Raw genomic sequence first — 144179 nt, 5'->3', positions numbered from 1 at the left:
TTGTTCGCACTGACGGCACTTTGAACAGTGGACGTTACATTTCACATGTGTTATGACCCGTGGCTCTACCCTTCATTCGATCCCTGCGAAACCCTACATATCAGCAGGATAATGCACGACCGCATGTTGCAGGTCCTGTACGGGCCTTTCTGCATACACAAAATGTTCGACTGCTGCCCTGGCCAGCACATTCTCCAGATCTCTCACCAACTGAAAACGTCTGGTCAATGGTGGCCGACCAACTGGCTCGTCACAGTACGCCAGTCACTACTCTTGATGAACTGTGGTATCGTGTTGAAGCTGCATGGGCAGCTGTACCTGTACAGGCCATCCAAGCTCTGTTTGGGTCAATGCCAGGCGTATCAAGATCGTTATTACGGCCAGAGGTGGTTGTTCTGGGTACCGATTTCTCAGGATCTATGCACCCAAATTGCGTGAAAATGTAATCACATGTCAGTTCTAGTATAATATATTTGTCCAATGAATACCCTTTTATCATTTGCGTTTCTTCTTGGTGTAGCAATTTTAATGGCCAGTAGTGTAGTTCGATTCCCAGGCCATACATTGGTCGGCACTGCGAAATTGGGTATTTTGAACGTTTCTAGGGATGTGATTCTCTCGGTAAAGTTGTGGTGGGGAAAACAGAGGCGAAGTGCGATCTTGCTCGACTCTCTGTCGAGGTCTTTCGTCTTGTGCTTTCGTTCTGAGGGGACGTGAGCCGTGTCAGCTCTTTGCTGATGGGAAGATTATCACAGTTTGAGAAGTTTACGGACAGCAGTCTGTTGTCCAAGTATTGTGGGAGTGTAATTTCCGAGGTGCCGCACCCGGACTCCACGGCCGCGCCGTCGCCCGCCCGAGACCGCAGCCACAGCAGCAGCAGTACGGCTAAGACCGCTCCCGCTTCGGCCTGCGTTAGGAGTAGCGTTAAATAGCTGTATCACGTGCAATTACTGTTTCCACTGAGGTTTCACGATACTTTGGGGTGTAGTGATTCTTCTTATTTTTCGTTTTGTGTCGATGTCAGTCAGTCAGCCAATTTATAAGAGATCGCGTTTTGTACCGATTTTGAAACAGTTCACTGCCAATCCCAGCTAGGAGGGTAATTTGTAAATGGTTTATCTGTGTTGTTATTCAGCATTGGTGTGAAGTTGATAATAAATTTATTGATTCAGTAGAGCTTTTACTTTCAGTAATTTGACCCTGTATACACCCTTTGCTTTATTTTATTTCTGTGTAATTGTCTGATATCATTGAACCCCCTAAGTGTTCGTTATAATTCATGTTTGGAATTAAAAATAGGTGTCATTTATCGTCAACACTACCACTGCAGATTAATTAGGGGTGACAGGGCGACATTTAAATCTAGCGCTATCCATTCTTGCGTAAATTTCAACTCCCAATTTCTCTGTAAGTTGTTTGACGGGAGCGAATACAAGTAAAATCCAGACAAGCAACAGGTGGGGTGTTACAACATATAAAACAAATTATAATATTACGTCATATTAATTAAATGCCAAAATAAAAGCATAAAATTAAATAAACCCTGGAGTTGTACAGTGCCCGCATGCCCTTTCTATTGAGCGAAATTTAGAAGTTCGACTTTCGTTTAATACGTTTTAATGTTGTACTGTACTTTGATATTAATGATGCTATTATCGAACAACAATTACATTCCACTCAACTGCAAAAAGACGCAGCAAGCACATCAGATAAAAATAAATACTTTAATAAATAATGTGGACAAGAGCGCCTGGTATACTCCACAGATACCAGTATGTAGTAGAACAATTTGTACTTTCTGATATGGAGTTAAGTAAGGATTCTTTACCTGTCGTTTCTCGTTATCCTTTTTTGTTAGAATCGAGCATTCAGAATTCTTTACGCTTAATAAAACTCATTGGAATTGTCACTAGAGAATTAAACGTATCCTTGGTACACAAATGGTTTTAAATTCACAAAAATGACATCTATCCGACGAATAATTTCATTATGAATTTATAAATACTGTAGATGAACTGTTGGGTACTAAAACTAGTCATAACCGAGATCTATAACTATCGGTATCTGTTAAAAACTCCAGAAACTACCAAAGTAATAAAGACACATTAATTTTGTCAAAATACAGTTCATGTAACTGATAAAAGAAACATGCTACTAAACGAAAGAGTCAAAACTATCATACAAAAAAGTAAACTAGAAATACACTTACTGGCTCAGCTACTTTTCCAAAGTCTGCTACTGTTGATAATGGCACCCATGATTCTCGGAAATAATAATTGCTTCCCGAATAACCGTACCTGATATCATACTCGGAAACATCAAAATATGTCTAATAAATAATTCATCGTAAATCGAATCATATTCGCAACTAAGCCAGACAAGTATCACAATGAACAAACTGTTTTTGTTTATTTTTCATTACTTAAACAAACAAAACAAGAAAAAAAGACCATAAAAATGAAATAAATTCTCTAAAAACACACCTGAAAATAGACGATGACGAAAATACCGAGAGAACCGTTAACTCAACATCTCATTTTTCCTTTTTTTTTTTTTTTTTTTTTTGTAAAGTTTACCAAGAGTGAGGTAACGAGAATAAAACATTCGAACAGAAAAGGGATTCTACATGTCATCCAACAATGGTGCAAATGGCTCTGAGCACCATGGGACTTAACATCTATGGTCATCAGTCCCCTAGAACTTAGAACTACTTAAACCTAACTAAGCTAAGGATATTACACAACACCCAGCCATCACGAGGCAGAGAAAATCCCTGACCCCGCCGGGAATCGTACCCGGGAACCCGGGCGTGGGAAGCGAGAACGCTACCGCACGACCACGAGATGCGGGCGTCATCCAACACCTTGACGGTTAAGTGCCAGATACTGCATATTCCCAAAAAGCTCACGATAACGTGATATCCTTTGTCACGTTCATTGGGCAGTAACCATATATTGTATTGCTAAAAGGCACAAGGCTCCGGGTCATAACCGCACCCCACCACGTAATGTCGAACAAGCCACGTAACCGTATTGCTCGTCGTTCTTGGAAAGAAGGTTGAATCTGGACGCAGGAGAATCTCAGTGGAGATTGCCGATTCCGTCGTACTGGCAAGGTAGGCCAATTGTTGGCGGAGCCAACTCCAATGTCTGTGTCCGCAGGCGACCGACCGATGATACACCGTATCCATTTCACGGTAACGACTGCATCGGTCTGTCTCACTGAGGCCAATGCAAAAAAAGTCGAACGTTGGTGGCGAGAAGCTTAGGAACGACTTGGTACCAGGAGGACGCCACTTCCATCGGAGAAATAGGTAGGCTGACACTGGACCAAACAACTTTCCACTCCGTCTCTGGCGAAAGGACGTCTACAGAAGAAGAGCAATTTGGAAACGTCCAACGACATAAAAGCATTTTTACAGAGAGATGCGACTTGGAAAGAATACCAACCGCAAAATAACTGGCATAAAAAAATCACAAATGTATCTTAATTTATTATTTATTCAGCCAACATCTATTGGAGGGGTTGTAAGGCGGCAGAATGAATGAGGGTCAATTTGGCACCTTACATCAGAGTTCATACATCTAAAGGGAAGGTGAACATGACACCTAACTTACTTCAGCATTAATGAGCAGGTTTGGGGATGACACTCAATCAACGGTATTAACACGCCACACCTATATAATACATGCCAATGAGCAGAAGGTGAAACAAGCAGCGAGAGGAAACTTTCTGTGTGGAAGCCAGTGTGGGCAGACGCAGAGGCTGCACCCCGGGAGGCACTACAGAAAGCTCTTAAGGGGGCGCGTCCCGCGGCGGGTCAGCGACCGGACAGGTGACGCATACTGCAGCTAAGGTAAATATCACATGCATAGGCATGAACTTGTTGGTTCAAATGGCTCTAAGCACTATGGAACTTAACATCTGAGGTCATCAGTCCCCTAGACTTAGAACTACTTAAACCTAACTAACTTAAGGACATCACACACATCCAAGCCCGAGGCAGGTTTCGAACCTGAGACTGTAGCAGTGGTCTGGTTCTGGACTGAAGCGACCTTAGGTAATCTTTCGCTCGACTTGTCACAAAACTAACCATCCTCCGTAGACTTGATTGTCATCCTAAAAAAGAAATCGTACTAAACTTTGAAGCAAATCGGATGATTTATCGTAGTACTGGCCAACATCATAAAGTAATCATAAGAATAAGTTTGTAAAGAAACTTCTAGTTAAAATTTAATATTGTTGTGTTTAGGCTTATTTAACTTGCTGAGAGTTACAATTTAATCCTGTTGTGTTTAGGATTAGTTCACTTTCAGAGCTCGAGATACGTCATTTTGACAACTGTCGTAACATTGTCACGTTGTAAACTGAGTAAAAGCGTGTATTTCCGTGACAAAATTGCAATATTATAAACAATGTCACTACAGCTTAACAGTTGTGTTCAGTCATAGAATAAGAAACCACCTAACCATAACCTTACAGGGTTAAGCTCGCAGGTCGGACACTGGCAAAAATGGCAATCTGTATGTGATTAGGGGAACGCAGAGACAGTGCGTCCAAGAAATAAAGCAGAAGCTCTGGCCCGAACGTCATGGACGCCCAAACCTCCCATCAGCCGGGGTCTCGCCATAAGCTCATAGCGCACCCGAAAAACACGGTTTCGCCAGATAAATTTACCCGATGGTCGTTGTAGCTTTCGAGACATCATCGCATGAAGGAGGAAAACTTGGGCAACAAAATAGGCTTTGCTCAACACATAAGTTTCCAAGGCCCGAACCTCATGAAGTAAGGAGAGGGAGCAACGCTCGAGTTCAAAGATCTTTCTTCGAACCCTGTCAGCGACAGACTTCCAGTTTAACTTAAGTCATCTTCATCGGACAATGATCAATTATAAGCCACAACGATAGATGGCGGGCGACCGCCACAGCCCGTGGAATCTCAACCGTGTTAAATACCGGAAAACTGAGTAACCGACACTTCCGGTCGTTAATCTCTGCTCCCGTAAGACTACAAAAGACATCTAAAGCGCCTTTCAGTACCAGTATGTCGTCATCAGTACGAAGAAGTACCACAACGTCATCGACATATGCGCGAACGATGAACGTTTCTCCCAATAACGACTAGCCAACCAATCGAGCAGCTCTGGATGACAGTAAGGGTTCCAAAAATAGCGCTAATAACCACATAGAAAGGGGGCTCCCCTGCAGGACACCTTGATACACTTCTATGGTGAATTAAAATGACCATTCATGTCAGCATGCCCCTGAATACCAGTAAGTAGAGTGGTGAATATCCATCGTGCGGCATCTTTAAAACCAAAATCCGTCAACACTCGCTACAGAAAATCACGACTAACTCGGTAAAACGCATAATTAAACTCAACAAAAAGTAAAGCTCCCGACTCAGGAACAGTGTAAGCAATCGAGATAAAGTCACAACATTTAGCAGCGGTATTCAGGAGAGTACGACCCGGGGACAACTTTGATAACGCGTGACAATGTCAGCAAGCGAAACCGGCAAGCGGCTATTTATCCTCTGCGCTTCGATTTTACACCGAAGCACCAAACTGGTATAGGCATGCGTATTCAAACAGAAAGATACGTAAAAGAGGCAGAATACGGCGCTGCAATCGGCAACACCTATATAAGACAAGTGTCTGGCAAAGTTGTTAGATCGGTTACTGCTGCTACAATGGCAGGTTATCAAGACTTAAATGAATTTGAGCGTTGTATTACAGTCGGCGCACGAGCGATGGGACACAAAATCTCCGAGATAGCGATGAAGCGGGGATTTTCCCTTAAGACCATTTCACGAGTGTACCGTGAATATCAGGAATCCAGAAAAACATCAAATCCCCGACATCGCTGCGGCCGGTAAAAGATCCTGCAAGAACGGGACCAACGAAGACTGAAGAGAATCGTTCAACGTGACAGAAGTGCAACCCTGTTGCAACTTGCTGCAGATTTCATTGCTGGACCATCAACAAGTGTCAGCGTACGAACAATACAACGAAACATCATCGATGTGGGCTTTCGGTGCCGAAGACCCATTCGTGTACCCTTGATGACTGCACGACACAAGCTTTACGCCTCGCCTGGGTCCGTCAACATCGACACTGGACTATTGATGACTGGAAACATGTTGCCTGGTCGGACGAGTCTCGTTTCAAATTGTATCGAGCGGATGGACGTGTACGGATATGGAGACAACCTCATGAATTCATGGAACCTGCATGTCAGCAGGGGACTGTTAAAGCTGGTGGAGGCTCTGCAATGAGGGAGGGCGTGTGCAGTTGGAGTGATACGGGACCTTTGATACGTCTAGATACGACTCTGACAGGTGACACGTACGTAAGTTTTCTGTCTGATCAACTCCATCCATTCATGTACATTGTGCACTCCAACGGAATTGGGCAACTCCAGCAGGACAATGCTACACCCCACAGGCCCAGAATTGCTACAGAATGGCTCCAGGAACACTCTTCCGAGTTTAAACACGTCCGCTCGCCGCCAGACTCCCCAGACATGAGCATTATTGAGCAGATCTCGGATGCCTTGCAAGATACTATTCAGAAGAGATCTCAATCCCCTCGTTTTCTTACGGATTCGTGGACAGCCCTGCAGCATTTATGGTGTCAGTTGCCTCCAGCACTACTTCAGACATTAATCGAGTCCATGCCACGTCATGTTGCGGCACTTCTAAGTGCTCGAGGGGGGAGGGGGGTGCTGCACGATATGTGGCGCAGGTTCGAATCCTGCCTCGGGCATGGGTGTGTGTGATGTCCTTAGGTTAGTTAGGTTTAAGTAGTTCTAAGTTCTAGGGGACTTATGACCGAAGATGTTGAGTCCCATAGTGCTCAGAGCCATTTTTTGATATGTGGCACAACATTAGAAACATCCAATGTCTCCCCAACGTCCTCTAATTCAGCTAATATCAACGGATGACGTTTTCCATAGGACGACTTCAACACCGAAACACGACGCGGATAGTTGGATCTGAGATGGTTACTTTCGTTACAAAAGAAGCGGGTTCCCTCTTGCCCTGTATACATACCGTGAATCCGGTAACCACAAACATTTAGGCGTGAAGGAATATTATTTTGAACACACATTTCTACGGTTCGGATACCACTCTAATACTGCAAGCGGTGTTAAGCAGACCAGAGTTCCCGCCAGATGTGCCGAACAACTCTATAAGGAAGCAATGGCGCCTTAAGAAATGAATCGTCCAATTCGGATGGAAGATTGTAAGCTCCAGCCGGAATATATTAGACCGTTGTATTTGCAAGAAGGTCTGGACTAACGCAACCGTCACGATGTGTAAACATCACCTGAGAACCAACCCGAGAGAGGAGCCGGTTTACTTGCAAGGGATCCTGTAACACCGAAAATAAAGTAATTCCTTTTCATCAGTTTTAGCTTGTGTACACAACTATATGGAAGTTTTCAGAAAAGCAACTGAGTTAATACTGACCTGTCCAAAATTCGAAAAATAGTACTGGTATCAACAGCTACTGCTGAGGAAAAGTAATGCTACAGTATGATGATAGTTATTTTTATGATGTGCTTCACAAGTTGACCTCTTGCTATGATGTGGAACCAGCCAGTTCAGTAACTTATGCTAGATTATGTTCTCTCTCTCTCTCTCTCTCTCACTCACTCACTCACACACGCACACACACACACACACACACACACACACACACACACACACACACAAACAAACACACGCCCAAATACAGGGTGTTCATTTTAACTGAAGACGTTAAATATCTCGAAAACTACACATCGGGTCAAAAAAAGTTATAATTTCAGTTTGTTTGTCTCGAAGGAGAACATCCAATGATACAACACTCATCCCCCTCCGGGGGCAATTTAGAAATCTTCAATGGCAATCCCGTTTCCTATTTTTTTGTTGCAGATTTCGATTCTATGGCAAAATCTACATACGTTTTATCTGAAGCTTTTTCTTCCTTTAGCCCCAGATGGCGCTGTAATCGGAGGAATAGAAAGGGTACACAATCATAATTTACGACATGCTACTCAATGGCCTTAGAATATCCAATGGCACGTCGGCTCCCACCTCCAGTCTGCGGGGGTAGGAGAGGCCAGTATTTCATAACTTCTAATTGGAAACCCCATTCGCAACGTTGTATTCCTCGGACATATCGAACAGGGAATTACTCGACGCGGTCACTGTGGCCGTGGCTTGAGGTGAATGTGACTCTGCTTTGCCAATTAGAGCAGGTGTTCAAACGTAGTACCGGCAACTTCAGTCCTGAATGAGATTTTCACTCTGTAGTGAAGTGTGCGCTGATATGAAACTTCCTGGCAGATTAAAACTGTGTGCCGGACCGAGACTCGAACTCGGGACCTTTGCCTTTCGCGGGCAAGCGCTCTACCATCTGAGCTACCCAAGCACGACTCACGCCCCGTCCTCACAGCTTTACTTCTGCCAGTACCTCGTCTCCTACCTTCCAAACATTACGGAAGCTCTACTGCGAACCTTGCAGATCTAGCACTCCTGAAAGAAAGGATATTGCGGAGACATGGCTTAGCCACAGTCTGGGGATGTTTTCAGAATGAAATTTTCACTCTGCAGCGGAATGTGCGCTGACATGAAACTTGGGTAGCTCAGATGGTAGAGCGCTTGCCCGCGAAAGGCAGAGCTCCTGAGTTCGAGTCTCGGTCCAACACACAGTTTCAGCCTGCCAGGAAGTTTAACTTCAGTCCACCTAGTGATCCGCTTTTCAAATGACTGCACATAGGACAGAAGCGTACCTGCGGGAATGTCAGCACCGGCGTCTCTGATGCGATCGACCATGTATTCATGGCCTGTTGGCACTTGCTGGCACACTTTATCTTTTAAATATCCCCACATACAGAAATCCGGCGACCCAGTAGGCCAATTTATAGGGCCACCTCTGCCGATCCACCAATGTAAACACGGTCTAATACCTACGGTGCTTCAATTGCGTAATGCGCTGAGCGACAGTCACGCTGAAACTACCTACGTTGCCGAACATCCAGAACGACATCCTGCAGTAGTACCGGTAGTTCCCGTTCCAATAACGTTCGATATTTGGGCCCATTCAACGTGCCGTCGATAAAACACGGACCAGTGAGTTTCTATCTCATGATGCCACACCGTACATTAACCGACCAAGGACGTTGATGGTCAATTTGACGTAAACAGTGGAGATTGTTTACACTCCTGTAATGTATGTCTTGCCGGTAAACGCTACCATGGTTTGTGAATATAGAGTCACCGGAAAATAGTACCTCGACGAAGAACGTGCCGATAGTTTGCATTTGTTGACGTGCCCAATTACTTAACACTACCTAGTTATGGAAATCGGCGCCATGAAGTCCTTGATGCAGTGACACGTGGAATGGATCATACTTATGACGATGCAGTATTGTAACAGTACGACCTATGGACACGCTGGAATCATATTGTAATTGCTGGGCGCTTATCAATGGGTTTGTTAGTACAGCTATTTCATTACCTTCTCCTGTAGCAAGTTTGCTCCGTTTCCTTTTGCTGGTCTAACGCTGGCCTCAGATATAAGGGCGTTCACAAACTTGTAAAAGAACGAACTAGAGCGAGCGTTCTCTGGAAAACACTTGGCATACAAGGCAACTGCAGCCTCAACATTTCTCTTACATTCCTCGTAAATCAGGACCATTTCAGTTTTTTCTTCCGTGGTTGCAAAATTCATCGTTCAGTTACACGTCTGTTCTCCAAATGATAGGAGGTCAGGCAATAAACACTGCGCAAGTATTTTAATGCTTACGGCCGCTATCTATTCTATGTCCACACGATAAGTGAGCTCCAGTCGCAGTGTACTGTGTACTACCTGTTAGGATACTTCGTAGTTCGCTACACGACCACGACGGCGTTTCGAGTAGTCCACTGTTCAATATGTAGGAGGAATACAACGTTCCGAATGAGGTTTCCAATTAGAAGTTATGAAATTCTGGCCTGTCATAGCATCGCAGCATGGAGGCGGCATCTCACTTGTCGTCGGATATGTGAGGGCCATTAACTAACATGTAAATTACGATTGTGTACCCATTTCTATTCCTCCGATTACAGCGTCATCTGTAGAGAAAAGAAGAAAATGCTTCAGACAAAACATATGTAGATTTTACCGTAGAATCGTAATCTGCAAAAAAAGAAACTGGAGTTTCCATTAAAGATTTCAAAGTTTCCCCCCGCCACGCACGCATGGGGTGGGGTAACGGGTCGAGTGTGACTCTAAATGTGAAAATAAACCAAAAAAGTCCTATGAACATGTGTCCGATTTTCGATCGTTACGGAACAGGAGTGAAATTAAATCTACACCCATTCACCCATTCATGAATGGATTCGAAGACTAATGTCAATATTACTTACCGTAATTCCGTGGTCAACAGAATAATGGTGGGAAAGATGACAGATTCATCCTAAAAGAGGTGTGTGGGCTCTCCAACAGATAACAGCACTCTAACGCTGCACTAAGACAACAACTGCAAACGTATCCTGTGTGTAATCGTGGGTTGGATCAGTGAACAGTCGTGAAGCTGTGTGTGTGTCGTGCTTGAGTGTTGTTTAATTGAGAAAGTCTGCTGAATCCGTGATTACCAACATGCCACATACGTTCATCCATGCAGAATATACAGACATATTGTTTGTGTGTGCGTGCTGTAATAGCAGTGTCTGTGGGCTGTGACAGAATACCAGAGACGTTTCCCCGATCGGCGAAAACCCTATGCCAGGGTATTTCTCACGGTTTTTCAAACGTTATGTGAGTTGGAAACACTACCCAATGTACATGTAAAAACAGAACGTGAGGAGAGGGACGATATTATTGAAATGGTGCAACGGAGTCCCACCACTGGAAGATGGCGCATTAGCCATCAGCTCGATATTCCAAAAACGAGAGAGGGCATACGTTAAATTCCGAGGACTTGTACCCATTTTATGTGCAGCCTGTGCAGCATCTGCAGGTGACTCAGTAAGCATACAACAATTTTATGAGTGGTTGGCCGTGCACAGAGCCATCATGCAATACACTTTATTTACAGGTGAGGCTACGTCTACACAGTGGTATTATGAACACCTGCAATTCTCATGCATGGGCGATGGAAAATCCATAAGACACTAGGGAAACAAGATTCCAAGTTAGGTTCTCAGTGAACGTCTGATGTGGTATGATTGAGATGACCTAGTGATAGGGCTTGTGTTCCCAGAAAATCCCGTGACAGCTGCTGCGTACACACGTTTCCTGATAGAAGACTTACCTGCACTTTAGTAAGACATGACATTAGAGCAATGATGGCAGATGTATCTGCAACATGATGGGGTCACCAGTTCACTGAACTAGACAAGTATCCCAGTATCTGAAAAACATATTTCCTCAAAAGTGGATTGGGGAAGGTGGTTCCATTAACTAGCCTTCCATATCACCCAACCCAACACCATTCGACTTCTGTTTGTGGGGCTGATTAAAGGGGGATGTGTTTGCTAGGAAGGTGCATGTGAAGAACTTGTTGATGCATCACTGATGGCACTGCCCACATTAAAGCCAGCCGAGATGATGTTCGCTGTGCAACTCAACACAGCCTCCAACATGTCGACAAGTGCACTGAGCTGTTTCTCCCTTGGTGCCAGCGACGGCTGTGCGTTGTTTAGGAGGCCAGTTGAGGACCTGTAACCAATCTGTCTGCATGCTAGACACACTGGATCTACATCTGGAGTTATGGTGTGGGGTGTGATTTTGGATGACAGCAGGAGCACTCTCATGATTATCCCACGCACCCTGACTGCAAAATTGTACGTCAATCTGGTGATTCGACCTGGTGAGATGCCATTCATGAACAGCATTCCAAGGGGGTTATTCCAACAGGATAACGTCAGACCACATACTGCTGTTGTAATCCAATATGCTCTTCAGACTGTCGACATATCGCTTTGGCGCGCTCGATCATCATACCTGTCTCCAATAGAGCACATACGGCACATCATCAGATGACAACCGAGCGTCATCCACAAACAACATTTACCTTCCCTGTACTGACTGATCAAGTGCAACAACCATGCAATTCGATCCCACAAACTAACACCAGCACCTGTACAACACAATACATGCAGGTTTGCATGCTTTCATTCAACATTCTGGCGGTTACAACAGTTATTAATGTATCAGCATTTGGCATTTGCAATGGCTTATCTTCCGTGTATATTAATCTGTGCTCCTGCAATGTTAATCATTTAAATATGTCACCTAGACAAAAGTATTCCCAAAATTTCATTATTCTACATTAATAATTTTTTGGTGTTGGGATTTTTTTTCCGTCGGTGTAAATTCCTAGATTCATTCTTAAAATTGAAACTTTCAAACAATAAGTAGGTTTTCGCCAGATGATTTGCATGTATATTCAAGCGTTTGCCAGTTTAGTTCCTCATGACACTCTCCCACAGGTCGAACAAACCTGTGACAATTTATTTTGTGCTGCCCTTCTTTGTCCTTTTTGGTACATGTCCCACACACTAGAGCAATATTCTAGAATGCGTCACATGAGTGATCTATATGCAGTCTCCTTTGTAGACGAAATCATTTTCCTAGTATTCTACCAGTAAACTGCAGTCTGCCATCAGCTTTGTCTATAACTGAAGCTACGTGATCATTCCATTCCATTGTATTGTATTGTATGGAACTGGGGACCTATAAACGACAGAGAGGCTCCGTCCCTGCTGTAGCCCGCATTGGTACACAACCTCACAACAGGCTACAGCAGTCCATTCAACCCACCGCCGCCCCACACCGAACCCAGGGTTGTTGTGCGCTTCGGCCCCCAGTGGACCCACCGGGAACGTCTCTCACCAGACGAGTATAACCCCAATGTTTGCGTGGTAGAGTAATTTGGTGTACACGTACGTGGAGAATGAGTTTGTGCAGCAATAGCCGACATAGCGTAACTGTGGCAGAATAAGGGGAACCAGCCCGCATTCGCCAAGGCAGATGGAAACCGCCTTAAAAACCATCCACAGACTGGCCAGTACACCGGACCCCGACACTAATCCGCCGGGCGGATTCGTGCCAGGGACCGGCACGCCTTCCCACCCGGAAAGTAGTGCGTTAGACCGCACGGCTAACCGGGCGGGCTTCGTGCAGCCAGTAGTTGTACCGTCGTAAGTAGGGTAGCAGTGATTTCGTTCTGCAACTGAAAAGCTTGTGTTAGATCCAAAACATTGGCCGTCTGCGGCTGAGCCGCGGGGGCAGGGTTGGAGGGGGCGGGGAACTCATGTTTTACACAACTACTTATATCAAAAGGCAAGCAAAGACTCTGAAAAGATAAATTTGATTAGTTCTGCGACTTCCCTCCTGGAATACATGCAAGAACACAACAACAAATCAGCATACAGAAACACTTGAACTTGATAACCCCTGCAAGCTAAAACACAAGAGAAGCTAGCTAAATCTTCGGCCAAATTATCTTCGATCGACATGAATCTCAGAGATGCTGCACATCGAACATACAAGATACACCCTACACCTGAAAATCACGCTGTATACAAGCAGAAACGAAACAAAGTCAGTCAAGCGGTGAGAAACGCTAAGCTCAGACATGCCCGTACATTAGCTGACAATAGATGTAGACCAGCTATCCTGTGGAAAAATCTCCGTAGTCTCGGTTTAGGCAAAATAAAAGTTGCAGAAAATCCCATGGTCCCAGCTGAAGAACTAAACCGATTCTTCACATTACCTGCAACCAAAATTGATCCGCAAAAAAAACAGAGAATCATTGATTACTTCATTGGGATGAACGACTGTAGCAAAGAAAAATTCTATCTACAGCACGTCACTTGCAGTACTGTCAAGAAAGCCATAATGCGGATTAGATCAGCATCTACTGGACATGATGGTATCACTATCCAGATGGTAAAACTTATTATTGACCAACTACTGCCCTCTATAACAGACATTTTCAACGATTCATTAATCACAAGTGTTTTCCCTGAGGCCTGGAAACTGGGACAAATTAAGCCACTGCCTAAAAAGGACATCGCCACAGCAGCCTCTGACTACCGCCCCATCTGCCTTCTTCCTGCACTATCAAAGGCCTTAGAATATATAGTTCATGACCAACTCACCAACTACCTAACTACTAACAACCTACTAGACGAATACCAATCAGGTTTCCGTAAACATCGAAGCACAACATCCGCTCTGATAAAGGTGACAGATGACCTGAAACTTGCCATGGACAGACAAGAAGCGACTATTATTTGCTTCTTAGATTTCAGCAAAGCATTTGATACTGTCGACTTCGACATCTTACTAGCCAAACTTAGCGGTCTAAATTTCTCACAAAGCGCAATGCAATGGTTTCGCTCATACATGATGTCTCGTCAGCAACGCGTCCTGTCTGGGGATATAAAATCACAATGGCGGCAGGTAGTGTCAGGCGTTCCCCAAGGCTCAGTATTAGGTCCTATACTCTTCTCTCTTTATGTCAATGATGTGTCATCGGTCCTGACCTATTGCAAATACCATATGTATGCTGATGACCTTCAGTTGTATCTAAGTGCGAAACCAAGCAATCTCAAGAAAGCTATTGAAAATTTCAATACTGACCTCGATGCGCTGTCAAACTGGGCACAGGACATAGGTCTAAAACTAAACCCATCTAAAACCCAAGCGGTACTTGTTGGTCACTCTAAGCTCATTAGCCCAAAACATCGGGAATCCGTACCACCTCTTATCCTAAATGGAACAAATATTAACTTCTCGCCATCAGCAAAGAGTTTGGGAGTAATAATTGATGAAAATCTAAATTGGACAGAGCACGTAACTGCAGTGTGCAAAAAAGCATCAGCATCCCTTCATGTCCTACAAAAATATAAAAAACTCTTCCCTTTCGATCTGAAAAAGAAATTAGTACAAACGCTTATACTCCCAATCATTGACTACAGCGATATTATCCTACAAGGCCTCTCTCAGGAAAATTCCCGACGTCTGGAACTGGTCACGAATGCCTGCGTCCGATATATCTGTGACGTTCGACTTTTTGATCACATTTCACCAGCATATGCAAAATTGTCCTGGCTGCGTGCAGACAAACGCAGAGATTTCCATACACTCTGTCTCATCTACTGCCTTATAAATGTACACTGTCCCTCATATCTCTCCTCTTCCCTAACACTCTTGTCGGAACAACATGACAGAAACACACGTTCCCATCATAATAAAATCCTCTCCGTTCCACTGCATCGCTCAGTCACCTTCTCCAAGTCCTTTACAGTAGCGGGAACCCGACTCTGGAATAACCTCCCTCGTTATGTTAGAGAACTTAAAAACGTGACCGGCTTCAAATAACAGTTAATGACGTATCTACTTAAGCAACAGTAATGCCTTCCTCTGTACATGAGTGCACTTCACCTCATTACTTCCCTCTCTCCCCCTCCTTAAACCTCCCTTACCCAAAACTCGCTATACTAGTAAACATCTACTTTACACACCAATATATTAATGTACATCTGCACAAACCTTCATTATTATTGCCACTCTTTCTCATGTTTGTCATTATTATTTGATTTTTTTTACTGTTATTATTATTGCTTTCACCATAATCTGTATGTATAGCACCTGATGTAAAAATACTGCCAGCATTTACTTTATTAGGTCTTAGTCATATTCATCATTATTATTTGATTTTTTGTTTTACTGTTATTATTATTGCTTTTATCATAATCTGTATGTATAGCAACTGTTGTAAAAATACTTCCGCATTTACTTTTTAGGTCTTAGTCACTACTCTTTATTCATATTGTCACTAGAGTAAGCTAATTTTCTCATTTAAACTATGTTCATGATGTAACTCTGATGTGTGAAATGCTGCATGTGTGAAACACTGGTCCGATGTAAGAGAGGGCCTGATGGCCCTAATCTGATCAGGTTAAATAAATAAATAAATAAATAAATAAATAAAAAATATAATTATCTTCGTTCACCACTGTTGAGTCGTGTACTGCAAGGAAGCAAGGAAGAGAATGTTGTTATGGGTGGCCAGTATCCTCTTTCTACAACGCAAATGCGCATCTGGATTTGTACAGTTCTTTATTTACATGAACTGGAACATTTACTTAACTTTAGTGGAGTCCATGTTTGTGGTACAAGCTCTTCAGTAATAGTCCCACTATATTCACTAATCTGGTGGCTATGTACGGTTGTCGCCTGTGATGAACTAAGCCCTCTCTTCAAGTAAACTGACAGACGCCAAAGTGAATGAGTGAATGAGGTAAGTGAGGCCCTCCGGTCAGCGGTGGCGGCCTAAATACTTGATGTCGAAAGGGCGTTGGCGGCATGTTGCTTGTAGATGTGTCTCTGGCCTCTCTCAAGATAGGAGCACTTTATCCAGTGCCTACTAATCGATCTCCGCACTTCGTCTTTGTCGACCGGTGTGGTGGCGACAGCTTACGCCAGCAAACAGACAAATGTGGTCCCAGAGTCAACCCGAAAACAGCAGATATTTTCATCATAAATGCAGAGTGTGAGAAACAACTTCTGCATGAAATGGTCATCCAGTGCAACTACGGACTGCAGGGCATGTACAGTGTCCTCATGTTCTCGGGGGGTGTTGGAGTGGGGGGTTCAGAAGTGGTTCATACATTTGTGATACACCAATTGAAGATGCCCTTCTCCGTCACAAAATGTGCTGCCCTCCCCATAATCTGGACCATCTTCTTTGGAGTGAGTGGAGAAGTACTTTGGGCACAAAGGCAGCAGTCCTCGTGATCTGCAACCAGTTGTGACTGGAGGCTCAGATGCCATAGAGACATCAGACAATGACGAATCACTGCAGTGCTGCTTGGGAGATGTCCTGCAACTGTGGCGCGAGAGTAGAGCGCGAGGTGGTTCATGAACTGCCACGACTTTTGACCTCGCCATTAGGCGTCCATTAGCCGCCTGTGCGATTTCGAACGAGTGTGTGATGCGCAAAATGTCCTCCAACGAGGGGTTATCTACATAGTTTCAGCGCCACGGTGCGGACCTACAGATCTGGTGAAAGCTGGACCATCACATTAAGAATCAAGGAGTCATCGTACGAAGTCTTGCAGCCTTGACTGGCGCAAGTGAAATCGCATTTTCGGCTGAGACCTTGCAAGTCAGTGACCCAAGAGCAGTATGACTGTCCCGGCTGTTTATAGCAGTGATGGAACTCGAGCCTGGAGGCAGCCACACAGTATCGCTGGGAACAGTAATTCATCGACAGAACGCAAATCTCCTGAAACGAGAACGTGGCAAGGTATAACAGAGGGACCAACTTCCGGAGCAGAAAGAGCTTTTCTGTTGAAGCCCAAGATAAAAACAACGATCGCTGCAGTGAATCATCCATGACTTGAAAGTCCGAGAAATGCTTGGGTTGGGTTGTTTTGGGGAAGGAGACCAGACAGCGGGGTCATCGGTCTCATCGGAATAGGGAAGGATGGGGAAGGAAGACGGCCATGCCCTTTCAGAGGAACCATCCCGGCATTTGCCTGGAGTGATTTAGGGAAATCACCCGAGAAATGCCGTTTTACACGATGCGAGTATCTGTTTCAGTGCTCCTTAGCGTCACTGAAAGGTGAGAATGACTAAGGATGTATGGAGGCGTCAGTAGCAGGAGGCACTGAGGGCTGGTGCAACTGGGCCTCATGTACTCTGAGTTTGTCCATCTGAATCTGAAGCGATTTTTATAACAAGAATTTAACTGGAGCTGCTGATGGTGCATTAATTGCTGCTGTTGTTCCAGCAAGCGAGCCAATTGAGCGTCCATGCCAATTAACAACTTCCTTTTCTCTCATCACCACTTCTACATGCATGGTAGCCAGATATCGATGCGCTCGTTGGTGAATGCAGAAACAGAAGGAGCCCGCCAGGCGGGAGAGTCATCTGCGAAAGAGTAACCCAGCTGAGCGGTATGGAGAACGAAACGCGACAGACAGTGTATGGACAAGACAACAGACCAGGACAATGACAAACAATCTTTGACATGAGGCGCTACGCAAAGCAGTCGCCACAATGATGACAATATCAAGAGCAGTGGGAAGACAAATCCGAGACAAGCAGGGAGAATAACCACGTGGCACACAAGGTAGATATCCAACAGCTCTAGCACAGTGAATGTCGACCCTCAGGTATCAAGCACGAGTTCTGAACTGCCTGGCTGTGAACCGCGCAGCCGTGTGGAACGGTATTGGCTGGTGTACTCACCTGGCCAGACGGTGGTACGCTCAGCGTTCAAGCGCAACGCGGCGGCGGTGCCCTCTATTGGCTATCGAGGTCCATGTCCTCCAGTGGACATTCAACCTCTGCGGCGCCCTATCCCAGACAAAGCACACTAAACGTTTCTGGATAAGTTAGTTTCCTGTTATCGTTTGTAAGGTAAAAACGACGAGAGAGTTTTTACAATTCGTAGGCTGTGTGAAGGAAGGAATTATTCTGGCTAAGTGGGCGTCCTCTGACCGTGTATTGCAGTCTTGTGCTAATGTGGTACTTGCCAACTTCAGACACTGTTCCAGTGAATGATATACAGTTCATAACTAGAAAAAAGTAGACAGCCCTTAATCAGAGACTGAGCAAAACGTTTTGCCCAACTACGTAACCTGTCAACTAGGCAACGTTCCGGAAATGTATCGGACCCTTTTTAGCCACATGCACCACTATCCACAGCATTCTGTACCCCATGAACAAGCAGAGAAAGCCAAGTCTCACGCGATAGGTGCTTGCAAAATACGCGTTGGTATCTGAAGGGGAGCTGTTCACTTTCCAAAAGAGTCACCACATACTAGCACAAAGTTTGTAACCTCATTCTTCAACAATTGACATCAGTAGAATAGCTCTATAGACCTGTGAATCTTCCCTACGACTCTTTTATGGAATCGAAGGTCTGCGACTTTTCCAGTCATGAGTGACACTCCACTGTTCCTAGAGGTGAGTGCACACATATTTACTTATCTGAAATTGCATTCGAGAATTGGTCTTGAGACGGAAACGCATATTTCTATATGAAGATGGTATCTGTCCTCGTTGATATTTATCAACGCCTGTAAGCAGCCAATGTTCTGGATTTCATTGTAATTTCACGCATATTTCTTTTCTTCAGTTAAAACTGAAATATAATTCTTTTCAAATGCTACTTTTCGTCAACAATTAAGCTGAGTGGCCAAATGTCATAAGAAAGGTTTTCACATTTGAAGACGTGCCGTGATGACATGTGCGTGTTGCAGCTAGATGCAGTGTATGGTGAGTGTGTAAGCGTTATCTCAGCAGTGTGTTGCTGGCAGCTGTCTAGTGAACTTCACAGTAAGCTGTGAGCTAACCAACTTAGAACTGAACGTGAGACTATAATCGGTGGGAGACGTGTGAGTCATACTGTATCAGAGATTACACAAGAATTCAAGTTCCAACAGTGTCTTGATTGGTTCTTAAGTATCCAAGAGATAGTGTTCCACACAGGACGATCATGTGTGTTTGACGTATGAACTTTCATTTTACGTCACCTCTACAGGACCATACAAAGCGACCGACGATCTACTGCCTATCAGATTGCTGTCAATTTGAGTGCGGGGAGTCAGGAACCCATTTCTACCAGAACTGCATGTGGAGACAAATGTGTCGCTTAGGCTTCGACAGCGGAGGAAAGACTCACTATGAACATCACATCCACTGACTTCCACGATTTTCGGTCACTCAGTGTATAATATTTATGTAAAGTAACAGCTACCTTCAGATTCTTTGACAGCACGGAATCTTACCTGCTCTACATCGAATTTTTGATCAAGTTTTGATGAGACAATTTAGCCTGACTTCCTACTTTACACTGATATGGAGACTGAGACTTAGGAAAGCTGGTACGTGTAGAGTAATGGTTTGCCACCTAGTCATTGAAGCCATTCTACTGACGCATATGCTAACAGCTGCTCTGTGGTGTGTAATGAGTTGCATACCCTCAAGGATATAGAGGCTTCGCACGGTATTCCGGTATGGCTCAAGCTTGAGTGTTTCAATAGCCATCTTACACTAGAATCCTCTTTACCGTTTTTCTGAATACCATCAGAAGGATATTAGGAAACCTGCGTTTGCTATTGGCCCCCTGTTCTCCTTTTCTGTGCGTTACTTAGGCTTTTTTCCCCCTTTTTCTTAATATATAACGGATACACATGCTATTTTTGCAAGCAAAGGCTATTTTCTTTTTTTCATTCATTCATTTGCAGTAATAGATCACCCAAACCATGAAAATTTAGTAAATAATTTTATTTGTTTTCACAAAATGTTACTGCAGTACCAGTCTGAAAACCTGATCACCACTCATTGTTTTAACACTTAAATAAAATGGGTACTCATTGAAGTTTGATTCAAGTTTGCACAAGGAAGTAATAATACTTTATTTGGCAAACATATTACTATCGTCTATTTGGAAAGAACTTGGTCTGGTTCTTTTTAAAGCAAATCAAACAATGCTAAGAATTTGTACCTCAGTTGATTTTAGATAGCATTCAACAAATGCTACACTCATCACACACAAAAGCTGTCCGCAGCTCGTGGTCGTGCGGTAGCGATCTCGCTTCCCACGCCCGGGTTCCCGGGTTCGATTCCCGGCGGGGTCAGGGATTTTCTCTGCCTCGTGATGACTGGGTGTTGTGTGATGTCCTTAGGTTAGTTAGGTTTAAGTAGTTCTAAGTTCTAGGGGACTGATGACCATAGATGTTAAGTCCCATAGTGCTCAGAGCCATTTGAACCATTTGAACACAAAAGCTAGCTCCTAAGACATTCGTGTAGCAGGAATTGGTAACCTGTTCTTGGTGCCAGCTATTTCATATGATTTTCTTCGACGATGTTTTTATCTGTGGTTGAAATTTTGGGATGTCATTCACATCAGTCATCTTCGCGAGATGTTGGCCATGCCTGAATTCAGTCGCCCTTTTTTTAATTGTTGGAAATGAAGGAGCATACTCGTTCATACCTCCACCAGCTTTCTATTCGGACTCTAATAGTAGATTCCCTAATTCTTGCTTATTGAGTCCAGTTTCTTCTTCTATCAAATCGCCAGCCAAGTCATCCCCCTCTTAGAGGCCTTCAATGTGCTCTTTCCGTCTCTTTCTTCTGTGTTTAGTTGTGGAAGTCTTATTGCAGTATTAATGTTACCACCCTTGCTTTTAATTTCATGGAAAGCCGTTTTTCCTTTGGATAAAGTGAGTCTGTCCTTCCGACGGACATTTTTCGATTTTTTTTTATTTATTTATATTTTTCCTCCAGCTATTTCATCATGGCTACTCTGCACTTCCCATTTATTTCGTTTCCAAGTGATTTATATTGCAGTTTTCCTGTCTGCCCCTGAACATTTTTGTACTTTCTTCCTTCGTCGATCAGTCAAAGTATTCCTTCTGTTACCCAAGGTTTCTTTTGCGTTACCTTCTTTGTACCTGTCTGTCCAACATCTGTGACTGCCCTTTTTAGAAATGTCCACTCCTCTTCAACTGAACTATCTATTGTGATATTCCATATCGTAGTATCCACATCCTAAACAAATTTCAAATGCATCTCATCGTTCCTCAGTACTTTTAGAATTGCACTTCCTTTCACACTGATTCTTTCTGTCTCTTTAACTTCAGTTAATTCTTCGTCATTACTAAATTATCATCTGAATCTATATCTGCTCCTGGGTAAGCCTTAGAATCCAATATCAGATTTTGAAATCTCTGTCTGACCATGGTGTAATCCAGCTGGAATCTTCCTGTGTCTCCAGTTCTTCTCCAAGTATATCTCCTTCTCTTGTGATTCTTGAGCAGAGTATTCGCTATTACCATCTGATATTTACTGCAGAATTCTTGTATCTTTGTCAGTAGTAAAATTTTGTTGACTGCTCATCAATTCCACAGTAATGGTGATTTATAAAGTAGAGGAGTACCTTCACATTATAAAATTTATAACGCAGATATGCAGCAAGTTGAAGTTTATAATAATAATTACTTGCCAAATACTTAGTAAAAATTGTATGAAAACCTAATCAAAATAACTTAAACACCCCCCCCCCCAATCCCCCAAGTGCCTATTGCCCACAATTAAAGCTGTAATGGCCACTGAGTATATTGACTACCACCAGCATACATCATACTCTCCATAGCACTTTCTTCTATTCCTCACCCTACAATTGTGTTTCAATCCACTATAATTATTAGATTTTCGTCTCCACCTGCATACTGGAACACCCACTCAATATCCTCACATACAATCTCTATCTCTTCATCATCTGCTTGCAATATTGGCATGTATACCTGAGCTATTGTTGTCAGCACTGGTTTGCTGTCGGATCAAATAGAACAACCCTATGACTGAATTGTTCACAGCAGTTCAGTCTTTGCCTTTCTTTCCTATTCATAACAAATTCCACTACCTTTCCACATTTTTCTGCTGCTGTTGATATTAAGCTAACTTTGTCTGACCAGAAATCAATATTTTCTTTCTGTTTCACTTCAGTGACATCCACTGTATATAGACTGAGTCTTTTCATTTTGCTTTTCATATTGATAGCTTTCCTACTAAGTTCAAAACTTCCAACTTTGCACGCTCTTACTTGTAGACTGTTATCCCTTCGTTGGTTAGTCTATCTTTTGCTCATGGTCATCTCCAAATTGACAGCCCCTTCCCAGAGATTGGAATGGGAGTCATCCAAAATCTTTTGCCAGTGGAGAGATCATCATGACACTTTTTCAGTTACAGGCCACATGTCCTGTGGACACCCACTCATTGTCTTTAACGTAGTGGTTTCCACTGCCTTCTGCATACTCATGCCATAGATCACTGCTGACTTTTTCTTCCTTTTTGGGGCAGTTTTCTGTCCTAAGAGCAAGAGAGTCTCCTGAACCCACCCTGTCCACAAGGGTGACTTCTTATGCCAATAGTCTTCAGCCACCACTGCTGATGATTGTTATTCAAAATTTAAACATGTCTGGATTTGAACCTGGGACTCGTGACACTTTCTTTACTATTCAAAGACACTACTCATAGACTATAAGTTATCATCTTAAAAAACTGAACTTTCGCTGCAGCCTGCCACTTTGACAGATTCTTGTATGTCAGTTCAGCAAAAGTTTGAGAAAAGACAGAACATGTAATCAATACTGACTTGTTTTGAGTACAACTAGAGCCATTTTTCATGAAATATTGGAACTATTTGTCTGTTTGCCTCAATTTTCCTAGCAACTGAAATTCTCAGATGGAGCTTGCTTCAAAAATCTTCCAATAGCTTAGCAACTAAAATTCACAATGGTTTTTGCTTGTGTTACTTTCATGTATCTGAACTCTGCCTTCCTGGCAACAACATGTTGTTGTTGTGGTCTTCAGTCCTGAGACTGGATTGATGCAGCTCTCCATGCTACTCTATCCTGTTCAAGCTTCTTCATCTCCCAGTATCTACTGCAACCTACATCCTTCTGAATCTGCTTAGTGTATTCATCTCTTGGTCTCCTTTACGATTTTTACCCTCCACACTGCCCTCCAATGCTAAATTTGTGATCCCTTGATGCCTCAAAACATGTCCTAGCAACCGATCCCTTCTTCTAGTCAAGTTGTGCCACAAACTTCTCTTCTCCCCAATCCTATTCAATACCTCCTCATTAGTTACGTGATCTACCCACCTTATCTTCAGCATTCTTCTGTAGCACCACATTTCGAAAGCTTCTATTCTCTTCTTGTCTAAACTAGTTATCGTCCATGTTTCACTTCCATACATGGCTACACTCCATACAAATACTTTCAGAAACGACTTCCTGACACTTAAATCTATACTCGATGTTAACAAATTCCTCTTCTTGAGAAACACTTTCCTTGCCATTGCCAGTCTACATTTTATATCCTCTCTACTTCGACCATCATCGGTTATTTTACTCCCTAAATAGCAAAACTCCTTTACTACTTTAAGTGTCTCATTTCCTAATCTAATTACCTCAGCATCACCCGACTTAATTCAACTACATTCCATTATCCTCGTTTTGCTTTTGTTGATGTTCATCTTATACCCTCCTTTCAAGACACTGTCCATTCCGTTCAACTGCTCTTCCAAGTCCTTTGCTGTCTCTGACAGAATTACAATGTCATCGGCGAACCTCAAAGTTTTTACTTCTTCTCCTTGAATTTTAATACCTACTCCGAATTTTTCTTTTGTTTCCTTTACTGCTTGCTCAGTATATAGATTGAATAACATCGGGGAGAGGCTACAACCCAGTCTTACTCCTTTCCCAATCACTGCTTCCCTTTCATGCCCCTCGACTCTTATAACTGCCATCTGGTTTCTGTACAAATTGTAAATAGCCTTTCGCTCCCTGTATTTTACCCCTGCCACCTTCAGAATTTGAAAGAGAGTATTCCAGTCCACATTGTCAAAAGCTTTCTCTAAGTCTACAAATGCTAGAAACGTAGGTTTCCCTTTTCTTAATCTTTCTTCTAAGATAAGTCGTAAGGTCAGTATTGCCTCACGTGTTCCAACATTTCTACGGAATCCAAACTGATCTTCCCCGAGGTCGGCTTCTACCAGTTTTTCCATTCGTCTGTAAAGAATTCGCGTTAGTATTTTGCAGCTGTGACTTATTAAACTGATAGTTTGGTAATTTTCCCATCTGTCAACACCTGCTTTCTTTGGGATTGGAATTATTATATTCTTCTTTAAGTCTGAGGGTATTTCGCCTGTCTCATACATCGTGCTCACCAGATGGTAGAGTTTTGTCATGACTGGCTCTCCCGAGGCCATCAGTAGTTCAAATGGAATGTTGTCTACTCCTGGGGCCTTGTTTCGACTCAGGTCTTTCAGTGCTCTGTCAAACTCTTCACGCAGTATCTTATCTCCCATTTCGTCTTCATCTACATTCTCTTCCATTTCCATAATATTGTCCTCAAGTACATCGCCCTTGTATAAACCCTCTACATACTCCTTCCACCTTTCTGCCTTCCCTTCTTTGCTTAGAACTGGGTTGCCATCTGAGCTCTTGATATTCATACAAGTGGTTCTCTTCTCTCCAAAGGTCTCTTTAATTTTCCTGTAGGCAGTATCTATCTTACCCCTGGTGAGACAAGCCTCTACATCCTTACATTTGTCCTCTAGCCATCCCTGCTTAGCCATTTTGCACTTCCTGTCGATCTCATTTTTGAGACGTTTGTATTCCTTTTTGCCTGCTTCATTTACCGCATTTTTATATTTTCTCCTTTCATCAATTAAATTCAATATTTCTTCTGTTACCCAAGGATTTCTATTAGCCCTCGTCTTTTTATCTACTTGATCCTCTGCTGCCTTCACTACTTCATCCCTCAGAGCTACCCATTCTTCTTCTACTGTATTTCTTTCCCCCATTCCTGTCAATTGTTTCCTTATGCTCTCCCTGAAACTCTCTACAACCTCTGGTTCTTTCAGTTTATCCAGGTCCCATCTCCTTAAATTCCCACCTTTTTGCAGTTTCTTCAGTTTCAATCTGCAGTTCATAACCAATAGATTGTGGTCAGAATCCACACCTGCCCCAGGAAATGTCTTACAATTTAAAACCTGGTTCCTAAATCTCTGTCTTACCATTATATAATCTATCTGATACCTTTTAGTATCTCCAGGATTCTTCCAGGTATACAACCTTCTTTTATGATTCTTGAACCAAGTGTTGGCTATGATTAAGTTATGCTCTGTGCAAAATTCTACAAGGCGGCTTCCTCTTTCATTCCTTCCCCCCCAATCCATATTCACCTACTATGTTTCCTTCTCTCCCTTTTCCTACTGACGAATTCCAGTCACCCATGACTATTAAATTTTCGTCTCCCTTCACCACCTGAATAATTTCTTTTATCTCGTCATACATTTCATCTATTTCTTCATCATCTGCAGAGGTAGTTGGCATATAAACTTGTACTACTGTAGTAGGCATGGGCTTTGTGTCTATCTTGGCCACAATAATGCGTTCACTATGCTGTTTGTAGTAGCTAACCCGCACTCCTATTTTTTTATTCATTATTAAACCTACTCCTGCATTACCCCTATTTGATTTTGTATTTATAACCCTGTAATCAGCTGACCAAAAGTCTTGTTCCTCCTGCCACCGAACTTCACTAATTCCCACTATATCTAACTTTAACCTATCCATTTCCCTTTTTAAATTTTCTAACGTACCTGCCGATTAAGGGATCTGGCATTCCACGCTCCGATCCGTAGAACGCAAGTTTTCTTTCTCCTGATAACGACGTCCTCCTGAGTAGTCCCCGCCCGGAGATCCGAATGGGAGACTGTTTTACCTCCGGAATATTTTACCCAAGAGGACGCCATCATCATTTAATCATACAGTAGAGCTGCATGTCCTCGGGAAAAATTACGGCTGTAGTTTCCCCTTGCTTTCAGCCGTTCGCAGTACCAGCACAGCAAGGTCGTTTTGGTTAATGTTACAAGGCCAGATCAGTCAATCATCCAGACTGTTGCCCCTGCAACTACTGAAAAGGCTGCTGCCCCTCTTCAGGAACCACATGTTTGTCTGGCTTCTCAACAGATACCCCTCCGTTGTGGTTGCACCTACGGTACGGCCATCTGTATCGCTGAGGCACGCAAGCCTCCCCACCAACGGCAAGGGCAACAACATAATAAACACAAATCTCATATAAACTACGTACATTCAGGTAAGCAGTAGCAGAGTTGGGCGAAATGTTTCTGAGTGATGAATAGAGTACAAGTAAAAATTATTATTTGCTACTTGTGAATAAAACGGGTTACAAAAAATAAGTAAATCTGAAATACAAAGAAATTTGTAGCCCTAATTTTTTGTCATTTATTAAACAGTTGTATTCTTCACAGCTTTTAAATTAGTTTTCACAACCATGCTTTTTCAAAAATCTTGTCAGGAAGTTTACTTGATTTTCAAACAATTGCCATTGTGCACTACAGAAAGGTACATTCTACACATGCCAAGGAGTTAGTCTTTATTTCGGGATTAAGAGGGAAAACTTCTAAAGTTACCATCTGCTTAGGTAAAAATTCAAGAAATATTCAATTTCACTCTAGTTTTTGGCAAATAACTACAAAGAAGTATATCAATTAAAAAACTATGGCATCTTGTAACACAAAACTTATTCAGAGTTAGTCCTAAAACATTTTCCATTATTTCAGATGACTTTGGATGTCCAGCATGCATGACTTTTTGTGTAGTTTTCTGATGCTCTTTGGCTAATGTTGTCTTAGGATACTTTAAAGTCCGTTGATATTAGTCACTACCAACCACTGAATCTTTACTTTGTGTCACAAGTTTTGTATCATTAGAAACACAAGAGAATTGCATGTGATGCCCACATTCGATAGTGTTAGCAATCATTAGCAATCGTGGAATGATTGAGGAAGGTATTGCAGATTGGCTCCTTGGGTGGTTGCATTCTCATCTCTTCCTAGTTAGATGGACGGGGTGGAGGGTGGGGGGGGGGGGGGGGGGGAGGACATGCTGTCAGCATGTGGAGAGTCAGTTATATTGGATCACATGGGTAGTGCAATTTGTTAAGGCCATTCACCTGCGAAGAAATTTTATGTTACATTTGTGACACTGTAAGGCTGTGCTCAGCCTTTAGGTTGCTTGGAACACTGGACTGCTTTACTTGGAATTGTTCTATTGGAGTGACGCCACTTGCTTTCCTCTGACCTTGTAACAGACTCATCCACCCCATCACAGGGCTGCCACCTGAATTGGTATTTTCCTCACTGTTAGATCGGAGAGAAGTGATAAGTGACACAAAATTCTAGAACAATGGAGGATCGTGCCGCACTGCTTTGCAGTTGGGAACTTACCCACTAAACAGCCAACGCAGATTGCTTTACAAAGCATTAATAAAATATTTATCAAACGAACTACACTGAGGTATAGGAACGATCACTTGTATATAAGCAGTATTATTTGTATTCAGAGAGAGGAATAATCGTTTTATCTATGAATAATTTGAGTCATTTATTTAAATAATACCCTTCTCTGAGTAGTAGGTATATATTATAAAGTAATAGAATTATGTTTTGAGTTCCAGTTGGTACGAATTTTGGCTGTTTTTTTACGTCTCCACTTTCCACATAACTAATATTAGTTGCTCCAACATAGCTCACATCCTAGGTACACTCTTGCCCATGATATTCTGACTGTTTAGTTACAGTTAACCTTCCACGAACAGCACTGGTTATATTCATACAAAGAAGCACAGCATTCCAGTGCCCCATATTCAGTGTAGTGGCTTTGTGGCAATATAATATACCTTATGTGCTAGTCTGCTCAGAAACACAATTTGAACAAGACTGAATATTTATGAGGTGCTTTGGGATACCCTCATGCCACATTATTTCTGCCTCCTGTCTCCTCCGTCTGTAGAATTCTGACAGTCTCTCTTTCAGTACAATGAGATTGGTCAATTTTCATGAAAATGTCCAACTCCATGCATGAAACTCCTCTTTTCTTCCATGCAAATTTCCATGTTTGCTTTAGACTGGGATAACTTTGCAATGCCTGTTACTTCCTAAACAAAACAGTGTCACAAATGCTACCATTCTTTGCTAATGTATGGGACAAACTGCTTCACATTGCAAGCAGTTTCTTTCATCCCCTCTGCACCATTTTTTACCTTTTTCTTACTTTAGATACAGAAAGCAAAATCACTACTGACACTATCTGAAATAAAACGTGAATATCTACTTACCAATATAATGGTAAGTGCCTGCATCTGTTATGACTCAAGGTGAGCAATCATATCTTCATATTTTGAATAAATATAAAATTTATCAAAATTAAATTCTTGAGAGAGAGAGAGAGAGAGAGGAAAAATCAGTTGGAATTACTAAACAATGTGCCTATGGATTTATTTCATGTAATTAATACAAAAAAGTTCTTTGTGACAGGGTAATTATACTGACAAATGAAGACAAATCATTACATTACAAAGGCCTACAAACATTTTAGAATGAGAGGTGTCACTTTTGCTTATGCCCATTTTAATAATTGCTTACACACCTAATGCTGCCAAGAGTCTCTATTCTCTTAACACATTCCACAACCAATAAGCACCATGAGATGGGAGACATAAATGTAACTTGAAGTTATGTAGTAAAATTTCTCCCTAAAGGTAGCAGGAAATTAGCAGTTTGATGAAAAGTCACTTGTCAGAATCACTCTGCCGTAATCCATGTTTCAAAGAATTTCAGACATGTAGCTGTAGTCTACAAAATTTTGAAATATTTCAACAGGATGACTACTCAAACTTGAAAACAAAAGCACCCTGAGAATTAACGGTTTTTACAGGTGAATATATTAATTTTATTCCCAATCATTCTAACTAGTGATCTGAAAATGTAGCATCTATTTTTGGCAAAATTCGTAAAATTCTTTTTTTGTGTGTGTGACTAGATGTACAAATAAAGAGACTGTCATGCAACATATCTGAAGACAGCCTTAGATCCTTGAAAGGGGATGAACTCAAAGCAGCATTCAAGACATGATTTTGCCAAACTAGTGTTTGACACAATCAAACCACGTCAAGACACACAATGGTGAGTGTCATTGGACAGGTTTCATGGGTGACCTGTTATTAAGTTTGATGACAAATGTCTGAAGACCACTCCTAAATTCTTGTCAAAATTTAAGAATATTGATAGTTTTTACATCTGAACAGGTTTTACTTAATTCTTTATAGATATTAAAATCCAGAATTGTGCTTTTGCAAACAGCAGTTTCGTTTTTCTTACCTGGCATCTGCTAACTTCATCAATGTAATTTTCCCTATTAATCTACAGCTGCATAAAATGTCCTAGTACTATCTTTGCTGTACATACTATAGCTGTGTGGAAAACTATAATTAACAGAGCATCTGTATGGTACTCCGTTCAGAATGGTTCAATTTCGTACACTAACGACTTGAAAAAAGCAACTCTGAGACACAGCAATGGATCAATAAATAAATTTACTCATGAACTTTCACTCTTCAGTTCATCCTTATCCTTCTGCACACCCTCGATGAATTTTTTCATGTTTGATTTTACATCAGTTGCTCTTTGAGCAACTGGGAAATTCTCCAGCCATCTGTTATATAACAAATTTTTTTTGGGAACTTGGTGGAGCCTGAATATTGAGTATATTATGCTCTCCTGTCTGAGAAATTCTCGAACAAATTTCACAAGGCTCTCAAAAATAATGCAATGTCTCAATGTGTTGTTCTGATTGCATCTTTGAAAGCATTAAGCATGTGAAGAAGCCCACATCCACAAACGTAAAGTGGTTTCAACTCTGCTGAATGTGCTTTATATTTCAGAAACAGCAAATTCAAATTTGGTAAATTCATTGAAATCTGTAGACTCTTACCCCTTTGGTATGTCTTTTGACACATCAATAAATGCAGATAAAAGATTGGTAGCTCTGGAGTAGCCAAGTATGGTGTTTTGTCGTTATCTCTTTTTCATTCTAAAATCTTGTATTTACATCCTTTTGTGTGCTTCCCACAAGTTTAGGCAATGATTCATCACAATCAAGAACAATATAACTGGATTTCTTCAGCAAACCCAGCAAATGTTGGTGAAAATAAGGTACAATTCTGAACATAAGAACATATCCTATCTTATCCCACTGATGTTGCAACTTGTTAGCTACAGCACACCACATCACCATAATGGCTTTTCTTTCCTTACGACGGGGACGTACTAGATATCGATAACTCATACTGAATAATATTCTTTAACCGACACACTTTGAAAAACCGTACTTACTCAAGTATAAGACAACACTGAACATATGATGACACGACCCTCCCCCGCCCCCTTTCTTTAAGATGCTCCTTGAGAAAAATATACTTTTCCAACATATTCTGAACAATCACAATTACAGACTTTTATTGACCTATTTTATCTTCACTGCCTTTTTTTGTTTATTTAGACTGTCGTCTGTGATATCACTATTTTAAATGATCGTCGTCGTGATTCTAACACAACAGCTGTAAATATTATACCTTCGTTATCACAAATATTTGGCAGTTTCTTCCGAATATATTGTGATTTCTTAGGTTATGGTTATAGTGGGACCTCAGAACGCAGATGTTTTTCTTTTTTTCTGAATAAATAGTGGATTTTACTTCTATACTGATGTGAGAATGTTACAATGTGTCTTGCCTCCAGACATGTTGCTCCCCACCACTCTCTCACTGGTTGTGTAGAACCAGCAGCTGACACACTCCCCATCATTACGGTCATACCTCATGATGAGCGGCAACAGCATTGCTGTACAAAACACTAAGTACTTCACTAGCTCCAATCTAGACTTTCACCATCTCCTGCAGAAATGTATGCTACTGTTGAGCTTTTGTCCAATTTTAAAGTCACTTCGATTCAGAGTACAAATGGATTCAGGCAAACTGCAGTTTAAACATGGTAAATGTTCATAAAATGCCGAAGTACACATTGTACATTCCCGTGGTTGTCAGCACGGCAAAATCTGCTGCCTACACAACACCCTCCTCCCTCCCTATACTCCTCATAATTCTCATTTCTTGGCCAAGCTGGTGTCATTGTTCCCCCTCCAACCATCCCATAGTGGTGTGCTTCTTGAACAACAGTGAAACACAGATGACAGTATCTTCTAGGGTGCAGATCATGTATAACAGCAGCAACATGTATGTAAAAAGAAGATCACAATCACGATTCAATCCAATTCTTGAACTTTTGCTCATCCCACAATCTAGTGATATCTATTGGTACTATCTACACAATGGGCTTTTCCACTGTAATTTATTCGTGTGATAACAACTGCTTTCAGTTTAATGCGATTTTTATTTGTTACACTTTTCATCGTGAAATAATTTTCTTTCTCGTTTCATCCAAATGTCACCATCTAGTTCTAAAGCTGGGAATGTTATTCCCCAGTATTCCAAGACGTGAACAGCAATTTCTCATTTGCAACCCACCTGGTAAATCATTAGTTCTCCATAACCAAATAAAATATTGACTTGGGTTCAGAATCAAGTAATGGATTTCGGGACACAACATTTTTGCCTTGGAATGTTAGCCTTACTTAAAAAGTAACATGACTGTTTGTATATGGTATCTATAGATCCTCGAGAACTGGTCTGAATACAACACAAGTTTGTAAGCTGATAGAATTTAATGCTATTTCCTCCTGTGTTTCACAAAATTGTCTATTTTTAACCAGAGCAATAGACTGTTGTTGTGGATAATTCATACCTCCTCAACAATCCTTTGCAGCAGTGCGGTGAGTCAAATGTCAAGCGATTGTTCAAGCAAGATTGACACTGTACTGAGTGCTTTGGTGTATCAGGAATCTCAAGCGTATTCAAACAAAAGTATTGTTTGCTACGCCCTATCCTTCGGAATTCTTCAAAATAACTTCTACAAAACCTCAATGGCCAAGTGTTCATCTGAAAATGTAAGATGACCCCTATAATCACCATTAAACAAAGTAAAAACATTGACCTCAGCAGCAAAAGTTAAATCTGCGAATATAAGTCGACCCCTGTCTTTTGGATGATGATTTGGGAAAGATCCTTGTCTTATAATCAGGTAAATATAGTATTAAGTGTTTCAACAATTGTGATTTATAAAGCTAAATAAAACGCTAGATTAAAAAACACAAAATCCCCCGAGATTTTATAAAACCTGCTGAGATTTCCCCAATTTTTCCATGTAAAATGTAATACTTAGAGAATTCCTTATTTTCCAAAAAAATTGCCTTCCTTGTTGAAGCACCTGTCTTTGGCACAGTACCAAATTTTGCAACATTATAGAAACTAGAGCACTGTGCAGCTTACAAGATGGTTGTTGGGGATATGAAATGAATTATGCAACAACTAATGATGCTCACTCAGTTTATTGCAAGTGCTTCAGATGTATGGTAAACATTGAATATTGATTTTTGTGTTGGTGTACATTGTAACTGTATTCAATCTTTAGTATGGATTGTAGTTGTATTCAATCTTTAGCAGGGACACCATTACACAAACACAGTGAATATTACACAATCGAGAGAGAGAGAGAGAGAGAGAGAGAGAGAGAGAGAGAGTGGGGAGATGGTGGACGTGGGGGCCCCTATGTCAAACCACAATATGTGCTCAGAGTTGTCACTTGGCAGTAGGGGGCACATGTGGAGCATGTAGACACAGGCTGAGAAGAAACTGATGACACCACACGCACAAAATACATTCCTCATCATTCCTATTACTAGCTCACGAGCTCATACCTCTGACAGAACAGCACCACATTTGTTTGTCTCCGATGACTCAAAAAATTCTAGTCTCCTGTCTTTGCTTCTAACAGTTGTTTGCATTCTACACACATGAAATAAATTACCTTCATGCATTTCTGATTATAATATCCCACTTTTTCCATGTTAGTTAGCATATTAATATTACCAAATGGCATACAATCTTATTCACAACTGCCTACAATGTCAATTGACTCAGCAATGGGAATTTTCTCAACTGTTCAAGTTTAACAAACAACGAAGATGTTAAGGAACCCTATGACTACTGGGAAATCCCTTATCAGCCATACATTATGATTATGGCTGCCGAAAAGAAACCATATATTTCTAGCCAACCTATTCCTGCTTGTATGCCACAGAATATCTTAACTTCATCTTAAAATAGTACAAATAAATACAAAATAACAGTTTGCAACACACATATATGTATATATATTCATCTTTTGTTTACAAAACAGTGAGTAAAACTGACAGGTTCATCTCACTAGATCTGCAGAATATAAAACTGCTGCACCACAGTGAAAAAAATTGTGTACATTTTCTATACAGAAACAATGTTCCTGAACAACAATTAAAAAATAATACAAAGCACCTGTACATGATGCACATTAACAAGACAAATAAATTCACAACTTCACAAGAATAACTATTTTGTCAGAGTGTGTGTGTGTGTGTGTGTGTGTGTGTGTGTGTGTGTGTGTGTGTGTTTGAGTGGGGTGGGGATGGGGCATAGTAAGAGAGGAAGGAAATAGTAGAAGGAGGAGAATATTGATACTGCTGAGAGATGTGGTGGAAGCATTGTGAAGCAGAGATCAACAGATCTCTCAAATGGAATGTCTTTCAAACTTAACACGCAAATAAACACACTGAAGACACTTGTGAATCAATTAGCATTACCAGATAATCAGACTGAGTTTTACATTTATGAGACATTTTTTAAAGAAATCATCTTCATAAAACATTATAACAGGTAACCCACAATAATACAAATTCTTGTTTCTTTTTTTTTTTTTGTATAATCAGTCCCCACAATGAATATATTAATGGAATGGATTAAAACATGATTCTGATGTTCATTTCTCATTGCTATTAGTATTTCTCATGACGGTAATAGTTGAATCAATTAGAACTGCGGCACACTTCTTCAGTAACACAGTATGAAAGATCTGGCCTTATGGAATGACGTATCAAATTGGAATGAATAGACATTTTTTATTATTATTATTACATTATTAGAACATAAGCAAAGAATTACTGAGAGCCATTAATTTTTCTTTTAAAAATTTGATGAGCACCATAATGCAGTTCTTCAAAAGTGCTGATGCTGCACATGTGCAACAATGAGTACTTATTCTTAAAAATGTTTGTGCCATCAATTAAGGTGTAGCCCATGTATCAAACTCATCCACAAATATCATTAAGTAGCAGGCAAAACACCACATTTAAAATATAACGAAGTTCACTGCTTGAGATGCAAAATGTGGCATGCAGTTATGTTAAATTAAAAACTTTCTTGTATTTCACACTTCTATGAAATTACGTAAGTGGTGGCTAACTTTCCTTTTGAACAGTTGGAAAGCTCTTCAGAATATGTTACACATATTTAAAAGTTAACCAAAACATTGTTTTTTAATGTATTTAAATTCTAATGTTAAAACGCTGTGAATACTATGTGGCCAAGTAGACACTATTAATTAAATCCTATTAAGCACTTAATAATCCATGTACACGATGTAGGAAACATTTACAGTAACTGTCAGTTTTAACTGCAGGTCGCAACAACATAGCGAAAATGGTGGGATTTTAAAAATGCAGTCATTTACATAAAACTTAATAGATTTAAACTTGAAAATATATTGATCCCTTAAAATCATTGCATGATTTTATCAATTGGCAATATATTTGGTACATAAATAATGTCCAAATGAAACAAAAATGCTTTTAAGTATAAAATCAAAATACAATGAAAGTATAATGGAATGACTGATTTTTTAAGAGAGACCTGCACTCTTAAAAACAAGAGTTCACTTTGCATTCCTTCAAGAGCACCATTTATAGACATCCCATTATAAATTCTACATAACAATGGAAACAGGTACTAGACAAGTGTATATCTGTAACAAAAAGTACTGAAGTTGTCTTCAGAACCTTAAAAATATCTCCTTTCCTATGTATTTACACAAGAATGGCTAGTTCAGTATCTATATTATAAACAGACATACAAAATGCAAGGCCAGCTTGGTCTGTTTGTTGCACTTCAAACAAATCATCCTATTATCCACATGAACTGATCAGACCTGAAACGAACAAACATCCACTTTTAACATTAGCATAATGAGAAAATTATTAAATATGCAACAATTAATGAACATACAAAACACTTCACAGCTACATGGGGGGGGGGGGGGGGGGCTTCAGTTAATTGCAAATGTATGTATATATCACTTTACTACACACTTCATTATGATAATTACATGGTGTTTCATTAGATGTTTGGAGGAAAAGATGCTACCTTAAGCATTCACATATTAAAAACATTGGTCTACAAGGAGATATGAGTATAATCAGTTTAGCACCAATGCAACCCAGAGTTACTGCAACTGTTTATACACTCTCTTAACAGTTGTTAAATGTGAAAGTAACCAAACTCAGTGCAACTGCAGCAACAGAGTATGAGATTCCCATGCTTTTATGTATCACTTTACATACAGCAACAATCCTGGCAAAGCAGTTCCAGTGAAGAGAAAATACCGCATCCAAATTATTGATGGCAATTCCACACCATCATACCAAAAGCACATTTTCTGGTCAACATATAAGGGTGTTCTCTCCTCCCTCAACAACCACCACCACCCCAGAAGCTCAAGTAAAGCACGCAGCATGAAACACAAGTAAAGGTGGCTCTTTAGACAGACACATGAGAGATGAACAACAACACTCAGCTGTACTTGTTGATGAGCCTCATTTTTAATGCTGACGGTAGTTTCATCTGACAAAGCAACCACTAACAATTTCAGCCACAGTGGAAAGCCCTTATCACCTACAGATACGGTGGGGTGGTAAATGAATAATAGATATTTTTAGCACAGTTCCATGTAGCTGGCCATGTACTGTCATATAAAATATAAAACCAACAGGAACTATGTTTCATCTTTGTAAGATAAGCCTATCTCCTTGCTGCGTATGATGACAGCAACTGGTGTGGCAGCCCAACTTGTTGGTTTTTGCACCAGAACATGTAATTCTGGCCACCTTGGCTTTCACTTTTAGCACATTTCTCTGATACTTTTGTGGAATGTTTCAATGCCACCCATTAACATGTGTTAACTTTTAAATGCTGGTAAAAAGGGTATATTGTTGAACTTAAAAAACCATACTTTCTTCAATATCTCAGTTTAAACAAAAGAGGATTTATCATGCAACCGAATTACATACACCTGTGCTTACTATCATTTTTTGAATATCTTGTTCTTATATCTTTAATCATTCCCAAAATAAATGGAGTGTTACATCTTATACAATTCACCCTGTAAACGCCTACTAGCTCCACAGATAATGGAGACTGAAAAAATGTAGGCCGAAATAAAAGATTATATTCAGCACATTAATGGAGATGAAAATTAAATTGTGATTAGGGGACTTGAATGTCACAGTAAGAGAAGAAAAAGTAGTAAAGGCAATCGGACCTGGGTAAGTTATAATAACAAAGGTTATTTAGTGCAAGAATGCAAAATCTCATAGTTGTAACACTGAACAAAAAGTTCTTTGATTTCAGTCCATGTAGAGTGATTAAAATTACGCAAGCTTTCAGCCCAGTGCTTCTTCGCCACTGTCACACTGTCAAGAGGTATGACTGTCAATGGGCTGCTGGTATGCCCTAATATAATAGCTGCCAGTAGCAATGTCATTGGTGTTCACACCTATCATCGTATATGGGTATATGTTGACATGGCTTTCAATGGGCCTGCTTGAATCGTACGATCAACAGATCCCACATCACCCTCTACTTAGGGTGTTATCGAAGATTTTTATTTCAGTGGTGTCTTTAATTACACAGCCCCAGATTAGAGCAAACCAAAACGGAGGTCCTGTCAAATTTTATCTGGTGACTGTTTTCTACAGAAGGCTCCGTTGAAATGATTTATTAGGGTAGTGTACGCAATAAAACATCTCATGCTCCTTCCTACAATGTTCCAAAGTGCATTCTTTTTGTCCAACATAAAACTGGCCATACTCTCAAGATATCTTGTTGACCCCAAGTGTTCTAATACCTGCTGCATCTTTTAACTGGTCTCAGCAATTGACAGATTTTTGTCAGGGGCCTGAAGATTGATTTTAGTTTGTGTCTTTTCAGTGGGTAGCTAAAACTGCATGACAGGCTATCAGCATCTGAAATCATTCTTGGATGATGCATCAAAGTTTGTAACACAGTATGCTTATGTACCAGGTGATGATGAGTGATGGCACCCACTAACAGATCAGTGTTGGTAAGCTACCTATGGATGCTGTGGTCAAGGCATCCATTTTGTTTGCAGCAGATGAGGATGTGGAGCAAGAACAGTGTATTATCTTTTTTCTACCTACATCACGAACTGGATGTTACTGTTAATGCCATTCCGGTGTTCCCAGAACTTGTCAACTTTCTCATACCCACAGGGTCCAATGACGAATATGTCATCAGTCTATTGAAAGAAAAAACTGGGCTCTAATGGCAAAGGCAACATCCTCAAATTTCTCCAAGAAGACGGAGCTAACAGCTTACCAAATGCAATGCCGAACACCTTATCATAAACTGGCTGTTGCACAGAAACTGAGAAGACATAAGAATGCGCCAAAACAGCTCGACCAACGTCACTCACAAAGAACTCTATACTAGATTAAAAGAGACTCTTATAGGCACATTCATAAACAGCACCACCACATTGAAACTAACCATAAGGTCACCCTCACCAACTCTAAGACTGTTAATTCAGCTGATAAAATCTACTGAGTTTGCAGTCTCACACATGTGGACCAAGGAGACTGGTCAAGTACTTTGCCAGCTTGTATGTTGGTGAACCAATGGTGGATATGATGACGTGCAATGGTGACCTGTCCTCGTGGATCCTCCATAAAGCATAAGCAGTTGGTGGTGTAGGTGCCTGTGGGAGACTATTTTTGGCCACACTGTTTTCCTCTTCATTATTGTCAATGCTGGGCCCCGTGGGAGTTTGCAGTAAGTATCTTTGTCCAGCACACAGATCTTCGTATCATAATCCACGTATTCCAAATTAATGTATGCACTGCCCTTGTCAGCAGGAAGAACCACAATCCTTTCATCATTTCGTAGTGCTAGCAGACTGCTGTGCTCAGTTCTGGCAATGATGGGTGCCGGTAACTTTGCGTCATGAGAATATGGCTCTTTTCATCCTAAATTTTGCTTGCTGTTTCATTTGGGAGCTTGCGGACTGCCTGTTCGATGCCACTTACTGTATCACACACAGGAATATCCCATGACAAAGATGCAAAATTAAGACCTTTCTTCTACTTCTACATGACTACTCTGCAACTCACAGTTAAGTTCCTGGCAGAGCGCTCTTTGAACCATCTTCTCTACTGTTCCACTCTCTAACAGCATATGGGAAAAATGAACACTTGAATCTTACTGTACAAGCTCTGATTTCTGTTATTTTATTATAATGATCATTTCTTCCTATGTAGGTTGAGGACTATAAAATAGTTTCACATTCAAAGGAGAAAAAGTTGGCGATTTAAAGTTCATGAAAAGATCTTGCCGCAGCAAGAAATCCCCCCCCCCCTTTTTTTTTAAATGAATGCCATGACAACTGGCATATCATATCCAGGACACTCTCATCCCTATTTCGTGATAATCCAAAATGTGCTGCCCTTCTTTGAACTTTCACGACGTCCTCCATCAATCCTATTTGGTCATGATCCCCTACAGCACAGTAATACTCTGGTAGAAGATGAACAAGAATAGTGTAGGCAGTCTCTTTAGTAGACCTGTTGCATCTTCTTCTACCTGTTTTGCCAGTAAAATGCAGTCTTTGGTTTGTCTTTGACGCAACATTATCTACATGATCATTTCAGCTTAAGTTAATCAAATTGCAATTCTTAAGTATTTAGTCAAATTGACGAGCCTTTAGATTTTTTTGATTTATCATCTAATCAAAATTTAACAGATTTCTTTTTGTACTCTTGTGGATGAAACCACACTTTTTCTCATTAGATGAGGTTTTTCCCCCACATTTGTCACTCAAAAAATACAGTGTCTTCTTATATTCGCATATTAAACTATTGCTGCTGAGGTCAACATTTTTACATTTTTTAGCATACTATATAGGGATAGTCTTACACTTTTAGGGGGTCGTCTTCCATGCAGAGACGAAGCTTTGGTTATTGCGTCCACGGTTATATTTATTTTGAAGTCTTCGGATGGGCAGGGCTCGGCAAATGTTATTCGTATTCCAACAGGTTCGAGATTTCCTAGTATGATGAAGCACTTGATACAACATGACAGTGCTCAAACAATCACATGACATTGACTCAGGGAGTGCTAATATAAGATACATGCGAGAAACTACCAGCCACTACAGCAGTCTATCACTCTAATTAAAATTTGACAATTCTGTGAAATGAAGGAGAAAACAGCATTAAATTCTATCTTCTTGTAAACTTTTATTGTATTCGAAAAGGTCTACGTTTCATGTTCTCAAACACTTTCTGGATACCATATATGTGCATCAATGCCACTTTTTAGTTAAACATAACTTTCAAAAACGGAAATGGTGTCCTCCAATAAACATTACTCGATCTTGAACACAGACCAATATTTAATTCGGACATGAAAATGATTTATTAAGTGGACTGCAAATGAGAAATTTGATTACTGTTCATGTACTAGAATTCCGGGTAAAAATGTTACCAGATTTATAACATGAAGACATTCTGTTGAAACAAGAAGGAAAATTAATCCACAAAGAAATGTCTAACAAAGGAAATAATTCACATTAAACTGACTGTAATTGTTATCGTGAGAATGAATCACAGCGACAAGACCATTGTGGAGATAGTACCAAGAAATGTCACTCGATCACGGGACATGCAAAAGTTCAAGAACGAGAATGAATCATGATTGGGATCTTTTATTACATATTAGTTGGTGTTGTTATATGTGACCTGCATACTAGAAGATAATGCAGTCTGTTTTTCACAGTTGCTCAAGCTCAGCCCTACGAAAAGGGAACAGTGACACCAGGTCGGCTTAGAGCTATGACGATTGCTGGGCAGGAAGTGGAGAGCGAACAGCAAATTTCATAGTGTTGCCAACTATGGGAACCTGTACCACACAATTTGTCTTTTTATGAACATCTACCACATTTAAACTGTGGTTTGCGGGAATCCATCTGTAGTCAGAATCAGACTGACTTTAAAACTGAACGCACACTCCACAGTAGTATTCATTTCTACAGGAGAAAATAAGTGTCTAGATGTGGGTCAGCTGTGTATGCCAATGAGAGTGCAGCAGGCAGGCAATATGTATGGAAGCAAGAGACTTGCAAACTCTCATGTCAGTATAGAAGAAAAATTTGATGTGTGTTTGGAAGAAAAGCAGCTGTTTTCTCAGGTCCCACCATAACGACAACCTCAGAAATAGCAACATATCCAGAAGAAACTGTCAAATATTTATGACAATGAAGACATAAATTTTGCAGCTGTTCCAGTAGGATGGTGATGATTACAAATGTGATACCACAGACTAATGGGTTAGTAAATAAAAAAAGGTAGAAAAGGAAACAATCTGAATAATTAATATAATCATTTCTTTTTGTTTATTTTATTTCTCCTAGTATTATCAAAATGCAGACAATCAATAAATAGCATAAGTTTGGAGATATATAATATTAACTTTTTGGCAGATACTTTATGTCAATAAAACAGCTTTTAACTCTAATTCACAAAATGTAAAAAATAAATTTTCCATGAAGCCTTTGGAAAAATGGGGCATCTTACATTCAGGATCGTCTTATACTCAGGTTAATAGGGTAACTGCATAGATTTACATGGATCAGAAACAGCAGAGGGCCTTTCTTGGGGAACACAGGATATCACTTCCGTTTTACTTTATTTTGCATCGATTACTACATAGCATGACATTTCTGAGAGGAAATAAGGGATTCAGTTGCAAAGCTGATGCAATACTCCCTAGACACCCACATTTGATTGGAAGTCTCTTGTGATAATTGGCATCAAAGGCTTCTGGAAATCTACAAATATAGAAGCAAATTGAGAGCCCTGTCAACAGCACTCATTACTTCTGGAAAGTAAAGACCTGTTTAGGTTTCTCAAGAATGATTTTTCTGTATCCCCACTGATTGTGTGACAAGAGACCATTACCTTCAAGGTAATTTATAAAGTCCGAGCGCAATATATGTTCCAATATCCAACTGAAAATTGAAATTAGTGATCTGGGTCTGTAATTCAGTGGATTACTATTTTCTTTCTTTAGTATTGATGTGACCTGTGCAACTGCCAGTTTTTTGATACAGATCTTTCAGTGGGTGAGCAGTTTTGTGTATGATTGCTAAATATGAGCTATTGGATCAGCATTCTCTGAAAGGAACCTTTATGGCATGCTACCTGGACTGGAAGATTTGTATTTATTGATTGCTTTATGCTGCTTTGCTACAACAAGGATATCTACTTCTATGTTATTTGTGTGGCAGTTTTTCCCAATTCGAATTCTGGAGCATTTACTTTGTCACTCATGTGAAGGAATTTTGGAAAACCGTGTTTCGTAACTTTGCTGTAGTGTTGCTGTCATCAACATCACCACTGTTATAGAGCAGGTGAAGGTACTGATTGCATCTTGCCGCTCACGTATTTTACATATGACCAGAATCTCTTTGGGTTTTCTGCCAGATTTTGAGACAGAGTTGTGCAACCTGTTAAAAGCATCTCACAGTGAAGTATGCACCAAGTTCTGAGTTTCAGTCAAACATCACCAATCTCGGAGATTTAATGTCCTTTTAACTCTGGTATGCTTTTTTTTCGTTGCTTCTAAAATGGTGTTCTGACTTGTTTTGTGTACCGGAGTGGGTCAGCACCATCTTTTGTTAATTTATTTGGTGCAAATCTCTCAATTACTACCTCAGATACAATTTCTTTAAATTTAAATCACATCTTGTCTTCACTTGCGTAGTTAACTGGAAAGGAGTGGAGGCCCTATCTTAGGATGTCATCTAGTGTATATTTATCTGCTTATTTAAACAGACATATTTTGCGTTTACTTTTGGTGGATTTGGATGTTGCAGTGGTAAGTCTCACTACAACATCTTATTGTCACTAATCCCTGCACCTGTCATGATGCTCCCTATTTGCTCAGGATTATTTGTTGCTAGGATGTTAAGTACGTTTTCACAACCATTTGCACTTCGAGCGGGCTCCTGAACTAATTTCTCAAATAATTTTCAGAGAAAGCATTTAGTACATTTTCTGATGATGTTTTATATGTGCCACCAGTTTTGAAAACATGTTCACCAAGAAATCGTGGGGTACAATGAAGCCTCCGTCAATGACAATTGTGAGTTTGGGATATCTATTTGTCTATTTGTCATGCAACTCAAGTTTTCTTTGAACTGTTAAGCAACTGTATCACGTATTGGCGGTAGGGGGGCAGATTGGTAAACGGAACCCACTATTAATTTATTACGGTTGTCAAGTATAATCCACACCATCTCAGAGGAACTATCTACTCAAACTTCGCTCCAAGGTAAATATATTCTAACAGCAACAAAAACACTGCCACAAACTGTATTTTATCTAACATTTCTAAACACTGCTAGGTCATTTGTTAAAATTTCAGCTCAACTTGTCTCTGGATTTAGACACCTTTCGATACCTATAATGATTTGAGCTGCAGTACTTTCAATTTGCACTTGGAACTCTAGTTTCTTTCCCACACAGCTACAACAGTGTACAACTACAATACTGATTGTTACTATGTCTACAATCTTCCTACACTCTTCTCGCACCCTTTGAAATTGGAGCCCTTTCTCCACTTTCCCCCTGAGACCCTCTAACCTCACAAAACAGCCCAGTTCATTACACACAGCCACTGCTAGCCATGTAGCCACCTCCTGTGTGCAGTTGACAATTGGCCTACGAAGTGGAACCTAAAATGCCAGCACCCTATGGCACAAATCGATATATCCTACACACTTGCAGAACCGTCTGATCCTCCAATTCAGACCCTCCACTTGGCTTGTACCAACGGTCTGCAGTTGACCCTGTCAAAGATGCTACAGAGTGTGATTTCTGCCTTCATCCTGCAAGCAAGACTGGAAGCGTTACCACTTCATCCAGCCTGCCAAAACCGAAGAGAATCCATTCTGATCCAAAGTGTCACACATCCTTATTACCGACATGGGTCACCATCTGTAGTTGGCTGCACATTGTGCTCTCCGTGGCATCCAGAAGCACTTGTTCGACATCTCGAATGACTCCTTCCAGTACTTACACAGAGTGCACACTGGATTTCTTCCTCTCCTTGGCAGCCTTTTCTTTAAGGGGTTCCATTATATGCCCGATATTGGAGCCCCCAACCATCTGTAAGCCCACCCTCTGTGAATACCCAGATCCTGCGGTTCGAGAGGCTTCCTCTGGAAAAGGGTGATCAACTGCATATGGCCTAGGGCCGTTGTCAGCCACTGACAGTGTTCAGAACCTGTTCGTCAGATGAAATGGGGAGATCCTTTGATCAGCTCCCCAAAAAGTCTTTTGCTGCCTGCCACATCTTGAAACACCCTCCAACTCGACCACAGGTGAGGTGCCATCCTCAATGCGGGTAGTAGCAAGGGGGAACACAGTAGTGTACCTATCAGGCGACATGAGTACCTTGCTGGATGTACCTTGTATTTATACATCCAGCCTCCCACAGCAATGGCCACTGGCAATATCCTTAAGTTGTGTGATTATAGCCAGCACCTGGAGCTGCGAGCAGAGGTCACTTACTCAGCTCACATCTGAACACAGCAAACACAGCCCCTATACCATATAAAGTCGGAGAAGCTATAAAATAAACTGTAGTTAAAATTCAGAACTCACAAATGAAACATATCACTCTGAACTGCTGCTGCCTGGATGGGAGTTGCTGATCAGCTAATGAATTCTACAGCTGTAACTGTTCCCAAGTGTCTACATTGTACCCATGTCAATATCTCTTGCCTTCAAGATGATGGGAGGGTTCACTCTGAAGATCTGTAGTCCGCACTGTTGTGTTGTGAAAGGCGGCTGAACTTTCCTTTCTGCCCCATTGTAGAGGCCTCTGACAAAAACCTGTCAATTTCTAAGACCAGTTAAAGATGCAGCATGTCTCTGAACACCTTGGTGCCTACAAGATATCTTGCAAATGTGGGCCATTTTACCAGACAATCAGCACACGTGGGAAGGGGCACGATAGATTTGATCAAGTATGCTATCCCCAGAAATCTGCTTTAGCTAAGCATGCTTTAGAAAACAATCACTGGATAAGATTTGACGAAACCTCCATTGTGGTTCTCACTTACAGCTTCTGGGACTGAATTAAAGATGCCATTGAAATAAAAATCACAGATAACATCCTAAATACAGATGGCAGTCTGCAGCTCAGCACAATGTGCAATCCAGTAATCATGCAACTGAAGTGGGCACATCGAAAGCCATGTCAACATATGCCCATAAATGGCAATACTGCGAACACCAGTGACTTCGCCACTGGCAGCTATTGTATAAAAGGGCATATCTGCAGCCCACTGGTAGTCATACTACTTCACAATAGTATTGGAGTGCTCAGCTTGTCTAATTTTAATCACTTGACATGGTTCGAAATCCGAGAACTTTTTATTCAGAGGCAGTAATGCACACTGACTGACAGAAATAAGTAAAACTAATACAGAAGAAAATGAATGAGTAGTCCTGAGGTGAAATAGTGAATGCAGCATAGGAATAGCTACATAAAAAGACAAGGCTCAGTGTGAATCCTTGGACAACACACAAGATGTTAAGTATAACTGACGGAAGGAGAAAATACAAAAATGTAAAAAGAAGCACACAAAATGGAATACAGATGACTAAAAAATTAGACTGACATAAAATACAAGGCGACAAAGCAAGAATGACTAAAGCAAAAAATGCAAAGCGTTAGAAGCTCGCACAACCGTAGGAAATACAGATGTCACTGACAGGAAAATCAAAGAAATGTCTGGAGAAAAGAGAGGCAGGTGGATAACGATCAAGAGCTCTCATGGCAACCCAGTACTATGCAAAGGAGAGAAGGCTAAAAGGTCAAAGGAAGATATACATGGCTCGTACAAAGGACGTAAGTTGAAACAAGGCACCTAGAACAGACAACATTTAAAACTGGTGAAATATCATCAGACTTTAAAATGAAATTAATAACCCAGAAACCAAAGAAAGCAGCTGATGAAAAGTGCTCAATTCACCAAACCATAGGTTTAAAAAGTCATGGCTGCAAATTATCTAGAGAAGGATGGAAAAACTGGTATACGGTGACCTGGGGAAGATCAGTTTGGATTCCATAGAAATGTAGAAACATGCAGATAAATAATGATACCAGGACTTATCTTACCAGACTGATTGAAGAAAGGCAAACCCATATTTACAGTATTTATAAATTTATAAAAAGCTTTTGCATATTGTGACTGGAACACACTAAAAATTATAAAGATAGTAGGAATGAGATAAAAGGAGTGAAAGGCTATTCACAATTCATGCAGAAAGCCGACTGTAATTAGAGTTGAAGCATGTGAAAGGGTGGCAGAAAATGAGGGTGGAGGCAGGGTTATAGCAAATGCTCCATGTTGTTCCATCTACCCATAAAGCAAAGAGTAAAGGAAACAAAGGCGAAATTTAGAAAAAAGATTAAATTGCAGGGAGAATAAATAAGAACCTTATTGTTTACCAATGACATCGACTTTATCAATTACACATGATAGTGTCTTGAACGAGACATAACCAAAAGTAAAAAAAGGATAACAAAGTGTAGCCGGATTAGATCAGGCCATGCTAAGGAAATTAAAATTAGAAAATTAGGAAATGATACACAAAAGTAATAGATGAGTTGTGCTATTTGGGCAACACAATAACTGTTGATGGCCCAAGTGAGGTGGTTATGGGAAGTTACTGAAAATGAGAACTTCGTTAATATTAAAAACAACTTTCAGCAACTCCTTTCTGAAAGTATGACAGAGTGTAGTTCTACACTGAAGAGTCAAAGAAACTGGTAAAGCTGTCTAATATCTTGTAGAGACCCAACAAGCAAGCAGAAGTGCTGCAACATGACGTGGTATGGACTCGACTAATGTCTGAAGTACTGCTCGGGGGAATTGACACCATTAATCCCGCAGGGCTGTCCATAAATCCGTTAAGAGTACAAGGGGGTGGAGATCTCTTCTGCATAGCACATTGCAAGGCATCCCAGAAATGCTAAATACTGTTCATGCCTGGGGAGTTTGGTGGTCAGAGGAAGTGTTTAAACTCAGAAGAGTGTTCCTGGGGCCACACTGTAGCAATTCTGGATGTGTGGGGTGTCGCATTGTCCTGCTGGAATTGCCCAAGTCAGTTGGTATGCACAATGGACATGAATGGATGCAGATGATCAGACAGGATCCTTACGTATGTGTCACCCATCAGAGTTGTATCTAGACGTATTACACGCCCCTATCACTCAAACTGCACATGCCCCACACCACCACAGAGCCTCCACCAACTTGAACAGTCCCAGTTGACACGGAGGGTCCATGGACTCATGAGGTTGCCTCCATACCCATACACGTCCATCCACTAGATAGAATTTCAAACGTGACTCGTCCAACCAGGCAACACGTTTCCATCAACAGCCCAATGTCAGTGTTGACGGGCCCATGTGAGATGTAAAGCTTTGTGTTGTGCAGTCATCAAGGGTATACGAGTGGGCCTTTGACTCCAAAAGCCCATATTGATGATGTTTCAATGAATGGTCTGCATACTACACTTGTTGATGGCCCAGCATTGAAATCTGCACCAACTTGCGGAAGGGTTCCACTTCTGTTATATTAAACGATTCTCTTCAGTCACTGTTGGTCCCGTTCTTACAGGATCTTTTTCCAACCGCAGTAATGATGGAGATTTGATGTTTTACCAGATTCCTGATATTCACAGTACAATTATTAAGTGGTCATACAGGAAAATCCCCATTTCATTGCTGCGTCGGAGATGCTGTGTCCCATCGCTTGTGCACCAACTGCAACACCATGTTCAAACTCGCTTAAATCTTGATAACTTTCCATTGTAGCAGCAGTAACCGATCTAATAATTGCACCAAACACTTGTTGACTTATATAGGTGTTGCCGAGCGCAGCACCGTATTCTGCATGATCACATATCTCTGTATTTGAATATGTATGTCTATACCAGTTTCTCTGGCACTTCAGCGTATATGGAAGTGAAACATGGATGATAGTACAGACATGAAGAAAACAGAATCTTTTGAAGTGTGGTGTTACAGAAGAATTCTGAAGATTAGATGGGTAGATCTAACTACCAATGAAGGGGAATTGAATTAATTTGAGGAGAGAAAGAGTTTTATAGCATATCTTGACTAAAAGAAGGAATCGGTTGCAGGACTATGCTGAGGCATCAAGGAATATTTAATGTGGTAATGGAGGGAACTGGGGGGGGGGGGGGGGGGGGGGGGAGCCAGAACTGCAGAGGGAGAACAGGACTTGACTGCAGTAAGCACGTGCAAGTAGAGGTAGGTTGCAGTATTTAAGCAGAGATAAAGAAACAGTCACAGCATAGACTTTCACGAAAAGCTGCAGCAAATGGGTCTTCAGATTCAAGATGACTAAAACAACAACAGTGAGTAGTTCTACTTGGATCTGCTTCAAAATGTCTGAGCATCTCTCCTTCAAAGACAGATGTGTGAGCCATCCATATGCAACAATTCATGTCATTCAAATGCAAGGACCTTCTTAAACACACAAACAAGAAAGTGCAAATTAAAGATTACATTCCCAAACAGCAATACTGATATACAATGACTACTCTGCCCCCCCCCCCCCCCTCCCCACTCCAAAATTTTACCCGCAGTGAACACAAATTAGACCTACGCAGCAATTAAGTCAGTATCATTGATCTTATCAGTTTTAGTAATTCTTAATCTGATGGGAATTTAATGAAGTAGAATACCAATTCTGACACTCTGATATCCTTCAAATAAGAAAGAGATCCTAAACTCTAAAAAAATGGTAATTAATAAAATATGGCAAAGTAGAGATAATAAGAATGAAAAAGAAGCCAACAAAAAATGCTAAAGCTCCAATATTTTCAGAAACTACTAAATGAAAATAAAGAAAGAGGAAGATTAGGATACAATGTCCAGTTAATTACACTGTAAAGCTGATGCGTCATTTTGTGATAGTACAGCAAACATCAATAAGGAATGTGAATAAACTCTATACTGAAGCAATCAGTTTCGGAGCAAAATTTGTTTTCCTTAGTTAATTTTTACCACTTACACTTACCATTTTCAGCTCTTTCCAGAACTACGGGTATTGAGTCTTGAGTTTTTGACTGAGTGCTTGTTCCCAGCAATTCTGGACAGGAAATTTCTCCTCGTTGAATGCCATTAAGTGTCTTTAGCAGATCATAGTTTATCTTCTCTGACACAACAGAATCAAACCTGGAGACAAAAATCAAATGTTGAAATATTATTTTCTGCAACAAACTTGCTTTCTGCGTAATCAAATAAACTATTGCACTAATAATTTATTTTATTTCCAATCAAATCTTTTTTTAATTATTGTCTGAGAACCATTTTTTTCTCCAACAGGGGCTTAACTCAGAGTGAGAGTGACCGAAAATCTGAATTAGAATATTTTTAGGCAATGCAAGTACTCAGTGGTCACAATCTGATCATGTGCTGGAAACTAAAATATAACACAGCACTAACTTCTAAACGATGAAGCTGTTTTAAAACCACTGTAGGCAGTCAGTTTTGTAACATAAACTGCCTTAATTGCACCATGTATATATTTCACATTACTGGCCAGTTTTGGCCTTAAGCCATTTTCAAATGTGAAGTGTTGCTGAGGTATGTTTCACATTTGAAATCTGTTTCGTGTTACGCAGGGACTTTTACTTATTTCCAAACACATGTCAAATGTACACAAGTATGGTCTTGCACATCACACACTGCTTCCAAACAGTTATTATACAACAGGTCATATAAGGAAAATCACTATTAACAAGTAGCTTCCTGGTCCTTGCAGATTCATTTAATGGTGCAACACGTCCTTCTGCTTCCTTATACATAAATATTTCTGTTCAACAAAATAATCTTTATTAGGGAATGCTGAAAAGCAATGCTTCAGAATTTTTTTGTGAAAACTTGAAGCTTTTTAACCCTCGACCAAGTGTGCCTAGGTATAAAGTGCATCGAACATAATTAAACTTGTTTTGCACTGTTCCATTGTTGTTTCACAATGCCAAGCTCACTCCTATTCCTTCATTATTACTTCAGTTAACACAGTGAGAAATTGTGTTGTCATATGTCCATGTGAGCAGCTGTAATATAAAATAAACAGTGAGCAAGGTAAATAATAATAATAATAATAATAATAATAATAATAATAATAATTATTATTATTATTATTATTATTATACTAATTGACAATCCTTGCAAGAAAATGACCCACATTATGAGCTAGCAGCACAGTCCCACATTGAGGCAGTTGTCTACACGATAATGAAGAAGCAAATAAGCAGTTGACTGGGATCTTATGCTGGAATCTTATGCTTCAACTGGATCTTCAGTGTGGGGTAACAGCTGTCCATGGCAACAAAGTGATATAATTAAAGTTTATTTCATTATTGTTTAATTGAACAGAGCTTTAGTGCATATTATGCAAGTTTATTTTATCACTGTTTAATGAATGACTTTGCTCTTACATGTTTACCTCTCAATAATATAAAGAGCACTATTCTTTACATGTGTAATAAGTACTTCACACACCCGCTTGTGTTATGAAAATCAGTGCGCCCACTTGGTTAAGAAAAACAAAGTTATTAACATTCTACATTCTTATTACTCTTGTCTACAACTCTGCAGTCCTCTGCTGCTACAGAACTCCAGATTGCAGCATGTAACGTGGCGATGTGTAATGCCACTATATTGGTGTGTGGGAAACAGAGTGCTGTAATTGAGTTTTGGATTTGAGGAGCTCGTCAATACAGGGAGCAGCCTCTCCTTCAGCACAATACTAGACCACACTTGAGACAGTGAACTCAAGGTGTTGGATTGTTGCAGATGTAACAGCTGTCATCAATCATCCTCCATACAGTCCTACCTTGGCCCCATCCAATATCCATCTGTTTCCAAAACAGAGAACACATTCAAGGACTTCACTTTGATAGTGATGAAATGGTGCAAGCAAAAGTGAAGTTGTGTCTCCATCAACAAAGTCAAACATTTTGCTGTGATGGTACCAACAATCTGGTCTCTAACTGGGAGAAACGTGTTCATCACCACGGTGACTAAGTTGAGAAATAAATACAATTTTTTATTTATTTTAAAAGCATTAAGAGTTTTCACATTAAAAAAAATTCAGATGCATTTCAGCATGCCCTCATACATTGCACCTCATTGCCTGATAGTACAAAACCAAAATGTTTGATTGTTCCTAAAGAAAATGGGTTGTCTATTAGTCGTTTCTGAGATGACTATGTGAAGAAAGAGCTCAATAAAAGTGCACAGAGAAAGAGCTCAATAAAAATGCACAGTCACCACAAACAGGATGCTAAACCCTAATCTTCCTTTTCTTATTATGTTTGTTGAATTATTTTGTCAAAGCCATAGCACAAGTGTGGAAGGAAGGAAGGATCAGATGAGGGTATAACAGCTCATCAACAAGGACATCAGAGATGAGAATACAAGCTTGAGTGGGGAAGGAAAGGGAAGGAAATCATGAAAGTCCATTTCAAAGGAATCACCACAGCACTTGCCTTAATGAATTTTTGGGACAGCATAGAATACCTAAACCTTGATGTCCAGGTAGGGATTTGCACTACTCTCCTCATAAAAGCAAATCTAGTGTTTTATCACACTGCCACCTCGTTCAGTAGCACAAGTCTAATAGAGTTGAATTAGAAGGATTAGAATTGAAATAAACAATTACTGCAGTCAAAATTAATCTACACCAAGACTACTCTTAATATGCAACTACAGTTCATCAGGACTTTATGTGTTACAGTACCAACCAAAAGACACACACACACACACACACACACACACACACACACACACACACACACACACACACTTTTCCAAAAAATACAATGTGATGTACAGCTCACACTGAATACCAGGTGTAGAAGTACAAAACCGGAATTTCCGTATAGATGGCGCTACTCATCAGTGTAGGGCCCATGAGACCGCATCTACAGTGCCGTGCACTTCCTGTAACGGCTGATGACGAATGTCAACAAACAGTAACCCAAGTTCCATACATTGGTATCTGTTTTAGACCCATAAACCTGTTGAGTTTTGTACCTGTGAACTACGATTTGCGGACAGCATTGGTTTTCTGTTGTCATTTGAAGAAAGCTGCTGCAGAATTGCATAGAATGCTTGTCTAAGCTTTCGGTGAACATACTCTTGAGAAAAAAACAGTGTTTCATGTGGTTCAAAAAATTCATAAGTGGTGATTTTTACGTGAGAAACCATCAATAAAGTTCAAAGACAACGAATTGCAAGCCTTATTGGATAAAGATGTTACTCAAACTCAACAGGAACTAGCAGAACAATTGATTGTGATGCAGAAAGCCGTTTCTCTTTGATTGAAAGCTGTGGGAAAGGTGCAGAAAGTGGGAAAATGGGTTATGCATGAACTGAATGAAAGACAGCAAGCAAATTGAAAGACCACTCGTGAAATACTGCTTGCCAGATACAAAAGAAAGTAGTTTCTGCACCGAATGGTGACGGGTGATGAAAAATGGATATATTTTGAGAACCCTAAGCGTCGTAAATCATGAGTGGATCCAGGCAAACCATCGACATCCACTGTAAGACCAAATTGCTTTAGAAAGAAGACAAAGCTCTTTGTTCTACATCTACATCTACATCCATACTCCGCAAGCCACCTGACGGTGTGTGGCGGAGGGTACCTTCAGTACCTCTATCGGTTCTCCCTTCTATTCCAGTCTCGTATTGTTCGTGGAAAGAAGGATTGTCGGTATGCCTCTGTGTGGGCTCTAATCTCTCTGATTTTATCCTCATGGTCTCTTCGCGAGATATACGTAGGAGGGAGCAATATACTGCTTGACTCTTCGGCGAAGGTATGTTCTCGAAACTTTGACAAAAGCCCGTACCGAGCTACTGAGCGTCTCTCCTGCAGAGTCTTCCACTGGAGTTTATCTATCATCTCCGTAACGCTTTCGCGATTACTAAATGATCCTGTAACGAAGCGCGCTGCTCTCCGTTGGATCTTCTCTATGTCTTGTATCAACCCTATCTGGTACGGATCCCACACTGCTGAGCAGTATTCAAGCAGTGGGCGAACAAGCGTACTGTAACCTACTTCCTTTGTTTTCGGATTGCATTTCCTTAGGATTCTTCCAATGAATCTCAGTCTGGCATCTGCTTTACCGACGATCAACATTATATGATCATTCCATTTTAAATCACTCCTAATGCGTACTCCCAGATAATTTATGGTATTAACTGCTTCCAGTTGCTGACCTGCTATTTTGTAGCTAAATGATAAAGGATCTATCTTTCTGTGTATTCGCAGCACATTACACTTGTCTACATTGAGATTCAGTTGCCATTCCCTGCACCATGCGTCAATTCGCTGCAGATCCTCCTGCATTTCAGTACAATTTTCCATTGTTACAACCTCTCGATACACCACAGCATCATCTGCAAAAAGCCTCAGTGAACTTCCGATGTCATCCACCAGGTCATTTATGTATATTGTGAATAGCAACGGTCCTATGACACTCCCCTGCGGCACGCCCGAAATTACTCTTACTTCGGAAGACTTCTCTCCATCGAGAATAACATGCTGCGTCCTGTTATCTAGGAACTCCTCAATCCAATCACACAATTGGTCTGATAGTCCATATGCTCTTACTTTGTTCAATAAACGACTGTGGGGAACTGTATCGAATGCCTTGCGGAAGTCAAGAAACACGGCATCTACCTGGGAACCCGTGTCTATGGCCCTCTGAGTCTCGTGGACGAATAGCGCGAGCTGGGTATCACATGACCGTCTTTTTCGAAACCCATGCTGATTCCTACAGAGTAGATTTCTAGTCTCCAGAAAAGTCATTATACTCGAACACAATACGTGTTCCAAAATTCTACAACTGATCGACGTTAGAGATATAGGTCTATAGTTCTGCACATCTGTTCGACGTCCCTTCTTGAAAACTGGGATGACCTGTGCCCTTTTCCAATCCTTTGGAACGCTACGCTCTTCTAGAGACCTACGGTACACCGCTGCAAGAAGGGGGGCAAGTTCCTTCGCGTACTCTGTGTAAAATTGAACTGGTATCCCATCAGGTCCAGAGGCCTTTCCTCTTTTGAGCGATTTTAATTGTTTCTCTATCCCTCTGTCGTCTATTTCGATATCTACCATTTTGTCATCTGTGCGACAATCTAGAGAAGGAACTACAGTGCAATCTTCCTCTGTGAAACAACTTTGGAAAAAGACATTTAGTATTTCGGCCTTTAGTCTGTCATCCTCTTTTTCAGTACCATTTTGGTCACAGAGTGTCTGGACATTTTGTTTTGATCCACCTACCGCTTTGACATAAGACCAAAATTTCTTAGGATTTTCTGCCAAGTCAGTACATAGAACTTTACTTTCGAATTCATTGAACGCCTCTCGCATAGCTCTCTTCACACTACATTTCGCTTCGCGTAATTTTTGTTTGTCTGCAAGGCTTTGGCTATGTTTATGTTTGCTGTGAAGTTCCCTTTGCTTCCGCAGCAGTTTTCTAACTCGGTTGTTGAACCACGGTGGCTCTTTTCCATCTCTTACGATCTTGCTTGGCACATACTCATCTAACGCATATTGTACGATGGTTTTGAACTTTGTCCACTGATCCTCAACACTATCAGTACTTGAGACAAAACTTTTGTGTTGAGCCAACAGGTACTCTGAAATCTGCTTTTTGTCACTTTTTCTAAACAGAAAAATCTTCCTACCCTTTTTAATATTCCTATTTACGGCTGAAATCATCGATGCCGTAACCGCTTTATGATCACTGATTCCCTGTTCTGCGTTAACTTTTTCAAATAGTTCGGGTCTGTTTGTCACCAGAAGGTCTAATATGTTATCGCCACGAGTCGGTTCTCTGTTTAACTGCTCAAGGTAGTTTTCAGATAAAGCACTTAAAAAAATTTCACTGGATTCTTTGTCCCTGCCACCCGTTATGAACGTCTGAGTCTCCCAGTCTATATCCGGCAAATTAAAATCTCCACCCAGAACTATAACATGGTGGGGAAATCTACTCGAAATATTTTCCAAATTATCCTTCAGGTGCTCAGCCACAACAGCTGCTGAGCCAGGGGGCCTATAGAGACATCCAATTACCATGTCTGAGCCTGCTTTAACCGCGACCTTCACCCAAATCATTTCACATTTCGGATCTCCGTCAATTTCCTTCGATACTATTGCACTTCTTACCGCTATAAACACGCCTCCCCCTTCACTGTTCAGCCTGTCTCTGCGGTATACATTCCAATCTGAGTTTAGGATTTCGTTACTGTTTACGTCTGGTTTCAGCCAACTTTCTGTCCCTAGTACTATATGGGCGTTGTGATCGTTTATTAATGAGAGCAGTTCTGGGACCTTTCTATAGACGCTCCTGCAGTTTACTATTAGCACATTAATATTGTTATTCCCTGTTGCATTTTGCCTACTCCTATCTTGCCGCGTCTCAGGAGGCGTCTTGTCGGGCCTAGGGAGGGGATTCTCTAACCTAAAAAACCACCATGTGCACTCCACACGTACTCCGCTACCCTTGTAGCCGCTTCCGGCGTGTAGTGCACGCCTGACCTATTCAGGGGGACCCTACATTTCTCCACCCGATAGCGGAGGTCGAGAAATTTGCACCCCAGATCTCCGCAGAATCGTCTGAGCCTCTGGTTTAAGCCTTCCACTCGGCTCCAAACCAGAGGACCGCGATCGGTTCTGGGAACGATACTACAAATAGTTAGCTCTGATTCCACCCCGCGAGTGAGGCTTTCCGCCTTCACCAATTCCGCCAACCGCCTGTACGAACTGAGGATGACCTCTGAACCCAGACGGCAGGAGTCATTGGTGCCGACATGAGCAACAATTTGCAGTCGGGTGCACCCAGTGCTCTCTATTTGGTGCAGTCAGAAGGGTGTCATCTATTATGAGTTGCTAAAACCTGTTGAAACCATTTTCTGATTACTACCAACAGCAAATGATCGATTTAAATTGAGCAGTACATGAAAAACGACCGGAATGTGGAAAAAGGCAACATGAGGTCATATTGCTTCATGATAATGCCCCATCACACACAGCAAAACGGGTCAGGGAAACAATCGAGGCATTCAATTGGGAAATACTAGGGCATGCAGTTTATTCTCCAGACTTGGCTCTGTCCAATTATCATCTATTTGCATCACTGGGACATGCCCTCACTGAACAACACTTAAATTCGTATTAAAATGTACGAAAATCGCTCACTGATTGGTTAGCTTCAAAAGAAGAACTTTTTTTTACCATGGCATTCATAGCCTGCCAGAGATGTGGGAGAAATGTACAATAACAATGGAGATTATTTTGAATAAAATGTTGTTGTTATCAGTTTCAAACACAGACAAGTAATTATTGCAACCAAATTCCAGTTTCATACATCTACACCTGGTATGTAACACTGCCAACCTTACAAATCTACAGTCACATTTTCCAGAAAGACTACAATGGAAAAGAAAGGGCTCGGCACTTGGCATAAAAGCACAAAATTTCTGCTTCAACTTTTTTTGTCCCTACTCGTACATCTTCTGGAGACTCTCCCTATGGTCTCAGAGCATCCCATCAGTCTGAGCATTTTTTCTCCACATGAAGTTATTTATTGTGTTCATTTTCACCTCCTTATTTGTATTAATTTCAGAACCTATATGCAGTGACCACTAAACTACTACTTCCAGTACACACCTCTTTTTCATAATTGGACATTGCAACCTGCAAAATAACTTTTGGTACAAAGAATAAATTTTGCTGAATGAGACTTTCACTCTGCAGCAGAGTGTGCGCTGATATGAAACTTCCTGGCAGATTAAAACTGTGTGCCCGACCGAGACTCGAACTCGGGACCTTTGCCTTTCGCAGGCAAGTGCCCGAGTTCGAGTCTCGGTCGGACACACAGTTTTAATCTGCCAGGAAGTTTCAATAAATTTTGCATTTCAAAATATATTGTCTTACAGAATTCCACTGTGACTTCTTGTACTACTTGAAATTTTCATTGAATACTAAGTACAGCTTCACTATATGTCTTTCTCCAAGTAGAAAATGTAACATTTTTCTACTGGGTGTTGTGTGATGTCCTTAGGTTAGTTAGGTTTAAGTAATTCTAAGTTCTATGGGACTGATGACCATAGATGTTAAGTCCTATAGTGCTCAGAGCCATTTGAACCATTTTTTTGTCATTTTTCTTTCTATGTGGACTTACTTATAATCAGGATGTGTGCGTACAAACTTCCTCATCCATGCTGCAGTAGTGAGCAATTCACCTGAGGCTCTCCGCTGTATTAACTTCAAATACTGCTGGATTGTACAATGTGTATCTGCATCAACATCCATACCACTTAAGTAACTGTTAATCAGTGGAATCAAGCCAGGAAATTCACCATCCTATGAAATAAGAGAACATTTTTTACAGATTGAAAGTAATCTGAGGCTCAATTTACCGCTCAAAATTAAACATCATTTACATCAGTATCACTAATTGTATGGACACATCTTTGTTTCCCATTATTATGAAAGTTAATTATAGTTGGAATATAAGAGAATGTTCATTTCACGTTGTTCTTGCCCTCAACAAGAATTCATTATACAAGTCAGAATATATAACTTCCAGAGGTAGGTATTTATAATAGTAATATGGCTGGCACTGAGATAAATAAATGCCATACACTTTACAACAACAGCAACTACAATAAGAGACTGCCCATTATAGCATAAAGGGTTTTCTGCCATTAAAAGATAAGCAGGTTCCCTGTATTGTAGGAGATAGAAATCAAAATTTGTCAGACCCTTTGAGAGAAAGTTCAGTCATTCACAACCTAAAAGTGAAGCCAAAACTATTCAAATGCAAAGTGAGTCATCTCAGCTATGAGTAATGAACACTAGAAACAGCAACTCTACCACAGCCAACAGCAGTACTAAAATTCGAGGTAATATCTATTGAGCTATGCCCACTTACATAAAGGTTTCCTCAATTAAAAGGTTTGAACACCACAGCACTTTACTACGCATGGTCCTAAAAGGAGGTAGTTTGCTTGCCTTCCTCTAGCCTATGAAATGACTTTCCCAATCAATAATATGAGGAACTGCAGTTAAACATGTAATCTGAATAATGGTGCATCTGGGTATTTTTCACACTGGCAAATCACTGCCAGAGATGAAAGAAGAAGTGACAGAAAAAATGGCCATAAGATCAACTAGGGACAAATCACAGAATCTTTGTATTTGTAGTCTGGCACTTACTCAAGAAACCACTGAGACGCACATGTTCCCATTAGCACAACCACTTCATTTGCTATGAAGTAACTGGGTGCGTATCTCATAGAATATGGAATTTTTTTTCTTTCTAGTGCCAAAGATAAGCCAGTGTACCGATATATTTTTGATGAGAAACAATTTAAAAAAGGAAACATTTTTTCTGTACAAAATAATGTACAGGAATATAATATAGTAGATTTTCAGCTACAATGGATCTTGCAGTATGCAGCTAATTAAAAAAAAAAGAAGAAAATGGTGGCTAATCCTTCCCAATTACAGAACAATCAAAACTGCTTTGTAACATCCAGAAATACATTTACTCTTCGCTTAAGCAATGAGTGGTTGCATCATTAACAAATAAACCTAATATAAATTCCATTACACATATGGAGCTATTTAAAAGATATATGTAACTAAACTGAACTCCATTATTTCAAACTGAAATTCAATATTTTATATAAAATTCTGAGGATTTTGCTAGTTAAACTCACACAACTTTTAGCATTTTCAGTAATGAATGGATGTCTGAAGGAGGACAACTAAGTATGTTCAAATCTTCAATGGTGAATATTCACTTCACTTTGGATGTCTTCGGCAAACAGTATTAACACACTCTTACAGCAGCTAATCATATCGTTGCAGCAAACAATGCTGACAATGTTAATGGCAAGCAGAAATCTGTGTGTCAGTCCCAGGCTATGAAATATCAATGACAAAATAGTTCGCAAGAGAATCTAAGCAAAGAAAATGAAGATGTTAGTGTCCTATTGATAAGTTGGTCATCAGCAACAGAGCACAAGTTCGGGTTGGGGAAAAGATCTGGAAGGAAATTGGTTATGTACTTTTCAAAGGAATCATCACAGCATTTGCTTTATGTGATGCACGGTAAACTATGGAAAACCTGTATCTGGATAGCTATAGAGAGAACTAAATAGCCATCCTCCTGAATGTGAGCCCACAGTGCTAACCACTGTGGTACTACACTTTATGACTGACCACAGTCATATGTGGCAGGTGGCAACAAAGATAGTGCCTGCCATAAGTGATGCCCTGAGATCAACACTGTCTAACCTAATGAGAGCTCCATTTAAAATTCCAGGATGCAGTGAGAACAGAAATATAGGAGATAGTGTTAATGGAAACATGACAAATCTTGTGCAAGTATTGCAGAACTGTCCAAACCATCAACTCAAATGGAATTTTAGAAGGAATATTCACTGAAACTCATATGCAACAAATTAAATTGTATTTTTTGAACATAAATATCATTATCACCCTCCTCCATCATGTTGTGCTTTTAACTTATATAAATAGCTTCAAACAAAACACAAAATTATTTTAACCATGTCAGTCAGGCATAGTCAACCATTTTCATGTACCACCCACTTTAGTACCTCTGTTAGTAATAAAATTTTCTAACTGCCCACCAGTTCCACAGTAGTTGTGACCTATAAAGTAGGAAGTAACTTAATTAAAGCACATAATAATAATAATAATAATAATAATAATAATAATAATAATAATTAGTGGGTGGTATAGACCAGGTTCAGAACCACTGTTCTAAATCTTACAAACTGCAGTGTGGAAAGGCACAATTTTTTTTTGTCTTCCATGCGAAGTCTACAATGATCAGATGAAGCACCGAAAACATAAATTGGATATAGGTTAGTACATTAAAAAGTTGAAAATGAAGCAACTCCTATTCAACCAGCCACTCTGAAACTAATATTCTAGTTGTACCTAATAATTTGGGTAAAATACAAGGTAACATACAAGGTAACATGGAAAACTTTAAAAAACTATTTGCACATTCAATTCAAAGTTGAAGTCGCTAAGCTGGCAAATTTCTGCTGTTTCAACCCCACCCCCTGAAGAGACCACAAAATCAGACAAGACGTTGTGCAAAATACCCAACATGTCAGAAGCATCACAAGCTGGAGTTTCTTCTTCATGTAGGAGATGGGATGTTACATTCCATCCTGGATTTTCCATTGTTCGATTTTTTTCATGTCATAAGGGAGGGCCATACTCTTTCGTCTTGTTAGGGTCACTTCTTTCCAGCTGAGTAACTGTAATTATGTCTGCCTTGGCCTCATTGTAGGCTTCACCTGGTGTAGCTTGTTTGTATATCCAGCTATTCATTCTTTCACTGATACACAAAAGATCTTACAATAATTCTGACCAACAGCACTGGGCTAAGAATTTATTGAGAGACAGAACTCTTTAACATCATTTAGAAAACAAGGGCTTTCACCAGAAACAAACACCAAGTAAACTATGGCTTCCTCAATTTTGTGAAGACTTGTGCTGTTAATAGTACTTATAAATAAGTAAACAGTGCAGAAAGGTCTCCAAGACCATTCAAAGTACCATTCAGAATTTATTGACAATTTTTGTGAAATGGGAAATGTCGAGTTCAATATAATAACCAGCAGTTGACAAAGTATAAACAAATATAATGCATAGTTTAAAAGTGAATAAAAGGTATCAATATCAACTGCTTAGATCACAAGCACGTAATTGTTACAGTCAGTAGTAAACTGGAGATAGATCTTCACAAAATGTGTGATAAAACAATGCAGTATTATTCATTGAAAGAATTCCACGACTTCTATGAGGGAAGCTAATTACAAAACGCTTGTGTAGATCATCCTCAGTACTGTTGTAATTTGGGATTAGTACCAAATTGTAAGCACCAAAGAAATTTAGTTAGAATGATAAAAACTCTTTGAATGTAGTGGTGTCCATCAAGGGGAGGAGCTGCTTGAAAGGTTCCACAAACCTGTCTTTACTGACAACTATTACAATCTACTGGCCTTCTCTGTGTACATGCTGCCCAATGATTATAATTATAAAAAAAACATTTACATTTGTTTCATTTTTCTACCAACATCCATGAATGGAAAATGATGAGAAACGAATTACTCTGGTGGGGTGGAAGTGGGGATGAGAGATTCAAAACTATAATATCATGTAGGTTTTCTTTTTGATAAGTGTTGTGCTGTATATTCACATTACAAATGAGAAGAACTGACAGTTATTAAGTAATATTATAAAATATCCTGCATTATACCTGTGATGCCACTGGATGGTGCTGTCCCAGATGTAACTGAAAATTAAAATTCACAACACTCCACTCCATCAATCACACCTGACACTGAAGGCCAAAAGAAAGAAATTTTGCTCATTGGTCATCTTATGTACTCTATTAACACATTCGTCTGTACAAGCAATCTCCAACAAATAAAACTACCTGGATTCTTGCTTTATCATCTCTTTTTGAAAACCTACGATGGTTCTGTAGAAAATATCATTATCAAAATACATGTCATTTAATCTACTTCCTTGAGGACCACCTCATTAAGAATCCATGGAACAGAAAGTATATCTAATATAATCGAAATACAAATATTCTGTATGTAATCTTACAAGGTATTCCTCCATACTATACAGTTTACATTTTCAAATGCTATAACATCATGCATATATTAACAGAATAGAAATGAGACATCTTGCATTACTATGGTGTACCAGTGCACAAATTGCTTTTCAATCCTGAACAGTCTTAACACCGAGACAAGTTTAACAAAATCTATCAAGTCAGTGGCACTGGGAAAACAGGTTACTAACGATGTGTTCTTGCAGACTGCTCGAAGACAAACATGGCAGAGTCACTGCACAACCTCAACCTAACAGAAAACATGCAGATAAATTTTGAACAGTGGAAGAAATTAATTAATCAAATTTACCAATTTTGATGAAACTTTTCAAAGCATTACAATACAGGGAGTAAAATAATGTAATGTGTGGTGATGATGTTGGTATCCTTAACTGTTTGAAGAGGTGTCTACAAAGTTTCTAAACTAGATGCAACATACAGTCAATATTACGCACTCCTGCACAATAAACACTTTTTCCGCAGTGAAGAGTTGCAACTAATTCCATGACAAATCAATACAGAAAAGTACAGTTATCAACCTGGCCCTCTTCAATTTTCATAAAATTTGGTGTGCTCATTGCACATGACAAGAGAATGAAAGTCAGTGACCTTAACCTTGACCTTGTTACACTATACAGTGTAGTAAAAAATCAAGTTGGGATGAGAATTGTTTTCAGAGATATTAATTTATACATACAGCACTGTGTTGTATTAATGCAAAATAAATTGTATTCAGACTCCAACAATATGACACAAAGCACTGAAAAACATGTTTATTGTTAAAAAAAGGTGGTGATATAAGAATACACTGTAAGGTAACAATGTAGGCAGGCCAATATCAGGCTATCAAATATTGGATGGCAGCATGGGTGCTACATGTACACAGACAGTTGCTGCAAAAGATGATGTGCATTGTAATTATATACAAATCTACCTTCAAGACTGAATTTGAGATCATCATGCATTGCTGGAATCCATTCAGGGAAGAAATCTCCGTAAAGTGCACATATGGATGGCTGGTATGGTCAGTGGCTTAGCAACAAACTACAAAATATGTGATAAATATAGAAAAATATTAACTCAAGGACAAGGGCCTGCGGCTGGCCCAACTACATGGAAACAAGAGGAAACCACAAACCTGCATAGCTTCTCAGGTGAGTCAGATACACTTGTAGCCCCAAAAATTGTTTTAGATGCATTAAATGACAGTTCGGTATCTCTTAGCGAGTCCCCAGTGCAAAAGAAGTAGGTGGGAGAGAAAGAAAATGCACAGAAAAAATTCAAGCAAGCATATGAGGTATTCAGAAGTAAATAAGTACCTAGTGTGGAAGAGTATGCAGATTAAGAAACACATGTTGTATCTAAAATGATAATGCAATTGGAAGTGAAATTCAGTACCTGCACCATAAGCAGTGAAAGATTGAAATTCTGAAATTTCTGAAAAGTTTAAGCATTTGAAGGACTGAAAATGAACTTGGAGCCTCCAACTATTTAATGAGAAAAGCAAAAAAATTAGTCAAACAATGTGGTATCTTAGCAACTCCCAATCCACGACCTAAATGTGTCTCAATTGAACAAACAGCTAATGGTGTCATAGAATTCTACAAAGAGAGACAATATAAGCCAATGTTGAACTGGGAAGAAGGATTTTGTTTCTGTCACAGAATATGTTTCTAGGATTCATAAACAAATATGAGTAGTGCCAGGAAACCTGTGTTAAGTGTATCAAGATGAACATCCAGGACTGAAAATAGGACTATCAAAATTCTGCCATTTGTGAACCAAGAATTGTGTTTTGGCTGGTGCATGTGGTACCAGAGAGAGTGAGTTTGCAGTATTCACTAAAATATGAAGCTCATGTTGGAAGGTTCCAGATTGAAGGAGTTGACATGTGATGTTAACTTAGCACCTACAAACACTGTCTAGCTTGGGTCACTTGTTATCCTGCACAGCCAAAATGCTAGATGCCCACATGTCAAAAATTCTGAGGTACACATTCTATCATGACACACCAGCAAAACTTGTTTGATGAAAATGGAATTGATGAAGTAACATATAACCTGTGAAAATGTACTGATAGGACAACTCTCCAGACATGTGTAGCATCTGTTATGACTTCTTGGAAAACTATGCAGACAAATTAAAAATCTCCTGTTGCACTCCTTCACAGTCAGCCAATGGTCTCAATTTCTACAACACTTGGTGACAATGAATACATTGAAATATGTGACTTTGCTGAAAACTGTGCATTTGTCCTGCAGCATGAGGTCCAGGGGTTTCATAGGAACAAGGCACAGGCCACCATTCGCCCATTTCTTGTTTATTATAGATATCCAGAAAACTGAGCAACTAATCACATTTCCTTTGTTATAATATCAGGATATCTTAAACATGGCACAATAGTGTTAACTTTTTCAGTGTCACTGGCTAGCTTCATGAGATCCCATTTCCTTGATGTGACAACAGTAGATGTGACAACAGTAGCAGGGCAAACATATTTCCTTTCACCAAAAGATGCACAAACAGTATTATATGTTGCTTCCCGGTACTGAGGCATAGTAAGTCTAGATGATACATTTGTCATATTTGTTTCTGTAAATCTGAACCTGTTTACTGTGCCTTTCAAGTATGTGTTCAGCTGGGATGGCTATATCATCTTTTGCATAACTGGAGGTCAGATGTTGTAGTGTGTGACATTGCATCTTTTAAATGCTTGCTGTTGACTGTACTAACTTACTGTGCTATGTTAGACCACCACCTTTTTAACAATAAACATGTTTTTCAGTGTTTGGGGCATATTGTTGGAGTCTGAATACAATTTATTTTGCATTAATGAAACACATTTCTGTATATATAAATTAATATCTCCTAATCCCTTTGTCACCCAAATCCAATTTTTTACTCTGTTGTATACTGTAACATGAAGAAGCAAACATATTTTTTTCATCAATTTTGCAGGTGACTGCACTGACCTTAATTGTGTACATTCTTCAAACCTGACGAAACTGCACATCACTGAAAAGCTTGTTTCAAGAACTTTTCAAAATTACCTGGTTCATTGTTCTATCTATATTAGAACAGATGTTACAGCAATGTTCGTCAAATTTTCCATACATTTTTAGAACTTCAAGTGGCCATTACTCTTGTCTTACTTGTGATAAAATTCTGTAATTTGGTATTTTTGATTCTCTTGACATGTGCAATGAACACATCAAATTTTATGAAAAATCAAAGAGGGTTGGGTTGACACCTTTGTTGATCTGACAGGGAATGACACATGCCACAGAATATGACATCACAAGAAATTAGAGAAAAAACACGAAAAGTTAGTCAACTGTACGACAATTTCATTTCCAATGTCTGCTATTATGCATAACACAAAAGTGTAGGGCTTAGATGTGACTTTCCTTGAGTTCGGGCTCTGTTTTATTGCTTTTCTTGTAAAGCTGTGTGTGTGTGTGTGTGTGTGTGTGTGTGTGTGTGTGTGTGTCTACAGCACAGTTCAGTCTGTCTGGAAACATACCCTTTGATAATAACCTAAAATGTATGACAGGATATGCTGCATATATGTGACAAACAGGATTTAGTGACTTACTTGCAATATTAGCAATAATGTGAGATATTTTGCTTCGGTGGGAATAAATACATCAAACTTAGAATTGAAATGTGTTACTCTATACAAACACTCCAGTCAGCTTCTCGTAAGACTGTCTATAAACTTTCTCTTGTCTTTTCACCAATAACTGTATTCCATGATATCACTTCATTGTATTCAAAGAAGTTGTTGTATTTGGCTAGTTGTGCATCACAGCCAGAGAGCAATTCATGACTTTATACACATTCATATCAATCATCAAATGATCACCCATATATATGTTGTCCATTAGTGATCTGCTCTCCTGTGCACTTCTGGTGGGAAAATGAACAGCAGAAATCAGGTTTTTTAAGTTTTAAATGAGATTCCCAAATTGCTTCGTTCATCTGAAGCATCCAAAATTTAATGACATCTCCACTGTGGGTGTCTTATGGAAGTCCCCTTCTGCTTCCTGGTTTGATGAAGCTTGATGGCTAGTTGTGGTGGTTAGTGGGCCAACCAACTGTGATGCTTGCACATGTGCACACTCACAGCAGCTGGGATATGCCGCCCACTGTTGACCAGCTAACGTCTTGGCTGCTTCTGCAGTTACCTTCATCACAGCAGCCATCTGCTGCACCATTTGCTCCATCGTGTCTATCATGCAATAGAGCATGGAAGTGAGCTGCCAATGTTGCCACTTATTGCGGCTTAGCATGGTTGTTGGACGGAACCAAGACTTTTCTTGCTTTTGCTTGATAGGTGGCATATAACTGACTTTCAGCTGATCACAGACACTTATTATATCATTTCATGTTCTTGATGTACAATTTTGCTACTGATATTACTTCTCCTCTTCCATTTTCTTCATTTCTGTCACTATTCTTCAACTCACATAGTGATATAAAATTCTGAATACAGTTAATCACAATGAGAAATGACACTATGGGAGAAGCACAATAGAAATCCCCCTATTCAGTCATCTAAATGTATGTTTTCTGTGGTTTCTCTCAATCAATTCATGTGAGTGGCAGGATGGCCTCTTTGAAACTGTCATAGTTCATTTTCTACTAAGTTGCACCCTGCTCAAGCTACTGCTCCATCTCTAATTGTTTCATTATTGACAGGGCATTAATCCCTAAAATCTCTACCTTTCGAAATTGACAGAATATACCCTGTCTTGTGCAAAGCAATGACACCCTTGCATGAACAGTACACCTCTAGAGGATTGTTTTAATATAGCACTATTTGGGATGACAGTGCATGAGAAAAAGAGGTATCATAAGCCAAAGATTAGCAATAACTGAAGTGATAGTTTGCATGTTGGAACTGATTTATATGGTTCTAAATGTGTGTTGTAGCAAAAGCACTTCACATTCCTGACATACTTTTGTCCTTTATCAAATTAATGGTTCGTAATGGTTTGGAACTACACCAACTTTATTTCCACCCTAAATCAAGCTTATGTTTTTGTCTGAAGTGTTGCGACTACCCTCAGTTTGCAGACACTTTTACAAATTGTGGCTTTTGCTTACGACTTCAAATAACAAAATTTAAGATAGTGATAACACATTCTCACCTTGCCATTTATGATCTGATCAATTGTCATTTGTGTATAAACATTACATTCTGTTTTCTGACAACAAGACGTGGCCACTGTAGGAGAATCTTCAGTGGTGATATCCTTTCTAAACCAGAACTTCTCATTCCTAATTGCATCCCTTTTCTGTGCCTTCTGCATATTTTCATCCACCTGAGGATTAAATAATAAATAAGAAATCAAGCACTAGAAGCAGCAAAATATAAATTTGCCACAAATTTCAAAAAATAAAACTAGTAACAAAATACAACTGGTTTCTTTATATCACTTTTCTTAAGTGCTATAGCTGGACTTTTACAATCTTCTAGCATGGAGCTGATGACAAAATTTTTGAAAACTTCTAAAAATCACAAATAGACAAATACTAGACTGTACTCACTTTGAGAAAGGCACAGCTCCTAATATTGCCTACAGAAACAAGCAAAGCACAGCACAAACTTCAAGCTTTCAAAACAACATTGTTTTGCTCAGGAAGGAAAGAGAGATTTGTTAGGGGGATTGGGAAGTGAGAGCTGATCAATTAGAACTCAAGCAAGGTGGAACCCACCCAATGTGAAAAGGAGGGGAAGCAAAGATGTATGTAATGTGAAATGCATGCAAGATGCTGCAAATAAAAATATTACACAATATATAAGAAAAAAAAGCACGTCTTCAAAAGATAGGTTACACTCAGATATCTGACATGAGTTAACAATTATCCATAATAGACTGATTCACTTCTAATCTTTCATTTTGCTACTACCAGTAAGATCTTTTCAATGGAAATATTTCTTTCAAGCACCAGGGTACACTCAAGTGCTGTGGAGCCAATGACCTAATTTATTTGTTTGTGTTTACTTTGACCAGAGCTAACATTGTCACTGGCACAATTGAAAATCAGTTCTGTCCACTGAAGCTATAGACACATATAAAAAACCAGCAGAACTCAGTACTTGTGATACTGAAATTTTTGTTTCCCATAATCTAAAACATTGTCCACTGAAGCCATTTTGCATCCTATGTTCACAACAAGTTACTAGTCTGCCATTAATAGGATTATTTTCCCCATTTTCATACTTTTTTGCCCCTTCAATTTTGATAACGATTTTAAAATTACTACCACCCGATCTTACCAATTTCTTTGAAAACAATTGCTTTACATTAATATTCCAAATCCCCTACCATGTAAGCTACACAATTATTTTGATACATTTAATGCTGAAAGCAAGCACACTGTGGTTCATTCATTGCACAGCCATTAAAAGACTATCAGTGTCTTCTTACTGTTGTACTCTCAATGACAGTGTTTCATATTAAATAGTGATAACATTCACAGGGAATTTTAAACTGACTTCTACAGCAAATATAGTGTTGTTGCCTCATTACATTGATACTATGACTGCTATTACATAACTACTGTAACTTGCTTTGCTTATCTGAATACAATGAACTGTAGAAACTAGAAGCTATCCTACTTTGATCAATTTTGTATCAAGGAGCTGAAAGATGCGGAGCTGTGTGCTGTAAAACATAGTTCCAACCAAAACCTATGGATATGACATTTATTTTAAGGTAATATGATTTACCGCTAATGAAGAGAGAAATAAAATTAATTACTGCTAAGGAACAGTTTAATAGAACAGCTGAAGCAATGGAAACAACTGATTTAATTTATCAGGTACCCGCCTCTATGGCTGAGGTCACTTGACACAGGGTAAGCCAGTTCAAATCCTGGTGATGTAAAAAATTTTCACTGCCAGTACTTTTTGAATGGTAAGGGGAGGAGAAGTGGTAGTGTAAAGTTCCTGATCAACAGATTTTGTGCCAATGTCCTGGTTTAAATACCAAACATCTCCAAGTGTCTCATGAAGTAAAGGCATGTGAAACTGTTGGTGGTGATCCAACCATCAGATGGGGACGTTAAGCTTGGCAGTCCTCTTTGTGCTATTTGTGACGAGTAGGCTGTGTGCCAGCACTGGGTTTCACCCTCTCCCTTCTATCATCATCATCATCATCATCATCATCATCATGCAACACAAACATTACACTACACAACAACACACACACACACACACACACACACACACACACACACACATACAATGTAGTATTACAAATCTTGTAATGGAGCTTGTTGAAAATAGTTCAAAAAAGTTTGTCAGATTTGACTATATGGAATAATCGTGCCCCGAGGGATACATAAAAATTGTTATATTGCAATATGTGTCATTGCAACTGTGCTTAGCCTACACAAGTACCTATAACACACTGATGACAGCACCACTGTTAGCTGAAATCTAGAGCTGCAATAAAATACAGATGGTATTACAGCCAATGATGACCTTTTTGTCTTTTAGTTTATGTTACTAGAACAGCCTTGAGACACTAAGTGTAAATTCCTGATGATGAAATGGCAACATGTCGGTAACATCAGTATCGCTAATGGCATGCTAAAATCAAACTAAGCCATATGTATAATCAGAGGCTTAAGGGTCAATTCATACCAAGTGGTCCAGCACTGGTTGTTTGAATCTCAGAAAAAACTGATATTCGCTGGGTGAATTCCCTCATGTTTGGTGGACTCAAAAACGTTTTTAGAAAATTTTTATTGTATCATTTAAAAACAGCAGCCATTTTTGTTCCACGCCATAAGCATTCTTTCACATTTACAAGCACATGCGGTTTTCTAAATTATTCAGTAATGAGTTGCCACAGACCTTTCAAATACGAGGCATTTAGATTAGCACACACTGGACTATAAATTAAAACCATGGTCAGCTAGCTGAATGTATTCGTTAATATATTTTTAATGACTCGAAGTTATTGGTTGCAAATTTAAAACTCAATTTTTGAACAGTATAGTCATATTTTACCGACTATCAATGGTGAGAAGCTCACACTAGAAAACACACTATTTTACAAACCAGATTTTTTGAATTTTTTCATTCTTTAGTGTGCAATATTTTTGTTAAGGGACCGACCACAAAAATCTGAAAATTACACACACAACAGACCTTCATGATATCAAACTTCAATGTAAATTTCAACTTTGAGATGCAATGGGAAGTTACGAAAAAAATTACCACTATGAGTCAAAAATACATTTCTTAATATCTGCCATATCTGGATTAATGGGTAAAGTGTATCAGTTGCGTAACTTAAAAATGTTTATGATCATTGTTTTTTCATGAGCCAACTAATTACATTATCTTGTTCTCACCTTATTTTTTTTTTTTACTACATTGTTCGTTGAACGACAGAGAAATTTCTTCATTCAGTTTGGACTCCACTGGTTGGGGAGAGAGATATATGCTCTAATTAATGGGAAGGCGCACCAAAAATTGTCTTCCAGAAACACACGCAAGTATAGATGCATGTCTGATAAGAACGTTCCAGCAATTCTGACACATTACTTGAATGTTAGTTCCTGTTGTTTTCTGGTGCGCGACTTGGTTTTTACCTTTTTTCCCCAATGATGTCCAACAACGCCAGCATGGCTGCGGTAGCTATTTTTTTCTTCGAGTTAACTCCCTCTCCGTAGAGCTGAATTTTAAAATCAAAGTCTTCGTTGCATCGGGAGAAGGAAATTAGATTAGGTTGTAGCTTAGTAGTAGAAGGAAAAACTTGTGACTCCCACATAAAGAACTTTTACTTAACACAATACTGAGACAATTCGATTACATATACCTTTCTTGCACCAACTCAGAAGACCGACAGATGCCAAGATCGGTGAAAGAAAGATAAATGAGTTACATAAAATAACTGCTATTTCTGTTCTTCTATTTTCTATCAGCATAGATATAATCATACAACCCTGCGATATCTTTGGCATACGGAGATAGCGCAAATATTTATTTATATGTGCACGCCATTAAAGAACCTACACAGGCCATTATGTTAAAAGTTCATCGTCGCAGTTGTAAATCCCAGGGGAGACAGCTTCTTCAGTGCATTTTTAACAGGCACCCAGAATTGATCCTTTTCCATTTTTTTAAACGAGGTCCTTGGGCCTGGTAGGTGCTAAAATGTAACATGCACATCTTGGTTTTGACAGTCAATATTATCAACTTTGGCAATCCACCACTGTTCACCACAAAAAGAAGCCCCTATGACCTTATTTTGAAGTGTCAGTGGCACAAGGTCTCCACATTATTGTTGTTGTGGTCTTCAGTCCTGAGACTGGTTTCATGCAGCTCTCCATTCTACTCTATCCTGTGCAAGCTTCTTCATGTCCCAGTACGTACTGCAACCTACAACCTTCTGAATCCGCTTGGTGTATTCATCTCTTGGTCTCCCTCTACGATTTTTACCCTCCACCCTGCCCTCCAATACTAAATTGGTGATCCCTTGATGCCTCAGAACATGTCCTACCAACCGATCCCTTCTTCTAGTCAAGTTGGGCCACAAACTCCTCTTCTCCCCAACCCTATTCAGTACCTCCTCATAGTTATGTGATCTATCCATCGAATCTTCAGCATTCTTCTATAGCACCACATTTCGAAAGCTTCTATTCTCTTCTTGTCCAAACTATTTATCATCCATATTTTACTTCCATATATGGACACATTCCATACAGCTACTTTCAGAAATGACTTCCCGACATTTAAATCTATACTCGATGTCAACAAATTTCTCTTCTTCAGAAATGCTTCCCTTGCCATTGCCAGTCTACGTTTTATATCCTCTCTACTTCGACCATCATCAGTTATTTTGCTCCCCAAATAGCAAAACTCCTTTACTACTTTAAGTGTCTCATTTCCTAATCTAATTCCCTCAGCATCACTTGATTTAATTTGACTATATTCCATTATCCTCATTTTGCTTTTGTTGATGTTCATCTTATATCCTCCTTTCAAGACACTGTCCATTCCGTTCAAATGCTCTTCCAAGTTCTTTGCTGTCTCTGGCAGAATTACAATGTCATCGGCGAACCTTAAAGTTTTTATTTCTTCTCCATGGATTTTAATACCTGCTCCTAATTTTTCTTTTGTTTCCTTTACTGCTTGCTCAATATACAGACTGAACAACATCGAAAAGAGACTACAACCCTGTCTCACTCACTTCGCGATCACTGCTTCCCTTTCATGTCCCTCGACCCTTATAACTGCCATCTGGCTTCTGTACAAATTGTAAATAGCCTTTTGCTCTCTGTATTTTATCCCTGCCACTTTCAGAATTTGAAAGAGAGTATTCCAGTCAACATTGTCAAAAGCTTTCTCTATGTTTACAAATGCTAGAAACGTAGGTTTGCTTTTTCTTAATCTAGCTTCTAAAATAAGTCGTTGAGTCAGTATTGCCTCAAATTTTCCCATATTTCTATGGAATCCAAACTGATCTTCCCCGTGGTCAGTTTCTACCAATTTTTCCACTTGTCTGTAAAGAATTCTTGTTAGTATTTTGCAGCCATGACTTATTAAACTGATAGTTCGGTAATTTTCACAACTGACGACACCTGCTTTCTTTGGGATTGAGATCATTATATTCTTCTTGAAGTCTGAGGGTATTTCGCCTGTTTCATACATCTTGCTCACCAGATGGTAGAGTTTTGTCAGGACTGGCTCTCCCAAGGTTGTCAGTAGTTCTAATGGAATGTTGTCTACTCCGGGGGCCTTGTTTCGACTCAGGTCTTTCAGTGCTCCGTCAAATTCTTCACACAATATCATATCTCCCATTTCATCTTCATCTACATCCTCTTCCATTTCCATAATATTGTCCTCAAGTACATCGCCCTTGTATAGGCCCCCTATATACTCCTTCCACCTTTCTGCTTTCCCTTCTTTGCTTAGAACTGGGTTTCCATCTGAGCTCTTAATATTCATACAAGTGGTTCTCTTTTCTCCAAAGGTCTCTTTAATTTTCCTGTAGGCAGTATCTATCTTACCCCTAGTGAGATAAGTCTCTACATCCTTAAATTTGTCCTCTAGCCATCCCTGCTTAGCCATTTGGCACTTCCTGTCGATATCATTTTTGAGATGTTTGTATTCCTTTTTGACTGCTTCATTTACTGCATTTGTATATTTTCTCCTTTCATCAATTAAATTCAATATTTCTTCTGTTACCCAAGGGTTTCTACTAGCCCTCGTCTTTTTTACCTATTTGATCCTCTGCTGCCTTCACTATTTCATCCCTCAAAGCTACCCATTCTTCTTCTACTGTATTTCTTTCCCGCATTCTTGTCAATTGTTCCCTTATGCTCTCCCTGTCCCTGAAACTCTGTACAATCTCTGGTTCTTTCAGTTTATGCAGGTCCCATCTCCTTAAATTCCCACCTTTTTGCAGTTTCTTCAGTTTTAATCTACAGTTCATAACCAACAGATTGTGGTCAGAGTCCACATCTGCCCCTGGAAATGTCTTACAATTTAAAACCTGGTTCCTAAATCTCTGTCTTAGCATTATATAATCTATCTGAAACCTGTCAGTATCTCCAGGGTTCTTCCATGTATACAACCTTCTTTTATGATTCTTGAACCAAGTGTTAGCTATGATTAAGTTGTGTTCTGTGCAAAATTCCACCAGGCGACTTCCTCTTTCATTTCTTACCCCCAATCCACATTCACCTACTATGTTTCCTTCTCTTCCTTTTCCTACTATCAAATTCCAGTCACCCATGACAACTAAATTTTCATCTCCATTCACTACCTGAATAATTTCTTTTATCTCATCATACATTTCTTCAATTTCTTCGTCATCTGCAGAGCTAGTTGGCATATAGACTTTTACTACTGTCGTAGGCATTGGCTTCGTGTCTATTTTCGCCACAACAATGCTGTTTGTAGTAGCTTACCCACACTCCTCTTTTCCTATTCATTATTAAACCTACTCCTGCATTACCCCTATTTGATTTTGTATTTATAACCCTGTATTCACCTGACCGAAAGTCTTGTTTCTCCTGCCACCGAACTTCACTAATTCCCACTATATCCAACTTTAACCTATCCATTTCCCTTTTTAAATTTTCTAACCTACCTGCCCGATTAAGGGATCTGACATTCCACACTCCGATCCATAGAACGCCAGTTTTCTTTCTCCTGATAACGACGTCCTCCTGAGTAGTCCCCGTCCGGAGATCCGAATGGGGGACTATTTTACCTCCGGAATATTTTACCCAAGAGGTAGCCATCATCATTTAATCATACAGTAAAGCTGCATGCCCTCGGGAAAACTTACGGCTGTAGTTTCCCCTTGCTTTTAGCCGTTCGCAGTACCAGAACAGCAAGGCCATTTTGGTTAATGTTACGAGGCCAGATCAGTCAATCATCCAGACTGTTGCCCCTGCAACTACTGAAAAGGCTGCTGCCCCTCTTCAGGAACCATACGTTTGTCTGGCCTCTCAACAGATACCCCGCTGTTGTGGTTGCTCCTACGGTACGGCTATCTGTTTCGCTGAGGCACGCAAGCCTCTCCACCAACGGCAAGGTCTATGGTTCATTGGGGGGAGCGGGGGGGTCCACAGTAAACAGACCTTATTTGTGTTCATGGGGCAGTTTCTTCATGGGTAAGTTAGCATCGTTACAGTTAATTTTCCAGTTTAGGGCTGCTTCTGGCTTTGTTGCTTCATATTTTACTACAATTTTAGCTGTTTTTTTCATTCTTATTAGTGCCCATTCATTTGTCAAAAGTTTATTGGCCTAGCCATTATATGGGTGTATTTAGCAGTCTTGAGTTTTTTCTGCTCACTGAATATGCCTATTTGCCCAAGTTAGATACCCTTGCCCGCCTTAATAGCTCTCTTTTTCCTACAGTCATTAACTTTTTTCATATTGCTTTGAGGTGATGTAATGGAGCACTGACAGTAGCTGTCTGGCTGATTCCTCCCAGTTCTTTGGGACTCTTAATCACATTTAACACCTCAGTTACGAGTACGAAGAATTTTATCAGTGATTTAATGATGCACGGACAGTGGCTATCTGGCTCTTACCTCCCAGATTTATGGGGCTCTTAATTACATTCGACAACTTGGTTACGATTAGCAAGAATTTTTATCAGTAAGCTCAGTTACAGTGCAATATTTTATGAGTTGAAATTTATACCCCTCACCAACCCCTGGAGCACTAATGTGGACCTGTGCTCTACAGTCCAGTTGGCGTATGTCTTCCTCTTGTTATTTTTAATTTATTCAATTATCATTGCCTCTAATAGCAACATACATTTACTCTAGTTTGTAATTTCCCCACTCTGTCTGATGAGACCTAGAACAGGTGAAAGATTAAATAAACCTATCTTGACTGTTTTTTCTGTTCTAAAATTCTTCAAACATAGAGCATGTTTGCCTGGACAGTCTTGACATTTTCCCATGATCATACGACTGTAACTGTCAATATTGCAAACCAGAACTTTCAAAAGTTCTTTGTAGTCAACTTTATAAGATTGGCCCCATCTATCATCAACTTTACATTCTGGTGATACAAACAAACAAGACATTATAGGTGCCAGATGCTCCTGCAACAATACACCATTTCGGTCTCAACTCGCAACGGTCGAGCAACCAGTTATTTTTTTCCTGGGTCACTTGGAATGGAATGACTCTTAAGTAAAGCTGTACTCAATCCAAAGGTTGAATTGGACACTGCAGTGCTTTAATGGGCATGGCCCTATGCTCTACACTTCCTCCAAATTTTGAAGTGACTTACCCAGTCAGTTACGAGTGGATGTACAGTTTAACATGAGACTCCAAACCAAAGTGCATTTGTTCCACAACAGTTGCACAGTTATTTATTGATAGAAATCTACACTACCAAGTTTCGTCCCATCTTCAGGTACATCTACAAATAGCAGGAAGCTGTGCCCATGTCCAAGTCAGCTTCCAAGGCAACACATCTGCAGCACATGGCTGATCAGACAGAATGTCCAATTGTGTACGTGGGAAAAAGCACCTTTCAAATGTAAGTCACCCTTATCTTAACAGGGCCAGCGAGAGGTCACGGAGAGAAAGGCCAAACGAAGCAAATGCTTAAATAGTGCTATTACTGGAAGGCAGCATGCACATAACATGTAACAATTACTCTTACAGTGCACCAATGAATCCTGCGAGGCAACGGAAAGAGAAATTTATGTCACAATGCATTTTTCACACTTAGAATCATTGCCAGGTGTGAAATAAGCAGTAAGTGACAGATGAAATACTAAGAACACCTGGGAATTCAACCCCTGACCTTAGGACTTTTAGTCTGGCACTTAATCACTTACCAACACAACTGCCATAGTACTTGCAGGAACCTGGTCACTTCTTTTGACAACTGCATGATTAGGTATGTAATAAATTTTTGAATGAACAGAACAGAGTGCCTCCAGTGATTCGTCATCAGTTATGCCTAGTATATATGCCAGAATAATGAGTAAGCAAAGCAATGTTGTGCTATTGGTGTAGACACTGTTCCAAAAGCCATCAAAACATTGACAATGAAGAGTACAGATTGATGTAGTAAGTGCTATTTCATAGCCAACTGTATCATGGTCAAATATTTTATCGGAGTTAGTATTTCCTGGATACAAATATTAAAAAAGTAACAAATATTCCAGTCGCTGGAACTGCACAACATTTGGGAAAACTCAATTTGGAAAGAGAATGTGCATAAGAATACGTTTTCAGAATAAAGAACCACCTATGCATGAACGCAATGACGTATCAGTGCTCTCATAAGTTACACACATCAAACGGTGGGTGATTGAATGGTCTCTGTAAGGTACATGCCATGTATGGAAAGTTATGGAGCATCCATGGAGTCTAACATTTTACAACAAAGAAACACTTACATTTGTCTGCTAACTCAAGTTCGTGTTATGTGAAACTGTGGACACTTTAACATCACAGTTTTAGGTTTGGGGTGTTTTGAACTATGCTTTTGTAAAATACCAGTGGAGGTTGGGCCTAAACTACATCATTTACAATGCTTGCCAACCTCTCAAAAAAACTGCTCGTTATCTGATAAAAAAAGCGAAGCACCCAGAAGACATGATCGGATGTCAGTGTAACTTCATGGTACACACAATCAGCAGGTATGTAAATAATTAAAGAGCCAGAGTTCCCTGTGGCAAAGTGCATTAGTGTTGTTCATGTTTAGTATAGTTAACAGGCCTGGCAGGAAATATAAGGGGCATGAACAGCATCAGATGTTGAGTGATCGCTGTGGAGGACACAGAAATGCTGCATACTCAAGTGAGACAGTTTATCAGCATCTGCGAAATTGGAAGGGATTTCTCTGTGGGTCTCCATTTGGCTAGTTGGTTTAAGCATAAATATCTAGATCTGTGTGGCATTCAGATGTGACAGTGACCCGACATTGTACTACATAGGAAAGAGAGGGCAGGCGTAGTCACTGTTGAAGTTCCACCCAATCACATCTGACATCACAAGGGAAGATCACTTCCAAGTGCATCGTAACACCTTAACATCTGCATCTACTGTCCAATAAAAAGTAACAGACTCCCAGCAACATTCTGTATGACTAAAAAGCACAAACCATTGATGAATTGTGGTGTATTGTGTTCAGCGATTAATCGCATTTCTGCACTACCCTGGATGGCACTAACTGATGAATATGACCTAGGATGAGGACCCATTCTCCCTATGTTTTGGAGAGGCACCACAGTATTACTCATGGTATCATTGTGTGGGGAGCCATCGGGTATGACTTCATGTCATGGCTGGTAGTGATTGAGGCAACCCTGACAACAAGTCACTGACATCCTGCATCCTTAAGTGTTACCTCCCATACTACAGTATTGTGATGTCCTTTTTACAACAGGACAGTACTCATCCATACATGGCATGGCGTCTCTACGAAATGTTTGTGTAATGAAGAGGTAAACCTGAGACCAGCAAGATTCCCAAGATCTATTGCTGATGGAACATGTGGGAGACCAGCTCATATGTCTACTCTGACTCACTGCCAGTATTTAGGATATCAAGGATCAGTCACAACAATTGTGTGCCAGCTTGCCTCAGACAATGGCTTTCTAATATCCTTCCCATCTGAATCACTGCATTTAATCAGGCCAGAGCAGTGCAACATCATAGGGGTAACTGAGCTCATACTACCACTTTCTAAATTTGTCTCTATTTTGTGATCACAGAAAACATATCACATACCCAACCTCTTCGGTTTCATTTTGTTTTCTCCTCCCTTTCTGGGTGCTTCATTTTTTTGTCAGACAGTGTATTTGGATCATGTCGAAAGTCAAAATGTAGTCACTTAAAAAAAAAAATAAAATAAAAACCTTGGAAATTTGTGTAAAATAAAAAAAAAATTCTCAATATCTGCTTTTTTTAACACTCTACTTCAAAGCACTGAGGTTTCTCCTTCACGAATGTGGAAAGGCAACCTTGTAAACTTGTACATGTATATCATTAAAAAAAAAATGCTAATTTTGCCAATAACAAATGCTAATTTTTGAAAAAGCAAATGCTACATTTTCAGGTCCCTATTCACACTGCGTAGCATTTCTATGGATCTGTGTGTCAGCATTATTGAAACTCGGTGAGTTACCATTTGTACGTCACTGTCACTGTGACAAAATGAGGGTGTCTTGACCTACAGATGGTCAAGTTGCGGGGTGTGGGTGGAGGAGGAGGAGGGAGGGGTGGGGGGAGGAAGTCCTATTGACAACTAGGACATTAGAGATGGAGCACACACTTGGAATGGTTAAAGATAGAAAAGGAATTCAGCTGTGCCCTTTCAAAGGACCATCATGTTCGTTTATTGATTTCGAAAGTCACTTTGAACAAATAAGTCTCACTGTCAACAGAAGGCAGACCATATGTGTTATTCAAACAAATAATATATTGTCATCACTTAATGCATGGCAGTTTTTTAAAAAAAATTATACTCTGTTGTGCAGTGAAAATATTATCAAAATAGAAGAACACATACTGGTCTAAAGTTCTTTAAAAAATGCAATGTGAATGTGTGTGTGTGTGTGTGTGAGAGAGAGAGAGAGAGAGAGAGAGAGAGAGAGAGAGAGAGCCCTTTTTAATAGCAATGTGTGATGCTTTTACAGACTGAATATACATTAAGCATATTAGATACAAAGTATCAGAAAAGTACCTTCTTACACTAGGATGTTAGAGCAGCAGTGGAAAGCTAATACCTACCTTACTAATAGGAATAATGAGGTTCAGTCGAAATGATAGGATTACCCTTGTGAGCAAAACAACAAAACAAACAATAGCAGCATTTTCGAAATCTGTGATTTGAGCTTCACAGGGTCTAAATTCAACTCGCCAACCAATAGAGGAATTTGGTGGTGGTGGCTTGAACCTCATAGTCTGCCAGTTGGTGGATTGAATGTTCTGAAAAAGCAAATAGAGTAAAATTAACAACAGTTCTAAAGCAGTAATATTTTAAAAATTAATTACCATTAGTGTGTATCACATGAAAATTACCATTAGTATATATCACATAAAACACTACAATAATGAAATAAAATCTGATAAACTGACAAGAAACTCAAGATGGAAATATATATGAAGACAGATCACTACTCAAACAGAAGTACTTAAAAGATGATGAACTTCCAAGCTTTTGGCCAAAACCTTACTTCAGAGCTAACAAATACAGACACAGCTCTCTCACCCGTGGCAAAAGTCTCTCACTACTGCGGCATTACCTGGACAAATAGCAATCTTGGCTAGGTTCGAGAAATGGAAATGGCAGTATGAAGGAAGAAAATGGAATACGGGAGGAATGAGGTTTAAGAGGTATAGTGTCAGTGTCCCACATCCATTCTCTGACACGGTTTACACCACCTTGTACTATGAAATGACGAAAATCCTCCCTACTACACCCCAACGCCTCCCAAAGTGGGACTCCACTGCCAAGTTAAACTAAAGTATATCTGCATCTGTATTAACATCCTTTCTGCTAGCAACTCCTCCTGCGATATGTCTTATGCCTTTCAAAGATCCAAGTGCAGCACCAGTACTGTACATCCACCCACCATTCTATTCCAGCTCTGCCATTTACTTTTCTTGTCCCATAAGAGGCTGGGAACCTGTGAAAGTTGCAATGCCATCTACCATGTAAAAACGACAGAGTTTTCCCCAAACATATAACCCCCCATGAACCATGGAACTTGCCGCTGGTGGGGAGGCTTGCGTGCCTCAACGATACAGATAGCCGTACCGTAGGTGCAACCACAAAGGAGGGGTATCTGTTGAGAGGCCAGACAAACGTGTGGTTCCTGAAGAGGGGCAGCAGCCTTTTCAGTGGTTGCAGGGGCAACAGTCTGGATGATTGACTGATCTGGTCTCATAACATAAACCAAAATGGCCTTGCTGTTCTGGTACTGCGAACGGCTAAAAGCAAGGGGAAACTACAGCCGTAAGTTTTCCCGAGGGCATGCAGCTTTACTGTATGATTAAATGATGATGGCGACCTCTTGGGTAAAATATTCCGGAGGTAAAACAGTCCCCCCATTCGGATCTCCGGGTGGGGTCTACTCAAGAGGACGTTGTTATCAGGAGAAAGAAAACTGGTGTGCTACGGATCGGAGTGTAGAATGTCAGATTCCTTAATCGGGCAGGTAGGTTAGAAAATTTAAAAAGGGAAATGGATAGGTTAAAATTAGATATAGTGGGAATTAGTGAAGTTCGGTGGCAGGAGGAACAAGACTTCTGGTCAGAGTCATAAATACAAAATCAAATAGGGGTAATGCAGGAGTCGGTTTAATAATGAATAAAAAAATAGGAGTACGGGGAAGCTACTACAAACAGCTTAGTGAACGCATTATTGTGGCCAAGATAGACACGGAGCCCACACATACTACAGTAGTACAAGTTTATATGTCAACTAGCTCTGCAGACGACGAAGAAATTGATGAAATGTATGATGAGATAAAAGTAATTATTCAGGTAGTGAAGGGAGACGGAAATTTAATAGTCATGGGTGACTGGAATTCATCAGTAGGAAAAGAGAGAGAAGGAAACATAGTAGGTGAATATGGATTGAGGCTAAGAAATGAAAGAGGAAGCCGCCTGGTAGAATTTTGCACAGAGCATAACTTAATCATAGCTAATACTTGGTTTAAGAATCATAAAAGAAGGTTGTATACATGGAAGAACCCTGGAGATACTAAAAGGTATCAGCTACATTATATAATGGTAAGACAGAGATTTAGGATCCAGGTTTTAAATTGTAAGACATTTCCAGGGGCATATGTGGACTCTGACCACAATCTATTGGTTATGAACTGTAGATTAAAACTGAAGAAACTGCAAAAAGGTGGGAATTTAAGGAGATGGGACCTGCATAAACTGAAAGAACCAGAGATTGTACAGAGTTTCAGGGACAGGGAGAGCATAAGGGAACAATTGACAAGAATGCGGGAAAGAAATACAGTAGAAGAAGAATGGGTAGCTTTGAGGGATGAAATAGTGAAGGCAGCAGAGGATCAAATAGGTAAAAAAGACGAGGGCTAGTAGAAACCCTTGGGTAACAGAAGAAATATTGAATTTAATTGATGAAAGGAGAAAATATACAAATGCAGTAAATGAAGCAGTCAAAAAGGAATACAAACATCTCAAAAATGATATCGACAGGAAGTGCCAAATGGCTAAGCAGGGATGGCTAGAGGACAAATTTAAGGATGTAGAGACTTATCTCACTAGGGGTAAGATAGATACTGCCTACAGGAAAATTAAAGAGACCTTTGGAGAAAAGAGAACCACTTGTATGAATATTAAGAGCTCAGATGGAAACCCAGTTCTAAGCAAAGAAGGGAAAGCAGAAAGGTGGAAGGAGTATATAGGGGGCCTATACAAGGGCGATGTACTTGAGGACAATATTATGGAAATGGAAGAGGATGTAGATGAAGATGAAATGGGAGATATGATATTGCGTGAAGAATTTGACAGAGCACTGAAAGACCTGAGTCGAAACAAGGCCCCCGGAGTAGACAACATTCCATTAGAACTACTGACAACCTTGGGAGAGCCAGTCCTGACAAAACTCTACCATCTGGTGAGCAAGATGTATGAAACAGGCGAAATACCCTCAGACTTCAAGAAGAATATAATGATCTCAATCCCAAAGAAAGCAGGTGTTGACAGATGTGAAAATTACCGAACTATCAGTTTAATAAGTCACAGCTGCAAAATACTAACAAGAATTCTTTACAGACGAATGGAAAAACTGGTAGAAGCTGACCACGGGGAAGATCAGTTTGGATTTCATAGAAATGTTGGAACACGTGAGGCAATACTGACCCTACGACTTATCTTACAAGAAAGATTAAGGAAAGGCAAACCTATGTTTCTAGCATTTGTAGACTTAGAGAAAGCTTTTGACAATGTTGATTGGAATACTCTCTTTCAAATTCTGAAGGTGGCAGGGGTAAAATACAGAGAGCGAAAGGCTATTTACAATTTGTACAGAAACCAGATGGCAATTATAAGAGTCGAGGGGTATGGAAGGGAAGCAGTGGTTGGGAAGGGAGTGAGACAGGGTGGTAGCCTATCCCCGATGTTATTCAATCTGTATATTGAGCAAGCAATAAAGTAAACAAAAGAAAAATTCGGAGTAGATATTAAAATCCATGGAGAAGAAATAAAAACTTTGAGGTTCGCCGATGACGTAATTCTGTCAGAGACAGCAAAGGACTTCGAAGATCAGTTGAATGGAATGGACAGTGTCTTGAAAGGAGGATATAAGATGAATATCAACAAAAGCAAAACGAGGATATGGAATGTAGTCGAATTATGTCGGGTGATGCTGACGGAATTAGATTAGGAAATGAGACACTTAAAGTAGTAAAGGAGTTTTGCTATTTGGGGAGCAAAATAACTGATGATGGTCGAAGTAGATAGGATATAAAATGTAGACTGGCAATGGCAAGGAAAGCATTTCTTAAGGAGAGAAATTTGTTAACATTGAGTATTGATTTAAGTGTCATGAAGTCGCTTCTGAAAATATACGTATGGAGTGTAGCCATGTATGGAAGTGAAACATGGACGGTAAATAGTTTGGACAAGAAGAGAATAGAAGCTTTCGAAATGTGGTGCTACAGAAGAATGCTGAAGATTATTGATTACATAACTAATGAGGAGGTATTGAGTAGAATTGGGGAGAAGAGGAGCTTGTGGCACAACTTGACTAGCAGAAGGGATCGGTTGGTAGGACATGTTCTGAGACATCGAGGGATCACCAATTTAGTATTGGAGGGCAGCGTGGAGGGTAAAAATCGTAGAGGGAGACCAAGAGATGAATACACTAAACAGATTCAGAAGGATGTAGGTTGCAGTAGGTACTGGGAGATGAAGCAGCTTGCACAGGATAGAGTAGCATGGAGAGCTGCATCAAACCAGTCTCAGGACTGAAGACCACAACAACATAACCCTAAACAATCATCTAGATGAATGGTAACTACCAAACTGCAACTTCGGGGCAAACTGACCAATGTGTTGTGGAGCACATTACTCAATACAATTCAGTCGTTTGACAATCCATGCTCTCTGGATCCTGCTCCATTAAAAACAGATTTTCTGAATTGCACAGTTGGGAACTCTCCCTCCAACATACCTGCTGTTGCAACAACTGCCCAGACCTCAATTTCCTCTGGCCTCAGTTTCCAGTCATCTCAAGAGTATCCATAACAATAATGGTAATGCTGCCTTCACAACAATCCTTTTCTTATTTGAAACTGATCATCATATTTACGAAGACGTTACAACCTCCCTCCAATTTATCCCACTTCTTGGGATAGCAACATCATCACCTGTGATAGTTTAATATTATAAAATTATCTATGATTGCAACCAAACAGTTTCTGACCTTTAGAATTTCTAAAACCCAGGTGAAGTGGCTACTGACTGACTGTTCATAAAAACGTAACACTTACGACATCTGTGGTATACATGCCAGCCCCCTCCCTTCAAATCCCCTACACACCCCATTTAACTTGGGATTTTCTAAATGACAAGAAGCTCTTCAGGAAAGCCTGCCAAAGTGTTTAATGAAGGGTTTGGGGCAGCCAAGTTCTCAAGCTGGAAGAGTGTTAATGTCACTAGTCCTGTAATATCACAAAATCTGAGAGATATTCAACGAGTGCTGTGAACAACAACAACAACAACAACAACAACAACACTGTGAATAAGGATCTTTGCTGAACTAGACATGTCCAGAGGATGGGACACACTATTAGAAAGTAAGCCTGAACCTAAAGATGTGCTGTATACCTAAGGGGTGGATGGCTGTAAAGGTAAAACATTTATTGGGACAGTTGCATGTCTATCGTCATCAAAGTACATAGACAAACTCTTCCAGAAGGCATTCAAATACAGTTCCACACTGTCGTTTGGTGAACAAAATACATGCTTAATACAAGACTTTTGCAGACAGAACTCTACACATCATTCAGTTTGTGTACTTCCATGATAAGACATGTAACCACTGGAGAAGAGTGTTGGTGGCTGAAAGCAGTTGTGGTAAGCAAAAATAAAAGTGCAGCTGGTGCTGTCATTTGATTCCTAAAAACTATTTGTGGTTAATGTGAAAGGTGACCTAGTGGCATTTAGTGTGTATCAGGTTGCATTCATTGCACAGGGGTGGAGCTATCTGCCAACCTGAACCCTCAAAACATCAAGGACTGATTTAAAACTCCATAGCACCTTGTTAAATTACTACAGATGCCAAATGTGAAAAGTATAGGTAAAGATACATCAAAGGTAGATGAAATGTGGTAACTGGGTGCTTTAAAAGGCCGCCTACATTAGAAGCTGTAGCAGGAGAGGACTTTAGAGACATTTCAAAAATATCACTACTAAGTTTACTGATCATACTACCATAACAGTTGGAGACTTCAACTTGGCAGCTATAGATGAGTCTGCATAACAACTTATGCCAGAGAAAGGGAGCCATGCAAGATTGTTCTGAATGTCTTGTCTGAAACTTATTTTGATAAGACAGTTAAAGAACCAATGTTTAAGGCAATGTCTTTGAGCCCTAATAAGTCCAGACACAACTTTTCGAAACAGGTAACATCAAGGAAAAAAATGTGATCAGGGGGCTGTGGTAGTATCAGTGACTCTGGGTATGGATAGTATTATTTGTTCATAAGAGTGACTGATTTCAAACTGCACAGTATCAAGTGGTCAACATCAAATATTCAGCTCTTAAGACAAAGTTGTGGAGCACAAATGGTTAAAACTCAAAAGCATTGTACAATATGCATTAGACAAGTATGTACCAAGTGATATGACAGATGGAAAGGATCCACCACAACTCTGATTTACGTGAAGTCAAAACCTCGCAGGCAAACAGAATAGAAGCTGCACGACGCCAAAATGGTCTGAAGAAGTCCTAAGAAATTTTTATCTTAAGTAAAATCAAAATGAGGATTGTACTCGACTATTCAGTACTCAATGACTATACCGGCACTGAAAGAGAAGATGACAATGAAGAGTGAACTACTCCAAAATCTTTTCACCATGGAAGATCGTAATAAGGTTCTTCCTTTTCATCACTGCACGAATGCCAACGGCAGATATTGAAATTTCCAATAGTATAATAGAAATGAAACAAATTGCTCTACAGTGGAAACACAACTGAACTGGATGAGACACTTGTAAGACACAGGAGCAACAAAGTGTACTTAGTGATTGGATAAGCCACAAGTTATTCCAGTTTTCAACAAGGGTCGTCTGGCAGACTCGGATAATTATAGGCCTATACTGCTGTTGTCAATCTGTAGTAGAATTAGGGAACATGCTTTGCGATCACACATTAAGACATCTTTTGAGAATGAAAATCTCGTTTACAACAATCAACATGAATTCTGCAAACCAAGAACTTATGACACTCAGCTCAGTTCATTTGTCCATGAGATCAATACCACCATAGACAAAGGCATTCAGGCTGATGCCTAGTCCCTGCTTTCCGAAATGTATTTCACACAGGTCCACACCATTGTTTTGGCAAACAAAATCACAAACTTGCCGAGTATTGGACCAGATTTCTGACTGGATACAAGGCTCCCTTGCACGTAGAATGCAACAGTCAGCCTTAATGGAACAAAACCAAAGATGTAAATTTTATTTCGTAAGTACCCCAAGGAAGTTGCAACACCTAAAGACTGTAATGAAACACAAGACGATCTGTAGAGGATCTAAAATTGGTGCAAGGAAATGGTAGCTGACCCTGAATGCAAATAAATGTAACACACTGCACATAAATGTGCCACAAGATCCACGACTCTAATTACATTATAGGTGACTATTTGCTGGAAGAGTTTTCTTCGTCAGAGTAAAGTGCTAGTTCTGCAATGTTCACAGGAGAGCTTCTGTGAAGTTTGGAAGGTAGGAGACAAGACTGATGGAATTAAAGCTGTGAGGGTGGGTCCCGACTCGGGCTTAGGTATCTCGGATGGTAGAGCACTTGCCGCAAAAGGCAAAGTTCCTGAGTTCGAGTCTTGGTCTGTCACAAAGTTTTAATCTGCCAGGAAGCTTCGTATCAGTGCACACACTGCTACAGAGTAAAAATTTCGTTCTGGAAACATTCTCCAGGCTGTGTCCCCGCAATACCCTTTCTTCCGGGAGTGCTAGTTCTGCAAGGTTTGCAGGAGAGCTTCTGTGAAGTTTGGAAAATAGGAGACAAGATACTGGCAGAATTAAAACTGTGAGGATGGGTCCTGAGTCATGCTTGGGTAGCTCACTTGGTATAGCACTTGCCTGCGAAAGGCAAAGGTACCAAGTCTGAGTCTCGGTCCGGCACACAGTTTCAATCTGCCAGGAAGTTTCAGTCTCCTTCTTCTTCTTCTTCTTCTTCTTCTTCTTCTTCTTCTTTCCATTTTGCCTTTCCCAGTTTCCTTACATGTTCAGCAATTATCTGAATGGAATGTAAATGTTAGATGTGATTACATATGCAGACAAATAAATGATTACAATTTTAGAAAAATTGGAGGATCTGTTCAAGAGAAAGATATTCACAAATTGAACAAGACAGTAACACAGTGGTCCACCTCTGGCCTTTATGGAAGCAGTTATATGGCTTGACATTGACTTATACAGTTGTTGGATGTCCTCCTGAGGGATATCATGACAAATTCTGTCCAACTGGCATATTAGATTGTCAAAATCCCAAGCTGTTTGGAGGGACCTATCCATAATGCTCCATACGTTCTCAATTGGGCAGAGGTCCGATAACCTTGCTGACCTAGTTCGGGTTTGGAAAGCACTCTCGCCGTGTTCAGATGGGAATTACCTTGTTGAAATGTAAGCCCAGAATGGCCTGCCATGATGGGCAACAAAACAGCTGGCAGAATATCGTCAACATACCACTGTGCTGTAGGAGTGCCACATATGGCAACCATATGGGTGCTGCTATGAAAAGAAATGGTACCCCAGACCTTAACTCCTGGTTGTCAACCTGTATGGTGGACAACATTCAAGCTGGTATCCAATCGTTGTCTGGGGCATCTCCAGACATGTCTTCACTTGTCATCGGGGCTCAATTCGAAGTTCGACTCAACACTGTAGACAGTTCTGCTCCAGTCAATGAGATTCCAGGCCAAAAATGTGCCCGGAGGACATCCCGAACAGTAGTAGGATAACACCCTGACTACTGTCTGCCATAAGCCTCAACAACCAGAAGTGATGGTCTCGAGTGCCATTCTTTTCACAGCAGGACCCCTTTGGTCATCATCTGTGGCACACTAACAGCAAAGCAGTACATCGACATATTCTACACACTGTTTTGTTGCCCTTCATGGCTAACCCTCCTGGGACAGTTAATAAAATGTTCCAGGCTATTATGCTGTGGTCTAATAGATTTCATGTTAAAACTCGACATTTCCTCTCCACCTGCGGAGGACATTTTTAAAGGGGATCGCCGCTCTTTTGAATGTCCGATTCACAGCCTGGCTCACTGCTGACTACAGTAAAATTCCGCTTCCACAAGCTTCCGCACATTGGTGTGGTGTCAGCTTCCGCACACTGGTGTGGTGTCACATGTTTTGAATATGTGAGGGCAATTGTTGTCGACTGCCATCATCCACGTTTGCTATCATCGCATGGTGGAAGATTGGTACACATCTTCTTCATCAGAATCCAAGTTTCATTCGATTTCATGCTCTCCTTCTTCCTATTGAAATTCCTGGGGTGTTTTACAAACTATATGGCCTCTCTGTATAGCCTTTCATGGTATCCGCTTGTGGTTGCCAATACTTGAGTCCTATAAAAATGAATGTGCTGGTCTCCACGCTGCAAAGCATGTTCTGTAACAGCTGATCTGTAAATCTCTCCTCTTCTGCAATTGCCCTTATGCTCTTTTGACAGTTCTTTTTGTAGTATTCACGTACACCTCCCTACAATTACACAGAATCCTATAAATTCTAGCTTTTTCCAGTTGTTGACGAGCTCCCTTGACCAATTTTAGGTGATCTACCTTCCATGTGGGTGTGTGTAGATTACCATGATGTTCTGCTTTTTTATGATTTTTCCTGTGCAGTGAGTCACTTCCTTAATAAAGGGGCAGAAAACCTTTTAATTTCACTGGCGCTTGAGCAGAGCTATGATTTCTACACAGTGGTCTTAATGCTCTTTTCACTCCAGCAAACGAATAACCATTCTTGAGCAATGCATTCGTGAGATGTTTTAATTCTGTGTCAAGTAGCTCTGGTTCACTGACTACCCTTTCTCTGTCCACCAACTTTTTATGATGCCTCACTTTTGTTGGTGGGTACTACAAAAAGGACTGTCAAAAAACGACTAGAAAGCACAAGGGCAAGTACAGAAGAGGGGGAGGTTGAAAACTCAGATGTTGCAGAACATGCTTTGTAGGCACGAGACCAACACATTCTTCTGATAAAACTCAAGTACTGGCAGCTACAAGCAGATACCATGAAAGGCTGTACAGAAAGGCCATAGAGAATTTAAAACACCCCAGGAATTTCAATAGAAAGGAGGAGGGCGTGAAATTGAATGACATTTGGATTCTGATGAAGAATGTGTGTACCAGTCTTCCACCGTGGGAAGATAGCAAATGTGGATGTTATCAGTCAACAACAATTGCACTCACATATTCAAAACATGTGACATCACACCACTGTGTGGAAGATTGTGGAAGCGGAATTTTGCTGTAGTCAGCAGTGAGCCAGGCTGTGAATCGGACATTCAAAAGTGTGACGAGCCCCCTTGAAAATGTCCTCTGCAGATTGGAACAAAAAGTCAGGTTTTAAGGTGAAACCCATTCAACCAAGGCACAATAGCCTGGAAAATTTTATTAACTGTGACATATCCGGCCATGATAGTTCATATTTTACAATCTATCCTGGGCGTACATTTCAGCAAGCTAACAGCTACCTGCATATGGGAGACTTTCTACTGCTTGTCTTTGTGCTAGTCGAACCCTATCTAGGCCAGCAAGGTTGCCAGATCCCTCCCTAACTGAGAATGTTTGGAGCATTATGGGCAGAACCCTTCAACCCTCTCAGGATTTTGACCATCTAACATACCAATTGGACAGAATCTGGCACACCATTCCTCAGGAGGACATCCAACAATTCTGTCAATCAATGCCAAGCCGAATAACTGCTTGCAAGTGCCAGATGTGAACAAGCACATTACTGACTTGCTCAATTTGTGAAGCTCTTCCTCTTGAATAAATCATACAATTTTTCTGAAATTATAACCATTTGTTTGTCTGTACATGTTTATTACATCTACTGATTTCCTTGCCTCATTCAGATAATTCCTTTGTTTGTCTTAGAGTTACATCAGTTTTGGCATCTGGTAGTCAAATGCGCCTTCCTGATATCACTACTCTTCCCCAAAAGGAATCTGTGTACCCTAACTGTCTGTATCTTGTGTAAATCTCATGTCCACAAACATTTTCTAAATGTTTGTGTAACACACGATGCAGTAGAAGGGTATCAGCCCAGTATTTACCTCTTTGATCTGTGGCTGCTTCATCTATCTGGGTGGGTTTATCACCGGAAACAGTAACTACCATAAAGAAAAATGTGTAGGAGTAACTGTCTTGAGTTACCTGAAGTGGAATGACCACATAAAACAAACAACAGGAAAAGCACATTCCTGACAGAGACTGGGAGAATCTTGAAGGAAGTGTAATTCACCCACAAAAGAACTAGTTCACAAAACACTCATTTAAACGATGCTTCAGTACTGCTCAGGACCATTACCTAAGTTGGGTTAATGGCGGAAGGGAGTAGGGGGGGGGGGGGGGGGGGTGAGAGAGAGAGAGAGAGAGAGAGAGAGAGAGAGACCATCTAAGTGCAGTGCACTTCATCACTGGATCATTTATTTGGCACGGGAGCATTTTGGGGACGCTCAATAAACTCCAGTGGCAGATGCTACAAGAGAGGTTTTGTGCATCACAGAGAGGTTTACTACTGAAATTTCAGGAGTTTATGTTCTAATAAGAGTTAGGCAACATATTACTTTCTCCCTCAAATATCTCACAAAATGATCACAACAAGAAAATCAAGGAAATTAGATGTCTTAGGGAGCTTTACTGACAATTATTCTTCCCACATAACATTCGTGACTGGAACAGGAAAGAGCAGGAATAGTACTGGTATCAAAAATGCCTTCCACCATACACAGTAAGGAAGCTTGCAGGGCTTAGATGCACATGTACCACCTCCTATGGTGTAAGGGAGAAAGTACCTTATTTGTAAAACAATATCATTTTAAACACTTTATGCTAGTACATCTGATGTTTCTAAGCAGAGGACTACCTTTCCTGGTCTGTAGTTTACTCTGATAGTTCCCTCAAGATCAAACTATCAAATGAATTCATCATCTGTTATGCAAGTATGCGTGTTATCTTAAATCAGATGTGGAGTCTTCGAGTTATGAAATTCCTTATCTGCTCCAATCTCCTGAGTGCACTACAAATGACCCAACACATGTAACGAGCAGAGAAATCTGAACACCCTAGAGACCTACCTTTGTACACAGCATCAAAGGAAGGAGATGTTACACTGTTGGGTACCAAGTCATGTCAAACTGTAAGATGGAGCAGATAAGGAGGATTGTAAAATACTCACAGCAGCCTTCATGGCCTTGTGTCATTGAAAGGAAAAATGTTGAAGTGGTAGGCAACAAGCAGCAGGTGGTGAAGTCCACTTCCCACCCATGGAGTACTCCTTTCACTCTCTAACACATAAAAAAGTCCTGTTAATTCACCTCCACATTGATATTACTCTCTGACATATTAATTCCTCCTTTGAGGAGATATTCATTAGTGTCCAATGTCCACAATGTACGAACACTGGTACACCTAGTCAGGTAATGAGAGGGCATCCCATGGTTCGATGTTGAAAATATGAATTGGCTACTGAACTTTTGTATCTCTTCCTGGATTCTCCAAAAAGTGTTGGGGAAGAATAACTAATATAGACTTTTCAAGATTATTATGTTATACCCGAGACAACACTGCCATGCACCCTTAATCCAAGCAACAACAAAAAAATCTGTTCCTAACAATTACTGATTCTGGTAAAGTAACAACTATACAGAACACTCTTCAGACACCATACAGCTTGTATCTATAACAAAAATCATCAAATCCAAGCAGATAACAGAAATATTTACAAAATGAAAAATGAAAACGTTAAAGTGTCTTTAGAAAATTGCTATGAGCAGTTACATGTTACACAGATAATAGGTCTTTAGTAGTTTATTAGTCTTAGGAATGGTAACTCTGCCACTGATGTAGATAAACAATTGTTCCAGGAATTATTTCTCAAAAAATGAAGTCTCTGGTACTTCTAACCATGATACATGTTACTATGTTGAAAACAGAGTGGATACGACAATAACACCAATGTTTTTGTCGATTGGTATACCGGTATTTGAACCCAACACTGTGACAGTTGCCAATAGTCACCTCTACATTTCCCTGAGTTCCTTCAGTGTGGTTTCCAATAATCAGTATATTTATGAAAGAGTTTATAACAACTTCTCGAAATAATTGTCCTTGCTGTTTTCCATAATGCAACAGTGTTTCCTTCTACATTTAGTCTATGTTTCTCTCTCGATGATTGAGAGAAAATTGCTTCGCCTGGGGTTCCTATGGGCTGTGCTGCCTAATTACTTTCCAATATCACAGCCAGTTGCTCACACACAACCATAAATATCCATCACCTGTAAGTAAACTTTCATAATCACACTCCCATTGTCTCACATGAAACTAACATTAGGACCTGAATGTTGCTTCAGACAGTTCCTAAGTGAAGAGGCAAATGAAGTAAACCTAATGTTCCACTTCAACCCATGTAAATAATTTACAACTTTTATAATGATTGCATTAAAAATTATCATCTGCAACACTCGGGCCAATCATGATTGTGACCATTATGGCATACTTACTAGCATTTAATCCATGAATAATAACTTCAGCAAGCTAATCTCTGTAGAAGATTACCACCATTACATACCCCTCCCCCTTTCACGAAGTATATTTTGTACTTTCTGGCCATATGACTCAACTGTTATTTCCAGGACGCTTTGTTGGCTCATGGCGGCACTCTTAAATGGCAGCAAAGAGTATGATACCAAATCTCAAGTATTTACTAGTTAACTTCCTGAGTAACTACTAAAAGGTTATCAAGAACTTACAAAACCTTGCTAACTATAGTGGTTTTTATCTGGCTTTTTAATGATGCAAAGATATTCTATGACTGTAAGAACCAAAATGTTATTTGTTTCCTGATAATCAATGAAAAATTAAAAGAGTTGTATGTAATATGTCATTCTCACGTAATTCTCTCTGGATCTATTTGAGCAGACTGGGTCACACTCAGGTATCTAATTGATCTTCAAATGTATTCTCATTTAGGACTGAAGTTACACAAAAACACAAGCCAGTAGGTACTAGACAAGCCTGCCAGAAGTTTTTACATTGAACTAAATTTCAATAAGACAGAATAAAGTAGGAATTCCCTAATATCCAGTGCATTAACAATGATTAGTTTTGTTAAGTCAATTACTCCAGGTCAAGGTCTACACTTCCAAAAATCTTACCCTGATATAAGTGACAGTAAGGGCAAGTTCACAATACGCTTACCTCAAAGTGATCAGTATCATTTTTGTCATCTTGATGGATCCTCTCACTGAAGAGTGAAACTGAATCGCGAATGAACAAGTGTGCAATATGCTGTGCAAGAAGAGGGTCTATGTCAGCTTGTAGAAGTTGTTCATAAATTTCTTCATCCTTCACTACTGGGACATCATTGTACCTAATCGATAAACAAATTATTTTTTATTACTTACTGCTTTCATTGGACCACTCTAGTCAATTACATATAAGTTTATACAAGGACGTATTATTATTCAATAATAAAATTCAGTTCAACCAAAACAGCTCAATAATACAATGTTTACATAGAGAATTCTTATAATTTATTACCGTACTTACCTGATTATAAGACTGAGGTCTTTCTCCAAATCTGTCATTCGAAAAATATGGGTTCCTTTCGTATTGCAGATTAAACTATTGCTGCTGAGGTCAATGTTTTTCACATTGTTTAATAGATTAATATAGGGGGCCATCTTACATTTACAGGTGAAGCTTTGGCTATTGAGGTTTTGTACTAATTTATTTTGAATAATCCCAAAGGATAGGGCATATGAACAATACTTGCATTTGAATAGGCTTGAGATTTCCTGATATGCCGTAGTGCTCGATACAGTTTCAACCTTGCTCGAATGACAATGTGACATTTGACTCGCGTCGCTAGTGCAGGGATATGCAAGAATGTATGAACTAGCCATTACAACAATATACTGCTCTACTTAAAAATTCACAATTTTGTGAAACACAGGTGAAAACAACATTTTTATCAACTTGCAAACTTTTTTGTATCTGAACAGGGTTGCAATGAATATTCTCATAAATTTAAGGATACTGTATACACACATTTATGCTGCTTTTTAAATAAAGGTAACATTCAAAGGCGAAAATCCTGTCCTTCAAAAACCATTACTTGGTTCTGATCCCAAGTCAATATTTTATTTGGTTATGAGAAATTAACAATTTACCAAGTAGGTTGCAAATTAGAAATTTGGTCAGTCAGACCAGAATACCGGAGAAAATCATTACCAGCTTTTTATCAGGTTTAGAACAAGATGATGATATTCAGATGGAATAAGAAGGAGAAATGATCCAGAATGAAATGTCTAACAAATGAAATAAATCGTATTACACTGATAGTAACTGTTGTTGTGACAATAAATTACAGTGGATAGACCCTTTTGGAGATAGTATGAACAGACTTCGCTAGATCGGGGGACGAGTGAAGGGTGACATAGCTTGGCTGATAACTAGATGAGAGTGGGGAGGGGAGTCTTGAGCAGGCGGAAATTTCATCGAGCAGCCAACCACGGGAAAGTATATTGTGTACTTTGACTTTTTATGAACATCTACCATGTTTCAGATGTAGTTTGCCTGACACTGTCTGCACTCAGAATCAAACTGACCTCAAAATTGGACAAATACTCAACAATAGCAACATGTCTGCAGGAGATGCTAAGTGTAGATGGAGGCCAGTGGTGTACTTATATGTTTCGTAAGCAATGTTGTCGTTGCCCATCATGCGGTACGAAGGGAACAATTAGGTGCGTGTCAGCTGCTGGATCTACACAGTCAACGAAAGAATGACAGGCAGACGATATATTCGTAGGGAAGAGACATTGTAACATTCTCGACAGGCAGATGATATATTCGTAGGAAAGAGACATTGTAACATTCTCACATCAATATTGAAGCAAAATGCCCTATATCTATGTGGGGGGGGGGGGGGGGCAGCTAACTTCTCAGTTCCAGAGTAACCGCAACCTCAGATATTGCAACATATTTGGAAGAAACAGTCAAATATTTGTGACAACAGAAATATGACTTTCAGCGCTATCCCAATACGATGACAACAATGATGATTAAAAATAGTGGTACCACAGATGACAGGTCAAGTAAACAAAAAAGGCAGCAAAGATAGAAATTAATGTACACAATTTCTTTTTGTTTTTTTTTTCTTTAAAAGATACCTGTTCATTAATAATTTCAATTTAAAATCAATAGTACCTATGTATAATTTTTTAAGTTATTTACCATTAATTGTTGTTATGAAAGGAAAACCCCTCTTCCACTCAACTACACTGAAGTGTTAAAAGTCATGGGATACCTCCTAATATCGTATCGGACCCCCCTCTATCCAGTATAGTGCAGCAACTTGACGTGGCATTGACTCAAATCTTTGGAAGTCCCTGCAGAAATAATGAGCCATGATGCTTCTATAGCCACTCATAATTGCCAAAGTGTTACAAGTGACCTCTAGATTTTATCCTATAAATGGGCAATCTGGGTGGTCAAATCATTTGCTTGAATTGCCTAGAATGTTCTTCAAATCAATCGCGAGCAATTGTGGTCCTCCTGACATGGCATGTTGTCATTCATAAAAATTCCATCGTTGTTTGGGAATATTAAGTCCATGAATAGCTGCAAATGGCCTCCAGCTAGCTGAACATGACGATTTCCAGTCAATGATCAATTTAGTTCAGCCACAGCACCCAGTCCATTTCATGTAAACACATCCCACACCATTATGGAGCCATCACCAGCCTGCACAGTCCCTTGTTGACAACTTGAGTTCATAGCTTCAAGGAGTCTGAGCCACACTCAAACCCTACCATCTACTGCTACCAACTGAAATCAGGACTCTTCTGACCATCACAATTTTGCAATCATCTAAAGTGCAACTGATATGGTCATGAGCTCAGGAAAGGCCCTGCAGGCAATGTCATGCTGTTAGCAAACACACTAGTGCCAGCTGTCTGTTGCCATAGCCTATTAATGCCAAATTTCATCACACTTTCCTAACACACATGTTCATCATACGCCCCATATTCATTTCTGCTGTTATTTCATGGAATGTAGCTTGTCTGTCAGCAATGACAACTCTATGCAGATGCCGCTGCTCTCAGAAGATATATGAAGGCCGTAGGCCACTGCGTTATCCCTTGTGAGGGCTAATGCCTGAAATCTGGTATTCCCGGCACTCTCTTGACACTACAGTAGCACTATTACTGTCAGGGTCTCCCATGCCGGACCAGCCTGAGAGGATGAACCAGATGATGAGTGTCCCACAATGGTTCCTTTTCTCCCCTATCCATTCTCATAGCCCTTCCCCAAGTCCCCAGATATTCAACCCAAGGTGTGATGTGATCCATGTAGGGGATGCACGGCACATGTGAAGATGTGTCACTAACCAAACCTCAAGGACACCTGAGTAATTACCTTTATACCTCATTCCGTGGTGTTGACTGAATAAAGCCTCAATTCTTCTGGGACCAAAATGAAGAACATGGAAAATAAAACAAAAACTGAGGGGCTTGATGGGACCTTAAACACAGAAGCACTGGTGTTAGAACCTACAGAAGCTGTTTCCACAATTGGATTGGGTGACAGACTAGTCCAAGAAGTGGAAACTGTTACTGAGCAGTTGAAGCAATCCATGTTTGGGGCTCAGAGGAGGAAACTCTTCAAAGAAAAAAATGGGAAGGAAGGTAGAGGATGGCTCCCTAAACATAAATGGAGCAAACTAAAAGGTCTTGAACCTAAGAGCTCCAAAAAAGGAATCTCTCGGAGAGAAGGTTGTAATCAGACCCCTTCTACCTCTAAGACAGGAACAAGAAAACAAGGGAGGAGACAAATGCTCCCACTTCTCAGAACAAACAGATCCAGAAAAAGTCAAGGCAGGAAAGAGAGAAATAGATCTATAGTAATGCAGCCTTGATTTTTCAGGATGACAGTTACCCAGCAGGGACAGCCACTGGTCAATATCACCGGGGACACACGTCCAGGACCCAAAGTCAGCAGGATCTATCTTGACAAAGGTGTTCTTATCTTTGTCTGTGAGGGAATGGGAACAGCAGAGAGGTTTAAGGAGATGATGCCAAAGATATTTCCATGGGAGCAGGCGAAGCTGCTGACCAAGAGAGTGGCTGAGCTCTCACGATCACAAAGGTATCAATTTGGGTACCAAAACTCCTTAACGATATTCCTCCAAAGACTCCATTCAAAAAAATAAGAGTGCACAATTAGAAGGGCTCCACAGGGGGTTCGACGGAGGGGGGGATAATCAACCAAAAAGTAGTTGTACCGCATGGCAAAATCCTTGTGGTGGAAGTTGGTGAAAAATCCCTGGCAGCAATGCAAGAACAGGACCTGCAATAGTACCTAGGGTTCTCACCATTTATCATCAGGATACTCAAAGAGATCAGAAATGACCAGGGTGACAAGGTGGAGGCTGCAACTGTTGCAGATAAACTGCCATCCTTAGTCATCTTCTTGGAAGATGAGAGGTGGATGTCACACTGATCCAGGAACCCCATCTATATAAAGGGGGTGTTTCAGTCTCTGAGGAACTGGAGACAAACTGATTTATGTTAGAAATCTAAAGCTCCTACCGAACATGCCTGTACATTAAGAATGGAATTTAATTTATGTCGATGCTGGACTTCTGTCCCAGGGACTTAGTGACCATCAGGATAAAATACGAGGAAGGAAGAATGAGGGAAACAGTATTGGCCTCAACTTATCTTCCTTTTGAGGACAGTACTTCTCCTTCCCAGGAAGTGAGGAGATTGGTAGATAGCTGTGTATAGTAGAATGAACAACTGGTGGTTGGTTGTGATGCCAACACCCACAACCTGCTGTGGAGAAGCAGCGATACCAACTGCAGAGGTGAGCACCTACTCTAATTTCTCCTAGAAAGCATTGTGGAAATTCTGAATAGCAGTAGGGAACCTAAGTTCAGGAATAAAGAAAGGGAAGAAGTAACTGACATATAACTTTTGGGTCCAATCTAATGGGTAACTATGTCAAACAATGGCACATGGCGATGGAGCCATCTCTATCTGACAATATATATACTGAAAACAAAGATTCCATGACTTACCAAACGGGAAAGCGCTGGTAGATAGGCACAATAAAAAACACACAAACACACACACAAAATTTCGAGCTTTCGCAACCCCCGGTTGCTTCGTCAGGAAAGAGGGAAGGAGAGGGAAAGATGAAAGGATGTGGGTTTTAAGGGAGAGGGTAAGGAGTCATTCCAATCCCAGGAGCGGAAAGACTTACCTTGGGGGAAAAAAGGACAGGTATACACTCGCACACATACACATATCCATACCTGTCCTTAGCTCGAAATTTTGTGTGTGTGTTTGTGTGTTTTTTATTGTGCCTATCTACCAGCGTTTTCCCGTTTGGTAAGTCATGGAATATTTGTTTTTAATATATTTTTCGCATGTGGAATGTTTCTTTCTATTTTATTAATATATATACTGAGGTTGAAATGGGTGTTAAATCATGGCCTACAAGAATCCTAGGGAAACAGACTGGGACTCGTATAGGAAAGACGTAAACCCACGCTTATCTGAAGTCAGAACTTCAATACAGAACCCAGTATATTTAGAGGAAATGGCAGACATAGTGACATCCGCCATCACGACCTCATATTTAGAAAAATGCCCGAACACCAAGAATTGCACAAGTAGGAAAATGCCTTGGTGGAACAGCTATCTGTAAGTGCAAAAGCAGCAGGTAAGAAGATTGTTCAGCATTGTAAGGAAAAAAGGATAATGGGCAAAATATCAGGGCACCTTTGTCAAACAGAACTTGACAATCAAGCTAGCGAAGCTATCTTCCTGGAAGGTATTCTATGAGGAACTGAAAGAAAAAGTTACTAGTACTAAACTTCATAAAGTCCTCATTAGAATACCAACTAATCCAGGATGTACTTCACGGAAGGAGGATGGTAACACAATCCAAGTAATGAGCAAATATGGAGAAATGAGGAGTTGCCACATTTGACAGAAACTGTTTTGATTTGAAGAATACTGATATTAATAAATTTTGCTCAGAGCAGCACTTAGAAGCTTGTGCAACAGAAGTAGTATTTCATAATAAGTCCTTTATAGTAGTAGGTATATACAGATCACCTTCAGGAAATTTTAACATCTTCACAAAAAATCTGGAAGCTCTGTTGTCCCATCTCATGATAAAAAATTAAAAATAAAAATAAAAGGAAATAGTGGTTGCTAGTGACTTTAATGTGGATTTATTGAAAAGCTCTGTCAGTGAACAATTACTGCAGTCAGTAACACTATCATTCAATTTAGTTTCTACTGCGAACTTTGTTACTAGGATATGTAAATGTAGACAAATGTAGGGAAAAAAAGTCATATCACAAAACCAATAGTAAGTGGGCTATATGATCATGATATGCAGCATCTTGTGTTAAATGTTTAAACTTGTCAGGACAAAAAATCTATTAAATCTGAGTACGGGGGGGGGGGGGTAATAAATAAGTCAAAAATTGAGAAATTCAGGAAATTGCTCAAAGACATGAACTGTATAGATGTTTACAATACTTCTGACTCAAATGGAAAATACAAATTATTCATTAATAAAGTTATCTCCACTTTTGAAAATTGTTTTCCCCCAAAGATAACTCAAATCACACACAGAAGTCAAAAAATAAACCGTGGATTACACAAGGAATAAAGATATCATGTGGGACAAAGAGGAGACTGTCTATCGAGTATCTAGGAACAGCTCCAATGTTAGAATTGTAATGCATTACAAAGAATACAGCAAAATATTGAAGCAAGTAATCCAGAAATCGAAGCAGCACTATTATGAGATAAAGATAATTACATCAGGTAACAAAATAAAACTGTATGGGATATAGTAAAGACAGAGACAGGTGGGGCCAAAAAGGAAGAGGAAGAGATAGCTCTAAAAATAAACGAGACTTTGGTAACAAATGTATGTAGTGTTGCAAACCTCTTAAACAAGTACTTCATTTCTGTTACTGACAGCTTGTGGTTATCAGGTTAGGTGAACAATGCAATGGAGTATCCGAGACCAGTCTTTAAAAATAACTTCAGTAAAATGGAATGACACTCACGTCTCCCAAAGTAGCAGCATCCATCATAAAAGCCTTAAAATCTAAGTATTTCAGTGGGCATGATAATATCCTCATGCAAGTTGACTTCTATCTTAAGTTACTTGTGTAATTGATCTATTATCAGCAGAACATTTCCAGACTGGCTAAAATATGCTGAAGTTAAGCCTCTTTACAAGAAGGGGGATAAAGAGGTATCATCAAACTATGGACCAATTTCATTTTTGCCAGCTTTTGCACATTATGGTTGTGTCATAATTTAATTAAGAATGTGTATTATGAACATTCTGTTGATACCTCACTAATGAGTAGTACAGTGAAGGTGCCTGCCTGTGAAAATTATTTGTTGTGAGAACTGGAACTAGTCATCATACTCTATACAGTGACAATAAATTTGGGAAAAGCCATGTTAATTAAAAATTGTGTGGCGTACATCACTGGTATATTTCCCGTATCACCTGTTTTACAGCAGTCCCATAAACTTTCTTCGAGGAGACACCAACAGCAGAATAAAGGTTTGCAGCAAGGCCACATCACAAGTGGAAAATATCATACCTGACAAACAAAGAGTCACATGTTATCTTCAAAGACTACTGTGTATTAAACATTTTCAATGGTGTCTTTCATCTTCAGAACATGCAGTGTTTACAGAAGTCCTGATCGTGTCTACAGCAAACCCTGCCTCATCTACCCAAGCTTATTTATTGTAAAACACTGAACACATCTCTTTCCTGCCCATTTTATTCACCTGTGGCTGATAATGAGTAACATATGTATGTTGGTCATAAGCAATCAAGAAAGTCAAAGCCTGCTCAGTTTGCGTACTTAAGCCTACTTGATGAATTATGTTAAATTCCACTTATGTGAGAACCTGAAAGTGTTGTACAGTATAATACAGTACTCGAGCTGAGTGTTAGAAATAAATACAAATAGTCAAGTTTAGAAGATAAAATGAGAATGCTTCATAAAATTCAAGCCACTGCTTCTGCCATGAGGTTATAACAGAGTTCAGCAGCACTAAGAAGACTTTTTACATCCTTACGAAAAATTGCAATAAAATTTCTAACTTTGTGCTAAAACATGGAAAATGAAAACAGACAACTGGTCTACAAAAGACGAACACTAATAATGCTGTGCACACGAAGACACTCCTGTCAGAACATGAACCTTTTTACAGTTTTCTTGGCGACAAACTTCTAAACATTTACAAACAAGCAACACACCCACAAAAAATTAAATTAATGCTGTGACAGATGTACCTAAACAGAAGAGGCATAAAATAATATTCATTAAATTTATAACTGTAATAACATCAAGTTGAACAAATATATTTCAAGGAAGACGCAATACATGAAAGTCACAGATCAAGTACACAGAGTAAGACATGTGTACACTTTAACAGTCAAATCATAACGGAGTCCAAGTCTAGCGGCTGCTGGCTGGCTGGCTGGCCACTTAGGTGGCGCTGCTGTTGCATGGCTGGCAGACAGCACCGCATGTAGAGGACGCACGTAACTGTGAGGCGGCACTTTGAAAGATCGGCGAGTCACAACACTTTTCCCCCCTTTGAATTTTTTGCACAGGTCTTGATGGAGGTGGCCTGTAGATTGCTAACGTCCATAGGTGTTGTTTGACTGGCCGTAAAGTCTGGAGGAGGAGGCTTCCCGTACAGACGGAAGTGTCCCCGATGATAACGGGTCGAGATGACAGGAGACGTGGGGGTCGAATCTGCTGGGGCCCCGTGCATCAATCTGCCCGTTGCAGCACGTCCAGTTGTTATAACAGGAGACATGGGCGATGTGTCCGCGTCCATAGGAGAAGGAGGCGAGTAGAGTTGCTACGCCAGATGATGGTCATCTGGTTCCTGCATGGGCACATCTCCTGGTGGCGTCAGTTCTTGTGCTGGCACCAATATGGTGGTGAGAGGACTGCGTTGTGAGTAGTGAGACATTACAGTATCCCGAGCATCAGGTAGAGCTCATCCCTCTTTTATGAAGCCTCATCCTGCCTGGGCCTCCTGCAGCAATGCATAAGGATTTCAACCCACTGCCTTCCCCAGCAGTGCCTCCTCCAGACCACACACCACCTGCGTCTTAACCCCAAGAGGTCACAATTAATAAAACATTCTGTGCTATTACGCTGTGGTCGAATGGATTTCACCTTAACAGCCAATGTTTTGTCCCCAACTGCAGAAAACATTTTCAAGACAGATCATAGCTCTTTAAATGTATGATTCACACCCTGGCTGGCTACTGACTACAGCTAAATTCCGCTTCCATGCAGTGGCGTGACATCACGTTTGGAATGTGCAAGTGCAATTGGCCACTGTCGACTGCAGTCATCTGGTGGAAGACTAGTACATATCATCTTCAGCACCAGAATCCTGATTTCACGCCCTCCTCCTTCCTACTGAAATTCCTGGGGTGTTTCACAATCTCTATGGCCTCCCTACATAACCTTTCATGGTATCCGCTTGTGGCTGCCAGTATTTGAGTCCTATCAAAAGGAGTGTGGTGGTCTCCCAGCTGCAAATCATGTTCCACAACAGCTCAACTGTCTATCTCCCCTCTTCTGCAATTGCTCTTGTGCTCTTCTAGCTGTTTTTTGACTGTTCTTTTTGTAGTGCCCACATACACCTCCTCACAACTACACGGAATCCTACAAGTTCCTGCTTTTTCCAGCAGCTGGCGACCACCCTTGGCCGATTATGGGTGATGATGTATCTTCTGGTTGGTTTTGTATATTATTACAACATCCCACTTTTTCAAGATTTTTCCTATGTGGTCAGTAACGTCCTTAATGAAAGGCAAGAAAACTTTTAATTTCACTGGCACTTGAGCACTGCTGTATTTTCTAGGCAGTGGAGAGTTGTTTTAATTCTGCATCAAGCAGCTCTCGTTCACAGATTTTTCTTGCTCTATCTGCCGACATTCTTATGATGCCTCGCTCTTGCTGTGGATGGTGGTTCAGATCCCAGTGTAGGCAATGGTCTGTGTGCGTGGGTTTTCAGTAAACTGTGTAGCCAAAGTTACCATCTTCTGTCTTGAAAACTAGCACATCAAGAAAATTCAATTTTCCTCCTGCCTCCTACTCCATGGTACTCTGAATCTTCGGACTGATCCTATTGAGATGTTTGTGAAAACAATCCAGTTCCTCCCTGCCATGCCACCACAAAACAAACTTAACATCCACATACCGGAACCAAATTTTTGGTTTCTTGTTAGTTTCCAACGCCTGCACCTCAAATTTTTCCATAAAGAAGTTTGCTATAACTGGGCTTCAGGGGCTCCCCATTGCGACACAATCCGTCTGCTAATAGAACGCATTGTTCCATATGAAATAAATGGTTGTGAGGCAATATTTAAACAGTTTTGCAACTTCGTGAGAATAAAATCCGATTCTGCTGCTGCAAAGCATCAATGAGTGGAAGCATGATGAATAGTGATACTAAATCAAAACTAACTAATATGTCCTCCGGCTGTACCACTATGTCATTTATGTTACTGAAAAAATGTGCCGAATTCTTGATATATGAATCCGATCCGGCCACACACAGTTGTAATAATGTTATGTGTAGTTATGTAATTGTGACTTTTCCGGCCATGAAAGTTTACATTTTATATTTATTTCTTTTTCATCCATCCATTTGCGCTTTCTGTCGATCCCATTACAAGCATAAACATATTAGATATGGAATGAGTCAACAAACATATTAACACAATAGAAGCTACTTTAAGAAATAATCTGTACACTGTGTTCACAGTAAGTTACCACTACACGATTTATAATGTCTGTACTTCTACATTGTAAATGCAGTCTATCAAATCAGAAGGAAAGATGCTCCTTTGAAAAAAAGCTGCTGCTCCCTCAGTTTCTTAAATACCTGCTTTTTATTTCATATTTTAGTTTAATAATTATTTCATTACAAAAGCAGTTTTTAAATAAAATAATAGGACTTACTTTTCTCCTTCTGGTGAAAGGTATGAGTCTATGGAATCATATCGTGACTTTGGAATTTGGAATTTGCAGTGCTTTAATGGTTCCAATCCTCTTTCCTCTTTTGTTCGACAATCTACTGAGCAAGATATTGTGTTCCATCGGCAATCTACATCAGTCACATAACCTCGATACAGAGGACTAGCAGCAGTGAAGGCCAACTGAAAGGAGAAAAGAAAATTACTTTAGAATTCTATTGTTAACACTAAATTCTGATCTCTCTCATATCTTAATATACAGTTTTTTCAGTCGTAATATCTACAATTAATACACATCCCTTTGACTCAAATAGAGTATCTTCCAATTTACAATGATAAAATTAAAAAGAATACTCTTTTTCTATAAAACCACAAACTGATGAAATCCAAGTAATACTTCACAAGAAAGTTGTGGAATATTGGAAGGGACAAGGTACCACAAGTTTGGCAAGTTACAAAAACTTACGAATAAAGCAATCTTATGTAGCTGTACTGCCACATTATCAAAAGAACTGGATACCTATTTAAAACTAATCATAACAAGGTTAATGCCAAGTACAAGTCAAAGAAGCGAATATATTGAGCTGGCAGTCAGTCAACAATTTAGTTGCCTGCAAGAACCTATCAACTGAAAACAATGTCAAAATTAAGGATCCACACTTAAATAACTCCCAGTGAATGAATTACTAGTGAAATGTAAATGGTAGTACAGTTTCCAAAAGGAAAAAAAAGGATAGGTATGCACATACATGGACAAAAGAATTTGTCAGTACTGCACATTATCGAAACATAGTCACGCTATTGTCCCTAGAAATTAGGCAGTAGTCACAATAACAGATTGATCGACTGAATGAAAACAAAAGGTATGAAAGCACCAAACTACCAAAAAAGATGGCTACAGCACTTAACCAAGTACACATCTTGAAGATGGTGATGATTAGAAATAAAACAATGGAAAATCCTGGATGGAATGTAACAATATTATGAAAAGAATACTTGCTACTGACCATATAACGGAGATGCTGAGTTGCAGATAGGCACAACAAAAGGTCTGTTTTTGGCTGGCAGAGACTGTGGTCGCACACATATGTGTGTGTGTGTGTGTGTGTGTGTGTGTGTGTGTGTGTGTGTGTGTGTGTGTGTTTGTTCTATTTTCGACTAAGGCCTTGTAGGATAAAAGCTCATTTTCTGGCAGCCTTTTGTTGTGCCTATCTGCGACTCAGCATCTCTGCTATATGGCAAGTAGCAACTATCATTTTCATGATGATGATTAGAAATAAGAGTTTTAGGTGGAAAAAAGAAGAGAGAAAGTGGACACAAAGTAGGTGCTACGTTGTCAGGCAGAAAATGTGCCAACTCCAAACATGAAAATTTGCTGTGAAATGCAAGTTTAAGTCATTAAAACATCAACTTCTCACAAGAAATCACTCAATCACTGAAAAATCAAATTAATCTCATTACTGAACACACTGACCTAATCCACTCTCAACTTAGAAAGCTACTGAAACAATTTATCTTGCAGGAGAGGGGGGAGGGGAGTGACATCAGCGATCACTTGGCCAATATCTGTAAAGAGAAAAGGCAAGTTCTACATCAACTGACCTCAAAGGAGCATATCAATAGTGGGGAATGAAAAACTTGTAACTCGGTTTTGTTAGACATTACAGAAGAAGCAAAAATGGTTTTTTAAAAAATATATGAAGTGATACAGATAGTTTTGCTGCATGTGTAACTATGTAGTAGAAGTCCAGTTATTTATAGATTAGAAAACGCACTTTCAAATCTTCCTTTGATAACCGAGTTACTGGTTACTGGAATTACAAGGTTTTCACAGACAGAGGAGTTATGAGGTTTCCACTGCCTGCCACTGATACTTTGTTTTTAAATGGTAATCGATATTCTTGTTCAAAACTATATCATGAGTTTTTGGCTAAGCTTTGAATGAGCTCCAATTTTCCAATAAATTCTGCACATCCTTCATATCTGTCAAAATGTGTCACTGTAGTTCGTTCTCAAAACACCCCTCACGCAGTTTTCTTACAGTTGTTTCCACCAAGCAGTGTCCTTGGATGACAAAGTACATCTTGCAGTTCTTGTTTACAGGGTAATTCTTTAGTCTTTCTTGCATCTGCATACAAAAACCTACATACAGAATGAAAATTATTACACACACCTTGCAGCTTTCAACAGAGTACACCATCTACGGATGATGGGGGAAGGTGGTGAAGAAAGACTTGTAATTTGTACGTACTTTTATATCCTGGAAGCAGCTAATTTTTCAGGATTTTCTTCATGCAATGTACAAATTCATTAATGTTTGAGTACTTCTCTTTTAATGTTCCCCCAAGTTGACGAATAACTTGCACGATGCATGTCACATGTTTTAAGTTGCAGACATGGACTTAGAATGGAAAATGCAAGTACCATGCAAGAAGCTTGATCCCTACACACTATCCATATTCAATCACATTTCACTGCATCAGACCACAACACAAAACATGCTTTCCATTAGGACAGAGGTACTGGTAGAAGCAGAGCTGTGTGGACATGTCATGAGTCGTACACAGGTAGCTCAGTTAATAAGAGCATTGCCTGCATGAAGTACGCTTGCGAGTTCAAGTCCTGAACCAGCATACAATTTTAACCCATCAGGATGTTTCAAAATACACACTGTTAAAACTTTCTACCATAATGGCATTGTCTGTTTTCTCAAAAAACCAAGTTAATAAAGCATGTGTTTCAATTGTTTCCCATTACAGGGTCCCCTGAAGTATTCAACAAATATCTTTTATATCAGTCAGTGGTTACTTATAGACTAAACTACACTGTATCATCAGCTGCAACTAGTCTGATTTATGACACTTTCTTCATATAGTTTCTGAAGACATAACGTTTTGAAGTACTCTCATTGGAAACTGCTTTTGCAATATACATCTCTAGATAAGATTTTATAGCAGGATTTCTGAGTTTGGGAAGCCACATTCCATCACTGCAAAAAAAATTCTTTTTTGTCTTGGAGGTTCCAGTAAATAACCAATCAAGTTCAGTCTCACCACCATGTTGTCATGTTACAGTTCCTTATTCTTGGGGTGTTTTGCACTTTCCGTATGGTATTAAACACGAATTCGTTGGTGCTTTCACCAGTTGCAAATGAGATGTTAAATATGCCTCATCTTATAACAGATCTGTAATCCTGAATACCATAAGCAATAACTGTTTAATGGCATTCCCCAGTGCTCATTTTGTGGACACTGGCATCTTTATTGCAGACAAAATAAACAAACAGAAAAGTGCTTTAAGACTTGCAAACTACACTCAGACCTGTGTATGAGACATACTGATCCTCACATTGATTCCACTCATGGAATCATCAAGAGAGACGCACTCTGCAAACAATCAGCGCAGAGATTATTTTTTAATCTGCCTCATCAGGTGTTTTCAAAATTTATTTATGAAAATAATAAAGATGGACATACTTTATTGTTTCCTCTGACTTTTTTCTCAAGTACAGTATGTTCCACTCAAACCTCCCTGATTTCAAAGACCCAGAAAAAAAACCACAGTAGATACAACAATGAAAAATCCACCACGTTGTAGAGCATCTCAAGGAATTTATCTACTTATCATCAATACACCTCTACATGTGAACCATTTGTAGCACAAAGAATATCGAGTCTATATTCAATTTCTTGCCAAGTTCTTTGTAACATTTCCTCTGTTACTGTTGCAATCACATTAGTTATATGATGCTGAAACACAGGAATAACGCCCACTTTGGTTGCATACACGCAGTCCTTCACGTCAGAACACTGTTGCAGAAGGAACGAAAAAAGCATGCCAAATTCAGAAGAACGCAAAATCCCCAAGACTGGCTAAGTTTCACGGCAGCTCGAAATTTAGTGCAGATATCAATGCGAGATGCTTTTAATAGTTTCCACAATGAAATATTGTCTCAAAATATGGTAGAAAACCCAAAGTGATTCAGGTCATATGTAAAGTACACCAGTGGCAAAAAACAATTAATACCGTCACTGCGCGATAGCGATGGAAATGTTACCAATGATGGTGCCACTAAAGTGGAGTTACTAAATACAGTTTTCCGTAATACCTTCACAAAAGAAGACGAAGTAAATATTCCAGAATTCAAAACCAGAACAGCTGTTAGCATGAGTGACATAAAAGTAGATATCTTAGGTGTTGCGAAACAACTCAAATCACTTAAGAAAGGCAAGTCTTCCAGTCCAGATGGTATACCAATCAGGTTCCTCTCAGAGTATGCAAACACAATAGCGCCTTTCTTAGCAATCATATACGACCGCTCACTTGACGAAAGGTCTGTTCCTAAAGACTGGAAAGTAGCGCAGGTCACACCAATATTCAAGAAAGGAAATAGGAGTAACCCATTGAATTACAGACGCATATCACTGACCTCAGTTTGCAGTAGGATTTTGGAGCATATACTGTACTCTAAAATTATGAATCACATTGAAGAAAATGACTTATTGATACATAACCAACACAGATTCAGAAAATATCGTTCTTGTGCAACACTCTTTATTCTCATGAAGTAATGAGTTCTGTCGACAAGGGATCTCAGATCGATTCCATATTCCTAGATTTACAGAAGGCTTTTGATACCGTTCCTCACAAGCAACTATTAATCAAATTGCATGCATATGGAGTATTGTCTCAGTTGTGTGACTGGATTCGTGATTTCCTCTCAGAGAGGTCACAGTTCGTAGTGGTAGACGATAATCATCAAGTAGAACAGAAGTGATGTCTGGCATTCCGCAAGGTAGTGTCATAAGCCCTCTGCTGTTCCTGATTTATATAAATGATCTAGGTGATAATCTGAGCAGCCCACTTCAATTGTTTGCAGACGACGCTGTAATTTAGTGTCCAGTAAAATCATCAGACGATCAATTCCAATTACAAAATGATCTAGACAGAATTTTTGTATGGAGCAAAAAGTGGCAATTAGCATTAAACAAAGAAAAGTGCGAGGTCATCCAATTGTATACTAAAAGAAATCTGATAAACTTTGGGTATACGGAAATCACACAAATCTAAGGGCTGTCAATTCGACTAAACACATAGGAATTACAATTACGAGCAACTTAAAATGGAAATACCACATAGATAATATTGTGGGGAAGGTGAAACAAAGACTGCGCTTTGTTGGCAGAACACTTAGAAGATGCGACAAACCCACTAAAGAGACAGCCTACATTACACTTGTCCGTCCTCTGCTGGAATATTGCTGGGCGGTATGAGATCCTTATCAGGTAGGATTGACAGAGGACATCAAAAAAGTGCAAAGAAGGGCAGCTCATTTTGTGTTATCGCACAATAGGGGTGAAAGTGTCACTGATATTATACGCGAGTTGGGGTGGCAGTCACTAAAAGAAAGGCGGTTTTCTTTGCAGCGAGATCTATTTACAAAGTTTCATCAACTTTCTCTTCCGAATGCGTAAGTATTTTGTTGACTCCCACCTACGTAGGGAGAAACGATCATCATAATAAAATAAGAGAAAACAGAGCTCGAAAGAGAAGATTTAGGTGGTCCCCCCCCCCCCCCCCCTCCTGAATACATAATCTAACAACCTCACCACGTTGAGTAATTATGTGTTAACCTGTGATGTTGGGAGAACAATAGAAATAAATATCTCAAGATTCTAAAATTCATCACTGAACATTTCCATGAATCACTCCTGAGAACCTTAAAGATTTCACATTAGTACATTTGTCTTTCATGTTACCAGACCTTATGACATTCTCTTTCCTACTGACCTCCAAGTTCATCGAGACCGCCTTTGTTACTCTACACTACAGCAGTCAATGTACAGTTTCCAGATCTATAGTGATGGTCAAGTACATCTCAGAACCTACAATTGAGAATGCAATCTGGAACCTTGAACTGTTGAGAGGCACAGCTGCTGCAACACTGAAGATTTGGATATGACATGCAATTTTGACAACTATGCATCAGGGAACACTTAACAGTGACCGCTACACATCAGAGGTTTTATAGCCTGAAGTCTTTCTCCTTCAGGCAATTTTACATGCCTTATTCAGTTGCACAGTGTTGCTCAAAAGTGACTTTGCACATTTTTCAAAGAGCTTTGTGTAAGACAGCTTCCTTGTCACACAAATTTACCAACATTTGCCTATCAAAAATATGCAGGATAGTGCTGGTAAGCAAACGGTTAGACCCGGTCTTCTAGCAAACACTGTTGTTGTTTTCTGCTGTCTTATACAAACCAAAAGAAGGAAGATGCCACAGGTATTTATTCACACCTTGAATAATTCCGTGTAATGAAGTTTACAGGCCTTCACTGCACCACATGGGGACTTCAGGTGGTTCAAATGGCTCTGAGCACTATGGGACTTAACATTTGAGGTCATCAGTGCCCTAGAACTTAGAACTACTTAAACCTAACTAACCTAAGGACATCACACACATCCATACCTAAGGCAGGATTCGAACCTGTGACTGTAGCGGTCGCGCGGTTCCAGACTGAAACGCCTAGATCCGCTCAGCCACTCCGGCCAGCACGGGGACTTCACAAAATACCAAATTTTTAACATCAGATATCACATATTGTTCTCTAATCCTACTCATATGAATTACCAAGTTCACTTCACAGTCTTAACTACCCTTACTGTTCCAATTTTCACAAACATAAAGGGGTTAAACTTTTTTCACTGAGCTTTGGCATATATGATGACAACATGGATAGCAATTCTCCAAACTACAGATATGATAATGGACATGGTTACACTATTTCACTATTTTTCAATAGCAATTATAAATTTTCTTAGATTGTTGCTGCTTTTATTTAAAAAAAAAATAACTACATGCAATAAGAATTGTAAAACCTAAATGGACAGGTCAGCCCACTGATATTTTGAAGAAGAGGTTGAGTTAAAAGAGAGAGAGAGAGAGAGAGAGAAAGAGAGAGACGGGAGGGGGGGGGGGGGGGGGGTTACGATACTTGCAGGAGAGTGAAAAGGAAACTAGGTATGATAAAAACCGAGGAAACTACAAACGCTATATTATCATAGAGGAATGAAAGCTGTTAATTTAAAAGACTATAACATGGTTGTCTTTCCATTGATGCATCACTGTCTGGTAGGTTACAAACTTTTTCCTTACCTTTTACATTCTGAAAATGTTTAAATTGTGTATTATCAAATCTCAAGCATATTTTATGTACCTATGAACTGGCTCTATGTGTAAGCTTAAGGCCAACAAAGTTTTGTTTTCTTACATACGTTTCTACTCCATTTATAAGTCTCTTTTAAGACCTGTCACACAAAAGAATCTATATGCTACGTCATCTCAATTCACTGGGCTGATTATACTCTTCATATAAGAAGGCAGCAACAAGAGAAGAAACTTTTATGGTGTGACTTAGCGTTTACTTACGAAATATGCCAAAGACTGAGAGAGAAACCTGGCACTTGTGAATGTTTCCAACAGTCTACTACCATAAAAAGAATTGATATTGAGCTGACCTGGTTCACAGGCAAGACATTCATTCATCTTGCTAAACTGATCCCTGAACAAAAATTGAAGTGATCAATAATGCCTCAAATCCTCAGGAACATCAACAGGACGGTTTATTCAAATACCGACTTCGGTGGCCATTGTTACTATCAATGAAACTTTTTCAGGCATGTGACAATGTCATCACATTAGTTGTTTAGCTCAACATTTCAGCCACTGTTGCAAGTAAACTTCATCAGTACTTTTACTTTCCTGATGCAAATCACTTGCAAAAGTGGCAAAAACATTGGTCTATACAACAATATAACACACTCACATAGCAGTTCCCAGAACAGTCTGTCGTGCAGTAAATCGGTTGTGCCTTGCAGGCAGTATTCAACGAAATAGCGAGTGGATGTGAATCATTTTCATCACATCTGTCACTCAGAGATTTCAGAGTGACTAAGAGTTACCACCAATAAGATATTGAAATTTGTCACATGTTCACAAGTAAAACTAATACCTTTTCTTGAAGACATTGTCAAATAATGTGTTACCCCTAATACCTCTTATCTGTCACCATCTGACTTCTTTCTGTTGGGCTTGTGCAAAGGATTCCTATCTCGTGTGAAGTCAAACAGATTACAATAGCTGCAGTGAAATGCTGAGAAGGAAATCAGTGAGAAACCTAAGCAGATATAGGACAATACCTTTGATAAGATGAAATGTCACACTGGCCTGTGTTTAGCAGAAGGAGTGATCTCTTTCAACTGTTATCATGTATTAATAATAGCATTATTAAATTAAGCAAAAGGTTACAGATGATTGAACACAACAAGCAAATCAATATGGAGACTGATTACCACTGCCTATGCAAACTTTTCAAGAATGTAGTTCTTTAGATTAATACTACATTCAGTTGAATTTATTGAACTGCAATCAAAGTCTTATTCAGTACTTAAATACTTTTAAATATATATACCGTATTTACTCGAATCTAAGCCGCACTCGAATCTAAGCCGCACCTGAAAAATGAGACTCGAAATAAAGGGAAAAAAAATTCCCGAATCTAAGCCGCACCTGAAATTTGAGACTCGAAATTCAAAGGAGAGAAAAGTTTTAGGCCGCACCTCCAAATCGAAACAAAGTTGGTCCATTGTAATATGAGACACAATTTAAGTCGAATGAATGACGATACAGTTACAGTAGTTTGGTTCGAGTCGTAAGCTTAGCAGTTAAACTTTACCAGGTAGCCATTGCTATGCGTCAGGCGCTCCGTCAGTATTTATATGGGTACCCTTCCTTTTTCACGTGCTTCGTCTGGTTTGAATCGATTGCTTATTTTGCTTTGATCTGATAACTGCCGTTTTCTTTGTTATAGGTGTTTACACCACTCTTAGCTGAAAATGCATTACTGTACTGTGTCATGCACTGTTTGTCGTATTTTCATAGTGCGTGTTCACGGCCTGCCTGTCGCCGCTCGCGGCATGGCTTGCTTTTGTGCGCGCTACCGCCGCTTACAATTAAAAAAAAAGAGAGAGGAATCGTCTCATTAGCGAAACAATGGCAAGAGACTGCTATTTATTCTTACTTACACTGCTGCTTTCTTTGATAATAATCAACAAGAACCAAATAATAGACTGCGTATGATAGAACATGTTCTGAACGAGAGTTAGGCGAAAATTTTTCTCTGTTTGAAAATCTTTGGGGCCGATTCTTTAGTACATCAAATTCTGCACAGAAATTAGTCATCTTAGATTTAAAAATCTAGTCAGTTGCCGTGCTTAATTTCTGACTGTATCACTATTAGGCATAAAAATAATACGAATATAAACATGACACGATACGTATATTCTTCCGCGTTTGCTGTTGTCTCTAGTTTCGTAGCTTATTAGGCAGACAGGATTTAAATGAGATAGCAGCAAACACGAAAGAATACATGGCAAAATGTTTATATTCGTATTATTCTTATGGTGAAGAGAATAGTGCATGTGATTCACATTTCATCAGGTTCCTATTAGCAACCATCTCTTCTCACAGGTAGGAAAAAATTCAGAACGTAGAGTTGGCCATATTGACAAACATCCCACACAGTCTTGCCAGTCGTATTTTCGTAGTACATTGAAATTCTGCTACATTCGAAGATGAACAATACGGAATTTGTATTTACTACGTTGGATAATGTATGAAAATGGTCGAAACTCGGGACGGAGAAAAAAAGCTCGTCTTCCACCTTTTTTTAAAATTTCGGCAGAAGTTAGTTGTTGCGGCACATTTTTGAGAACTTCCGCTTGCTTTGCACTCGATTCTAAGCCGCAGGCGGTTTTTTGGATAACAAAAGCAGGAAAAAAAGTGCGGCTTAGATTCGAGTAAATACGGTACTTTTCATAGCCCTTTGAAATTTCTTTTTTTCTGTATCTTGTTTGTTCAGCACTACTTCTGCTTACCGCATTTCGTTGTCACTTGAATTTACATTGGAGATATATCCCAGTGTATTCTTCTCTGTACACTTGATTATTAACCTTCCCTTGTTTACCTAAAGCTCAGTTTCTCATCAGTATTCATTTATTAAAAACTCCTTTCCAGTTACTCACTGCTGCACTATTCCAGTCATCAGTTTTTGCCATTATAATACGTGATACCTACGAAATATTTAACAATTATGAAATAATAACTTAAATTATGGTCTTCCAAGTATCGTAAACTGATTATGAAAACAACAACCACCACATGAATCCGATTTGGTTGTTAGACTTTAAATATGTAATCTTCAGTCTCCAGTTTTCTCTAACTTTCACTTACTGAAATTCCTGGGCAAAAATATAGAACACACACAAGACAAAACAACAGTTATAGACCAGTAAACCAAAATTGCTAGCATATGATTGTACAGGACACCTAACATTTTTTTAAAAAAAATGAAATAAATAAATAAAGTAATAAATTAGAAATAGGTAGATTCCTGATCAATAAGTACAATTCCCCATACAGATTCAGATGGGTAGAAAGGGTTGCTGCCATCCCTCCCATAAACCAACAGCAAACAGCTTCAGTAGGGAAATTAAATACAGTAATATGCAACAGCACAGCTAACTTATCAAAACTGTGCAATTATGAATAGAATGAAAAGTACAGTTATGATAAGTGTGTCCTAGCTGATCTCACTCCTACATTTTAATGATCCCGTCAACACTATCTCACCCCTTGTATGCAGCTGTTTCACTTCATCAGTCCTACTGGTGACAATCATTATTCCAAATTATTAGTTTCTCTGAATCTTTTTGAAATCAATGTCTCCAAACACCTGATTATACCACTTCCGGATGTTCAGGTATATTACGACACTGTCAGATATCCGTCAATTCAATCTCAGCGATCTCTAGCATATTTACTTTTTTTGCAATTAAATATATTCTAATTAGAATTGCAATTATGCCCACTTACCATTTAGATGAGGCACTGAGCAATCAACAAACACATCAAAAAGACAAATAATCCCTAAGCTTTCAGACAATGTGAGCTAAGTAACAGCATAAATCTTGTTTATGTGGCTGTCAACAGCTTACCAACACAACTACGCGGTCAGGCACTACCTTTATTCTTTGCATTATTCGCATTCCAGATATCAAAATATGTAACACTTTTGGTCTCCTTATAACCCTAATATCTGTTGTAACACTGAAATTTTATGCTTACTCTGAAGATGTTAGAAGGGTATACTACTAACTGCAAGCACATAAATATGCCAGACAAAAAATAGCATATTACCATTATTGGACACAGTGGTGCTAGCTGATCATACAAAGTTCTGGCTTCATTAATGTTGCATGCTTGGAATGTGAGCTGTAGGCAGCAGCATCCCATGCCAAAACCCATACAATCCATATACACATGGTCAGGTAAAGCTGCTCTGGAGCTCTCTTCATCATTCAGCTCCTCCTTGAAAGGTGACGGTGTGTGCTTGTCTTTAAATACTGTAAACCAACAGATACATAACATATGTTCACCATGCAATAAGTATTAACACTGTCCTGTCACTAAGAGAAATCTGCTTGCCCTTCTATACATATTTCAATTAGTCATTTCCAGAGTTAATTTTGTCACATATTAAAAAACAATTAGTTTTGCTTGGTCAATGTATTTTAACTACAAAACAACTTTCATATCCCAAAGAAGAAAATATGTGGGAATAACAGGAAACTTCCAACAGAAATTTTGTTTATATCACACACCCACTAATGAGAGCGAACTGTTTAAAACAGTGATTTGCTACCACCATTACTAATTAACACAGCTGATGCGAGAAACCTCCAAAATAGAATTCTAATTCTTGCAGAGTTTCCTACAACTACCATAACTTAAAGTTAAAAAAAAAAATAAACTTGACACAAATATTTAACAAATGTGTACAAATATTCAACAACAATTAAAGACAATTATAAGATCACTTGTGAGCATTTTTATTGTAGACTGTTTGTGGATACGCTACGAAAAATTGAATATGCTAAGTAAGTCTTTGTTATTAAATTATTAAATTTCACTTCCCTATTCTCTGCATCAACAAAATATTTCCTCACTCTTTACCTTTCATACAACAACCACTGAAACCTTATAAATTGTAAAGGAGGAAGATATGCAAGTGATTTAACTATTTAAAAATATGATTGGTATCATCACAGTATGACAAAGTCACGTCCTCTCTCTACAATCTACTGCAAATCTTGGTTTTAAACATGTTACCGTTATGTTCCCCTTCAGATTCTTATCATTTATCTGTCACGGCAGAGGAAAATAATGTCACAGCAGCAAAATAACATCCCTACAATTCAAGTTTTATGTTACTTGTAATCATGAAAACTACAATTTTTATATTCATTATTCATACTTATCAAACAATCTAGAATATGGACAAATGCAGGTACAAGAATAACAATATACAAATCAAAGATATGTTAGAATAATAGAAAACCATCAGGAATTAGCAAATTTTGTAAATTACTATTTCTCTGGTGTTGAGGAGAAGTTACAGCAAAATCTTCCTCAAAAAAATGTAGCAGCCACAAAGACTTACACAGCAAGCACAATGATGTCATTTCTCCCACAACAGAGCTCTAAGTCAGGGAGACAATATAGAAATTAAAAAATAAGAAGTCAGCAGATGTAGATGAAGAGGTGCATGGATAGCCTATACGTCCATGACCTTCAGTTCAGGTATTTTTCCAAAGTTGTGTTCTTACTAAAGAGATGTACTGTGGTCAGTATTGAAAGCTGAAGGCCAGTTTCATTTCTGTCTTCAGTCTTAAAACTAACAACCTGTCGTGAAAGATAGACTATCGGTTTCCGAAGTGGAAGAAGTACAATTACTGATCATTACACAGTTTACAAAAGTGGTACTTGAAGCTCTTCACAAGGATGACTGTATTATAAGTAGATTTTTAGACTTGTCCAGAGCTTTTGACACTGTTGACCATAAAATACTACCAAACATGCAAGAAATGCTAAATCTAAGAGGAATAGCAAACAATTGGTTCCAGTCTTTTCTGGGAAGCAAGTTGCAAAAGGCAGAGAAAAGTTCACACTCATAGCAGACTGATGATAAATGTTTAGTAAAACCAATTGTCAAACAAGAAGCACACAAACATAGATGTTCCTCAGGCGTGTGTATCTGGTCAAATTCTGTTAACAAATATCAATGACTTTCCAGATGGTATAAAGCATAGAGAAAAAGTTCTCTTCGCTGATGACAGCAACATTTTTGTCACGGATAAAACACAATAGCTTCCTATTACAGAAAGTAAATGAAACCTTTAAGGATGTTTACAATTGGGCAGTATGTAATAAATTACAGGTAGACAAAGGGAAGGACAGGAAGACAAACATGGAGCATAGTTGAATATTTGTGACCCAGGAGTCAAGTTTTCCAGTCAGACTGGAGGTAATGCAATGGTTGTTGCAACACCTTCATGCCCCACAAGTCATCAGTAAGTGTCCTTAATTTGTGTGACAAAGAGCAAAATAACATTTTATATTACAAGTTATCTTATATAAATGTGTGTAAATCAAAGACCAATGTATAAAAGGAACAAACCAAATGAGTTAGTGCAGCTGTTAAGACACCGACCTCATATTCGGGAGGCTGGAGTTCATTCTGTTTAGCCATCCTGATTTGGATGTTGTGTGGTTTTTCTATATCTTCAGGCAAATCCCAGGATGCTACCTTCAACAAGGCCACAACCAACCACCTGTCCTATCCTCATAGAGCATAGTCATGTACTTCATGTACATTTACATTTTGAGTAATTATTTTTCATTGTATTGCCATGACAATTCCTATCATCCTTGGATGAACCAAAATAAATAAATAAAATAATCTATTGGTACTCATTATTAAGAGGATATAAAAAGCTAAATAAAATGCTTTTGAATGTTTTGTTCAGACAATGTGTGGAAAACTCTCAGCTGTCTTTTATGGGGCTTCAATAATCAGAGTTCACGTTTTTACAGCAAGTATTTGGTGTAAACATCATCACTCAACAGAATCAATCCTGAACAGCAACATTTAAGGACTATTCCTCTTTCATTAAAAAAAGTGTGAGATGCAAACTGGATATTTCCTAATAAATAGTTGATGAAAAAATTGTTTCAAGCGAGTACGCTGTGATATCGCTAAGTTCCAGAAACAAAAGACGCAGGAACTGAAATTAATAGTGTGAAAAATGTTGGTACCACCACTGAAACAGAGATATGAAGTGGGTTTTGTGAGTACACTGGACTTTGATGTTGAGCGAGCACAAAGGTGAGTTGAATGGTACAGTTGCTGCTCTTGATTGTGGCTGCTGGGTAGTTGTTTGTGTGTCACCTAAGTTTCAGAAGTGTCTGTAGTACAGAGTGCTAATTCTTCTGAGTAGAAGTAGTGTGAGAGACAAATGTAATGGCAAGAATACTAAGATTATGTATCCTCGAGCGGAGCATTAGGAGCCTCTGTCAAGCATAACTGGTGTGTCCAGCATCATGTGATGGATATGAATATATGATCATTGGTTCACTCCATACCAAAGCATGTTCTAATTAAATGGACTCAATGTGACTGTATATTCATGGTATGTTCTGTATGTCAGGCATTGGTGGCATTTTGTGTGTGTACACAGGACAGGGCAAGTTGTGGATTCTTCCTAGAACAATTATCAATTACATGTGACTGTTTCATGACTATCTTTCTGGCTTCACTCTCACAATTGCAAGGAATTAGTGGAGTATGATATCTTACAGGAATGTATTCGCAAATGTGAATATGAATATTTGTCAGTTGTATATTAGAATGACGACAATGAAACTCTGAGCCGGACTGTAACTCAAACCTGGATTTCCCACTTTACGTAAACAGTCATCTTAACCACTTCAGCTGTCCTGCACATATCACAGTCATACCCAAACTTCCAGCACTCTTATGTTATGCATATTCTCATCCAGGAAGGGCATATTTAGTGAGAGCTGGGGCCCTGGTACTGGCGAATAAATACGAAATAGCAGTGCCTGTGTTGTGAATGAGTATCATGCAATGTTCCTTCAGACACGCATCCATGTCTGAAGGAACACTGCACTGTACTCCTTAGTAGCACAGGCAATGCTATTTCATACATTGTGTCCGAGATTACTTGCTGCAAAATGGTGCTGTGGGTGTGTGTAAACCAATCATTCGAATTGTTCCTACAGTACTTATGTTCCCAGGAATGTTCTGCATTTAAGTAAGAAAGCAAACTTGTTCACGTGAATAAGGGGCATGGCCACGGACTAGACTTTTTGTTGATGTGAATGGCCGAAAGTAATAGATTCCGATCAGCAGAGCTTCTGAAGCAAATTTGGAGCAATTGCAGTAAGAGTGAGCTACTACAGATTTGTTGCTGCCATGGACAACCCTTTTATGTATTGTACCCTTCCCCACTGTGATTTTTTTAATTTCTTTTGGATGGCTTAAGTTTTAATCAAAGATAATTTAAAGGCATCTGACAGTATTTTATCTTATTTGTTAACATAAGGGTAATTTTTTGCAGAGTTTCTTCTCCTTTTAAAATCAGTTCTGTCAAATTTGTGATAGTAAGAAGTTGTAAATTACATATTTACATATGTCTGCCTGTGTGTGTGTATATGTGCGGATGGATATGCGTGTGTGTGTGCGCGCGCGCACGCGAATGTATACCTGTCCTTTTTCCCCCCTAAGGTAAGTCTTTCCACTCCCGGGACTGGAATGATTCCTTATCCTCTCCCTTAAAACCCACATCCTTTCGTCTTTCCCTCTTCTTCCCTCTTTCCTGACGAAGCAACCTTGGGTTGCGAAAGCTTGAAATTTGTGTGTGTGATTTTTATTGTTTTTATTGTCTCTATCAACATACCAACGCTTTCGTTTGGTAAGTTACAGCTTCTTTGTTTTTAGATATACAACTATGAGGTATAATTTACACTTCAGCCGATTCCTCAAACAATGGGAAATACATTACTAGTCTTACTAATACTAACATAGTTTTTACACTGATGAATATAAAGACAATAAGTTCTCAAAGTTTCAAGAGTTTTCAAATACAATATCTGAGAATATTACTACACTTCCATAAACATGACGTACTGTTACATTATTATAATTTTTTTAACTGTAACAGTCATAACAAATCCAGGACACATGACAACACGACTCTCAAATCAGTGCACGAAAATAGGTATGTTTGTGTGACAGCACAAGACTTGTTATGTTGACAATTACCTTTTCTATAATGAATTTGAGCTGAGCGACTAAAATCACAGCATAACGAAAACAGTTAATTTTTCATCCAACATACCACCACACGATACAATCACGTTATGCAAAAATTTCTAATTCTCACCTTAGGAATCAACTTAATATAATGGTATCGAAACAAAGAGACAAGATATTTTCATTACTTATTGCACCATCACCACATACCAATCACTAAACAACACAAGTCATTGTAAAGAAGGGCAAAAGATATGACAAAAAAGAGAAACCTGGCTGTCATTTTTTACACCAGCACAAACATCAAACGATATCAACAGCTGATTTAATTTATGTTTCTAGAGCTGCCTCCAAACTCTAAGTGCAAATTACTGATATTGAAATGACAAAATTCATTACCAAACCACTAGACAATTAACATGTAAATGACCTCAATACAAAAAATGGCATAAATGCATCAATAATCCATATGTACACTCAGAGGCTTAAAATAAAGCTGCCCTCATCACAAATGCTGGTTAAAACACTGAAATGCTTTAACAGTCACAGCCCTGTTGGAGGTGGTATGCTCTCGCCCTCGTCTGATCTTCAAACAGACTTACCCTGCCAGTTACTATGGAACTACAGTTTAATGTGAACCCCAAAACACAGTGCATTTTGACATTTTTAATATGAAAAGATTATTGCAAAGAAGTGAAAGAATCAAAATGAGACAGAAAAAAAAATCCTTGGACAAATTGGGATTGAACCCTGAGCATAAGGTTTTATGTAGCCATTGAACAATTGACGCATACTCATTTGTGTACAAAAGAACATGAATAAAATATTTGTGAAACATTGTAAAGTTACCAAAATATATACTTAAAGTTCATTCAGCAGCATGAACTACTGAAGCATGATCCCTGTATTATAAATGACCCCCCCCCCCCCCCTCTTCCACTACGAATTGCAAAATCACACTATAATGGAACTCACAACCAAGAGAGCGACCTTCAGGTATTTTGATTTGTTAAGCACTACAGATTTTCTAGTTGACAGAATCTCTCTCTCTCTCTCTCTCTCTCTCTCTCTCTCGTTGATACCTTTCAGTATTACTTAAATAGTAAAAAGTAAGGGCATCTACAGTCAATGAATAACTTTACTAACAACATGTCCAGTTGTGACCTCTCAGATTTTCTCTGTGTGATTAATTGTGTGATTCCTAATTGTTTCCATTTTATGCACAATATTACAACGACCAAACCAGTCATCCTTGCAGGTGCCATCTGTTGCACTGTTGTGTGTGCTCCAATAGTGAGCACACAACAGCACCTGAAGACAATGACAGGATCGGACAATGAAATATTTGGCATAAAATGGAAACAACTACTCTGAACACCCAGAAGCACACCATTAACAGGTCCAGTTGTTAGGAACAGGGCTTTACTGCAAGAACCAAAAGATAAAAGTGCACCTTCAGTGTCCACAACCATTGGGTTGCATGCCAATATTGGTAACAGTTCGTATTATGAAGGATGGGAACTGAATATGATTTCACAAGTCAGTAGCCAATCAGAATTCTTGCTCATAATTTCCAATGGGTCATGAATATAATTAGTTGGTAGAGTTTCCTATTAGGTTAGAACTCAACTACACAGTCAGAATTTTTGGCAAGTCAGAAATAAAACATACAAGGAAATTATTGCAATATCAACAATTATGGAAAAGAGAAATTCCTACTCACCATTAAGATCACATGCTGAGTTGCAGACAGGAACAATGAAAAGACCGTTACACATTAAGCTTTTGGCCATTCCTGCACAAGCCTATTGTACCCCACCAGAGGCCACGCCAAGCCACCTGTGAAAGCAGCCATGTGGTGTACCAGCTCTGCTGCAATCATTGCTCAACTTTTTATATTGGTATGATAAGCAACCAGCTATTCACCAAGACAAATGACCACTGCCAAGCTTCAGCAAAGATGGACAAGGCAACAGGAAGGTGGACCACCATTTTGCACAACATGCAACTGACTGTAATGTGCTTGATTTAATGGCTGCTTCACAACCCAGGCCACCTGGATCCTCCCCTCTACCACCAGTTTTTCTGAACTCTGCAGATGGGAGTTATCTTTAGGACAAATTCTCCACTCCCAAAATCATCCCGCCCTCATGCTACAGTAACCTGCCTTCCCCATATCCTCTACCCAACTGTCTCTACCCATCTGTCTTATCACCTCCTCCCAACTCACGTCCTCATCCTCATTGTGTGATGCTTTCTATCAAACTCCCTGATCTTTTTCCTTCCTTTGCTGCTTTCCTTTCCTCTCCCTTCTTTCATCCTCCTTTCTCTTCCTGGTCCACAGCCTCCACATGCTGCACCAGGTAGATTTGTCTGCCACCTTTAGTTCCTACACATTCTGCCATACAGCACTGCTTCCTCTTTCCCCTTCCCTCACCAAACTCCTATCCATCACACCCTACCCTGCCCCACTAGGTATTGTTGCTTCCTTCAATGGATTTCACTTTCAGCCTGTCCTGCGCAGCCAGAAATAATGGTGATGTGTGTGTGTGTGTGTGTGTGTGTGTGTGTGTGTGTGTGTGTGTGCGCGCGTGTGCATGTGAGGTGTGCTTGCTTGTGTGAATGCGTGTGTGTTTTGTGATGAAGGCTTTGGCTGAAAGCTTAATGTGTAATAGTCTTTTCATTGTGCCTTGCAACTCTTCCTGTCATCTTTACAGTGAATTGCTATCTATCCTTTCCATAATTGTAGATATTCCAACCTAGACTTCCTGTTGTTTGAATTACTGCAATGAGACTAGTGTCTTGAGCTACAGTACACATCAGTCTATTACAGCAACTTTATTTTCATGTTGACATTCGTTTGCTACACCGACTCACAAGAAAATTGTCACGTACCGACCTGAGCTAGGCCTTGGATTACAGATGTTAGTGCATCAGCAGATCTAGGTTTCCTCCATTTACATTCTTCAGGTTTATCAGCTCACAACCAAACTGTCACATTCCAACCTAATCTACATCTCAGGCTACACTACAAGGCTGTTAGCACATGTAGCCTTTTCCACTTGTGTCAAAAACAAATGTAATCAATCCATATCTTCCAGCAAAAGAAATCACTAGATTCAGTGTTTCTGACTGGCTACATTGGCTAAGACTAACATCAGCACACAAGAGCCATGGACAGAGTAATTGTACTCTAGCCAAAGCAAAATGCTACTGCTAAGGGTAAAGTGCTTTGGTGCAATAGTCTTCAAAAGATTGTCAAAGGAAATGTAATTCTGAATGAATCTATTGAAAACTATTGCAATGCACAGTTGATACTGCAAGGTGCAGCACTGTGTTGGTACCTTGCCAAACTCTTGGGCTCTGGCTGGCTACAGACCTACTCATGATGATAACAGGTACCACAAGTCAAGGTGCGGGTGGGGATTGTAATGTTTCTGGCTCCAAGTGACAGTTTCAGTATGTGCATACACAACTTTCGTGCTTTAAGAAAGTGTGAATCCTGCAAATTATGTCTCTCACTTGCTTATGTAGAATTTGTCACTTACCACCATCCTCAGCGATAACAAAGCACGACAAATGGAATAAAAGTTCACTAAACAACTCACTACGATCACATTTAACACTTGCATCAGCTGCATCATTCACAGCAGGGCCACTTTGATCACTACTGTACGTTCATTGGCTGTTTAAGAATGTGCGATGGAGGTACACAGAACAAGCCTAAATCTGACAGCCATCATTTCTGACTCAGGTTATAGTATATTACGGGCAAGTTTATTGGATGCCCTAGGAGATGAGTATTCCTGCGAGTGTGTCAGAAAGAGTATTGAGAGTGGTGGACTATGGGAATTGAAACAATGGCTTCAGATTGTAAGGCTTACCCAGCTACTACAGTGCCTGCATCATGCCACATGGAGTCTGTTTACACGGACAATTGCAAAAATCTTAAAAAAAAACCAGTTGCTTCTACTACTTTTTACTTAGAATGAATAAACACAGAACTTTAGAATCCAAACAAAGGTTGGTAGAATTGGAACAGAAATTAAATGGGATACATCTTTCTTCCAAGATATATGCAAAGGCTGACAACAACCTAATGCAAAGGGGGGGGGGGGGGGACAACATCAGAAGATGGCAGCTTTAATGCATAGAGTTGAAACACAATGTGAAGAAAAGTCTAGAAGTTCTTTATCCAGTAATACATGTCAAACTTTTTCTTTTTTTTTTTTTTTTTTTTTAAAAAAAGGGCGCACAACTACAATGGTCATTAGCGCCCAGACTAAATTAGGAATGCACCGCGAGGCACAACGTTAAAACAGCAACAAAAAGGGACAATACTACAAAAGACAGACAGGCATAGGATTAAAAAAATAGCATATCAAATGTCCTTAGACAGATTTGTCAAGTTGATAAAACAAAGAACGCGAGCAGCTGCTCCGGGGTCATCTGCTAAAATTGCATCCAGAGTACATGGCAGGCCAAGATCAACGCACAGTTTAGTAAAAGTCAGACAGGACATTAAAATGTGGCGTACTGTCAGCAATTGCCCACATGAGCAGAACGGTGCCGGCGCAGCCGTCAGCAGATGGCGATGGCTGAACCGGCAGTGTCCAATTCGTAACCGGGCCAAAACAACCTCCTCCTGCCGAAAAGGGCAGGAAGAGGTCGTCCAAGCCGCGGGAAGAGGTTTCAAGGCCCGAAGCTTGTTGTCCGTAAGTGCAGCCCAATCGGCATGCCACAGTGATAAAAATGCGCTGACAAATGACCCTGCTACAATCTGATGAAGGGACACAACAAGAAGCTGTCCAAAGCTGGAGGACCACAGCCTTGGCCGCGCCATCCGCAGCTTCGTTCCCAGGGATACCGACATGGCCAGGAACCCACATAAAGGTACCCGGAGAACCGTCGTCCACCAGCTGCTGAAGAAAGCGATGGATCCGGTGCACGAAAGGGTGAACCGGATACGGATCACTGAGGCTCTCGATGGCGCTCAGGGAATCGGAGCAGATCACATAAGCAGAATGTCAGTCGCGGAAGATGTAAAGAACAGCCTGGTAGAGGGCAAATAGCTCAGCTTTGAAAACCGAATAATGGCCATGCAGCCGGTATTTGAAACTGTGTGCCCCAACAATAAAAGAACACCCGACCCCGTCATTGGTCTTAGAGCCATCTGTATAAATGAAGGTCATATTAATGAACTTTGAACGAAGTTTGACAAAACGGGAGCGGTATACCGAACCGGAGGTAACCTCCTTTGGGAGCGAGCTGAGGTCAAGGTGAATGCGAACCTGAGCCTGGATCCTAGGTGACGTTTGGCTCTCACCCACTCGAAAGGTTGCAGGGAGTGAAAAATCAAGGTGCTGAAGGAGGTGACGAAAGCGGACTCCAGGGGGTAGCAGGGCAGAGACATACAACCCGTATTGACAGTCAACAGAATCGTCAAAAAAGGAACGATAAGACGGATGGTCAGGCATTGACAACAGCCGACAGGCATACCAACAAAGCAGTGTATCACGCCGGTAGGTTAGTGGCAATTCACCAGCTTCGGCATGAAGACTCTCGACGGGACTAGTATAAAACGCTCCGATCACAAGACGTAAACCCTGATGTTGAATGGAGTTGAGGCGGCGTAAGATGGACGGTCGTGCAGAGGAGTATACGAAGCTCCCATAATCCAGCTTGGAGTGGACGATCGATCGATATAGGCGAAGTAGGACAGTTCGATCCGCTCCCCACGACATACCACTGAGAACACGGAGGACATTTAGAGAACGGGTACAACGGGCAGCCAAATATGACATGTGGAGACCAGCTAAGTTTCCTGTCAAATGTAAGACCTAAAAATTTTGTTGTCTCCACGAATGGGAGAGCAACGGGACTGAGTCGTAAGGACGGTGGGAGAAACTCTTTGTAGCTCCAGAAGTTAATACAGACCGTCTTCTCAGCAGAAAAACGAAAGCCATTGGCGACACTCCAGGAGTAAAGTCAGTCAAGACAATGCTGAAGACAGCACTCCAGGAAACATGTACACTGCGCACTGCAATAGATGGTAAAATCGTCTACGAAAAGGGAGCCCGATACATCAGCTGGGAGGCAATCCATTATTGGATTGATCGCTATGGCGAAGAGAGCGACGCTCAAAACTGAGCCCTGTGGCACCCCATTCTCCTGGCGAAAGGCGTCAGACAGGACAGAACCCACACGTACCCTGAACTGTCAATCCATTAAAAAGGCACGAATAAAAAGAGGGAGGCGACTGCGAAAGCCCCATGTATGCATGGTGCGAAGAATGTCCGCCCTCCAACAGGTGTCGTAAGCCTTCTCCAAGTCAAAGAACATAGCCGCGGTCGAGCGCTTCCGCAAGAAGTTATTCATAATGAAGGTCGACAAGATAACCAGATGGTCAACAGCAGAGTGGCGCCTACAGAATCCACATTGTACATTGGTAAGTAGGTGTCAAGATTCAAGCAGCCAAACCAAACTAGAGTTAACCATTCGCTCCATCACCTTACAGACACAGCTGGTAAGTGAGATGGGTCGATAACTGGAAGGCAAGTGCTTGTCCTTCCCCGGCTTAGGAATCGGGACAACAATAGACTTGCGCCAGCATGTGGGAACATGACCCTCAATCCAGATGCGATTGTAAGTACGAAGAAGAAAACCTTTACCCGCAGGAGAAAGGTTCTTCAGCATCTGAATATGAATAGAATCAGGCCCTGGAGCGGAGGACCGTGACCGGGCAAGTGCATTTTCGAGTTCCCGCATGGTGAATGGGGCATTATAACTTTCACGATTCGAGGAGCGGAAGTTAGGTGACCTAGCCTCCTCTGCCTGTTTTCGGGGGAGGAAGGCAGAGTGGTAATGAGCGGAGCTCGAAACCTCTGCGAAAAAGCGGCCGAAGGCATTGGAGACATCCTCAGGGGCCACAAGGACGTCATTCATGACCCGCAAGCCAGAAACTGGTGAGTGGACCTTAGTGCCAGATAGCCGGCGCAGGCTATCCCAGACAACAGAAGAAGGAGTAAAACTGTTGAAGGTGCTTGTGAAAGCAGCCCAGCTGGCTTTCTTGCTTTCTTTAATAACACGACGACACTGCGCACGTAATCGTTTATAATTGATACAATTCACCACCGTAGGGTGGCATTTAAAGGTGTGTAAAGCACGTCGACGAGCACGTAAAGCGTCTCTACATGCTGCGGTCCACCAGGGGACCGGTACACGATGTGGAGAGGAAGTAGTGTGAGGGATGGAATATTCAGCAGCAGTGAGAATGACTTCCGTGAGGTGTGCGATCTGACTATCGCAGCTTGCGAAGGTTTGATCCTGAAAGGTCGCCCTGGAAGAGAAGAGCCCCCAGTCTGCTTCGGAGATGTACCAATTAGTTGAGCACGGAGAGGGGGTATGATGCAGGAGATGGATAACACACGGGAAGTGGTCGCTCGAATATGTATCAGAAAGTACATACCACTCAAACTGGCGTGCAAGTTGGGTAGTACATATAGAGAGGTCTAAATGGGAATAGGTGTGAGATGTGTCCGAAAGAAAAGTAGGGGCGCCAGTATTGAGGCAGACAAGATTGAGTTGGTTGAAAAGGTCTGCTAACAGGGAGCCCCTCGGGCAGAATGCTGGAGAGCCCCAAAGGGGATGGTGGGCATTGAAGTCTCCAGTTAACAAAAATGGTGCAGGTAGCTGAGCAATAATTTGCATCATGTCTGCCCTGGTAACGGCAGACGACGATGGAGTGTAAACGGTACAAATGTAAAATGTAAAAGTGGGGAGAGTAATTCGGACGGCTACTGCTTGCAGGCCGGTGTGCAATGTGATGGGATCGTAGTAAATGTCATCCCGGACCACCAGCATAACCCCTCCATGAGCCGGAATACCTGCCACAGGGGGTAGGTCAAAATGCACAGAGGCATAGTGTGCGAAGTCAATTTGATCGCATGGGCATAGTTTCGTTTCCTGGAGGGCTATGACGAGCGGACAGTCAAGCGTAGCAGCAACTTGAAGTCCTCTTGGTTGGAGCGAATGCCGCGAATATTCCAATGAAGAAGTGCCATCACGAGAAGAAAAAGAAAAAGGAGAAGCAAGAAGGGGTCACCTCGAAGGCCGCTGAGGGCCTGGCTTCGAGCGAGCACTGCCGCCGCTATCAATAGGCGGAGAGTCATCGTCCATTGGTTCAATAGGTTCAAGGGCCATCTTGTTAAGTTGGCCGGGAGGGGGAGCGTTCTCCGCCGGTGAATGGCCAGATGTTCAGCTACCAGCGGTGCGGCCAGGCGAAACGGATGACGGCCTGGGGCAGCAACCGCTGGGTGGCGCACGAGAAGAAACGCGCCGTGGCGGAGAAGGAGAACTTTGCTTCCTATGAGCCTTCTTGGAAGGTCGTTTAGTGGAAGTACTGGTCGATGGCTGGGAGTTCGAGGTACGTAGGAAGTCTGCACGGGACGGTTCCTTCTTGAAGGCCCGTGCATCTGACTTCTGGGTCTTCGGCTTGGCAGAAGCTGATGAAGGTGCTTGTGTCGTAGGGGTGGCGGAAGGAAGAGGAGACGTTGACCGGGCGATCTTAGCACTGGCCAAACGGACGACCGTAGTGCTGAAGGTCAGATCGCATGTCTGCGTCGCCACCTCCCTGGTAGTGCGAGGAGAGGCCAGGACAGTACTGTATTTCCCCGCTGGGAGCAGCGTGGGCTTCCGACTAGCAAATAGCTTGCAGCAGCCGAGGTGGACACTTTCTCTTTGACCCGAATTTCCTGTATACAGCGTTCTTCCTTGTAGATGGGACAGTCGCGGGAGGACGCTGCATGGTCACCCTGACAGTTCACACAACAAGGAGACGGAGGTGGACAGTCACCCTCATGGGCATCCCTGCCCCCAAGTGACAAATTTAGCTGCATTAGAACAAGACTGGCGAGTGTGATTAACACGCTGACACTGGTAGCAATGCATAGGTGTCGGAACATAGGGGCGAACAGAAATAACCTCGTAGCCCGCTTTGATGCGCGACGGCAGCTGAACACTATCAAAGGTCAAGAAAAGTGTCCGGGTCGGTACAAGGTCATTGTTGACCTTTTTCATGACCCTATGGACAGCCGTCATGCCCTGCTCAGCGACGAAAGACTGAATTTCCTCGTCAGTCAATCCGTTGAGTGTTCTAGTATATACCACACCACGCGACGAATTCAAAGTGCGGTGAGCCTCCACCTGGACAGGGAACATGTACAGGAGTGTGGCCCGAAGCAGTTTTTGTGCCTGAAAGGCGCTCTCAGTTTCTAGTAACAAGGTACCGTTACGCATCCTGGTACAAGACTTGACAGATCCAGCTATGGCATCTACGCGCTTCTGGATAACGAAAGGGTTGACAGATGAAAAATCCCTTCCATCCTCAGATCGAGAAACTACAAGGAACTTTGGGGCAGGCGGTAGTACTTTTGTCACTGGTGGCTGGTCAAGTTTCCGTTTTTGGGCAGAAGTCGAGAGAGAAGAAGAAGAGAAATCCATTGCGGAGGAATCCCCCATGATTGCCAGCGTCTCCGATGGCACGCTCCTTCCTTGTGGGGACCCTCTCAGAGGGCACTCCCGCCTTAGGTGAATGTTTACACCTCAGGTCACACCTCCCGAGAAACGGACGGAGGGACCAATCGGCATGGTCGGAACGTGTCAGCTCAGGCAATCACCCATCCCCGGGCCTGGCCTTTACCAGGAGGTACGTGCGTGCCTTACTTGTCTACCCAGGGCGGGGAATTATGCGTTACCCCGTCACTGGCTATGCGTGCGAACGCGTGGGTCAGCCTTCAGGCACGCACGGGGAGGAAAGAAGAAGAGGAAAAAAGAAGGGAGATAGGGAGAGAAAGGACAGACTGTCTCAAACACAGAGGCGGAGATCAGAGGGGTAGAAGAAGGCAAGGAGAAGAAGGCAAGGAGAAGAAGGCAAGGAGAAGAAAGCAAGGGAAAAAGTAAGGAAGACAGTGAGAGGGAGAAGGACAAAGAAAGGAACCAAACAAAGGAAGGAAGAAACAAGATTAAGTGAAAAACCAAAATGACCACAAATAGAAGTCGTGGAACCATCCGTCTCCGGACGCAGGTGCAAACTACCCCCTTAAGGGGGAAGGACTCCTTTTAGTCACCTCTTATGACAGGCAGGAATACCTCGGGCCTATTCTAACTGCCGGACCCGCAGAGGGAGTGAAAGGCAGTGCCGACAGTCAAACTGAATGCAAGAAACGATGAAGAGTGATAAAAAGGAACTTTTTCTGAATAAAATGTCTGTTGAAGAACATATTAGGCAAACTTGCCAACCTTACAGAGCAAATTAAAGTTTATTCTTCATATTTTCTAAAAATCTTCCATTTTGTCATTTAATTTCCACACTACAGTAAATCAGCACTGCTATTCCACATTGTATTTATGATCTAGTTTAGCAGCATAGAGTACAGGAACAATAAATATTGAGATGAAGAGTTAAAACTGGACAGCTCTCTAAATGAAAAGCAAAGATGAAAATAGCTATCACATGCAAGTGTGTAAAAATACCTAGCAAATGAAATAAAAACACATGCCATGCCTTTTTTTCGCATGATCAACTGTACTGACTCTTAAGAAAACAACCGCAGACTTGGAAGATCTAGAACTATGTAACACTTTCTGCTGCAAGCACAGAAATCAATTACACTAACATATTCCCAGAGATTGGAAATTAACTTTTCAGAAAGTTGTGCTGAGAAGTTCAGATGTCATTAATTTTCATCCAAAATGGTTTCAAGTGAAAAAGTAGAACAATTTCAAAAATGTTAAATTAGTGGAGTTTATTTTTATTGGCCAGTTCTCTTTTCATTCCCATACAGCCTTTTGTTAACTTGTTTAATTTGCCAATCTTCATGTCTTTCAAAATTGATAATCTCAGAGAGATATTACTGTATGAAATAATATTTGAGGTGCGCTAGCATATGGATATTCCTCTCATCAGCCTTTGATTAGTCATATACAACAGTTATTCCAAGCTCTGAAAACCCTATTCAGAATTAGATCCTTTGACTGATATCCTTGTGTGTTCATCTGTTGGGAGTATATGCCAGGAGGCAAAGAAGAAACAATATGTAATGAATTGGTATGTCATTGTAATTTTTTTATATTTTAAATATTCCATTATAGAATATTAAGTAGTATACAATATAGACATAACCTCTCTTATTAACTTAAAAAATGTCTCTGTGTTGTTTACTGTATACTACAAAGAGTCTCCATAATTTTTAACAGTAGCCAACAGATATCATTGCCTACAAAATTCGCAACTTACTTGGCAAGTTAATTGCAACTTTTTCTCCTCTTCTTTCCCTTATATTTCTTGTGAGAGTTTTGAATCGTGGATGGCCTGGAAAAATTACATCATCAGGAAAGAAGAGCGAATGTGATGCTCCATTGTTTGGAGTAGGAACTGTCGGAGGATCTGTGAAGTTTGGGCAACCCAGCCTAAATAAAACATGTCATCTGTTATTAGCAACAACAATTATTTAACACTCATGACTGAAAAGAAACACACATCGGAAATGATTAATAGTTCATACATTTTTATGTTAACACATTTCACTTATGGTGAGGACAAAGACAAATATTCTATATATAGGAGTTGAGTAGCATACAGTCACCTCTAAAAGTATTTGATTATGGCCAAAGACTCAAACATTCCCTGTTCTTTATGGTAAAATTATGAACTGAAAACACTAAAGTCATGACTACACTTATATAAGATTGTTATGCCATAATACATGGATTGTGAGTAATTAAGCAAGATGTCCTAAATGCTGAAAATTGTGTGTGTCTGTAGCAAGATGTATTTAAAATATGCACCCTCAAGTTGTTCCAGTTTCATCACAATTTGGTAGCCAAACTGTTGTTCTCTTGTCAGATTAGATTCTTTCATTTATATAATTATCTGTACTGTTTATCAATTTACAGAAATTGAAATTAATACCTTAATGCAAAAATATGCAATAAAAATAGATACAGAACACTTTCCTAAAGTCACTAAATTTGTGTGTATGTTGTGAGGCCCCAAAAATAGACCACTGATTGGCAGAAAATCCTGTAGTCTACGCACATCAAATAAACTCGCAATTGCAAATAACGACTGCCATCAGTTGTAGAGTGGAATGACAACAATCAAAATTTGTGCCGGACCAGGACTCAAACCCAGATTTCACACTTATCACAAGTGATTGCATTACCATCTGGCTGTCTGTGCATGACTCACAGCCAGACCAAAACTTCCATGTCATCAACCATGTGTCATAATATTGTATATTCTAGGCTGTTCACTCCAAGAGTCATATACATCGAGGAATGTACACGAGCAGAGAGAATATTGTTATTAAGATGATAAGTGTGCAATTCAAATGTTGTAATATTTTTTATGTGTATATGGAGATAATGTTTCATGGCCATAATGATAATCGCATCCTATCTGGCTGCAGAAATGGCAGTGGCTGGCAGACAGTACAAAAACAAGATGTCGCCACAGAGCTGGACCAAAACAGTGTATATAAAAGTAGATATATGGCCACAAATTGTGAAAAATTTCTCTATATCTTAACTAAATACACTACTGTAATGGTTCTGAAGCCTTTGGTTTTTTTCCCATACAATGTACAGAAGAGCTTGTTTAAGTCTTCACTTACACCTATTATCTTAGGTCTACAGAAGACGTGTAGCTAGAGTGTTGCTCATATATAGCTGTTTGCATAAAATACTTCTGAAACAAAACACTTTGTCCATGCCGAATAAGTGTGATTAGCTTCTGAGTAGAGTATTACATGTAGTTACTTACTGGGATGAGACTAGGACAGAAGGTTTGCACCTGTGGTGGCCTAGCAATTTTTGTTTGGGAAACTAAATTGGTGTCTTCAGGCAGAAGTGCTTTTTGCATTATTGCTCTATAGGATAACCACTAGGCAAAGGCATATGGGGAACAAAATATTTAAGTGACTCAGAACACTGTACCACGAGTGTATGAGAGGGAAATAATAAAACCGTTATTTGTGTTAAATTTAAAAGAGGGACTTAAATATGTAGTTAGCGACCCTATGTGGCTATAATTGAATTTTTTAGTTATCATTTTGGCTCAAACAAAAATGAAAACTACGTTTTATGTTATTACAATTTCAACCTAATGTATAATATAAAGTATAAAAGAAAAGAAATTGATTGCCCACTAGAATTTTGTTCAATTTACAAACAGTCAAAAAAGAAAGAATAAGTAAAGTCTGAATATATTCATTTTAGGGTTTTGAAGCAGGAAGTTTTATTAACTTCATGCCAGTTAACGGTTCACTATAAAGAATTATTTGGTGAAAAGCTTCCAATATTTGTCAAGTTCTAGCAGCAATTCAGATTCATTCAAAGATAAGTTATTAATTTTCATGATGATGATGATTTGAGGTGAGGGGTGCTTGACAACATGGTCATGAGCACCCTGACAAAAAGTCAGCATGCTAATCTCATGGGTGTTGACGAAGGCTGTCCCCACATGTGGAGCAGTTCATAATGCATTAAAGTCTGCCTCCCTTCTCCACCAATTTAGGAATGAGCGCTGACAGTCCACAAAATTTTACCACCCTTGTAACACTGGAATCAGTATCTGCGAGGAGGGTGGCAGATCTCCATTGAGACTGAGGGCTGCCCTAACATCAGTATACAGGACACTTGTTGCCACAATATGCTGAACTGAAAGTGACACGCCACAAACTTCACAGGGTGGTCAGCCATGTCGTTGCCCTGTATCCCGATGTGGGCAAGTACCCAGCAAAAGACCACCTCCTGGTCACAGTGCTGGAGGCATTGTAAGGAGTCATGCATAAGCTGAATCATCAGTTGGTCTACTGGATACATTTGGTGAAGCGCTTGCAGTGCATTAAGCAAGTCAGAACAGACAAGAAACCTTGTACTGTGATGTCTGTGACCCCTCTCCAGTGCCATCAGAATGCCATATCATTCCATATCATAATTTGTAAATTGTTCTGAGAGATACACTTTAAAAATCCTGTCAGGAAAAACAGCAGAGCAACCGACATTCTCTTGCTGGGATTCATCTCTATAAACAACAATAAAACTGTGGTATGTACTTAAAATGGATGAAAACAATTTTGTGAAAATAAAATCTGAAGTACAAGTTTTCTTGTACTGTGTCAAGTTTAAAGTCACTTTGGGCCTCTGAAGACACTAAGGCAGCAATGCATTCCATCCTTGGCTGTGTATTTAGATGCCTGATAGATCCATATCATTGAGACAGTCTGTGGCATGTATCCCGAATGGCTTGGTCACACGAGGCCGATACCTGAACAGCCGTTCAAAGAAGGGTTGGGCCACTAAACTAAATGTCAATGACTGAGGTGATGCTGAGATTTTCAGTGCCCGTCGAGCCAAAAGGATACATTGCCAAATCCAGAGTGATCTTCACCAGCCTCTGCACACAGACTCAGAACTGGGCTGGTCCGAAAGGCTCCAGTTGATATCCGAATGCTCTCATGGTGGACAGCATCTAACATCTTTAGGTAGGAAGGATGGGCTGATCCGCAGACTATGCTGTCATAATCTAAACATGATCGAACAAATGCTCTATAAAAATGGAGGCGGCACCTGTCAGCTCCCCATGTCTTTCCACTACGGCATTTCAAATTATTCAATGACTGGAAGCCCTTTGTTCGTAGGTCTTTCAGGTGTGGGAGCCAAGTTAAGTTCGAGTCAAATAATAAACCCAAAAAGTGCACAATTTCTTGAAAACTTAAAATATTGTCCCCCATTGTGAGCACTGGTTGGTTAAAACTTTGATGAACACAGTTAAAATTGACACATGTAGTCTTCTCAGTTGAGAACGAAAACTGGATGTACTGGCCCAGGTTTCTGAGCTCCTAATGGTCAGCTGTAGCTGCCTCAATGTTGTTATAAGATCAGAGGAAGAGTAGAAGATTGCAAAGTCATCCACAACCAAAGAGCATTTGACAGGGCTCCTGACTGCAGAGGAAATGCCACTGATAGTGATGGCAAACAATGTGAGGACGCTGCCTGGGGGCCACATTCTCTTGAACACAGCAGTCAGACAAGGCGTCGCCAACGCAATATCAAAAATGACAGTCCTCAAGAAAGGATTGGATAAGAAGTGGCAGGCGTCCGAAGTTGGCAAAAGTTGTTGTACCTCCAAGTAGTGTCATATGCTTTTTTGAGGTAAAAAAAAAAAACCACACACACACACAAACCAAATGGTTCCAATGTAAGAAGGACTCCCGTATCACCGTCTCCAGTAGAATTAAGTTGTCAACGATGGAAAGGTAGCACATATAGGGCCTGAACCAGCACTGGGAGTGGCTCAAGTGACCTCAAGATTCGAACAACCAGATGAGGCAGCAGTTGACCATGGGTTCAAGAGTCTTGCCCATACAAATGGTAAGGGCTACATTCTGGTAACTGGTCACTGTTATGGGTGCTACAGTAATTGCCTGGTTTCCAGAATGGAATTAATATTGCCTCCTTCCAAGTTGTGGGGTACTGTCCATCAAACCAGACTGAAACAAGAGGAGAAGTCCTTTCAATCCAGGGCACAGATGATGAAGCATGGCACAATGGACCTCATCAGTTCCTAGAGCAGTGTCTGGCTGCAAACAAAGCTGATTACAGTTCCCACGTGGAGAACGGAAGGTTTTAGACTTCCTCATTATGCGAGAAGAAATTGAGCTTCCTCATTTCTGCAGTCCTAAGGAACATCTGAAAAGCAGGAGCTTGTCTGGATGATGTAGTAACAGTAAAAAAGTGTTCAGCTAAAACCTGAGCCACATCTTCTGGCATGTCCACAAAGACCCCATTACTTAAAAAGGCCGTAAGGGGATGTGTACTGCCCTTGCCAGAAACCCATCTTATTGATTCTCAAACTTGCACAGTGGAAGTGGACTGATTAATGGAAGTCGTGAATTCCCTCAAGGAAGCCCTCTTCCATTCTTTTATCACTCGCCTCACATGTGCTCTCTCAGATCTGAAGGCATGAAGGTTTTCTGTAGTTGTACAGTGTTTGAAGTTCTGCAGAGCTGTTCATCTGGCCCTGACTGCCAATCTACAGTTGTCACTCCACCAAAGTACAAGCCTGAGGTGGTTTCTAGGCTGGGGGGGAGGGGGGGGTTGTGGCAGCCCATTGGATCTCACAAGTGATATGGGCTACTGTCTCCTGTGCACAATCCTTTTGTTCAAAACTAGCCTGTTGACTATACTGCAACCAATTTGCCCTTTGTATCATCCATCTACGTGGTCTCCTGTCAGCCACAGTCCTAGTCAGCAGATGAATCCACACTGAATGGTGGTCACTAGAATGTAAATATCTGGAGCCACTTCCCACTGAACTGAATCTGCAATAGCTGGGGAACAAAAACAAAGGTCAATGGCTGAAAAAGACCCTGTAGCTGTGGAAAAGTGTGTCATCTGACCAGCATTCAGGAGGAAGATATTCTCAGAATGGACAAGTCGCTTGATCATTCAATCCCTGGAGCAAGAGGTAGCCGAGCCCCACAGCATATTGTGTACATTGAAATCCGCCACAAGGAGGAATGGGCATGAGAGTGCCCGGAAGAGTTCTGCCAGAGCATCTGCATCCAAACCATCATTAGGTGTAAGCTACAAACAACACACTGTGATATTAAAGAGTGCGAGAACTTTCAAGGCCATTGCTTGCATGGCTGTGATAAGAGGGACAAGAGAGGAGTGGTACCTGTCATCAATGAAAGCATCCACTCCACCTTTAGCCCTGTCCCCAGTAGTATCATCATTCCTGTATGGGAGGTAACCCTGTAATGCAGGTGTGTTGATGACTTTATGATGCATTTCTTGTAAAAGGGTGCAGAATCATTTATTCTGGACAAGGAGCTGTAATTCTTCCAAATGTGAGTTATATCCATTTAAATTCTACTGCAATTCACAAGTCCCTGTGGAAGCCATTGTTTAGTGATGGTTGTTCTTTTCTCTCTCTCTTGGAGGCGGTGATTTACCAGGGAGGTCAGGTGGAACATAAGCCAGTTCCAGGCTCTCCAGTTCCTCCAACTGTAAGTCCACGTCCTCCAAAGCATAGTACCCCATCAGAGAAGGAGAAAGGTTACCAATCTGAAGGTTTAACTGCCGCTTTCTTGTTACTTTTTTAAGGACGTTTTTCTTTACTGATGGGAGGAAGTGGTTGCCTGGGTTACGGGGACAGCTTAGTGACTTCTGATGGTGGGTATTGGTATGTGGCTTAGGTGCTGACAGCTTCTGAATGACTTCAGTTTCAAGTGGAGCATTTCCCCAACAGATACACTGACAAGCGATGTGCCAGTACTTGAATCTGTGGTCTGAGTTTGTGTGGAGGCATCACACCTGGCGATTGGCATCTTAAGGACTGAAGCAAAAGAAGTAGCAAAAACTGGAGGTTGCATAGCTTTGAAAGCTTGTTTAGCTTCAACATATAGTATGCATCTCTTGACTTTCAACTGCTGAATTTTCCTTTCCTCGTTGTAAACCACACACACTCTGCTCCACACTGAATGATCCTTGGAGCAGTTTACACATTTCAGAGGAAGTGTACAAGAATTCCCTGATTTGTGAGCTGAGCCTCCACAATTGCAACACGTTGCCCTCCCATTACATCCCATAGTGGTATGGCCAAATCTTTGACATCTGTAACACCGCATTGGATTAGGAACAAACAGGCGAACCTTAAGATGGATATAACCTGCAAGGATATGTTCAGGTAATTCCAGAGTACTAAATGTTAAAATAACTGTTGCCGATTTTTCCAACTTGCCATTGACTCTCCTCATATAGTTCTGCACTTCCGTGACACCCATATTTTTCCATTCTTCACGTAACTCCGCAGAGTCCACCTCCATTATATCAGAGCAGGTAACCACACCCTTACTAAAGTTAAGGATGTTATGCAACTCAGACTTGACTGGGTAGTCACCTAAGGCCTTACAACCCAGGAGCTTACATATTTAGGTTGAATTAGCAGTTTCAACTAGAAGTGTTCCATTACGAAGTCATTTGACACTTTTTAGAGACCCAACAATACCTTCCAATGCCTTGTGAATACAGAAAGGAGAGACCTTCTCAAAGGTTCCCCCTCTTTACTTGATTACAATGAAAGTGTTAAGGCACACTAATGCCCTGTTGCTATGATTCTGAGACTTCTTTTCAGGAGGACTGACCAACCGAGCTCTCTTTGATCACAAGGCATAGGTACTACCTGACAGTACACCCGTCGCGTCAGGAGTAGTAGTTTGATAAGACCATTCCATTGGGATCCCACTAGACACTAGGGAAACAAAGGGAAACAACTGTCGACCCATGCAGAACCCTGCATGCCTGAGCAAGCCTTATACAACTGGGAGGCAGCAGGTGCCCCAGAGGTTGCCTGCTAGAGACTGTTTCACCTGAACAGCCATTCACCTCATCAGCACGTAGCACACCTTGAGGTTGAGGGTTCTTTTTTAATAGAAGTGTGTACCTTCCTCACAGTCCAGGCAATGAAGCAAAGACCCCTGTTCTTCAAAACACACAATATTCCACCGCTGTGCCGCTGGTGGCACTTACCAGTCCCCAGCTCAGGAACCCCAGGGCCACCAAGCCCTTATGCAACATACGAATGCTGAGCCCCTGAGGGGATCCATTTTCAAAAATAGTAGTCAGATGCGTAATGTCCAGGCTGAGTGAATTTAGTTCTATATTTAAATTTTATTACATAGAGAAACGTAAAGTTAAAGACGTCTGCTGGAGTAAAACTGCAATAACAGCAGCACAGTGATTTAAAAATATTATCACTGGCAGAAGTAGGATTATTGCCAGCACATGAAAAATACATGTACTTACAAAGTAAATCTCCACTGACAAGTAAATAAAGAGCTATTCGTCATTATATAGCAAATCCTGACCAGTAATCAGTCCATCTGATGTATACAAATAGCTCAGTGGTCATGATGTATGGCTATATCAAGCAACCACTGACCGATTGAAATCATGAAGCTCACGGCTTGTTGGGTTTCAGTTGTGCACAGTTAAAATTATAAAAAAGTCATATGAGTAAGAATACTGACGGGTAAAAACTTCAGCAAATGATTTAAAAAGAAGTGTGGCTGCCAATTTTCTTAAATGTAAGCCAAAAGCGAAATGTCACTCAGTGATATTTTTAAAATCTTTTCAAAGTGGACTTACTTCCTCACGGAATGATAAAAAAATGTATCAGGTTTAAAATAAATCATTCACTGACTTCAAGAAGGCCTACAGCTCCAGAGATACATGAACACTCTTTAACCCACCAGACAAAATGAAGGTGGACAACAAGACCAGAAAATCTAATCAAGGGTACATTAAGAAATACAACATCCAAAGTGAAGTTTGTAGATAATAAGACAGAAGAATAACAGTGTCATTGGCAAGTCTCAAAGTTTTTATTTTTTTGCCCCTGAACTTTAACTCCTTCTCCAAATTTTTCTTTGGTTTCCTTTACTGCTTGCTCAATGTACAGTCTGATTAACATCAGGGATAGGCTACAACCCTGTCTCCCTCCCTTCTCAATCGCCGCTTCCTTTTCATGCCCCCCCACTCTTCTGTAACTGCCACCTACTTTCTGTAGAAATTCAAACAGAGTGTTCCACTCATCTCCCTCTATACTCCTTCCAACTTTCAGCTTTCCCTTCTTTGCTTAAGACTGGTTTTCAACCTGAGCTCTTGATATTGATACAGCTACTTCTCTTTTCTCCAAAGGACTCTTTAATTTTACTGCAGGCAGTATCTGTCTTTCTCCCAGTGATATACACTGGCCAGCCGCAACACTATGACCTCCTGCCTAATATCCAATATGCGCACCTTTGGCACAGATAACAAAGGCAATGCATCTCGGCATGAAAGCAATGAGGCCTTGGTAGGTCGCTGGAGGGAGTTGGCACCACATCTGCATAAACGAATCACCTTATTTCCATAAATTCAAAGGGGTGAGGGATTAATTCTGATGCCCCGTTCAATCACATTCCAGATGCGTTCAATCGGGTTCAGATCTGGTGAGTTGACAGGACCAGCATGTCAATTAGAGCTCACCACTGTATTCCTCGAACCACTCCACCTCACTCCTGGCCTTGTGATAAGGCGCATTATCTTGTTGAAAAATGTCACTGCTGTCGGGAAACATGACCGTCATGAAGGGGTATATGTGGTTCTGCAACCAGTGTATGACACTCCTTGGCCATCATGGTGCCTTACATGAGCTCCACTGGACCCACAAATGCCCATGTGACTGTTTCACAGAACATACTGGAGCTGCCACCAGCTTGTCTCCATCCCGCAGTACAGGTATCAAGAGCTGTTGCCCGGGAGGGAGATAGATTTGCACCTCCCGTCAGCACAATGAAGGAGGTATCGAGATTCATCTGACCGTGCAACACACTGCCACTGCGTCAACGTCTAATGCTGATGGTCACATACCCATTTCAGGTTACTAGTTTGTAAAAATTTCACTGGACTGTGTGGAATACTTCCAAAGTTATTAAGACCTGAAGTTGGGACTGAAGTTAGATTGCCAGATGCGGGTTGCAATTTCCGGGTCACGCCACCTTCTTTCATAAGCCATAATTCTGGAACTAATTGGCAGGGGAACTTAAAATTTTGTACATGAGTGTTCCACACTTGGTAGCATTGTTGTGCTAAATTTCAGCCAAATCTGAGACCATCAACTGGAACATTTTCTCAAACTGGTTGAGTTGACATGGAATGACCCAATATCAAAATCAGGGTAAAACAATTTCCAGGTCTATTTTATAGACTTGTTAGGTCTGTCATCAAAAATTGTTATCACACATTATCAGATGCAGAAATTAGATGGCTTTCGGCAAACAAAACTCAATCAAGCCCATGCCACACCACAGTTTAAATGAAGCACAGAGCTGCAACTGGAGACATTGAAAACTCATTAAGAGGCCAAAGTAAGCGACAAGACTGACTAAATTCTTTTGTCTTCGGTTCAAAAACTAACAGATAGACATTTACTACCGACTATTTCATAGGAGCTACTTTATGAAAAATAAAAGAAAGATATTTGCATTCCTAGCATTACATGTTATTTGACCTAATTTAGTATGAGACTGTGCAGCATGTCAAATAACACAGAATAAAATGTAGGGGATAAATGTTTACAACAATCTGCACAAGCTACATAGTTGTGCAGCTTTGAGATAGCACGGGCTGAAATATTTAATTTCTGTCTTGCGACAACTATTTGTTTTTGATCAATTTTTCCTTACACAAATAAACAAAATTGCCCATATTAAATTCAGTGACTATTAAATACTTAAGAATCAAGATATAAAATACTCTAGACAGTCCACAATAAATATGCTGTTTGAGCTTTGTGTATTTTACAACCTTGATGCACAATATTCTGTTTTTCAATTCACTATGCTGTTAACAGCAAGGAAACAGGAGGAAAGTAACAGCTAATGCTAATGGCTCTTCCTTCATTTGCAATTAAAAGAAAGTTATTTAGGGTCACTTAAGGGGAAGGGATAGCAATTACTGATCCTTCAGCATCAAGATGATAATTCAGAGCACTGTGTACACACATTTTAGTGATTGAGCAGCATATTTAACAACCACCAACAGAGCCTTAATGTGTTCTTATTACAAAGACTCATAATGTAGCATGATATGTTTCAAATTATATTAATAACATATTTAAAACTAGAACATCGTTCCCCATGCATGTTTTGCTTTCTCCTAATAGGGGCTTTCCTCATGACTTATGTAGGAGTGTCTTCCCCAAACAAAGTTTTGAACACTTATTTTCAGCATAGATACTTCAGTGTCACATAATCTGTTTGACTGGGAATATCTTAAAATACTCATGACTCCTATCATCACTCTATGAAGGATATTTTTTGAAGGCTAATTCGTTTTGACTGTAACTATAAACAAACATATGGACAGAGTAAATAATACCTTGGAAAACTTGTGAGTGACATTACGACTTCCCCTTCTTTCAAATACTGTTCTGCTTCTTCACGTCGACGTCTCATATTGGCTTCAACAATATTGAAATGAGCTAAAAGACCACCGTAAGGCTTCCCTGGAGTGCCTTCGATCATATACGCCGCATATTCTGGCCTCCATAGCGATTTCACTCCTCTGAAATTTAAGATACAAAATTCAGTGATAGTTGTCTTACAAAGTAGGAAGGAGAATTGACCAAGTTAAAATTTGCTTACGTTGGATCACGATGCTCTTTCTCTTGTAATTTCGGTAAAACATCGTCAGCACGAAGTGACAATTTCGCCTCCCTCTTTACGTCATCGAACTTTACTATCATGTATTCTACCTGCGGATTTTTGACAAGTATTGTATGAGATGTATCAGATTATTCGTCAACCCCAATTATTGTTAATATTGTATGTCACATTCAAACAAAACAATTATTACGTATAGTTCAATATTTACCTCATCTCCCCATTTCAGTATGTCACCCTGACGATCTTTTAGGCGGTGAAATAAATTTATAAACTGCGTAACACCATGTTTTCTCACATGTCCGGCCAACGCTTTCGTTTCTTCCCAAGTCAATGGACTGCCTTCTGTCAGTAAGCCCATTATCAGCTGAATCTCCGCACTTCTAAAGTAGGTTTGACGAATAATTTTTGACACAATGCACCAAAACTTCACAAATAAATAAAAGGTGACCTAATGTCGTAGCTCACGCCGTAGTATCAAACCACACGCAAATCACTATGACGCAATTAATGGCGTAAGGCGGCGATTTGGCAAGAATACAATTATGCCCAAACACTGCGTCCTTCCATTCACAACACGAAATGGAATACAAATGACTATCGAACTGCGCACAGCAACCGACTACAAACGCAGTGCAGAGCCGGAGCGTGTGTACTGTCGTTTTACGGCGTCACTGCTTTTTATCCTCTCCACTGCCGGCCAAACATTGCAGTCAAGGTTGCCGTGAATCATATTGTAAACTAGAATATGCAAGTCATGGTTACACTGTAGAGATTCACGTGATTTGAACAGTGACCAAGAATTACCTTAAATAAAAGCCGCATTTTGCATTACTCGATGTATTTGTGATGGGCAACAATTTTAGAATAAAATTGTGATGCTTATAGACAGCTTGAGTGTCAACATCTTATTACGCTTGGCAGAATCTGCTGTCACAGCCTGATTGCGCGGTGTACCCAATGTACCACAAAGTTGTATAAATATTCAGAAAAAAACCTTCATAATGTCGGACTATGGGTATCTTTTATAAATGTGCATAGAGGTGAAACGAGATACTATGAGTCACACGCTTCACATATGATCCATAAAGAATTACTGTACTGGTATATTATTGTTACATGACACGTGTATACACTAGACAGCAAGTGAGTCGGAAAGAGAATCACTGAGTTTGTGTGTGTCTTTTAAAATACCGTACACCAAAAAAATGGAAAACATTCACATTCACGAAGGCTAATAAGTTACTTTTACGGATTCTACTTCCGCTTTTTCATTCCGTGTCATTTCATAAACAGCAAGGTAATGGCCATAACAACGAGAAAGATTCCGATAAGACTCGATTACAAGATCAGTGGCAAACTTCTGAAGCCTGTCACATCGCTTAAATGTCAAGGTGTAAAATACTAACTGGAATAATACGTGGAAGAAGGCGAATACAGGACGCGAACCTTTAGATTCAGGGTTGTTTGAAAGTACGTAGCGAAGGAAATAGTGTAACATTTTGTGTGACCAGTTCTTGAGTTCTGTTCCAGCCTTTGGAGCCCCGATAAGTAGGGGTAAGCCGGCATGGAATGGTTTCAGAGACGCGTTGCTAGGGTCATAACAGACCATCAGAACAGAAATGTTGATGAAAAGTAAATCGGAATCTCTAGAGTAATCCAACATTGTTCAAGAGAAATTTCGTCTATAATGTATTATATGAAAGACTGCAACGGTTCTGTTGCGTACATCACATACCTCGCGTTCGGGCCAAATGAATAAAACACGAGAGGTTAAAGCGTTGATCCGACTGTTAAGGTAGTCTATAGTGACATCGGTTGTGATTTTTGAAAAGGTAGTGTCCGATGATCCCGCCCGACGAAACTGTATTGCATACCTAACCACGCAGCTATGTAAGTACCATAGGTGAGTTACACGAGAGTTGATGTCTGCGCGCTAACGACGGTTCTGCTAGTTGACGTAACGTGTTAGGTGAAAATGGTTTTCATGTTAGATCCACAGCTTGTCCAGTAAAACACTGTCCTCGCTTATGTGATCTCTTTTGTTTTCTAGGCTTTTTATCTGTAAAATGGAAACAACTCGCTGAACACCCGGAAACACTTCATTAA

General features: G+C 40.2%; 1 protein-coding gene across 1 annotated transcript; it reads right to left on the bottom strand.

Annotated features, from left to right (window-relative positions):
- Positions 1–33680: 33680 nt before the first annotated feature.
- On the bottom strand, positions 33681–142761 carry LOC126161676 (glutamate--cysteine ligase catalytic subunit). Its single transcript, XM_049917682.1, has 12 exons — positions 142282–142761; positions 142053–142162; positions 141787–141972; positions 131093–131265; positions 114819–115024; positions 103548–103744; positions 92687–92858; positions 78757–78954; positions 66666–66839; positions 57022–57203; positions 48837–48994; positions 33681–35570 (listed from the first exon to the last, which is right to left on the bottom strand). Exons 1-12 carry the CDS (start codon positions 142429–142431, stop codon positions 35548–35550), a joined length of 1929 nt encoding a protein of 642 aa, XP_049773639.1. The 5' UTR covers positions 142432–142761; the 3' UTR covers positions 33681–35547.
- Positions 142762–144179: the final 1418 nt, after the last annotated feature.

The sequence above is a fragment of the Schistocerca cancellata genome, chromosome 2, assembly GCF_023864275.1.
Source record: "Schistocerca cancellata isolate TAMUIC-IGC-003103 chromosome 2, iqSchCanc2.1, whole genome shotgun sequence".
NCBI lineage: Eukaryota > Metazoa > Arthropoda > Insecta > Orthoptera > Acrididae > Schistocerca > Schistocerca cancellata.
This window is presented reverse-complemented; position numbering and strand designations above follow the sequence as displayed.

Coding starts and splice junctions, on each gene's coding strand:
- LOC126161676 (XM_049917682.1), bottom strand. CDS start 142,431: ATGGGCTTACTGACAGAAGGCAGTCCATTGACTTGGGAAGAAACGAAA. Junction 78,955..92,686: donor ATGATACTGATCACTTTGAG/GTAAGCGTATTG, acceptor TTGCTTTTTCAG/AACATTCAATCCACCAACTG. Junction 48,995..57,021: donor CGCACACATCCTGATTATAA/GTAAGTCCACAT, acceptor TTTTGTCTCCAG/GTTTGATTCTGTTGTGTCAG.